Source organism: Pan paniscus, chromosome 10 (genome assembly GCF_029289425.2).
Source record: "Pan paniscus chromosome 10, NHGRI_mPanPan1-v2.0_pri, whole genome shotgun sequence".
Taxonomy (NCBI): Eukaryota; Metazoa; Chordata; class Mammalia; order Primates; family Hominidae; genus Pan; species Pan paniscus.
The window spans coordinates 22,492,782-22,636,960 of NC_073259.2; the positions used below are offsets into that span (position 1 = coordinate 22,492,782).

Below are 144,179 nucleotides of genomic sequence, written 5' to 3' on the forward strand. Positions count from 1 at the left end.
CTGACACTGGTATTCAAGGAAGCTGCACATGGAAGATAAGACATACAAAGTTTGCATCATGATCAGGAGGGGGGTATCAATGTTTCTAACCGATTAGAATTCCACCCAGAAATTAAATAGATGTTCAGTAGAAGTTTCTATTGCGGGAGAGAATTGGTAAAGCTAGGGAACGCTCAAAGACATACCCCAGTCCCAGCCTCCACAAGGTGAGATTCGAAGCAGAACTTCCTATGGGAGAAATGAAACACTAGACAGTAATACGAAGCAAACACCCTCAATAGCATCAGTCTATACAGAGAATACTGAGAGATAAAACTAGTCAGATTTTATTTTAATTTTTAATTAAATTCTTAATTTAATGATAGAACCCACTAAATTCCTTAAGAATTAGATGTGAGATGTGAGAGAAAGGAAAACTCAGGCATGATCCTTGAATCATGCTTTAGGCTGAGCCACTGGGAGGACATCAAGTGAGCTGAAGAGACTTGGAGAACAGCTTTAGAAGGAAGATCAAGAGCTCAGATTTGGACAACACAAACAACATAATCAAACATACAAAGCCCATTTGGACATCCAATTTAAATTGTTTATCAGATATCCACATAGAGATCTTAAGTAGATAGTTGGATATATGATTGTCACATTTTGGAGACAATTCTAGGCAGGAGTAGAAATATGAGCATGACCAACAAATAATTCATATTTAAGGTCAGGAGACTAACAAGACACAGCTAACAAATGATGGAGCTGGGATTAGGATTTGGTTAAGTCTAAGCAAAGGTGTGAATGCAGTCTAGAGTGAGTGGATATGAAAAAGCAAGGCTAATGAATAATGGTAAAGCCATTTAACCTTCTTGGCTGGAAGGCTAGTCAAGGAAGGGTTATGTAGCTAAAATTGCAATGAGAAGTTCACAGCCATTAGGAAAGTAGAGTAATTTCTTACATGCAATTTCATTTTTACTGGATCAGGGAAATATTTGGAGTTAAATATGAAGTGGGACCAGCTGAAAATAGTAGGTTAGAAAATAGTACTTCAGTGGACTCCAAGCACAAAGAGGGCCAGATGTGTAAGTATTAATACAAACCTAGTGACTATCAGAGCTCTGGAGAACAATAGCATAAATGAGGAAACAGCTTAAGAAAAGGCTGTTATCATAATTTATTATATTTGAATATATAGTAATCATACTATCATTATGTACCTGTCATTTGGAGGTCTTTGAATATTTAATTATGTAATTTGTATTTCTGTAGGATTTTGCACAAAAGTACTGTGTTGACTTGTGTATGTTGTTATTTCTCAGTGTGAGCTTATGATCTCTGGAGCTTCATTTCTGAGAATTTTTTTTTTTTTTTTGAGATGGAGTCTCGCCCTGTCACGCCCAGGCTGGAGTGCAATGGTGCGATCTCGGCTCACGGCAACCTCTGCCTCCCGGGTTCAAGTGATTCGCCTGCCTCAGCCTCCCATGTAGCTGGGATTACAGGGGCACACCACCATGCCTAGCTAGTTTTTTGTATCTATTAGTAGAGACGGGGTTTCACCTTGTTGGTCAGGCTGGTCTCGAACTCCTGACATCACAATCCGCCCGCCTCAGCCTCCCAAAGTGCTGGGATTACAGGTGTGAGCCACTGTGCCTGGTTATTTCTGAGAATTTTTTACATATGAGTGAAAGTTAAGTTTTTCCCATGAAGATTTACATTTACTTCTTCTAGATCCTGGGAACACAACTGATCCTAAAACATGACCAACAAATATGAAGCTTAAGGGATTTTTGGAAATTCACAAATGAAAGTGTGAATTGGTGTTATAATCTCCTGTGATAGTCTGTGGTAATGCATTCTCAAGGGAGATTCTTCTTTTCCACCATCTAGCTCAAAATTTAGGACAAGAAAGTTTCTTTGTTTTACCCTTCTGTGGGGAAAAAATTTACCCTTTCATTCTTCATTGTACTGTTTATAGTTCTAGTGTTCTAGGACTGTTCTGGTACTAAAGGAAGTCTCCACACTTTCCTTTGCAAGCTCCACATCACTGGATTTTGACCTTTGTCCTCAGGGCAAAATTAGATTTGGTAGGGACTTATTTCTCTGAGTTCCTATTTTCCATTCAACTTTGTTTTATTCTTATATTTTTACAGACTCAATGGTGCTTTTAAATATTATTTCACTTAAAAAAATGTATGCATTATGTGTAGCTGTATTATCAAAGACTGTAGGTCAGAAGCCCTTAGACTTCATGTCAGGCCCTTTAATTGTTTTCTAAAGAATATGTTGCTAGAGTTGTTCTTAAACAAAAGTAAGCTTTTACAGCACAGACTTCAAACTAGAAATTCTGGCTTATGTAGTAGACACTAACTTAATATCAGAGAATGTGAAATTGTTTGCTTCTGGCTTATCTTTTATGTGCTGTGTTCAAAGTAACCACAGTCTTGTCTGCACTTCACTGTGTGTTGCAATCTTGAAGTTAAGAGGACAGCACTCTATCACTCATCCACATCTCAGCAAAGTACTATGGTTTTAATAAGGGCAATTTCATCATTAAATATAAAATTGGCATGAAATGGCATAGCAGTCTTTGTTAACTTGTTTCTGTGATCAAAACAGACATGCACTCCGGGACTGTCCATCTGGCACCTTCAGTGACAAATTAAAACTTGATTTTTAATTATTGCAATAGTTACCATTAACAATTTTAAAAAGAATGCAATTTTATTTCAAGTTTAGAGTCTTCTTCCTCAACTTCTGAGTAAATGTTGTTCTATCACATTCATTTCTCCTATATCTGCATATGAAAAAATATTATCTAAATATATACATATATATCTTGTGTTTTGTGTGTCTTTTTACAGATTAGTATTTGTCTTAGACTGTTTAGGCTGCCATGACAAAATACCATAGACTGGGCAGCTTATAAACAACAACAGTTTATTTTGACCAGTTCCTGGAGGATGGGAAGTCCAAGATCAAGGTGATGGCAGATTCAGTGTCCAGTGAGGGCCCATTTCCTGCTTCACAGATGACACCTTCTCACTGTGTCTTTATATGGTGGAGGAAGGCAAGGCAACTCTCTGGGGCTGCTTTTGTAAGGGCACTGATTTCATTTATGAGGGCTTCATCCTCATGACCTAATCACCTTTGAACTTCCCCCACCTAATACCATTACACTGGTGACTAGATTCAACATACGAATTTGGGGAGACATAAACATTCAGACAATATTAATATTTAAATGCCCTCAGACATTCAAAATTACCAAATGTTAGGGAAAATATTATATTGTTTTATTCCAGGTTATTTCTGTTCTCCTAGATCATTAGAATGATTGGTAGTAAAGCTGGTTGGTCAGTGTAGACAGCAGTTACCCCATTTATTTCCTCCAAAGCTGATATAAACTGCCAGTAAACCATACTCTTTTTAGCATCTTATGCCTATGCTTATGTTTACAGATAGAATTCTTCTTTGAGAAACCTGAATTATTCTTTCGGTTACAATTTCATGTTTATAGAGAATATTTTTTTCTATGCAATACTGATTATCAAAGTTTTATTTCTGTTTTCTTTTCTTTTTTTGCCATGGCTGCAGTCCACCATGCCTGAATAGACAATATTAAATATTGAACAATCATTTAAAAATATGTAAATGGTAATATAATGTATTGACCAACGTCAAGCTAAGCCAAGAGCAGTTTTTTCTTTGCATTGATCTGAGGGATTTAACATTTGGATTATGATGAAGTCTTTGACTTGACTCTTCTGTCACAGAGCAAATTCATCTTCTATTTGAGGGCATTCAAACTAGAGTTCAACCTGCTCTGTTGCTGGCAACACCAGGTGATAGATATAATATTTCTCATGTTAATTGAAAAAATTGAGACTTTTCTTTAACCATATGTTGACATCCAGTGAGTTAACAGCATTTAAATTTTGGAATGTCAGATTGTTACTTTAGTTTTTGTATGTGGACCTGAATAGAACCAGATATTTGGAATGCTCATTCGTATGCACACTTTATCTTGCCACTTCAATGCTCATATTCAAGTTTTAAAAGGGAACTTTATTTTTTTTTAACTATTCCAGCTCTTAGTTGATTGAGTTAGAGCAAAACCAAGAATGGACATGTCTAGTTTGAACACTGGGTGACCCACAACCATTTAGTGTGCAGAGGGTCTCAGATGTAGAAGAGTTCAAAAGCATTGTCCAGATAGAGAGAAAGGGTGACAAAATTTTCCATAACTTCTTTCTCCCCTCCTTAGTAGCAGCCAGTTTTCTCAAACATGAACACTGTTTCCAAGAAGCAACTTTATTGCTTTTCCTTACAATTAGGGAAAAGAAGGCAATGGTGTTCAAATGATGCCTGACAGCCTGGGTAACAAGCACCAACCATCTGTGCTATAGCAGCACTGTTTGTATTTTTAATGTTTACACATACAGCAAAGATAATTAAAAATAACTATAATTAAAAACGATTACAACAAATTACTTTTCCCTCAACGGTAATATGTGCCTGTAACTTATAAGTTACTTACTAAAGTAACCTTTATGGAGTCTAACAAGAAAACATTACAATTCCTGCCTTGTTTCTGAAAGTTTATAGATTTGGGGGAGGGGAGTTTTTCTAACTATGAAGTCATTTGGCTTTTTTGTACTTCACAAGCATTTGAAAGTATGGGCATTATCTCTGTATTAATAATATTGGTATTTTTTTTTCTCAGAAGGAAAGATTAAATGTAATTTTTTTTCCCAAAAATGGTAAAATGACTGAGGGGTTAAAAAATTTTTTTTAAAAAAAGCTAACTCGGCTCCTTGAACAGGCTTTCATTAAAATAATTGAATTTGTTCATAATGTCATATGAAATATGGGGAGACGATTCATTTCAGAACAGTAGTTTTCTGTATCCTGTTACGATCCTTGGAATATTCAAATACCCTCAAAAACCTTCTCTATAGAAGATGCTGGTTAGTAACAAGATCTGAATAGCTGGCTTCAGGTGAAGAGTAGAGAAGCTGACATGACCCTTGTGGAAGGGCTTGAGATTTAGCCAGAAGGTATAGTGTTGAGGTTCAGGGCACAGCCCTGGGAACCAGATTGTCTAGGTTCCAGTTCTGTTCTGGTAACTTCAGGGAGGGGCACGCTGAATGAAGCTGGGAGACAAATTGCATCTTCATAGAATACTTAGGAACATTTTAAACTTGAGTGTCTAATTAGGAAACTAAGGGGCCTGGAGATCTTACAAATAAGGAGACTTAAACCTCTTCACATTTTAGAAAATATTATGCCTTGTGATGATTATCCTAGCTCAGGTGACCTCTCCTCATGTAGATCACCTCTGTTTCCTTGAGTATTTCTTGGAGTTTTTAGAGAGAATTTCTTATATGCTCAGATAGAAGTCTTCTTTACAATATTCACACTGTGGTGCCTGGCATCTCTGCCATGCCCTCAGGGAACTTTTTCTTTCTCTGCTGTTGTTCCACAGTTCCCACCAGGCACAATTTGCTATTGGAAACAGATCTGACCCTTCAGGGTACCAAAGTTGTGTTGCAATTACGCTTGTACTCCAGCATAGTCAAATGACTCTTTGGTTTGTTTGTTTTCCTTATAATTCTTTCTCTCCTAGAACCCAGGCATGAATCTAGGGAGTGAGGACAGATACAGATGATAGCAACTCTATTTTTCCCAGTATCCTGATTCTTTACAACTTTGTTACATGTCTGTTCAAATTCATCGAGGCAGGTCCTTCTTCCGTAAGGATACATTCTCTTCTAAAAGACTTCCCTGCTCTTTAGCTTCCCTTGCAAATAGGCTTCTGTCAGACTACCCCACTGATGGACAATCTTGACCATATGTCTGAACCCTGGTAGAAGTCATCCTTACTTGCTCTTTCAGAGCTTCCTTAATCCCCATAAATCAGTTTCCTTTAGACTAGACACACAAGTCCGGTCAAAGTGCCCAGACATGCTACTTAAATATACTACCAGCTGAAAGAAATTTTAAAACATATTTGGGTTACTAATACTGTCTTTAAACTTTTTTGAATAATATAAACTTGGCTATTTCACAAAATGATTTCAGTTCAAGCAAAGTAAGGCAATCAATTATGTTCTTCCTTTCTTCTTTTTACCTTCTACTGAGCAGTTTTCTTCCCCTTTTTCCTTTCTCCTTTCTACATTCATTTTTGCTCTCAAGCATGGCTATGTTAATGGAACAATACATTAGGAAATTAGTCCAGATGTTTTTCCTCAGAATTACGTGAGTCGTAATAGCACTTGAAACCTCACTTCTAACAAATTTTAATGCCTCATTAAAAAATTAAGATGTGCAAATAAGTTACATGTTATTGTAGTTTATTATAATGTATATCATTTATAAAAATTATAGAGTAAATGTATTTTCATCAGATGACTTTCATGTGTTAGTGCTGAATGCCCTCCTAATTCACTTGGGTTTAATGTGAACCCAGATGCTTTCACATTTGATATCACTGGTGAAATAAAAGGAGGCAGGAAAGACAAAGGAAAATTGTGGATTAATATTTATTAGTGTGTGGTGCTATGCAGCTAACTAGTCAACAGTTTGAGCTCTTCTACTTTCTCCTATGGACTAAGTTGGGGAGGGGTGGTAGAAGGAGCCTGTTATGACCCATTCAAAGGGTAGTAATTTTCATTGTAATGGCAAATATGTTGAAACAAAGACATGAATGACCACAGGCACATGGAAAAATTATAGATGCTCATTTTGTTTTATGAGAAAATAAAAACATTTTATTAAGAATGTAAACATATATGCTAATTTAACCATATTAGTTAAGTGTTTATTAAAATGCTAATAGAGTCACATGCTACATAATCATGTTTTGATCAATAGTTGGCCACACATATGGCCATGGTTCCGTAAGATTATAATATCATATTTTTATTCTACCTTTCTATGTTTAGATATGTAGATATAAAAGTACTTACCATTGTGTTATAAGTGTCTACAGTATTCAATATAGTAACGTGCTGTACACATTTGTAGCCTAGGAGCAATAAGCTTTACCACAAAGCCTAGGTGTGTAGCAGGCTATAAAATCTAGACTTGCATAAGTGCACTCTAAGATGTTCGCACAACAACAAAATTGCCTGATGACATATTTCTCAGAACATATCCTGTTGTTAAGTTGTGTGTGCCTATAATTCAATAAGATCAAATGATGTATCTAGCTGCAACATATTATGTAGTCTTTATATTACTGGAGAGGAACTGTGAGGTTCAATGTATTGTAGAATCAACAAGTAAACAAAATTAAATGAGCACCACTGTCATGTTGTGTCATGGACACAAAACCATACCAAATGTTTATATAATAAAATTTCTATCTGTGAAGTCTAAGGCAAACCCAGTTGAGGCAAAGTTCTAAAGCAAGAAGAGGTAAATTTTGCTATGTTGTTTCTAAGGGTACTTCACTGAGGACAAATTTGAATGATAATTGACAAATTGAGGCAGAAGAAAGTCAATATTAGTACCCAAAGAGCTAGAACCATGCGTTAGAGCCAAGAGGCCTGTATTTTGATGCAGCATGAGTTGAATGAACACAAAGGAGCAATCACTGAAGTGTGCAAGGTCATGAACAAGGGTGAGATTCCTGAAACTCTTTCATTGTTGCTGGTTTTTTACCTGATGGTGCAGAAACTTGCTTCAGGGATCAACATAAGGCTGGAGAGCTCCAGATGATTAGATACTATTCTCAGGATAAAATTGTTTGACAATACGCTTTTAGTGAAGATCTATTCAACGGATTATTTATTACGCACCAAGTATATATCAAGCACTATAGATGGCATTGGGGATACAGCAGTGAATAAAGTATGGTCCTCGTTCACATATTAAAATGAGAAATTGTAATGCAACTGTTAAGTGGAAGTTAGTAGACAGTACTGTGGGAACACAAAGAGTATAACCACACTTGGTCTAAGATGGTCAGAAGAGATTTGCAGATGAATAATGCCAAGGCAGAACACCTTTAATTGCGTAAAAATTACTAGATAATGAGACAAGTTATCCTGTGTAGAGGCCCATAGCCTAGCATGCTTGGAGGATGAATCACAGGTGGCTGAGCAAGTGTGAAAAGAAATAGATGCTAGATCATGGGTCTCTTCTTCATATATTGGAGTTGGAGGGGGTGGGATATTAAGTAATTCTGTTGAGTTCATAAGACACAGGAAGTTCCTTCTATTAGCTTCGATTATTTGCTCTGCTAAACGACATTGCACGTAGCTCAGGCAGGTCTCTTTCAGGTCAGTAGACATTATGAACCCATGACTTGTAGGAACTTTGTCTGTAAGTGTCCTGTCAGGGAGTTCATCTCTTGAGATTTACTATTACAGGACTTAGCTACTTTTAGTTGAAAGTGCAAATTTTAATTTAGCAAAAAGTGTTACACATAATACCAACTTATCCACACATATTTTAAAATTTTACTTCCAGAAAGTGATTGCAAATCTATGATTGATCATTATAACACGATGTTGACTCAGGATTGACAATAATATAAAATCAAAAAAACAAATAAAAAACCTGCCAAATTTTTTTCCTTGACCAGATTTCAGTGGAATGTGTTAACAAATCATGTTAAAAAACAATAACAAACAAAATTTCTGTTTAAAGTAATTTGGGTTTAGTGAGGAAAAATGACAATTGGGTAGAATGTGAAATCTAGATTAATGAATAAATTAAAAACAAAAGAATGTAAAGAATGAAGGGAAGGGAGTAAAATTTGAGATTGGAAGGAAGTAATCCAGCTGTGTTTTTAATGTTTTAAAACATTTTCTCTTAAATTTCTTAGAAATTATAAAAATCTTTTTCACATAGAAAATCCATACCTGTTAATGAAAGCAGTCAATGTTGTTTTTGTTTTAACAAGACAATGTAGTAGTTGCAGGTTTTGATACCACCTTTCATGTGACTGGGGGAAAGTGAACTGTACAGAAAAACAGTAATTGTCTCTAAGTAGCAGAAACTGCAACTTAAAAGAGATAGGTTGTTTCAATTTATGTTCTGTGATAAGGGATCTTTGGAATAAAATGCATATCAGAATAAATGTTAATATTTGTCTATCTTTCCAATTGTGGCTTTGCTTTCAAGAGCAGTTTAATTCAGCCTGGTAAAGAACTTACCACCATATTGACAAGAAGGGAAAGAAAGAGTTCCCCGGTATCCAGGCCATAGGAATAAGTTTCCATTAAGTATCTATTCTTACATGAAGCTTAAAGATACCTTTGCTCAGGAACCTTTTAAATTTCCGTTTGGTAATTTATTTAAGTATTTATTCTGGACACAGGAGATGAAGATGTAAGGAAAAGAGTGATAGAAGAAATTGGAACTTCAAAACTAGCAAATCTTGCCATATATATATATTCTTTCAAACACAGATTTAATTTTAGGTTTATTATAAATATGTCTATTTACAAAGTAATGAAACTGATTTTTTTAAACAAACTGTAGTAGAATTATAGAATTAGATAAAGCTATGCTTCAAAGTATTCCCCTTGGAATGCATGCATTTATTCTAAATATGCTGCAATTTTTCAAGCCAAATTTATAATTCCTCTTTTGAGATTATTTTTAACAATTACTATTTTACCAGCCACACAAAAAAAATTGATCTCTTTGTGTTATAAGTAAATCACACATTTTAGATATCAACTGCCATATTATCTAGTCTTATCACTCTATCTTCAAGTCCAGTACTGATTATGAAAGATGTCTCATTGTTACTAAGAAAAAATTAAAAACACAGTCAACATATTAAAACTTATCCCTAGTAAGGATATCCTTAACAAGTGAATAAATGCATGAAATATTAAGATAAAAAATATATGTTTGCAATTCAGAATATACTGGGGTATATACTGGGCAAGGCATTTTTATTTATTTACTTTATTTATTTGTTTAGTTATAGAATCTTGCTATGTTCCCCAGGCTGGAATGCGGTGTCTATTACAAACACAATCATCGTGCACTCTGTCTGAAATTCTGGGCCTCAAAGGATTTTCTCATCTTGGCCTCCAGGGTAGCTGGGGCTACAGGTGTGCACCATTCTGCCTGACCTCAGAAGATCATTTTAACAGTTTCAAACGAATCAATCTCAGCATCAGTAGAATAAGTCTGCACGCTCTGGGTTTAGCCATCTAAGATGGGACTAGATTCATTTGCAAGAATAAGTGCTTCTATGCTTGCTCAACAAACATCACCTAGCTTTATAGGCATACTGTGTAAATAGAAAACAGTGCTGTACACATAAAAATGAGTATAATGAGCATGTCCTTTTACCAAAAGGAAGCAATTATACTCAGTAGTAAGTAATTATTTTAGGGAAAAGTACATTTGCTTTTCAATTTTGTTCCATACTAGAGTTTGAGCTGAAAGAGACCTTGGAGACCAGTTAGTCCAACCCACTTATTATTTCATAGGAGAAGAAAATGTGGCACAGAGAAACTGGAGGCTAGGTGACTAATTTGAGGTTACATAGTTAGTTGTAAGTCTTGAGCAAGAATCAGTTACTTGACCATTGATATGAGATTCTTCCCATTACCTCCTAGTGTGTCCCTGGTAGGATTTATTTCATATGAGAATTACATAATCCAAGGCAATTTTTAAATGTTAAATTATAGAATATGTTAATGTGTCTTTTGTGGACTTTAAAAAGATAAAGCAGTGCTGTTAACTTTGTTTCACATGCCAAGAACACTATACTTTTTAAAAGTCACATGTGGGTGATTCAGAAATGTGGATCGCTTAAGAAAAAGTCTAGTTTCTTTTTCGCTGGTAGAACTGTTTGTTTTATTATTTTACTCAGACTGATTTATGAAATCATAGTGTTCATTTTCAATTTTACTTACTTTTTTTTACCCTGACATTAATACCTACTGAGTGCTCTTGATGTATTGTTTCCTAGCCAATATTTTATTCTGTTTCTTTCAAGATTTCTACAAAATATTTTAGAAAATGTTTTTTCCTTTTTTGTTTTCCTGTTTCTTTCTTTTCTTTTCTTTTCTTTTCTTTTCTTTTCTTTTTTAGACGGTGTCTTGCTCTCTTGCCAGGCTGGAGAGCAGAGGCGCGATCTCGGCTCACTGCAACCCTCGTCTTCCAGGGTTCAAGCGATTCTCCTGCCTTAGCCTCCTGAGTAGCTGGGACAACAGACACAGCAGCTCACACTGTAATCCCAGCACTTTGGGAAGCCAAGAAGGGTGGATCACCTGAGGTCAGCAGTTCGAGACCAGCCTGGCCAACATGGCAAAACCCGGTCTCTACTAAAAATAGAAAAACTTTCTTCTTTGCATTTTACAAAGATGTATTTAAACACTGAAAATCATGAGTAATATCTTCAGCCATTCAGGCTGCTGTACTAAAATACTTTATATTGGATAATTTAGAAACAACATAACTTTATTTCTTGTAGTGCTGGAGGCTGGAAAGTCCAAGATCAAGGTGCCAGACAATTTGGTGTTTGGCGAGACCTTGCTCTCTGTTTTATAGAAGGCACCTCCCTACTGCTTTCTCACATGGCAAGAGGGGCAAATGACCTCCTTCAGGCCTTTTGTGTGAGGGTACCTATCCTATTCATGAAAGATCTATCCTCATGACTTAATCATCTCCCAAAAAGCCTCATCTCTTAAACTATTATGTTGGGGATTATGTTTCAACAAATGAATTTTGAGGAGAACAGACACATTCAGCCCATAGGAGGTCGGTATACATTTTTAATATGATCTTTGTCCAAAACATGTTATCAGAAGATCCTTTTGGCAATAAAGTATTCAATTATGATTCTTTTTAATTTTAGTTAATAGAGTCAGTGTGGTCCTTTTTTTCTTTCTTTTTCATCACAATCTTTTAATGTAAATTTCCAAACTCAAAGTCTTGCAAGGACATCATGGAAAAACTTTCCAGGTTGGGTGTATCTTTCTATGAAACTGGCCTTGAGGTATGGTGAGGGGAAGATTAATGGGAACACAGGTGAGTCTCTAATTAAGACAAAGCCACAGTCTTTAAAACATATATTCACACCCATGAAATAAAGGCATAATTTGAAAATTATTTTTATTCAGAAATAATAAAAAAACTTAGGACACTGTACTTTAATATTCTCAAAAAAGATGCAAAAACACATGGTCTCTGCTAAGCCAGGATAGAGAATCATAAGTTTGAGATAAAGACAAGGCAATTAACCCTGACCTGTACTAAAACACATTACACTGAGCAGTAGTTAAATATAGAATGACCAAAACAGTATCCAAATAAAATCTGTGCTGAAGGCAGAAAGAATGTATTTGACCTTTCAGAAGCCGTAAGATGAAAGTGGCTGTGTAGTTGTGTGAGGAGAGTGTTCTATACAAAGAAAACAGCTTGGGCAAAGATATGTTTTAAAAAAGAGGGTGTAGCCTGTTCAAAAACTAAAAAGCTATTGTGCATAAGATGTAGAATTCTGGGAAGAGTGGCTGGACACGGGGAGAGAGGAGTAAGCAGAACCAGTTCTTGAAGTGTCCAGGAAGCATTTTTAAAGAGTTTGTACTTTATCCTGAGGGCAATATGGAGCTGTTGAAGACATTTCTTCATCATAGGGTTGGCACAACAAGAGCTGTATATTAGAAAATCACTCTGGCTGCAATATGGAAAATAGACTGTGCCTGGAGGCATGGGATCAAGCTAAGAAGCACTTGTTTTAATTTATAGAAGAGAAGATGGTGTTTTGGACAAGGTTAATGCTGATGGAATTGGAGTAAAGTGATTGGATTCAAGAGATATTAAAGAGATAAACTGAATAAAATTCGGTGATTGAATATGGGAGAGGAGGGAGAATAATAAATCAAGGGTAACACTTAGGTTTTTAACTTAGATAACAGGGTAAATGGCACTGCCATTTACTGAGAGTCGAAAAGTAAAAGGAAGCACAGTCTTTTGGACAACATAGTGACATTAGTCTTTTATGCTGTATTTGAAGTAAAGATGCTTTTCGACTTATGATAGGGTTATGTCCTGATAAACCCATTGTAAATTGAAAATATCGTAAGTTGAAATGAACGTAATATACGTAAGGTACTGAATATTACAGCTTAGCCTAAACTGCCTTAAGTGTTCTGAGAACCCACATGAGCCTAAGTTGAGCAAAATCTTTTGACAACAAAGTGCACTGTAGAGTCTCTGTTGTTTTCCCTCGTAATCATGTGGCTGACTTGGAGTTGCTGTTCCCTACCTCTGCCTAGCATCTTGAGAGACAGTCATACTGCATAACACTAGCTTAGAAAAAAATAAAAATTTGTAGTACAAGTTCTGAATGTATATCACTTTCTCACCATCATAAAGTTGAAAAATTATAATTGGGACCATCATAAGTTGGGGACTGTCTATAAGTGTATGACAGGTGTATGCATGATTGACAAGTGAAAATATCAAACAGCAGTTCCATATATGGATCTGGAGTTCAGAAGAAATATCTGGGGGAAACAGATAGTTTTTTTTTTGTAGTTTTTTTCTTATTCAGCATTTATTGTATGATGAATTTCATGTCAATACATTATTTTTAAAATGAAGGGGCATAAATGACAAAAACAAAAGCCACTGTGAGATCAAGGAAGATATGGACTGAAAAGTTTCCATGTGCTTTAAAGAGAAGAGATCTGTTGGTGGTGTAGTAGGAAGAGGCCAGATTGCAGTGGGTTGAAGAGTGAGTAGGCTGTTGCGAAGTGGAGATATTAAGCATTGAATCTGAAGAAATTTGGCTGTAAAAACAAAGAAGAAAGGTAAATTTCTAGCTGACGATTGATGTGCCATCCAGAGAAGCTTTTTTTTGTTATTGTTTTTAAGATGAGGTGACTCTATCATTTTTAACTGTTCACAGGAGTTATGTGGTAGAAAGTGGCAGGCTGGAGTTATGCGGCTCACTTTCTAGCCAGAAGGAGGGAGACTGAATGGAGGCACATTGGTAAGTTAGGTGATGGCAGAGTGTGAGGTTTCTCATCCATGTTAGTGTATTTTAAAAATAGGATATAATGGGAGAAGTTGTTTGCTGAAAATGAGGGGAGTCTAAGGTAGAGGATGCAAAGGGGCTTGAGAGAGTCTTTGTGCTCATTAGGAGTGAAAATTGACTTGAAAAACAAGGTACGTTGAGCCCTTCAGGGATTGGAGATCAGAATTTATAGTGGCACTATGTATCTTCCAGATTGCCAGCTTTCTCCTGAAGCTCTCATCTTCTTGAATATAGGTGCATCAAATGTGGCTAATCCAACTGATTCCTTTGTAAGGACTTCCTCCTTTGTCTCCCATCTCAGTAGTAACCAGGCCTGATCACACTTAACTTCCAAGCTCAAACGATATCAGGGACATTCAGAGTGGTGATATGGTTTGGCTTTGTGTCCCCACCCAAATCCCATTTCAAATTATAATACCCACGTGTCAAGGGAGAGACCTAGTGAAAGGTGATTGGATCATGGGGGTGATTTCCCCATGCTGTTCTCATGATAGTGAGTGAGTTCTCATGAGATCTGATGGTTTTATAAGGGCCTTTTCCCCCTTTACCCCCTCTGTCTTTCCTTTTGCCTTGTGAATAAGATGCCTGCTTCCCCTTCCACCGTGATTGTACGTTTCCTGAGGCCTCCTCAGCCATGTGAAACTGTGAGTTAATTAAACCTCCTTTGTTTATATATTACCCAATCTCAGGTGGTATTCTTTATAGCAGTGTGAAAACAGACTAATATAGGTGGTATGCCCTAGACAAATTCCACCTTCATAAGGGACAGTAGACAATGTGAGTAGCTGGAGGAAACCCACCTATCCTTCTTTTTACACAATCTTTGCTTACCTTTTGATGATACAGGATTGACCGGCAATTATAGGTTGCTTTTCAGTTTACACTTTTGTTTGCATTATCTGGTTGATTGCCAATATCACAAAATGGTTTTATTGTGAATATTTTCCTTTGATAGGTGAGGAAACACAGACTCAGAGAGGTTGAAAAGTGTTAGAATCCGCATAAGCTTTCTGACTCTAGGGATGTGTTTTGGAACATGTGCTTGAGACATTAAGAAGTATAATTGATTAAGTGACCATATGTGGAACTTACCAGAATATAAGCTGGAGAGACAAAAACAACTCCTCACCTCTGCAGAAGGCTGCCTCTATTGCACACAAATGAGAAAATATAGGTTTCCATGAAATCACAAAAATAACAAGGTTAGATGCAATACATAAAATATATATTATATTTTAAAAGAAATCAATCCTTGGTTCACAGCTCAAAATAGCTTTTTTTTTTTTCTGGTGCAGCAGAGGATGCTCTAGTATTATATCAAGCAACAGTTAGTGAGCAAAAGTAACTGAATGCAATATATTTACCGACAGTAGTGCCAGGGCTTTGTAAGCCACAGTATTGATTTACTTCTTTCAAAACCAAAGTGACAGCAAAAGGGGGGGGGAAATCACATGATTCAGGGAAGATATCTGAGGATTTAAAAGTGGCAAACATAAATCCATTAGATTTAAAATGGGTCAAAAGACAAACCAGAAAAACTGTAGACTAGCAAATCAGTGAATTCAACCTTTATTGTAGAGAAAATACAAGATATTGTGTAAGGGAGAATGTGGGAGGAAAGAAGTCAGGAAAGGAGTTGGAAAAATAACAGCTTTATGAATCTACACCCAAGTGAGTATGTAGAGATTGTATTCATACCTGCAGTCACAAATTATATTTTTTTGTTGTTTTATATTCTGCAGACATGTATAATTTATGTATCAGTTATTTTTTAGAGTATTTATAAAACTGTTTCAATAATTTACTTATCATTGGTGAGTCAAGTAAATAAAACAAAATCTTGGTTAGTGATCTCTTTGCTGGAGTAGCCCAATGTGGCTCAGATAATGTATCCACCTAAACCTAGAAGAGGTAAAGCTGTATTTGCCTTGTTCCTATTGTTATCTGGAATCTCTTCTCTCAGACTTGAATTAATGGGATGATAAGCCCTAAGAAGTTGCAGCTTAGTATAGCTACCTTCAGAAGAGGTTGTGACACACAATTCACAGCACGCTTGGCCAAATTCCTAATCACTGCAACATTAGCGGGAGTGAGTACAGGATAGAAGGGTTGAGAGAATGGCCAAGCCAATCCTGCAGATGAAGGGATGACAGATTTATATCATATTCAGCCCAGTCTCCACTCAGGTGCTAAATGTAGGTTACCATGTTTGTTGTTGCATTGCCATAGCAATGCCCCCTCTCCTAAACCATAAATGATCAAGAAAATCTTGCAAAAATGATATACTTTTTGTATTAGAGTGGAGCAGAAACAGCTTTTTACTTTGTTTACTAAACTGCACCTCTTTATTTACAAAAATATATCCAAAATGCTATAGTTGGTAGAGTTCTATTCCATAATTTTTTCTCTTTGTCACATTTAAATTTTACTCTGTCTTTTTTTTCTCATTGGTTCTTTGACAAAAAGTAATTAGAGTTTCATTACCTTACGGCCCTTAAACACAGTATTTTTCAAAGTGTGCCAAGACCACCTGCTTGTTAAAATGCTCCTATCCTAGTCCCATCCTAGATTTTCTAAATCAGAAGGTCTAGAAATGTAGTACTGAAATTCGTATGCTTAACAGGACCCCTGGGTGACTTTTAAAAATGCTAAGAGAAATATCCATTAAGAAAAGTGCATCTTTCAGAACTAGACAGTTTGCTGAATTTTCACATTCTGAATACACCCGTGTAACTAGCACCTTGAACAAGTAACAGAATATGACCAGCACTTGAATAACTCTGTTACTGTCTCCACCAAGGATAGTTATGAGCCTGTTTTCTAAGAGGATAAATAAGCTCTACTTGTTTTTGTAATTTATATGAATTAAATAAAATAGAAGGCATTTGTGACTGGCTTATTTTGCCTTTTTTGCTTGATGTTATGTTTTCCTGCAGTTGTAGACTTTTTTATTGTTGAATAGTATTATTTTGTGAATATACCATGAATTATGTATTCATTCAACTGTTGACTGACAGTTGGCTAGTTTCAAGTTTGGGGTTATTTTGAAGAGTACTGCTATGAACATTCTAGTGCATGTCTTTTTGGAGTATACATGTTTGCATTTCTGTTGGGAACGTCAAGTCAAAACGTGCACCAGATAAAGTTAAACAGGTAAGGATGACTTTATTCAAGGCTATTGCAATAGGATAGAGAGAGCAGAGCACAGTCTAAACTCAATTCCAGTGTATGGATAGGAGAATTATTAAGAGCAGGTATGGGAGGATTGTGTGTTTGCCAACTGGCCATACCTAATTATCTGTCTTTACCATAGGAGATAGCTGTGTAGCATGGAAGTGGGGACCCACTGATGTTAGGCTTCTACCCTCCAATAGATACTGAGAGATAGGTCTCCCAGTTGACTAAATATGGATTACATTTCAAAGGGATGGCTTCCAGGTCCTGGAGAAAGACAGTCCTAGGTATATAACTGGCAAGAGGTTTTTTTTTAAAAGAAAATTTACATTAAAAAAATCCCCTACAAAATAATAATGAAAGAAATTTAAGAGGACCCAAACAAATGCTCATGGATTGGAAGAATCAATATTGTTAAAATGACCATACTTCCCCCAAAAATCTATAGATTCAATGCATTTCTTACCAAAATGCCAATGTCATTATTCACAGAAATAGAAAAAGCAATTCTAAAATTTGTATGGGAGCCAAACAGAGCCTGAATACCCAAAGCAATCCCAAAAACAGCAAGCTGGTGGCATCACACTACATGACCTCAAACTATATTACTAGGCTATAATAACCAAAAATAGCATGGAATTGGCATAAAAAGAGACACATAGACCAATGGAGCAGAGCAGATAATCCAGAAACAAATCTACGTATTTATAGCCAATTGATGATTTTTTTGAGAAAGACACTAAGAATATACATTAGGTAAAGGACATACTTCAATAAATGGTGCTGGGGAAACTAGATGTCCATGTGCAGAAGAATAAAACTGAACTCCTATGTCAAATCATATAAAAAATTCAACTTAAGATGAATTAATGACTTAAAATAAGACCTAAAATTATAAAAGTACTAGACGAAAACAGGAAAAATACTTAAGGACACTGGCCTATGCAAAAATTTTATGGCTAAGACCTCAAATGCACAGATAAAATGGAATTATATCAGACGAATAAGCTTCTGAACAGCAAAGGAAGCAATCAGCAAAGTGAAGCTACAATCTGTTGAATGGGAGAAAATATTTGCAAACTATTCATTTGACAAAGGCAGAGAAAGAATTTATAATTACAAGTTTTCCAAAGTAAATGCTCTAAGGAAGGTCAGCCCTCTAGAGTAAGGAAGAACTCTATCTAAAGTTTAGTCAAGCTGAGGGAAATGTTAAGTTCATCTTCGTCAATTACATTCCTAAGAGTGGAATTGGTGGTTCCATAAGTTATGCAAATCTTCAGCTTTAGCACTGTCCAACATATCATTTTCCAACAGTATAGGAAAGTTCTTGTTGCTCCACATCTTTAACAAAACTTGGCATTTTATTTTATTTTGACCATTCTGGTATGTATAAGTGGCACAGTATTTCATTGCATTCACCTATTTCTATTTTACTAAGGGATTTTTAGCAGATATGGGCTTTGAATTTTGTCTAGCACCTTTCATCCTATCTGGAGATATTCTTATGAGTTTTCTCCTTAGATATATTAACATAGTAAAATATTTTAATAAAATATCTAATACTGTACCATCCTAGCATTCTTCAATTGTTTATATTAAAATATTTTTGTTTGCCCATGCAATTATATTTGATGATATTGTATGAGGATTATTCACCAATGTTCATTGGTGATATTATTCTGTAGACTTCTTTTTAGTGCTATCTTTATCAGACTTAAAAATTGATGTTAAAAATTATATAGCAATATCACATAATTGCATGCCATCCTTGAGGAGCAGCCGAACTAATCTTCTTTGTATTGTTCCAATTTTACTATGTATACCCCTGAAGTGAACACATGTCCATTAAGTTTTAATTTCAGAGAGTAAATTCTTATTACAACTTTTCTCTTTTGTGATTCTTACCCTTCTCCTCCTCCTACTACTCCTCTTCCTCCTCCTCTTATCCTGGCTTGCTGTAGTTTCTTTCCCTTCTTTTATATCTTCATCTCATCACTCTCTATTTACCTCTGTATATGCTATGCCTTCAAAACGCTCTAGTTGATAGTGGTCATCTGATAAACATTTATCAGATGGATGAAGTGCTGGATAAATAAATTTCTTTTATCATATTCAATGTATTGATTTTAGAGGGCTTATTTCTTTCGAGGTTTGTAATTTTTTCCTGTGAGCTTGGCAGAGGTCTGTGGAAGTTCAATACAAACTGCTACGGGAAAATGTGTGCTTCAATAAGGAATTTAGGGTTTTCAATAATCCTCAAGTAGCATTAAGTTAATTTCCTAGAATGTGTCTCTACTATCACGTAGGCAATATATATGTAGACTCCATTCTCGATCATGCAATAGGCCTTGATATCCTATCTCTTATGGTGGTCTTCTTTTCTTTTTTTCCTTGATATGTAGCCAGTATTTAAAAACACTTTTCAAGGTCAGTAGTTAGGGTTTTTTGCCTAAGTTTTTTTTTTTTTTTTTTTTTAATAATGCCTAGGGCAACATTTGAAGGATCTCAGCCATACTCAGATGACTGTTTAAGCTTTCAACCTTTTAGAGATGAGAGGCCACATTTTCTTTCCATATAATGGTGTTAGATTTTAACCCTCAAGGATTATTGAAGCACTCAAGAGTCACAATTGAATTACTTTGAGATTGCTTCATCTGGTTTTGAGCTTTCTATTTGTTACTAGCACCTGACGATCCCCTTTCTTTTTTCTTTATGCTTGACTGCATATTTAACAACTTTCTAAATTATACTTTTACAGTATTTGTCTATGTGATGAAACCGGGTATCTGTTTATCATCTTGGTCTTCAATATGACTAAAAATCATTTCCGGGTGAATATCATGTTCACTTAAAAGTGATAGAGAAATTTAATGGTCTAACAAAATCAATTGAATTCTAACAACAGATATTTCTTAATGTAGAGTATTTTTATCATATTAGTATCCCATATCAGTGGAGGAGATATACAAAGAGAATACATAAATTATTAAAATGACCAAGATGTGGCCAAAAATGCATGAGAAAATCCGGTAAACAACATATTATCAGGTGCCAAAGGAAGCTAGAATTTCAGCAAGAGTAGTAAACAGAGTTAAATGCCACACAGTACTCAGGTTTTACAAGATCAGAAAATTGTGTATTTCATTTGAAATATTAAAATCATTGGCCACTGTTGACTTTCCCCATAACAGGTTTGCTGTTTTTGTGGGAGGAAAGATCATACTAATTAGGGTTATAAAGTAAAAGGGCGGTAAATGAGCAGAGGCAATGAGGAAGAATTACATTTTAGAAATACTTGGCCATTGAGGAAAGGAGAAAAATTGCAAGGTAGTTAGAATCAGTGATTGGGATGAGAAGAGATTTATTTATCTTTATAATGGGGGAGACTAGTAATTCCATGAACAAAGCGGAAGTAGAAAGGGAATACTGTTTATTAAGGAGAGAGATGGCATCACTGATGAAGTGAGTTACCTAAGGAGGCAGTGGAGATTGGAAATAACCTTAAAGTTGTCCGAGAATTATCAAGGCACATGAAGGCCATGATTTCAGAGGTGACATAGCTATGAAAGAATTCATCATCTGCTTACCCCAAAGATATTCTCCCTCTACTTACTTAATACGTAAACCTTGACTTAATTAGAATGGCAATATGCCCCACTCCAGAGGGTCAGCCTAGTCATTATTGATTTAAGTTAGCTATAGGAATATCTCTTTTTCAGGATACTTACTTTCCTAAGTTTTCTTGTAGTTTTCATCAAGAAAGCAGAAACTTAGGTCTTCTAAGGAGATTTGTGTATGCTTTTGCTTTACTGTTAAAAATAAATAACTAAAGGACCCATGATGAGTAGATGGGGCGAGAATAAAAAGACTAAAAATCAACAAAAACAGACAGAGTTGGGAGATCAATGAGCTCAGAGTCTTAGGTAATTTTTTGTAAACTCCTGCACCACATCTAAAGTCTGTGTTAGTTGTTTTCAACCAAAAGTTGTCTATAACCAAAGATAACTGATTCAAGTCATACAAAACTTTTTCTCAATATTTGTTTGCTATTTTGCACAGTATTACCCAGTTGATTTGAAAGTGTAGCATATGGTAAGTAGCATTTCTACTTTAATATATTGTAGAACTTTGAGCTTTAAAAAATGTGTCTCAAATACCCTGGGTTTCACCATTTTATATGATTTCGGTCATGCAAGAAAAGTATAGTAAAATTAGTAATTAGTAAAGGTATAGTAATTGTTTAGCTTCTCATTACCTAGCTTCTCATTTCTTACATTGCTGAGATTCACTAAATATGTTCAATAAATCAATTGAATATAACCCATTTAGTTCATTTTATGAGGCATGCTCTAAAATGCTTTACCTAATTCCTCAAGATGAATTGAGTCTTCCTGCTTGAACAACTTTTGTTAGATGTTATTTTCACCCATTTTATGAAAACTCTTTTTTTTTTGTGACATAGTTGTTAGCTATTCATGCAAATATCTCTGCTATCAGAATGTGTTATGAAACTTACTGAATCCAGTAAGTTCCAGTCAGTTGGATTTAAACAGGAATAATGTACACAACTTCCAGGTCATATCACCAAGTAGGAAATTTCATGCTCTCCACTACTACTTCTCATTTTCCTTTCTTACAGGCTGGAATAAGGATGGGATGCTGGTGAGTTAGCTTTGACAACGCCGAATAGAAAAACACTCTAAGGGTTCTGGATGCTGGATGAACTCACTGGAGCATTACTGCCTGTTTGCCCTGTTTCTTCTCACCTGTCTCTTCCAATGCTAAGCCATATGCAAGCCTCTTCTAAACTCAGGTTCCACTGGCTGAAAGATGACAAAGGGAGGATGTAGAGCAATTCTGAAAAGCTGAGTATTTTCTCCAACGAAACTACATTAACCTGGAAGAGACTAGGTTATATTGAATCTAAAATGGTGGTGTTATTCATCCACTTCGTATCAGAAATGGAGGTCCCTGATGAAATTATAGTCAGTACAAACATACAGTTAGATAGAAGGACAAGTTCTAGTATTTGATAGTTCACTAGGAAAATTATAGCTAACAACAATTTCTGTATATTTCAAAATAGCTAGAAGAGAAGAATTACAATGTTCCTAACAACAAAAAAGATAAATATTTGAGGTTATGAATATCCCAATTACTCTGATTTGATCATTACACAGTGTATACATGTATCAAAATATTACATATGCCACCAAGATATGTACAACTATTATACGACAATGAAAAATTTTTAAAAAAAGTTAGTATGGTGAGAAAGATTTTCTGAATATCTGATGTAGTTGTAGGCTCTAAACTATATTACCACAAAATAGATAATTTATTGAATTCAGAGACTACTCTTCTAGCAATGTTTTGCTTGGTTTTGAGACAAGGTCTTGCTCTGTTGCCCAGGCTGGAGTGCAGTGTGGTGCAATCATAGCTCACTTCAGTCTCAAAGTCCTGGGCTCAAGTAATCTTCCTGCCACAGCCTCCTGAGAAGGTGCACACCACACCTGGCTGGTGCTGTGTTTCAAACATGGGTATAGAAGGCAAGGAGGCAAGACCTCTGCTCCAAAGGGAATGCTAGTAATAGAGAGAATAAAGTGCAAATGGGTAATTGATATTCATTTTGGAAAATATTCACTATAAAAATGTAAATTCTTCTTATGGTTTAGGAGGGTTAGAAGGTTTAGGAGGCACACATAGGGAGAAATCGATTAAATGCAGAAGAATTAGAAATGTCTTTTGAATCTAATTACTTCAGGTACTTGCAACAATATTGCCATTAGTTGGGAAAATGATGTTTAAATCCTAGGTGCCATCCTTTTATTAGAGTGATGTTCAATGGAAGAAAGTTCAAAGACCCTCCACTTTTGGAGGCCACCTTGGAACTGCCTGGAAGAAATAATTTCTATTGTGACTTTGAGATTCACATGCATTTAATTGTGTTATGTTTGTTAGTAGCAAATAATTATGGTTTAATAAAATACATATGTAGCATGTCACATATAAATTTCCTTAGAAATGAGACTAAGCACATTTCTATAAACAAGCTGCTTTAATTCCTGTATTTGAAATCTAGCGGCAGCTGTGTTAAAATGGAGGCTTCTTTGAAGGATGATCTTGACAGAGACCAGATTCTGGAATGTTAAAACATAGCATAGCAAAAAAAAAAAAAAAAAAAAAAAAAAAAAAAAAAAGAAAGAAAGAAAAAAATAAAAAAAAATCTCCTCTGCCTATCTGTGCCTGGAACTCTGATTGAGATTTTTGAGATTTTCCTGGGCACAGTAGAGGATACATTGCTTCAATGTCACATGCCAAATTTAAACCAATAACAGCCATTCACACATTACAGTTTCTTAGCTATTGTATAATGTTTATGAAGAATCTAGAGGTGATTATACCCACTTAATTTTTCCCCTGTTTATCTTAAATAGGAGATAGATGAAGGAGGAAAGGGAATCTGAATGTTGCATAAATGTAACGATAAGGGAAATAACATGCACAGATTGTGACAATCCACTTGGAAAAAAATCCAAACTAATTTTGTTCTATTTCTTCTAAGCCATCTGAGAGCCTTTCTACATTTACCCATACAGACTAAATTACACTGTGATTGAGTTTATGGAAAGATAGCAGCACATATGTAGATGAAAGCACAGACAGATATTTATGAAAAACTGGGCTTCTGTAAAAAAAAAGGGAAAGTTGGTAGTTATTTTAGGTATATTAGTTAATGTTTAAAAATGGAAACTTTAAAGAATATGCCACTTATTCAAACATGCCACTTTTCCTCAAAAAGAGAGAAACAAGTTTGCCATTATAGGCCGTTGTTAAATGTTGGCTTTGGTTGATTCAGCCTTTTGTCTTCCCAGCTGTATGAATCACCTCTACAATATGTCCCTTTTGTTTGCATACTGGGATTCAGTGCCTGTCTGGGGGTGGGGGAAATGTGTGGAGAAAAACCTGTTACTTTGTTACCCTAGGACCAGATTGTTTCAAGTCTGTGTGTGCATATTTTATTTCAGAGTCTTTCCTTAAATCTTGGCTTTCTTTCTTTCTTTCTTGCATATTTCTGCCCATCCTAAATGAATAAACCTAGTTTTGAACCAAAAATAAGTTGCATGATATTAATAAATCAAAATTGGTAAACCCCTTCTGTTTACTCTTAAAATTGTCAGTGAAAAATAGAAAATATACTGGCCTTTTACGTTCCACTTGCAAGCATATCTAATCCTCTCTTTATAAAATGCACTTCCATTTGTTAGTGTGCAATTATAAGTCTCCATTTTTATGGGCATGCAATCTGTGTCTATATTTACATATAGACAGTTTATGTTAATTACAATTTGTACATGTATGGTATATATACATTCACTAAGATGAATGTGTTCTAGGCATTTCTGTGAGCATTATTTTTGTTAAATTCTTTTGGGGTTGGCACCGATATCACTACTTCAGATATAGAAACTGAAACTTGGAGAAGTTAAAGGGAATTTATCCTTGCAGATAGCTATGTAACATTACTGTTCATCTGCATAAAAACAACCTGGTACATAGGGAGAGGCCAGACTGGGCTCTGGTGGAAAGTGGAGCCTTATTTGAATTAAGGACGATATGAGTCAAAACCATGATCTTTAGATTAAACCAAGATGCCAACACATTTTAAGTCTGAAATGTTCTTTTTTTTTTTTTTTGCTCACCCAAAATAGAAAAGAAATGCTTTAAAACATTATTTTATAGGACTAGGTCTGTCTCATAATAGAAATTATATTTCATTAACTTTTGGGTTTTTTTGTTTTGCCAGTTAGGAATCAAGCTTTTTACCCATTTAGATGTTAGTCTACCCGTGACATATTTTTGTTGCAAATGCTGTAATTTAAAAAGTCATATGTGTTCACTATAGAAAATCTGCAAAATATCTAAATGTACAAATAGCCCTGACGTTAATATATAGCCACTGTGAAATTCTTGCCTTATGTACTTGCAATATTTTTGCAATGTATATGTGTCTGTGTGCACATTTTTTTCTTTTAAAAATTATGCTCAGGAATAGAAACAATTTGGTTATTAATGTGTGAACTTTTAAAATATTATTATTGTAAAGTAGGTTTTCTTTGCAGCTTAGTATTGCGTCATAGGATTATACCTCATTTTTTCTAGCCAACTCTTTATATTGTGAAACTATATGTTAAGTTCAATTTTTCCATTTTCTGAATTTTTCTCTGAATATTTCGCACTCTTTCCAACCCAGCAATGTTTGCAAGTGCCTGTTTGCATACTTTCAAAAGTGTTGGATGTTAATAATTACAAAGAGTTTGCAAATTAGATAAGCAAATTATAACATTTTAGTTTTAACTTGTATTTCATTACCAGTATAAATAATTTTTCATCTGATTGTTTTCATCTCTTGGTGGATTCAGTCACCTACTTTCATTCACTTGGTTATGTTCATTCATTCTTTTGAAGTATGCAGATTTAGGGTTTATTTGCAGACCAGGTTCTGTGCAGTGGGGAACATACTTTGTCCTAGCGCACACAAATCTTAAAGCCTCACAAGTTAGATAAACAATGAACATAAACACAAATGCATTCTTTTAATTGCAAATTTTTTTGAAGTACTCTTGAAGGAGTGAACAGGGTGCTGCGATGGAAAAAAAAGGCATACTTCTTAGAACAATGTTGTTTCTATTTGAATGGATAAAATATGTGCGTGCACAAGATTTAATATATAAAAGTAAATTTACCCTGTTTATTTTACCCTGTGAAAGTAACTCTCTCAACTCTTTTTCAAATCTTATTTTCAAAGGCAATCAATATTTAATTATTTTCTCTATATCTTTATAGAGATAACTATATGTGTCTGTGTGTTTCTGTGTGTGTATGTATGATTTTTAAAAATGTGAAAGTACTCACCATTCCTGATGATTTTTTACTTGGAAACCATTGTCATCAGTATTTATAGAGCTGCCTCATTCTTCTTAGTGGGTACATATATTCTATATATTTTTTACTATATGGATACAACTTAATTTAGATAATACCCAATTAAAAATATTTCCTTTTATTTGACAACTGGGTTTGAATTCTGAGTCATATCTTAAGTTATATTCTCTGTTATGTTATTTTTTTGTTATATTGTATTTCCTCTTTTTTGTTTTTGTGATAATTTATGCAGCATATATTGTTTCAGTAAATACATGTGTACATATAGGTGATTTTATATGCTTAATGTTCTATTTTTTAAATAGTATCATTATCTTACCAGTAAAGAGTAATGAAGTTAATATATTTTTACATAATTTCTTTTACAACTCAATTTTTACTGATTACACCACATAATTTCTCTCAGGGTTTTAGTCTTTATTTTTAAATTTATTTTCAAATTGACAAGTAAAAATTGTATATATTTATGATACAAAACATAATGTTTTGATATTTGTATACATTATGGAATGGCTAAATAGAGCTATTTAACATGCATTACTTCACAAACATATATGTATGTGTGTATGATGAGAAAACGTAAAATCTACTGTCCTAGCAGTTTTCAAGGATACAATGTATTAGCTGTAAGCACCATGTTGTACAATAGATGTCTTGAACTTATTTCTCCTAATTCAAATTTTGTGTTCTCTAACTAACATCTTATCAATCCCCTCACCCCAAGACTCTGGTAATCACCATTTTATTTTCTGTTTCAATAAGTTGCACTTTTTAAGATTCCATATATGAGAGATCATGTGGTACAGTCATGCGTTGCTTAACGATGGGCATATGTTCTGAGAAATGTGTTGTTAGGAAATTTCATCATTGTGCAAACACTATGGAGTGTACTTCCACAAGCTTAAATTGTATAGCCTACTGCAGAGTAAGCTATATGGTATAGCCTATTGTTCTTAGGCTACAAGCCTGTACACATGTTACTCTACAGAATACTGTAGGCAACTGTAACACAGTGGTGAATTTTCCTGTGTCTAAACATATCTACACATAAAAAAGCTACTGTAAAAATAACGTATTATAATCTTATGGGACCACCGTGGTATATTTGGTTGTCATTGACTGAAACACCATTAGGTGGTGCATGACTCTATTTGTCTTTCTGTGCCTAGCTTACTTATTTCACTTAACACAATGCCCTCCAGGTTTATCTATATTGTCACAAATGACAGTATCGCCTTCTTTATTTTTCTCTTACACTAAACAGTGTTCCATTGTGTATATATGCCACATTTCCCTCCAAATTTGGGAAGTTTTCTGCTATTATCTCTTTAACTAAACTTCCTGCCCTTTGTCTTTCTCTTCTCTTACCTGAACTGTCATTTGAATGTTTATGCTTTTGATGCTGTCCCATTAATCCCATCACTTTTCTTCATTCATTTTCATTTTCTTCTTTTTTTCTTCTACTAACTGTATAGTTTCAAATGACCTTTTACTCCACAGATTCTTCTGCTTGATTAATTTTGCTTTTGATATTTTCTATTTGATTTTGTATTTTATGTATTATATTTTTACCTCCAGAATTTCTATTTTTTTTTTTCATTTCTCTGTTACATTTTTCATTTTGGTCAGTTACTGTTTTCCGAATTTCATAGAATTTTCTTTCCATATTTGCTTGAAGGAGACTGAGCTTCCTTGAAAGAATTGCTTCAAATTCCTTGTCAGGCAATTTGTTTATCTCAACTGCTTTGACATTAGCTACTTTGAAATTATTGTGTTTTAGTAGTTTTTTTAAATTTTATTTATTTTTTTTGACAGGCTCTTGCTCTGTTGCCCAGGTTGCAGTGCAGTGACATTATCATGGCTCACTGTAGCCTTTACCTTCTGGGCCCAAGCTATCCTCCCATCTCAGCCTCTCACGTAGCTGGGACCACAGGCACTTGCTACAATACCTGGCCAGTTTTTAAATTTTTTGTAGAGACAGCGTCTGCCTATTTTATCCAGGCTATGTTTACTTGTTTTTTCATGTTTCTTATTGCCTTATGTTGATGCCTGTGCATTTGATGGAGGAGTCTTCTCCTCTAGGCTTTACAAGCTAGTTTTGCTGTAGAAATATCTCTTTTCCTGCAGGAAAGTAGGAGAGCCCTTGCTCTGTGGTATGCAGCAGTTCTGCACCAGGGATGGTGCAGCTATATAGTCTCTGTGCAGTTCTGTCAAATGAGGTCAGTGTTGCTGAGAATTGCAGGTATCCTCAGAAGACAATACTGTGGATGTCTGCAATGGTGATGAGGGTTGTTAGGATCTTTGGTGACTATGACTGCTAAAGTCCTCCCAACTGTGTTTCTCCCATCAAGAAAGTTATAACCCAGGGGATCTCTCTTGGCATTGGATTTGACCTGTCTGCCTGTTCACAGGGGCAGCAGCTTGAGTGTCTGATAAGTGACACTGTAACTGCCCAACAGGTTTACCTTACCCACTGCCTAGACAGAGCCAATTTATCAAGACAGAGAAATTGCAATAGAGAAAGAGTAATTCATGCAGAGCCGGCTGCGTGGCTAATGGGAGTTTTATTATTACTAATATCAGTCTTCCTAAAGCTTGTAGGTTTGGGGTTTTTCAAAGGCAGTTTTGGGGAAGGGTGATGGTGGCCGGGTAACAGGTGCTTGCTGCTGATTGGTTGGGGCAGAGATGAAATCATAGGGGGTCAAAGCTGTCGTCCTGTGGGCTGAATCACTTCTGGCTGGGGCCACAGGAACAGGGTTGGCAGGTCCAGGTGGAGTCATCAGGTCCAGGTGGAGCCGTGGGTGTCAAACATACAAAAAGAAAAAAGAAAAAGAAAAGAAAATACATCTCAAAAGGCCAATCTTAGGTTCTACAATAGTGATGTTATTTGCAGGAGCAATTAAGGAAGTTGTATATGGCTGACAATGGTTTATGTCTGCACCTTAACAGGGTTAGGGCTCCTCTGCTTGTTCTAGCCCGTTAGCAACCTCTCATCAGCTCTACAAAGTTGATTGAGTTTTGGGGAAAGGCTATTATCATTTAAACTATAAACTAAATGTCTCCCAAAGCTAGCCCATTAATAATCAAAAGCAGCTTGGGGGCTAAAGCCATGAGGGCAGTTGGGCTAGATCAGATCTTCCCCATTGTCATTACCTTCTGGCTGATTATAATTTTGCAAAGGCTGTTTCAGCACCTATGTAGCAGCAACTAATGGCATGGTACTGGTGGCACAGGCATCCCCACTACTGCATTTGTAACAGTATGTAACATGTGGATGCTTGTGAAGCAGCCAGGAACTGAGAGTAGGAGAACAGATACGTGCAGAGATACAGTGACTCTGGGGTTAGGGCAAAACTTAACTCTATATGGTGGCTGAGCTGGTTCACAGAGTATAGGAACATGTAGTGAGAGTTTGGCTATGGGGCTTGGAGTGCAAACTAACTCGCTATGCTGATGGCTCTGGTGTTTGAGATGTGGGTATGCCCAGTGCAGTCGCAGATCTGGCATCTTTTCTGAAGTAGTTCAGCAAGGGCTGCTTCTTGTAGCTGAGATGTACAGTCACATCTTTCTCTCTGGAGTTTCCCAGTGGGAATGGATGTTGATTACCTAAGTGGCAAAATATGCCAGTCTTTTCTGCCGAGCAAGACACTGGGGACCACTGTGGTTTCTGCCTTGTAGCCAATAACTATAGCGGTCCCTATTTCTCTTCTTTGTTCTTAAACATATACTGGCATCTCAGATATGCGATCTCACCAGTGATCCTTTTCATTTTGGATAGTTTGTTTGTTTGTTTTTACTTTTCTGTATTGCTGTAGCTTCTTAAATGGACCTGGTGGAAACATTTTCAGTGCCACAAAGAAGAATCAGCACTCCGGCAAAACGCTTTCTCAACAAGGCAAATTTACATTTTTTTATTTTTTATTTTTTTTTTTTTTTGAGATGGAGTTTCACGCTTGTTGCCCAGGCTGGAGTGCAGTGGCATGATCTCAGCTCACCGCAATCTCCGCCTCCTGGGTTCAAGTGATTCTCCTGCCTCAGCCTCTCGAATAGCTGGGATTACAGGCATACACCACCACGCCAGGCTAATTTTGTATTTTTAGTAGAGACGGGGTTTCTCCATGTTGGTCAGGCTGGTCTCAACTCCTGATCTCATGTGATCCGCCCGCCTCCGCCTCCCAAAGTTCTGGGATTACAGGCGTGAGCCACCATGCCCGGCGGCAAATTTACTTCTATAGAAGGGTGTGTCTCGCAGATGGAGCAATGGGGAGAGCACACTGGACAAGGGAGGGGAAGGGATTCTTATCCCTAAAGCAGTTAATCCCTACTGCTGTTTCTTTCCCCTATTGGCTAGGGTTGGACTGCACAGTCTAAGCTAATTCAGATTGGCTATTTCAAAGACGGCAGGGGTACGAGCCAGAGTGGCGGGATGAGTAGTTTCAGTGGGAAGGACGGTTACAGAGCAGGTGACTAAGGATGACTAAGGACAGCGCAGGTGATAGAGGCTAGCAGGGTGTTGTTTACTGAAAGTAAGGGCAAGGAGGCCTAAGAATGAGGAAGTTAAACTTTAAAATGGAGAGCAAAGAACAGGGAAGCTAAACATACTGACACATTAGTTTTCTGAAGAGGAATTCAGAACTGATTGTACTTAACGATTTTACCCCTCTTGAATGTTAAAGGAAGTTAACAGGCTAAAATCTTTGAAGAGGAATTTACTGTATCCTACAGGCCCTAGAGCTTTCTTGGGGATATTTTGGTTTTTAAACAGCTGTCTCTCTTTTTTTGTGGTGAAGACAAAGCCTGGTATCACCTACTCTGCTATCTTGATGATGCCACCATTTAATCTTTTCTTATGTAAATTTAACCATAGATTTAAATATAATCAATAACTTCTGCCAAGCTTTTGTCTTTTCTCATTTTCAGCCACAAGAACTGTAACAAGACAAGAACAACAAAAATTTTCTTGAGATTTTAATTAAGCTTACCTTGAATCTACAGATTGACTTGAGAATGAACAACTTAATGATATTGAGTCTTTCAATCCATAAACACCATAAATCTCTGCATTTATTTATATCACCCTTTCTTTCAGTATTATTTCATAATTTTTAGTGTGCTAGTCTTACACAAAAATTATTAAAATTTGTAAGCCCTTTGTGCTTTTTAATTCAAATTTAAATTATATATACAATTTTGGATTTCAATTTCTATTTGTTTTTTTGCTACAATGTAGAAATTTTATTTATTTATTTATTTATTTATTTGTTTATTTATTTATTTGAGACAGGGTCTCACTCTGTTACCAGGGGACAGCACAGTGGCACAATCACGGTTCACTGCACCCTCAACCTCCTGGGCTCATTGATTCTCCCACCTCAGCCTCAAACAAACTTCACAGTATTTTAAATAAAATCTAGCTCTATACAAAAGTACAATATATCATGAACAAGCAGGACCTAATCTAAAGAATGTAAAGCTAGTTGAACATTTCAGAATAAGTTGCAACAGTTGATTTTGGATGAAACTTGACTGAATTAAGGAATACTCAGGTAGCTGGTAAAGGGTTATTTATTCTCAATGCTTCAATAGGAACGGAACCCATTCCTCTTCTGTTGAAAGAGAATTCCAGGTGGTTTTCATTTTGATTAGAATGCTTGAGCTTCTCCAGGTGTGTCTGTGAGGGTGTTCTTGGAGAAGATGCATGTGAGTCAGTAGACCGAGTGTAACATCCCGCTGGTAGCCTGAATGGAAGAAAAAAGAGAAAGGTGAATTCTTGTTCTTTTTCTTTTTTCTGGAGCCAGGATACCCTCCTTCTTTCGTCCTTGTATGAAAGAATTCTAGGTTCTCTGACCTGTGGACTCTAGGACAACTTGCACCAGTGGCTCCCTGGACTCTCAAGCCTCCAACCTCAGCCTGAGAGTTGCACCATCAGCTTCTTTGGTTCTAAGGCATTAGACTTGGACTGAGCCAAGCTACTATCTTCCCTGATCCTCCACCTTGCAGATGGGCTATCATGGGACTACTCAGACTTCATAATTGAGTGAGACAATTCCCCTAATAAATCCATTCTCATGTGTCTCTCTAAGTACACCTTCTGTCACTTCTGTTACTCTGGAGAACACTAACTAAAACATACATCAATACAATTCGCCACATGAACATATTTTTTAAATTTACCTTGGTAGATGCAGAAATAATATTTGAAAAAATTCAATATTTGTTCATAAGAAAATCTCTCAGTGCACAAGAAAAAGAGGAAACTCCCTTATTCTGATAAAAGACATCAGGAATAAACCTACCAGTAATATATTTAATAGTAAAAGACTGAATGCATTATTCTGAATATCAGAAAGAAAGTTAAGATGTTGGCTCTCACTTCTTCTAGTCAACATTGTACTGGAGATCCTAGCCAAAATATTTAACTATGTGTTTATTTTTGAAATAGATATGGAACTATTTAGGTTTTCTAGTTCTTTCTGAGTGAGTTTAATAGGGTGTGTTTTTCAAGGAATTTTTCTATCATATCCAACTTACCAAATAAGGCAAAAAAAAAAAAAAAAAAAAACTAAAAGCATACAGATTAAAATAAAATAAATACAACTGTCTATATTTGCACACACCACAATTATCTAAATAGTTCCCAAAGATTAAAAGAAATATATGAGTACAAATAACTGTGTTTAGCAAGATCACAGGAAACAAGTCAATTTTAAAAATCAAGCCAGGCAGATGGCTCATGAGATTTTAATTAAGCTTACCTTGAATCTACAGATTAATTTGAGAATGAACAACTTAATGATATTGAATCTTTCAATCCGTAAACACCATAAATCTCTGCATTTATTTATATCACCCTTTCAGTATTATTTCATAATTTTTAGTGTGCTAGTCTCACACATATATTATTAAAATTTGTCCGTAAGCACTTTGTGCTTTTTAATTAAAATTTAAATTATATATAAAATTCTGGATTTCAATTTCTTTTTTTTTTGCTACAATGTAGATATTTTATGTATGTATGTATGTATGTATGTATGTATTTATTTGAGACAGGGTCTCACTCTGTTACCAGGGGAGAGCACAGTGGCACAATCACGGCTCACTGCACCCTCAACCTCCTGGGCTCATTGATTCTCCCACCTCAGCCTCTCAAGTAGATGGGACTACAGGCATATGCCACCACACTCAGCTAATTTTTTGTATTTTTTGCGGAGATGAGGTATTGCCATGTTGCCCAGGCTAGTCTTGAACTCCTGGAATCACGCAATCTGCCTACCTTGGCCTCCCAAAGTGCTGGGATTACAGACATGAGCCATCCCTTTTCTGAGTTTCTTAAGTTGGAAGCTTTATTGCTTTGAGACCATGCTTATTTTATTTTACTGACATAAATTCTTCTCTAAACATTAGTTTTGCTGCATATTACTTTAAATTATTAAATTTCTTTAAACATTAGTTTCACTGCATATTACAGCTTTGAATTTTAATTTAACTAATGTTATCTAATTTATTTATTATATTTTCCTTGATCATGTGTTATTTATAAGAGTATAGTTTAATTTAAAAATAGGGACTTTACATTAAAATTTTTGAAAAAGTAATTCCAAGTTTAATTTATTTAGGTTCAGGTAATACAATTATTATTATTTAATTCTTTTAAATTCTGTGTGATTTGCTTCTTAGTACAGGAATTGTCTATACTGCTGAATGTTCATGAGCACTTGGAAAGAATGTATATTTCTCTATTGCTGGTAGAATATAAATGTCAACTACAACAAGTGGATTAAAAATATCAAATTTGTTATGCACTTTCTGATTTTATTTCTATTTTTATATAAAATATTGAGAGAAGAGTGTTGAAATCTAACTTTTTTCAGTTCAAATAGTTTTGCCATTTTTATTTTAAAGCTATGATTAGATTCATACATTCATATGTTTTTGTTGTTTTGATGAAATAGCTCTTTTATCATCATGTTATGTCTTCTTTTATCACTGGTAACATGCCTCGTCTACTTTGCCTTATAAGAATATAGCCACTAGTGTTTTCATAATATAACTATTTCATTCTTTTGTTTTATTCCTATGTATGTGTTTCCACATAAGTATTTTTTTTCTGTAGGTTTTTCTTTTTTTTGTAAGCAGCAAATAGTTTGGTACTGCATTTATATTCAATCTGATTATCTCTATTGTATAATTTATATGTTTCATTCATTTACATTTAATACAGTTGTTAATATGTTGAAATATCTTGATTTTGTTATATATTTCATCTTTTCTTTGTTGGCTTTCATTTTTTTCTATTCTTCTCCCTATGTTTTAGAAAAATATTTTTTATTATTCTATTGCATCTCCACTATTGGTTCATTTGTCATACCTCATTTATATTTTTATGTGGTTGCCTTAGGATTTACAGTACACATCTTTAAATTATTATATGTTTTCAATATTATTATGCCACTTCACATATAGTATAAGAACCTTACAACCATTTTATTTAATCTTTACCATATTCAGTGTTTTTGTTATTATATATTCTACTGCTTGCTATATTTGTTATAAAACCAATCATCATTGTTAGAATTTTTGCTCTGTACAATTGTCTTTCAAACAGGGAAGAAAGACTTAACTGTGCACTTTATTCATATACCTAGGTTTTTAATACTTCTGATATTCTTCACTTTTGTGTAACCATTTGTTATTATATGCCTTCTTTCTGAAAATCTTTAGTGTTTCCTGTGGTGTAGATGTTCTGGTAATTAATTCTTTGAGATCTTGCTCTTGTCTTAGAAAAAAAAATTTTGGAATGTATCTTTGCTGGGTACAGAATTCTAGGTTGTTAGTTTGTTGTTTTTTTTTTTTTTTTTGCCAGTATTTCAAAGATTTTACTATTGTCTTCTGGGCTACATAGTTTCTGATGAGAAGTTTATTGTAATTCTTATATTTTCCTTTCTGTGTGTATTATTTCTTTTTAATTTGGAAGTGTTCAATGTCTTTCCTTGCCTGTAGTTTCAAGCAGTTTGACTAAAATGTCTCTTGATGTGTATATATATATATATATATGTGTGTGTATATATATATATGTATATATATATATATGAAGCTCAGAGAAAATTATATAAATTTAAGAAGCTCAGATAAAATTATATATACAGGTAATTTTATAAAGTTATGTATAAATAATTTTCTCTGAGCTTCTTAAATTTATGGTTTGCTGTATTTTAGTACTTATGGAAAATTCTCAACTAATGTATCTTTACCTTTGTTTTTGCTTGTTCTTTCTCCACTGCTAAGCCTCTGGTTATATGAATGTTAGACCATTTGATATGTATTTAGCTTTTGAATTTTCTTAATTTTGTTTCTTGCTATTATCTTTTATTGTTACATTTTGGTTTGTGTAGTTTTAGTGGGTCTTCAAGTTCACCATTACTTTCTTACTGGGTTCATTCTGATGATTAGCCTAATAAGACATTTACATCTCTGATATTCTGTTTTTATATTTAAAATGTTTAGTATTTTCATTTTACACTATATTATAGTTTTTATATTTCTGCTGAAATTCTTTATATGTTTGCATGTTGTTCACTTATTCCATTAGATAGTTTCAGTTATTTAAATTAAGTTTCTATGTGGTTATCTCAGCTTCTGAGCGTTCTCTGAGTTTAATTCCATTGACTGCTTTATCTCTTCACAACAGATTTGGTTTCTTTCACCTGAATTTTTGTGAGTCTTGTAACTTTTTACTAATGCTAAATGTTGCGTTAAAAAAAGAAGTAAATATAATTTATACCCAAATAATTTTATAATTTACAACCCAAATTTTTGTCAGGTTGATATTATGGGAAATTGAGTCAATGCAGCCATTAGTTAAATTAGATTTTTGTGTTCTTTAACTTTTAGTGCACTAGAGACAAAAAACTGCTCGTTTGGTGGGCTAATGTTATCTTGTGTTTAGTACGAGACCTGAAATACCTGAATTTTTTTCTTAGGGTTCCTCTTCCACCACCAGATTCTACCAGGTGATTCAAATTTGTACCCTAGAATAGAGCATTCTTCAACCTTATCTCCTCCCTCAGAGAGAGCCTATTCTTGCCTGCTATTTGGTTTGAGATTTATCATTGAGAAAGCTGTGGAAATTTTCTTGATTTTTGCTTCATCCTCTTAGGCAGGTCTTGTTTACCTGTTTTGTGGGCGCAGCCTTTTCAGTTTTTCTGCCCCGTCTCCATAAAAGCCTGATTTTTTCTCATACTATTAGGGTAAGGATATTTTAAAATAGTAAATCTCTTGTCTAACTCCCAAAATGGAGGTCATCTACTTTGTATCAGTGCAGGGTCCTTGGCTTGAGTGGTTTTCTGTCTTTCCCCTAATGTCAAATGGCTTTTGGTTTTATCCCTCCCTAGTGCAGTAGATTTTTGCCTACTACCAGGACTGGCATGGTTTTTTGCTCCTCTTTCAGTTGCTTAAGGCTTTTTTTTTTTTTTTTTTTTTTTTTTCTTGAGGGTGATCTGGGAAGTTTATAGGGTCTTATTCCTTTGTGACATAAAAAGTGTTTCTCTCAGGTCTTCTGCTCTGCCTATGTTCTCTCTTGTGACTACCAGTGGAGGCTCCAAAGAGCTGGTAAGCACATTTGGAATTTTCTTGTGATAGGGACTCCTGGAGATTCACAACTGCCACTCTAGCATCCATTAGGATTTTTTAAACTTATGAATATTTTGCAGTTCTTAAACTTGTTTTATGACAATATCTCTTCCTCCTGAGCTCTGAAAAATGTGACACTTGTCATTCTTAGGTTCTGCCTCTTCTTAGACGAACATGTTACTCTAAGTCAGTTTAGCTGGATTCATCTCTTGCCTCAACTCTAATGGAATCAAGAAAAATTATAACTTTGTCAATGATCTAGATTTTTATTATTATTAGGCCAGAATCAATGTTATTTTAGCTTTGTATATCTTTAAAAAAAGAAGAAAATATAATTTACTTAAGATTTATTTTCTAATTTTTTTCCTGAGCACTGCTAATTAAGGTTTTATCTCTTAATGCTGCTTTATTACTAGTGTCTCTGAAATATACCATGTGTTCTTGTTATATACAAACATTTGAATGCTCTAGGGATTTGCATAGCCTTCATGATAAATAGTAAAGTCTTCCCTACTGACACATTTGTTTTCTTTCATGTCCAATTTTTTGTTTTTAAATTGCATTTTTGTATAAAGACTATGTTAGTTCCTTTTTAGTAAGTATTTCTCTTATAAGGTGAAATATTCCTTGGTCATTCATGTTCTTGGGAAGAATTAGGGCCAATTAGGGCCAATCTAGGTAGAATTCTGTCCATTCTTAACAAAGTTTCTCATGATGGAAGATCGTACTTATATGAGTTACTTTATCCTTTATTTCATCCTAATCCAGCAGAGATCAGCAACTGCTAGGCTATTCACGACTTTCCAATTTTTTTTCCTTCATCTGTTATACCAAATTTAAGAAGTCAATGTGATGTATTACTTAAACTTGCTTTTCCTAATTCTCCATGGAGAAAAAAAACAGGTGCAGTGGAATTTTAAACATCAGCCTGTGCAGCCAGTTCTTACTGTACAAAACATGGGTTGTTGATTTTTTTCCAAGTGTGTATCATGTAATTCTGAGAAGAATGACTGCAAGCCTTTTCTCCTAGCCTATCTCTATGCTTTTTATTTCACTTCCACTGAATTTGAAAGTTCTTTATAATGTGTGTTCTATATAGAATATATTAGTTTTCTATTACTGTGTAACAAGGTACCACAATCTCAGCAACTTAAAAAAAAACATAAATTTATTATCTTACAGTTCTGTAGGTCAGAATCCTAGGCACATCTACAATGAGCTCTTAGCTCAGGTTATCATCAGGATGAAATCAAGGTACCAGCAGAGACTGTTATCTTGTCTAAGATTCAGGGTCCTCCCAAGCTTACTGGTTGTTGGCAGAATTGAGTTCCCTGCAATTGTAAGACAGGTCCTCATTTTGTAGGATCTATACATTATCCCTGCCATGTTTCCTTTTCCAAAACATGGTAGTTTTTTTTCATTTTGGATTCTAGGAGAAGAATGTCTCTGATGTTTTACCTTTTTATAAAAGCTCATCAAGTTGGGTCAAGCCCATTCAGGAAAATTTCCCTTTTGTTAAAGTCAACTGATTAGTAACCTAATCACGGACGTGATGCTGTATCATATTCTCATAAGAGAATTAAACAGGGTATATATACAGGCAAGAATTTTGGTGAATGTCACAAAAGTTGGCCTGAACCATAGATATTACCCTGTACTATAGAAGATAAAACTTAAGTTTTATTTTCTCATTGATCAGTTTATTTGGTATAATTTCTGAGTAAAGAAGAAGATAGCCTTTATTTTAAAACCAGAAATAATAAATACCTTTCAAACACGATGTTTATGAAGAATGTTTCTGTAAAGTTTATATATAATTGGAGAAAAAATGATAATAAACAGCCAGATTTTTGAAAAGAAATAGGTAGAAAATTTAAGGAAGATTTAGAAGAATATGCTAAAAACCTCAGATGTGAAAGAACTTGGCATATTTAAGCAGGGTCCAGAATTAAATTAGGAAGCCAGTCACTTGCCATTGTTAGGGGAGAGCTTTCCAAAGACACTAAGTAAGCCTATGATAGGAAGAAGCTTAGAAGGTTCAATGAATGCATATAAGATGGATATTATTGGATCAGAGCTTGCTAGAAGAAAGGGGAGTGGCTGGGAAAAAATTACAGTGGACTATATTGAAATAACCTCTGTATTAGGGTTCTCTAGGGAAACAGAACCAGTAGAAGATTAGATAGATGACAGGACATTTATTAAGGGAATTGGTTCATATGATTATGGAGGCTGAGAGGTCCGATGCTATGCCATCTGCAAGCTGAAGAGTGAGGGAATCTGGTGGCATGGCTCAGTCCAAGTCTGAAGGCTTGAGAAAAGAGCAGCCAATGGTGTAGCTCTCAGTCTGAGGCCAAAGGCTTGAGAACCTGGGCTGCTGGTGCAAGTCCTAAAGTCCAAAGGCAGGAAAACCTGGAGTTCTGGTGTCCAAGGGCAGGAGAAGATGGATGTCCCAGCTCCAGAAGAGATAGGCAAAGAAAGCAAGTCAGGAAGAAAGAATTTGCCTCCTCTGTTTTTTCATTTTTACATGTGCCCTCAGCTGATTGGATGGAGCCCATCTATACTGATGGGGGCAGATATTCCTTACTCATTCTATTGATTCAAATACCAATCTCTTCCATAAACAACCTCATAGACAATTCCAGAAATAATGCTTTACAAGCTATCTAGGTATCTCTTAATCCAGTCAAGTTGACACGTAAAATTAACCATCACAACTTCATGAAGGATAATGTAACTATCGATAGGAATTTTGAATTTGATCTAAAGGTAATGGTACACAATAAAAAAGTTTAAACTGGTAGAAAGATCATGATCAAATTAATGTGTTAAGATTATTTGGCTGATCCATGGAAAATGGATTGATTAGGAAAAGGCAAAGGTGAAGACTATTAGGAGACGACTACAGGAGGCTATTTCACAGTCTGAGAGAAAGAAAAATTATGATAATTAGAACTAAGGTAGAAATTGAGTGATGTAGATAAATTTGATGTATGATTAAACTCTTTAGTTTTCTCTATTTTTAAACTGAGTATTTATTTTTTAATTCTTATTTATTGATCAGCTGCTTTTGTATATTTTTATATATATATACAAAATGTTATTGTAGCTATTTTTGTCTGTTTGCTATTTGGCTTCATATTTTGTTCATGGTATTTTTTAATAATGTCAAATCAATGCTTCTTTTTTTGGTGTTAATTTTTTATTGTTTAGAAACTGTACCACCACCTGTGCAATCTGTGATGTAAATTAAGATATGTCAAAGTACTTAAAGATACTTTTATATGATTATATAATATATGACATAATTTACTCTGTATCTAAGTGAAATATAAACAAATAATTATGCTCTAGTATTCTGCTGTCATGTGGGTATTTCAGTATAAAAAAAAGAAACTTTTGTTTTTCATCCTGGGCTTTTGACTAATACAAAAATCTCACTTGACCGTTTTGGGTTTTCTTTCCTTTCCTTTTGTTCATAAGAATAAAAGTTAAAATAGGGAGGATTAATTTTACTGAACTATGTACAACATACACACAGCCTCTTTGATTTTAAAATACGTGTGTTTTGAAAACGTGAACTTTATTGATTAACACTAGATAACAAAATAAAGAAAAATCTCAGTTTATATTACATGGGTGTTTCTGGTATCTTGGGACTCACAAATTAAAGGTTACTATGATCTTCAGCATGGTGACCTTTAGAAAGAACTGAAAAGACTCATCTTTTCATTTAGGGCTTCACTTTGCAAATCCTTAAAGAATGGCCTAAGGTCAGGCTGAGAATCCTCAGCCCAGGAAGGAGGCAAATATATTTCCAATATTAACTGCAGTATTCTTTAAAAATGACAAAATAAGTCTAGGTATTATGAAAGTGACAAATGTGCCTGGATATTTTTCTCTTTTGAAAATTATTAACTTCAGATACTAACATCTGTGGCCATTATAACTAAAAAGATGCTCCTCTCTTTGAGTTCTTTCTTTGAGTTCATTGATAAGAAGACCTTAGTTCTCCTTTAATTGGAGATTATTGAAAGAAACATTTCCAATATCTCTTTCCCACCTCCACTTCAGTCGTCTTCCCAAGGAAATAGCAACTAATCTATTGATAGAAAGCTTTCCATCCTTCAGAACATTGCATGTACTAGGCATAGTTATGAGCCTGTCTTATAACTATGATCTGTATCAATAACAGGATAAAAGGAATAGTTATCTCTCACATTTATGGAGACGCTGCTTGTTGAAATGACCTCGGGAAAGATTCTGCTGTAGAGTAGAGAGAGAGAAAAGTGCTCAATAGTTTTTATTTGTCCCTCCAGGTTAATTTTTGACCCTTCCCTGTCCTGCTCACTGTCCAAATCACATCATGATTCTTATATTCTCTAATTAGCTCACTTGGGTTTGGTGATAGGATGTTAAAAGAGTGGGGAGAATGAAGTCAGAAATTTATTGTCCTAGTCCCCTCTCTACTAGGTTGTATCCCTATCCTTACACCGAAGTGTACTGTTTCTCTCAAAGTTGCTTAACTTCTGTGACTGTGTTCCTCTGGGTTTTAACAAGTTTCCCTCCTTTTGTCCCTTTGGACATGGGCTGGTAACACAAGATGCTACTGAGCCTAGGGATACTCTCTTCCTTTATATAATACCCTTCAACCTACATCTTACACATCTCTGCTAATAAGTAGTCTTTAAAAAATGAAATCTCCTTTAGTTATGTTTTGAGAATGCCACCTCACGCAGGATGGCTGTTATTCCATACAGCTTCTTAGAAGGAAAAATAGGTGTTTGAAGCAGCATTGAGATTCTCTTTAGCTTACCAACATGGGGAGTTTGGATTGTGTTTGATGACAAGAACGAGCCTATTGCTATGTTTAATTTAAGAACAATATTTGCAATGAGGCCTCACCCTCCGGAGGCTGTCATTAAGTTGTAAAGAAAGAGGGAAATGCCTTATAACTTGAGGTTCTATTTCCCACCTTTTTCCTTTGCTAATAAGCTCTGCTTATCAAAGCAGGACTAAATGGATAATTTAGGACTAAAAGCCAGAAATGTAAGATTGGATACAAGGCTATACGTGGTAAGAAAACTACTATCTCCTTAATAAAATACAATTCAGATCCTCTCTATCGGTAAAATAAGAAAACTCTCCATATTAATGAGAAAGCCTGGACCTTAATCTCCTCACTCTGTTTCCCTAATGACTGGTTTCACCTTCTCATTGCCCTGGGTTTGGGGCAAAGGATGGCTCTTCTGGTTAGATCCAAGTTCATACTCTTTCTCCCTATTGCTAACGTGCATCTGAGACTAGGCTAGTTTAATTAAGTTCTAGGCAGTTTAAATTTCTAGGAAATTAAAAATATAGCATGTAACTATGTAAATATGACACAAAACATTTATCTCATCTTAGTTTGGGGAAACTTACAGGCATATTTCTTGACTAATTATCAATATGTCTACACTTAGAAGATACTTTATTTTATGATGACTCTCAAGGATATCTAGAAATTTTAAAATTGATACACTGGAAATTTACTCTCGGAAATATTAAGGCATTTCTTATCCCTGGTTTAAGGTCTGTCTTCTGTCCAAATTAGAATCTCAAAAATAGGAACCTCTTTCCAGCTTAATTCTGAGGCCATTCCATTCATCACACTCCAAGCAAACTTTTCTGAAACACACCAAGCATTCTATCACCATGAGAACTTTATCCTTACTATTTCCTCAGCCCAGACCTTTTTGTTAGAAAAGTTGTCTTTGTGACTAACTCCACTTCAAAATATCATTGATCAACTTTTGCATAATCTAATCTAGAAAACCTCTCCTGAGAAAACCTCTCCTTCTGTAAATGAACATTCCATTTTACTTGTTCTTGCGTCCCTTCCTCCGCTATTCTTTGCTTCATATCACTTTCTCCATATTGTTGATTGGTTGATTAATTATTTGTCTTCTCCACTAAAATGTATTTCTCCACAAGACAGAGACTCATTTGTATTCTAAAACTAGAGTCTGGTACACAATATATCTTTAATACATATTTGTAAAATGTAGGAGTAATCCAAAGTTGAGATACAGGCTGTCATTAGAAAAATGGTAATTTTACAATGATATTAAAGACTGAGAAGTAGCAGGTTAGGTGTATTAATCAGAGTTCTCCAGAGAAACGGAATCAATGTTATGCATGTGTGTGTGGATGTGGATGTGTATTGGCTCACATGATTGTAGAGGCTTGGAAAGTCTAAAATCTCATGGGGTTGGGTGGCAGGCTGAAGATTCAGGGAATAGTTGCAGTTCCAGTTCAAAGACGGTCTGCTGGAAGAATTCCTTCTTACTTGGGGAAGGTCAGTCTTTGTTCTATTAAGGGCTTCAGGTGACTGGATGGGACCTCACCCACATCATGGAGGGTAATCTGTTTTACTCAAAGTCCACTGAATGAAATGTTAATCTCAGCCAAAACACACTTTAATAGGAATGTTCAGAATAATGTTTGACCAAATATCTGGGCATGGTGGCCCAGACAAGTTGTCATGTAAGATTTACCACCTCAGTAGGCTTGAGGCAATAGCCATGATTATAGCTGAGGCAGATCCAAGAATATGAAATCAAATTAGCTTTTAACACAGGCTTGGCAAAGCAAAAGTAGTAGGCAAATGTAGTCTTCATAAGCTAAGCTGTAATAACAAAGGTACTCTTAAAATATAGTGACTGAAATAAAATGAGAGTGTGTCACTCTTTCCCATAACATTTCAGAAAGGGTAAGCAGATTCTGCTCTAAAAGTTCATTCAGGAACCTAAGCTGGCAGGTTGAGTTTGGCACTACTCAAGCTCTGTTGCAATATGCAGTTTCTATTTCTGTACTTAAGGTTGCTTCTCTGATTCTACTCATCACAATGTGATATGGTTTGGCTCTGTGACCCCACCTAAATCTCATCTTGAATTATAATCCTCATGGAGGGAGGTGATTGGATCATGGGGGTGGTTTTCCTCATGCTGTTTTCTTGATGTGAGTGAGTTCTCGTGAGATCTGATGGCTTTATAACTGTTTGACAGTTCCTGCTTCACATGCTGTCTCTCCTTCCACCTTGCGATGAAGGTATTTGCCTCTCCACCTTCTGCCATGATTGTAAGTTTCCTGAGGCCTCCCCAGCCACTAGGAACTGTGAGTTAATTAAACCTCCTTTGTTTATGAATTACCCAGTCTCAAGTAGTATCTTTATAGCAGTGTGATGGCAGATTAATACACAATAATAAAAGGAAGTTCACTAATGTCATGTTAATTTTTCCAGCCCACGGGAAGGGAGTAGAAGAAAATCTAGGACAGTAAGCTTTATCTTTAAAATAAATGACCTGGAAATTGAACGCATCACTTCCTTTCATATCCTTTTTTCCTGAACTTAGTCACTTGACACCTAGCTTGATGGGAGTCTGGGAAATATAGTCTCTAGATGAGTAGATATATGCTCACCTAACACTAAGTGGGGACAAATAATTACTAAGAGGATGAGTGGGAGGAAAATGCATCCTGAAGGATGGTTGGCAGTTTCCACTTTCTGTTCCTTTTGGTCATAAAGCTGCCTTGCTCACTCTTTTCCCATGAAATCACACTCACCAAGGGAGAGAAGTACATGATAAATGCAAAAACAACTTTCCATTTGAGAAACGGAAAAATGGAAGACATGACAGTTACAAGGTGTTATCAATGATGAAATCCTTCAGAACAAGAATTACAAAAATCCACTTTTACAGTGAAATAAATTTCTTTATCAGGCACTAGTTTTGGTTTTTGGAAAGAGATGATTTTGACCATTGTTTTCTGTGACTTCTGATTCAGTCCTTTAGGAAGTTCTTCCTCATTCTGTGGCCATATTGGGCATTACAGAACTCTCCAGCTTTTGCAGCCCACTTGTTGCTGGTAGAGGCCTAAAAGTTCAAGAATAAATTTAAAGCTCAATCACATGGTTTGGAAATATTGAATGGATGTTTCTTTTATATACATACATACATACATACATATATATATATATATATATATATATGTTTCTTGCTTGCTTGCTTGCTTTTTTTTGACAGAGTCTTGCTCTGTTGCCCAGGCTGGAGTGCAATGGTACAATTTCAGCTCACTGCAACCTCTGCCTCCTGGGTTCAAACAATTTTCCTGCCTCAGCCTCCTGAGTAGCTGGGACTACAGGCACGCACCACCATGCCCAGCTAATTTCTGTATTTTTACTAGAGACCGAGTTTCACCATGTTGACCAGGCTGGTCTCAAACTCCTGACCTGAGGTGATCCTCCCACCTCGGCCTCCCAAAGTGCTGGGATAACAGATGTGAGCCACCGTGCTCAACTGACAATAAACTTTTTTAAAAAACATACTTGCCTTCATATGAATTTAGTTCCAATAATTTTCATGTGCCACTAACCTTACCGCAGTTAATATTTGGACATAATTATCTAAGCCTGTATTAAATACTGAATTCTGTTCTAGGATCCTTTTCTTTCTTCCTTGCTTTAATGGTTAAAGATCTGTGGGCTCCCAAGCATCTTCAGCAGGGAGAAACCAGCCTGGAAGGGTGGAGGGGAGTGTGGAACTGAACCTCCGTGGGAGTCTTGAGTTTTCCAGGCCCTCTCTCCGTGAAGGAGGCAATGCCTGTGGGTGTCGCCGTTGCTGTGACAGTCTCACACAGGCAGGCGTGTGGCTCTCGTTCATTTCCACGTGGAAGACCAGAGCGAGACCCCAGAGAAAAGATACATCCCCGGCCTGATCTTTACCAGTAGGCTAGCTCCCATTTCTCTGCTTGAGAAGTCATCATGAGAGATGCTGACAAATGTCTGGAGCATTATTTTCTACTGTGTGAGTTACGTAAGCAGATGACTTTCCCAAACCTGCCTACTATTACTGGACTATCCAACTGAGGCTAAAGACAGATAAAAATCTTCCTTATAGAATTCTAGTCTGTTCAATTTCTGGTATGCAAATTTGTCAGTTTTTGGCTGGGCGCTTTCTTATAACACCTTGCCAAATGCATTAAGGAAAATTCAAAACACTGCAACTTTCTGTTTTTATCTTTAAGCCCCAGAGTTACACGTGATCTACTTTCTTAGTTATTGCAGGTGACAGTTGAAAATATTTGGACATGACATCACAAGGCTCATAGCTTTCAAGTCTGCAATATCTGTTTTCTTAGTGTCCCCTGAGCTAATGCCTTATATTTTAGGTTGTTTATAATGGAAGTGTATTTTCATTTCCTACTTTGGTATTAGTTATTGGGTAGGCTAAATATTGTAGCAACATGACTCCAAAATACTATGGCTTAAATAAATCAGATATTTTATCTCTCTAAAAGTAGTCCACAGTGGGTGGATGGGATCTGGTTTAGAAGGTCATCTAGGAACCTGGTTTTTCAGGATGACTCTCTATCCTCAACATTTGATTTTCATCTCTCATTTTAAGCTCTAGTATTTCTTGTTTGCTTGGATAAGGTAATTCCCTAGAAGCTCTTCTGAATTCAACCATCCTTTAATCATTCAACAGTCCTTTAATATGCGCTGAGACTACACAAATTGATCAGAGTATAAACAGCACCTTTCTTTCAAGAGTTGACATTTCACTGAAGAAACACATCAGATTAAAAACCCATATCTTGAAAACTTAAAAACAGTTTTTCCCCAAAATAATCTTTTTCTTTCCCTTCAACATGACCAAGCACCTATCTCCTTTCTTTGTGCAATTGCCTCTCTATGTATCCTACAACCTACAAAAAATTATCAACTGAGTTAATGTGAACCTGCAAGTTACAGTTCTTTCGCTACTTTTACTTACTAATTTCCTTGTTTCATATGAGCTATTCTGATGACCTTTTCCAAAGAAAATGCTCCAAGTTGTTGTGGGATTCAGTGTGAAGACAGGAGCTCTGTCAGCGATGACACATGACAAAGGAAGCAAGCAATTTCTACTGAAAACCAAATCATGATTGAGTTTGTTTTCTGTGGCTCCCTCTCTCCCCATGGGACCAATATATCACTTAGAAAATAGTGTCAAAATTACATTCAAATTACTTTAGAGCCACAAACACACCAGAGCAGCATTTATCCTATCACGTAGACGATTTTCAGTTCCTTCTAATTTTCCATTGACCAGAATTTTCATTCTCCATCACCTTGCAAAGGAACAAATTGCTTCCTGCTATACATTTTATAGAATCTGTGATTACTGTTTATTACATGTTCTATATAATGTGAAAACTAAAGACACGTGTGTGTGTGTGTGTGTGCGTGTGTATGCCTGAGAAGGTTCACAAATGCATAGAAAGTTTGTGACGCAGGTAAAACAGTGTTTAGAGGGAAATTTATAGCACTAAATGCCCACCAGAGAAAGCAGGAAACATCTAAAATCGACACCCTAACATCACAATTAAATGGAGAAGCAAGAGCAAACAAATTCAAAAGCCAGCAGAAGGCAAGAAATAACTAAGATCAGAGCAGAACTGAAGGAGACAGAGACACAAAAACACCTTCAAAAAAATCAATGAGTCCAGGAGCTGGTTTTTTGAAAAGATTAACAAAACAGACCACTAGCCAGACTAACAAACAAGAAAAGATAGGAGAATCAAATAGACACAATAAAAAATAATAAAGGGGATATCACCGCTGATCCCACAGAAATACAAACTTCCATCAGAGAATACTATAAACACCTCTATGCAAATAAACTAGAAAATCTGGAAGAGATGGATAAATTCGTGGACACATACACCCTCCCAAGACTAAACCAGGAAGAAGTTGAATCCCTGAATAGACCAAAAACAAGTTCTGAAATTAAGGCAGTAATTAATAGCCTATCAACCAAAAAAAGTCCATGACCAGATGGATTCACACCCGAATTCTACCAGAGGTACAAAGAGGAGCTGGTACCATTCCTTCTGAAACTATTCCAAACAATAGAAAAAGAGGGAATCCTCCCTAACTCATTTTATGAGGTCAGCATCATCCTGAAACCAAAACCTGGCAGAGATACAATGAAAAAGAAAATTTCAGGCCAGTATTCCTGATGAACATCAATGTTAAAATCCTCAATAAAATACTGGCAAACCGAACCCAGCAGCACTGCCACAATCAAGTCGGCTTCATCCCTGGGGTGCAAGGCTGGTTCAGCATATACAAATCAATAAACATAATCCATCACATAAACAGAACCAATGACAAAAACCACATGGTTATTTCAATAGATGCAGAAAAGGCTTCGATAAAATTCAACACCCCTTCATGCTAAAAACTCTCAATAAACTAGGTATCGATGGGATGTATCTCAAAATAATAAGAGCTGTTTATGACAAACCCACAGCCAATATCATACTGAATGGGCAAAAACTGGAAGCATTCCCTTTGAAAACTGGGACAAGACAAGGATGGCCTCGCTCACCCCTCCTATTCAACATAGTATTGGAATTTCTGGCCAGGGCAATCAGGCAAGAGAAAGAAATAACAGATATTCAAATAGGAAGAGAGGAAGTCAAATTTTTCCTTTTTGCAGATGACATGATTGTGTATTTAGAAAACCCCATCATATCAGCCCAAAGTCTCCTTAAGCTGATAAGCAACTTCAGTAAAGTCTCGGGATACAAAATCAATGTGCAAAAATCACAAGCATTCATATACACCGGTAATAGACAAACAGAGAACCAAATCATGAGTGAACTCCCATTCACAATTGCTACAAAGAGAATAAAATACCTAGGAATACAGCTTACAAGGGATGTGAAGGACCTCTTCAAGGAGCAATACAAACCACTGCTGAAGGAAATAAGAGAGTACACAAATAAATGGAAAAACATTCCATGCTCATGGATAGGAAGAATCAATATTGTGAAAATGGCCATACCGCTCAAAGTAATTTACAGATTCAATGCTGTCCCCATCAAGCTACCATTGACTTTCTTCACAGAATTAGAAAAATACTACTTTAAATTTCATATGGAACCAAAAAGAGCCCATATAACCAAAACAATCTTAAACAAAAAGAACAAAGCTGGAGGCATCACACTACTTGACTTCAAACTCTACTACAAGGCTACAGTAACCAAACAGCATGGAACTGGTACCAAAACAGATATATAGAGCAATGGAACAGAAAAGAGGCCTCAGAAATAATGCCACACATCTACAATCATCTGATCTTTGACAAACCTTACAAAAACAAGCAATGGAGAAGGAAGTCCCTATTTAATAAATGGTGTTAGGAAAACTGGCTAGCCATATGCAGAAAACTGAAACTGGACCCCTTCCTTACACCTTATACAAAAATTAATTCAAGATGGATTAAAGACTTAAATGTAAGACCTAAAACCATATAAACCCTAGAAGAAAACATAGGTAATGCCATTCAGGACATAGGCATGGGCAAAATTTCATGACTAAAACATCAAAAGCAATGGCAAAGGAAAAAAAAAGAGCCAAAATAGACAAACAGGATCTAATTTAACTAAAGAGCTTCTGCATCCCAAAAGAAACTATCATCAGAGTGAACAGGCAACCAACAGAATGGGAGAAAATTTTTGCAATCTATCCATCTGACAAAGGGCTAATATCCAGAATCTACAAAGAACTTAAACAAATTTACAAGAAAGAAAACAGACAACCCGATCAAAAAATGGGTAAAGGATATGAACAGACACGTCTCAAAAGAAGACATTTATGCAGCCAAGAAACATATGAAAAAAGCTCATCATCACTGGTCATTAGAGAAATGCAAATCAAAACCACAATGAGATATCATCTCATGCTAGTTAGAATGGCAATCATTAAAAAGTCAAGAAACAACAGATGATGGAGAGGATGTTGAGAAATAGGAACACTTGCACTGTTGGTGGGAGTGTAAATTAGTTCAACCATTGTGGCAGATAGTGTGGCGATTCCTCAAGGATCTAGAATTTAAAATATCATTTGACCCTGCAATCCCATTACTGGATTTATACCCAAAGGATTATAAATAATTCTACTATAAGGACACATGCACATGTAAGTTTATTGCAGCACTGTTCACAATAGCAAAGACTTGGAAACAACCCAAATCAATGATAGACTAAATAAAGAAAATGTGGCACATATACACCATAGAATACAATGCAGCCCTAAAAAAGGATGAGTTCACATCCTCTGCAGGGACATGGATAAAGCTGGAAACCATCATTCTCAGCAAACTAACACAGGAACAGAAAACCAAACACTGCATGTTCTCACAATGAGAACACATGGACACAGAGAGGGGAACATCACACACTGGGGTCTGTCAGGGGGTGGGGGGATGGGGAGGGATAGCATTAGGAGAAATACCTAATGTAGATGACGGATGGATGGGTGCAGCAAACGACCATGGCACGTGTATACCTATGTAACAAACCTGAACATTCTGCACATGTATCCCAGAACTTAAAGTATAATAAAAAAAAGAAAAGAAAAACACTATAAATATTAGCATTTGAATACCCTTTTGTTCTATTTAAAATTTTAATTATGTGCCTGCTTTATAATTGTCTAAAATAAATTTAAAATAAATAAAAATAAGGTTACAATAAAATTTGTAAACAAAAATATGTGTATTTTGTCTAACAAATGAGTCTCTGTATAGAAATGTATAATAAGTAAACAACTACAATATGATAAACTACTTTAGTTCACACTATAGCATCAGATTTCCATGTTGATGCTACAACACAGCAATTTACATGACTTACAAATTTTGATAAAATAGAGCTCTTCCATGTTATTTTTATGAGAAATAGCAAATAACTAGGTATTTGGCTTATCTATCTGTCATTGTACAGAAAATAAATAGTATAGGGTTTCAAGATTTGAGAAGTATGTCAGCTTTTATGAAGTAATTGTAAGTCCATAAATTGATGTGGAATAACCAATATGTTCTAAGCATGGTAGTAGCTGCAGGGTATATACAAATGAGTTGGCATTGGAAGCATATTTGAAAACGAAGACATTTAGGTGTGTGTTCCTAACAGACCTCCTTTGGGGGGTGTTCAGCAGACAGGAATTTAGCATATGGACCTCTGGAGACTGGAGTTATGCTTGTATGTAGAGGAAATAAAGTCATAGGTGAGTTCTCCTATGGCTAGAATGTAGAACTGTAATTATTCAACACATTTTTAACACTCTATTATGTGACAGTAAGTGAAATAAGTGGTAAGGATACAGAGGTAACCAAAGCAGATATGTTCTTGCCCAAGGGGAACTTATACTACAGCAGTAGTCAAAGAATTATACCAATATTTTGATATATCAACTGTGATAAGTTTCATCTAATACATTTGGAGGCTGTGCAGCAGTGTTAAACATTGTTGGAGGTTGATGGGAAGTTAAAGGGGGCTTCTTTGAGGAAGCAGCCTTTACCCAAAGACTTGTAGGATGGGAGTGATTAACCAGGCAAAGTGTAGTTCCTCATTAACCATATGAAAATATTACGAAGTTTTTTCTCTATTTATACATTTGTTAAATATTTATTTAGTTTTTTAAATTTTATTTTTATCAGAGTTATACAGTAGAAAAAGCAAAATACCACTGAAAGACATGCATTGATTCAATTTTTAACATTGTGGATGCTTGAGTAAAAGTTTGGGCAGACAAGAGGCAAATCAAAAAGCTTAGTAGGAAAATCTAGGGAAATTAGATGTCTATAGGGGCTTTGAAAACCTCAAACATGTCCCTAGGATTCTAGAGGGTGATGCAGATATGAGCAGCTGTGTGCATGTTGAGGGTTATGTGTATGGTCAGCAAAGAACTAGGGCCCTGTTATTTAATTTCTGGGTAATCTTGCAGTTGCACCTTAAGAAGGAAATGAAGGCTAAGGCAGAGTGTAAACCGAAGGGCTTGAGGGTCAAAAATGTGCCTCAAAATGCACCCAGATTCCTGTGGCAAGGACTGGGAAACTTATTGTTTCCAGGCATTTAAGGAAAACTCTGACCAATTATTATCTGACCACTAAGCTATATAAGCAGAGACTTCAGTAACTGCATATGACAAAGGATACAAACTTACAAGAAATCATTAAACCAAGAAAGAAGTTATTTTGTTGTTGCTTTGCTTTTTTTCCTATGTAGTGCATTTTGTCAAATTTATCTAATTTCCTCTGTGTTTTCTGTGCTATTTCACATTGAAGCCTTTCTTCAAATGTCCTATGACCTTAGCTATCCATTTATATTTAAGATTAAGACACTGAAAAGCTGATTGTAAGTTGCGTGTGTGGGTGAGCAAGTCTTGCTGACTGGTTGGAAGGAGAATGCCCAACATTCAGAGAGGATAGAAAACTAGACAGCTGCGAGACTTTTTGCTAAGACCAGGAGAGAAGGGATCCTGGGAGAAAATGGTCCGGAATGGAAAATGCAGCAGGGAGTAAAATGAGAGAATCGAGAAAAGGTCATTGGATTTGACAAAGAATAGCCTATAGATGGCTGTTGAGAAAGAAATTTCAATAGAATGATAAGGATGTGAACAGAATGCCAGAGAATCAGTGAGGGAAACTGTGGGTAAAGGCAGTTTTTCAGCAGATATGATTTTAAAAGGAGAGAATGGGGATGGATCTTAGTTTGAAGGAGAGCCAGTTTTGGTGTGTTTGTTTTAGGCTGTCTCTGTTAAAATTAAGCAAACAAACCCAAATGAAATGAGGCAGTAGTCATTTTTAATTTTTCACTAACCAAAGCTCCTGCCCAGAGATATGCACAAAATGAATTTAAAGATTTTAATTTCATCTCTAACATTTTTTTCTAGTTTTTTGATTGATGTACTGATCTGTGAAGTTATCCAGAGACAGACGGCAGGAAAAAAGAGGAACATCCAAAGGCCTAAGTAATTCAGTTTGGAACATTAGTCCCTGAAAAATGGTATCCATGGTTTAAGAACTTTAAAAAGGAACATGGCTGTCTTTTCTTAGGAATGAAGTTACCTAAAATAAAGTTATACAATGTTGGGTCTACACATTTGAACGTGGTAAATATATCTTTACTCCCTCCCTCCCTCTTCTCTCCTTTCTTCCTTTCTTTTTTTCTGTTCTTCCTTTCTTATCCTTTCTCTTTCTATATCTATCTAAATATGCACCTAAATGGTGTGTGTCAGTAAATAAATGCATATATACATACATCCACATACCTATACCTATTATATATATACACACATATATGTATATGTGTGTGCAGGTATCTATATATGCTCATATATAGATATACAGATATGTGAGAGGAGGGGACAGACTTTTGTGACAATCATATTTTTAAATTTGTATCCAACTGAAGACTGACAGAATAATAGTAGAAAAGTAAAAGAAGACATATAGAAAAGTATTCTACTGAATATGTCTGCTGAAGATACCATAAAAGTGTCAATCATCCTAATGTTGCAGTTTTGCTTTTTTTATCATTACTTTAGATTGGAATGTCTATTTGAAATCTAGGATCAGAATAAAAATGGCAAATTATGAACATTTATCTGAGAGAATGCAAACTTGGTGTCACCCCTTTTTGGTGAATAGAGAAATGATTAGGCTATTTCAGGCTAATTTGTGGTTTCATAAGAGCACTTAGGGCAGTGTGGAACACAATAAATTTGACATTTATTTTACTCTCTCTAGATGGTATTTCTAGATTTATATTAAGATATAGTAGTGACCTAGTATAATACATCAGCAATAATTTATTTGCTGTCAAATCAACATCTTTGTGGAGTGTTTTATTATTTATTTTGTCAAAGAAGACCTGAAAGTTGTAAAATCTTAGAAAGTATGTCTTTTAAGGTCTTTTGTCTTATATGCCTGTTTCCTCCCAAATTGTCTAGCACGGGGCAAACTGTTTTGCCCATAAATTTGGGTAACAGAAACCTTTTTAGTGGTGAATGAATGAATGAATGAATAAATGAGTAAATGGAAACATTTTCTAATAAAGTCCCCAAGATAATATATATATACAATACACTTTAAAATCTTAAAAAATAAAGCTAACAATCAAACTTCCATAACTTCTTACATCAACTTTATTTTTGTCTCTTTAATTCACTGATTGATAGAAGATGTTATAAATTTACTAAAAATTATTTTACTGAGGGGCTAACTCATGAAACAACAAGTTAGAAAAAACATTCATTTTCATTTCTGCCCACCTATTTTCTTTGAAACAGTCATACAAGAGGCAAAGCTTTACCTGTCACCTTATCACCTGGGCGATTCTCAGAGTTCTCAAGAAAAACCTGCAATAGGTTTGGTTTCTGTATTCTAAAAGTACTTACTCCATTCAAATTTTTGAAATAGTTACTAGTTTTTCCTCAATTTACTACAAAGCTACACAAGAACAAGAAAACACCTGGTTAATTTGACATCCTTTACAGCACTTTGCATTGTTCAAAATATTTACCCACTCATCTAGTCCATTCATTTGATCTTGCAAAGCTATAGATGATTTACAATATCCTACTTTTTTTTGTTCATTTGTTTGTTTTTTTGAGATGTAGTCTTGCTCTGTCGCCCGGGCTGGAGTGCAGTGGCGCAATCTCGCCTCACTGCAAGCTCAGCCTCCTGGGTTCATGCCATTCTCCTGCCTCAGCCTCCCAAGTAGCTGGGACTACAGGCGCCCGCCACCACGCCCGGCTGATTTATATTTTGTATTTTTAGTAGAGTCAGGGTTTCACCTGACCTTGTGATCCACTTGCCTTGGTCTCCCAAAGTGCTGGGATTACAGGCGTGAGCCACTGCACGCGGCCCCTACAATATCCTACTTTTTGCAGGAAGGCTGTAAAGTAATAGGCTCCATAATACAGGCTCTTGAACTGGAAGTTTTGATACCTTACCTAGCTTGATCTCAAGACCTTCTCACCATAAAATGCAGCACAGAAGTTTCATTTTAAATAGGTCCTAAACCTTTACTTTGAGGAGTTTTTGCAAAATGTCATTCCTCCGCTTGAGATAACTGGGGATACCCTGGGGTGCCCACAAAACTAGGGTTGACATTGGCTCATGTAGGACATTTCTTTTCTAGGTTTTAGGGTTATTTTATTTTATTTTTATGGAGAAAGAGCTAGATTTGGGCAGTTATTTTCCATAGGGGTGCCACTGGAAGTTTTGTTGGAACAATTCATCATTTTGCTAGACAGCTTAAAATGCCCCTACTCACTTTCAAATGCTCCTAATGGATTGAGTTTCCTGAGGGTGGAAACTACTCAGCTAGTTTGTCTGATTATAGGGTAGTTTTGACAATGAAATGGGGATTGATGGTTTGGATATGTTTGACTGAACTACATTTTAAACAGTTGGTGAGGATTCTGGTGTTGCTTCAAATTCTCTGTTCAACTTTTGAGGTTTAAAAACGCCTTAAGGGTAAAGAGCTATAAAAGTCATAACAAAATTTTAACATATTAAAGTTATTGCTATTACAACTTTATTTCTTTCTCACAATATCAGTGTACGGTAGGGGGTTGCAAACCTGAGTCTAGGTACTGGTTTCATAGGAGATATACTCATTTAATTGATAGAAATAAATACTTTAATAATATTCAAATCCAGAGAGTATATCAGGAGAAATTCACATAACATTTTAGAGCACTTGAATGATTCTTAGAAAATGTTGAGGAACATTCAAGGTGGCCCCAAGATGTCTGATATTAAATAAAATAGATATACATACATCTTTAAAATTATGATTTTTTTCTTTATAAGCCTATTTTGGATTACAATTTTTTTTTATTAATCCAATGTACCTGTTTGAGTACTTGCATATTATGGGCTTTCTTTTCATCTGAAGTTTTCCATTTTATTTTTCCCTCAGTGAAAATGAGTCACTGTTTTCCTCGTCTTTTACCTCCTTTATCTGTGCCTGTAGACTGTGAGAGCCTGAGTTGCCTTTTCTTTCTCTCCTATGAGGACATCACAGTCAATAAATTTAATGTGAACATTTGATGCATTAATAATTCAAATATGGAATCTAAGGAATGAGATGGTGGAAAGAAATAAATAGTGTAACTGAAGCATATGGGATGTTAATGGAGCTGCAGGAGCTACTGTCTAGTTAAAGAAGAGAGCAACCCATGCTGAAAGTGTTGTTTTCCTGATAGGAATGGAAGTTTTGCAAGGACAGAGACTGTGTCCTGTAGAATATAAAGAGGAAAGTGAAGCTAATGTTTGATAAATACTCTTTTTTTTAATTTTTTTTTTTTTTTTGAGATGGAGTCTTGCTCTGTCGCCCAGGCTGGAGTGCAGGGGAGCGATCTCGGCTCACTGCAACCTCTGCCTGCTGACTTCAAGCAATTCTCCTGCCTCAGCCTCCTGAGTAGCTGGGACTACAGGCACATGCCACCATGCCAGCTAATTTTTTGTATTTTTAGTAGAGACAGGGTTTCACCATATTGGCCAGGCCGGTCTTGAACTCCTGACCTCATGATCCTCCTGCTTTGGCCTCCCAAAGTGCTGGGATTACACGTGTGAGCCACCATGCCTGGCCGATAAATACTCTTTGATTTGATAATTAGCATATTTGCTATGAAGATAAAAGTAGCTTGAAAAAGTAATTAAAAAGTAAAGAGCCATCAAAAATTTAAAAATAATTATAAAATAGAAACTAGCATAAGTGTTTTACATTTATCTTGACTGGCATTTTAAACAATATGTAGACCAAAAAAGAAAGTAGAGCTTCCAACTGTGTTGGAACAAATTTGATTCACATTTCTCCTTTAGTGAAGTACAAAATATATAAACTAATATGGGTAGACTTTCTTGGATGTAAGCCCTCTTTTACTACATTATGTGTAATGTTTTTGCACCTGTTTTTAACTGCAATTTTAGCAACACGGGGTCTAGGGAAGCACTGCTTCATACTTGGCCAACAGCCAAGCCAATAAACAAAAATGTCATTAATCACTGTCACTTGTCAATTCTCCATTTAAGAAATTGTCTTTTCTTTTTTTCATTGTTGCTACTAAAAACACAAAGGAGATTGATAAATTTTGTTTTGGAGAACTGAGGCTAAGTTTTCAAAAGAAAAATTTTTTTTTCGGAGGGCAAATGTGGTATTTAAAGGTAGATTACAGCTGCAACTGAGAGTATATCTATGAGTGCAAAACCATGCAGTAATGCATGGCCAGTCATCCAAGTGATTGTGCTGAATGGAATTCACATTTAAACAGGGTGTTACTCCACAGGCCATTTTTTTCTAGATGGTGGTTGAAAGGTCAGATGTGGTGTAGGACAGTCCTGTATGTGTCCTCCCTTCCCGTTCCACACACACTCAATGCAAATGGAACACAGGCCAAGAGCAGAATGTTCATAAGATCTTCACAGTCCCTCCCAGAGGTTAGAGCAAAGGCCCTGCCTTTCCCTAAACAGACTAGACAAATTAGCATATGGAAATCTCTTAATTTTATTTAGAAAACAAAGCAAAGATGAAGCAAGGAACATTTTCTCCACATTGTCATCTTGTTAATCTGAGAGAAACTGGGTGACTTCAGAAGATAATTAAAAATATTTGTCTATCCCACATATCTTTGTGTAGGATTCAAATAACCTCAAAATTGTTCTGAGCTGTGGTCCAATAATGATGAAAGTTAATGAAAATTGGAATGGAAATAAGCATACCATGTGCAGGCAGTATAATGAAGTGGCTGAGACCGTGGACACTAAAATCAAACCTGTTTGAGTTTGAATCTTGCTCTACCACATGAGAGCTTTGTCACCTTGGACAAGTTATTAAATCTCTGTGTCTTATCTGTTCCATAATCTCTACCTTGCAACACACACACACACACACACACACACACACACACGCACATCTCATATAGTACAATGTCTGGTCAATAGCTAATATTCTAATAATGGTACATACATAAATACTATACACACACATACACACACACAAACACATACACATTCACACACAGAACCTCTTTAAGTATAGGGACCACAAGATTGGGGTTCAAAATTTTATTCTTCCCTTTATTAGCCTCTATTAGTATCAGTTTTTGCAACTGTAAAATGATGATGCTGACACAACACAATTTAGGAACTTTTGTAATAATTAAGTTAAATAATTTACACGACAGAACTCAGCATAGTACCTGGCCCACAGATTTTGCCTGGTCACTGTTAGTTGAATTTGAATTTGAGTGAGAACATAGAAGCATCTTCACCCCATGCACAAAAAGCTGCTGAGCACTGTGGGGCACAAAGCTAACATGTTGAAAATAACTTGACCAGGGATAACTTTGTCCTAGTAATTCCTAATAGAATTTCAGTGGTTGAATACTGTCAAACACTCAGTTCATCACACTTGACATTCTTACTTCTCAGTCTGGAATCTGAAAATACTGGTGAGGGCATGACAATGTAGGAGCCAAAGGCTGAAAAGTCTCTAAAAGGTCAAGTTCAACTATTTCATTTAGTATGAGCAAAATATAGTACAGTCCTAACATAACTTTTCCAAGATGATACAGTTTTTGTACTTCTCAGGGTACTGGGAATCATATTCATCATGGATCTGGGACTTTTTTCATGGCATGCAATGAGTGACAATCGTGTAGACAGCATTTTGATAGCCAGATGAGCTAATTAAGCACAGATGGGAGAGAAGGCCCATGAGGTTTTGGCAGGGATTGGTTCAGTGAAACTAGATTTTTTATTTTTTAGTAACTACTGATTAATGGAACTATAAATTCTATATTTTAAACTGAGATCATAGTATAAATTCATAGTGAAGACAGTTGTACAAAATGCAATTGTAACATTCAGAAGCATTTTGAATATTAAATTTTACAAATTAATTTTTGCATTTTACACCCATGTTTCCTAAGACAATGCCATGTGTTCATAGTTGTGTAAAGCACCTTTATAAAATGAGGAATTTGGAATCTAGTTCAAGACAAGAAGTCAGAATTGCTAGTGGGATTTGGATTTGGATTTCTTTCTAGGAAAATTATGTACTTTAATTGTGATCATTAAGCCACCCCTAATAGCTCTTGGCTCTACTATTGCAAAATATTTTTTTCTTCTGTTTTAGCATTTAACTTATCAGCTAAGCTGTGCTGTTACCAGAGGTGGGGAGAATGAACACGTTACTGGAGTAACAAGAATAGTTTCTTTAAATATTAAACTCCTTTTTAATGAGTTGTGTACACATGACAATTTCTGCCCAAGAAACTGCAATCCACTATATTTTCATGGTATTTATCTTAGAGTGAAATGTTTTCTTTGAGTTCATTTTAATCTCTTTCCAGTATTTCTATTTTTGTGTCAGGATATTGATGTCCATTAACTAGTGAGGTGCATCAGCCGTACAAATATGATAGAGATATTCCCAAAGGCAGAACCCTGATTTTTTTTTTTTTTCGGATGTAAAGATGACAATCAGTTCTTGGGAAAAACCAGCTATTAACTACCTGCTGAGTTTATTTGCACATGTCCTTCTCTGTTACATTCAGGCATCTAAAAATTAATTTGTTGCTAGATTACTTTTGTATATATGATTATATTGAATAATGTGAAATTTTGACAAAAAAGAGGGCGCTTTTAAAGCATTATTTTAGATCACTCAGTCTCTAATCTTTTCTGGGGTTCTTTTGCATGTAAAGTGTCTTTTTATTAAGTTATGGAAATTGGAACCCATCTCCTGGTTTCTAAAAACAATTATTATTTTTGTCTGTGCACCAGAGGTGTTTATGCTTTCTCCTTTTTCTATTATAATGCCTTTTCTTATTATATTATTGAATGTTCTACTCTCTGCCTGAAAATATCTGTTTTTCAGATCTTGCTTTTGTTTTTGTATTCTTTCATTTTCTCAGGTGCTTATGCTTTAATGAGGCTCCTCTTAATTTGTGCTGCCTCAGTTAAAAGCCTTTTGCTGCTTACCTCTTTGAGAATGGCTCCTTCACTAAAGGTAATACATGGTACATTAACATATGTATTTTGACCTCATCATGAATATCTTTATCTTTCAACTTTTCAAATATGTACATCATTTACAATTTCATATTATAAAACATCTTTTAGAAAGTGCTGAAGGTTGGCATATGTATTGAATGGCAATTGAGAATTTTTTTCATCTGCCCAATCTTGTATTTGGCCAGACTAAGAGGCAAGCTCTTTTGCGTTTGACATTTCAGACTATGAAAGCCATTTTTTCTTTTTGGTGTGATAATAATAGTGCCTCTGGCAGAATTAAAGGAGGAATATGACTGAAATGTCTGCCCTTTGATTTTGTTATTTCTTGCCATTACCTTTAAATAGGCACTCACCCCTTCATTACTTAACTATTGAAACAAATTTCTCAATAATTATTCTGCTTTTTGTCTATTCAGACGCAGATGATTCCATATACTGCTATTAAGTTAATTATCTTAAAACACTCTCTTGTACAAGCTATTCCTCTGGTCGAGTTTTCATTGATTCCATATTGCTTGGGGAAAAATTATTCAAAATACTTAGCTTGGCATTCAGAAGCCTGCAAAGTTAAGCTTTAATTTACTTTTCCAACATTACTGTTTTCCCCTCCCCAAATGATATATGCGTCCACCTTCTGGATTTAGCATTGTGAAAAGCACTGGATCTAGAGAATATCTTGCTTCAAAACCTGCATAAACTTGGGCAAGTTGTTGCTCTTTCTATGTCTCAATCTCCTCAGAGCAAAACTGGAGATAAGAAGAGTATCTATCTCATAGGATTGTTGAGTATTAAATGTATTAATACATGCAAAGTTTCTAGAAGAGAAAAGGCACAAGATAGATGGCCAATATAAGTTAGCTTAACAAAAATTTTACTATTTGTTTGGCTCAAGATTTCTTCCCTGAATTATATGGCTCTCAAATCCAAATTATTGTATTTCTACCCACATCCTACCCAAATGAAAACAATGCAGTTGCATAAGATAGTAATGTTTTTCTCCTATAACTTAAAGCAGTTATATATTTGTGTTAGTTTTTTTATTTTTAATACCATACTCTCTTTAATTTCTAGTGCAATATTCAGATATGTATGTTTTGCTTCTGCAATCCTCCCTTATTATCCCACATCTACTAGGGTGCTTTCAACAAAATAGATGCTCAACAAATGCCTGCTACGGATGATAACCATTACAAAACTAGCCAAGAGCACCTACGGTAGAGTTATTATGTAGCAAAATGTAATTTGGTCCTATTACTTTTATTCTTTCCACTATCTTTCTGTATGGAGTTAAGTATCTTGAGGTTACAGAGCAATTGATAAAACATGATTCAACTTTTGCTTTAAAAGTATATGTGTGCATCTGTATACTTTTAGGTAAAGTCAGGAAAGATATATAATAATCAGAAAATAATAATTAGCCCTGAGTGGAGTGAAGTGGAAAAGCCAAGGAGTTCAGTAGGTAAAAACGCTCACTTCTTGTTTTGTAAAATTTGGGTAAAAGAGAGGTAGAATTATGTTTGAATTAAACTTTAATATTCTACATATTTTTAAAAAGTAAAAGAGCATGTATATAAATGTATATATAGGTGTTCATAGAAATAATAGCTCTCTGTTATAAAACCACAGTATTAAAAGCAACACTTAGGAATTCTTGATTCAGTTCCAATATCTAAAGAGCATGAAGCTTGGAAGTCATCATTCTTACATCCACAATAAAAAAGAAAGTAGAATAAGCTGATAACCACTGACTTTTCTTAGATTCATCAGAGAACTGAGGTCACAGGAGAAGCCACCATCCTAAAAACTAGAGATATAGACAAATATTTAGAATCACAGCCAAAATTAGCTTACTAGGAGCAGAAGTCATTGGATTCACTAACTGGTGGGAAAATACCTAAATGTTCCTATTACCAGATGCATCAGTCATCAACAGCTTTCAATAAAAAGTTATAAGGCACACTAAGAGTCCAAAAAGACAAAGCAGATTTGGATATGATAGAGGTTTTGGAATCATTTGATAGAAAATCTAAAATAACTATGATGAAGATGTTTAGGCTCTAACATACAAAGTAAATAACATGTAAGAAAAATGGATAATGTATGCAGAAAGATAAAATATCTAAAAACAAAAGGAAATGCTAGAAAAAATGTAACACAATAGAGAGTATCTTCAGTGGGCTCTTTAGTAGACTGGACATGGCCAAGGAAAGAATCACTGAACTTAAAGATATGTCAACGGAAACTTTCCGAACTGAATGTGAAGAGAAAAAATAATGAATAAAATGGAATCAAATATTCAAGAATGGTGACAAAATTACAAAAAATGTAACATGTGTAGTGGGAATACTAGAAAGAAAAAACAGAAAGGAGTAGAAGAAATATTTAAAGTCAACATTGGTGAGAATTTTCCAAAATTAATGAGAGACACCAAATCATAGATCCCAGAAGCAAACATTAAACAGGATACATACAAAAAAAATCTGAACCTAGGGACATTGTGTTTAAACTGCAGAAAACTAAAGAAAACAAATAACTTGAATAAAAAGCAACCAGAAAAAAAAAACTTACCAATAGAGGAACAAGTATAAGACTGTCATGAATCTTCTCTTTAGGAACCATATAGGAAAAAAGACAATGCATTAAATATTTAAGTATTGAAAGAAAAAAAATGCCAAGCTAGAATTTTGTAACCAGTGAAATGATCTTTCAAAAGTATCTGTTAGGATAGCTGCTATCAAAAACAAAACAAACAAAAACCACAAGATAACAAGTGTTGGTAAAAATATGGAGAAACTAAAACCCTTGACCACTGTTAGTGGAGTTGTAGAGTTTTACCACTCCTATAGAAAACAGTATGGAGCGTCCTCAAAAAATTAAAAATAGAACTACTATATGATCTAATAATCTCAATTCTAGGTATATATCCAAAAGAATTAAAAGAAGGAGCTTGGAGAGATACTTGCACATCCATGTTTATAAAAGCATTATTCACAATAAAGATGGAAGCAACTTCAATGTCGTGAAGGGGTAAATGAACAAAATATTTACATTGATTTTGTGTCTAGAAACTTTACTGAAGTTGTTTATCAGCATTGGGAGCTTCTGGGTAGACTATGGGGTATTTTAAGTATAGAATCATATGGTCTGTAAAGAGAGACAGTTTGACTTCCTCTTTTCCTGTTTGGATGCCTGTTATTTCCTTCTCTTGCCTGATTGATCTGACTAGGACTTCCAGTACTATGTTGAATAGGAGTTGTGAGACTGGGCATCCTTGTCTTGGTCTGGTTCTCAAGGTGAATGCTTCTAGTTTTTGCCCATTCAGTATGATGTTGGCTGTGGGTTTGTTATAAATGGCTCTTATTATTTTGAGGTATGTTCCTTCAATGCCTAGTTTGTTGAGGGTTTTTAACATGAAGAATGTTGGATTTTATTGGAAGTCTTTTCTGAATTCATTGAGATGATCATGTAGTTTTTGTCTTTAGTTCTGTTGAGATGAATCATATTTATTGATATGCATATCTTGAACAAACCTTGCATCCCAAGGGTAAAGTCTACCTGATTATGGTGTATTAGCTCTTTGATGTGCTTTTGAGTTTGGCTTGCTAGTATTTTGTTGAGTATTTTTGCATCTAGGTTCATCAAGGATATGGAGTTTTCTTTTTAGGTATTGTCTTTGCTAGATTTTGTTATCAGAAAGATACTGACCTCATAAAATTAGTTAGGGAGGAGTCCTTCCTCCTTGATTTTTTGGAATAATTTCAATAGGATTGTTACCAGCTTTTTTTGTATGAAATCACATCCTTTGCAGCAACATGGAAGCAGCTGGAGGCCATTTTCCTAAGTGAATTAAAGCAGGATCAGAGAACCAAACACTGAATGTTCTGACTTATAAGTGAGAGCTAGACATTGAGTACGCATGGACACAAATATAGGAGCAATAGACACTGGGGCGTACTTGAAGCAAGAGGTTGGGAGGAGGGTAAGTGTTGAAAAACAGTCTATCAGATGTTATGCTTACTACCTCACTGAAGAAATCATTTGTACACCAAACACCAACAACACACAACTTAACATATAACAAACCTACAAACATACCACCACAAACCTAAAATAAAAGTTGAGATTAGAAAAATAAAGTATGTGTCCATACTTTATTTTTTAAATTTTATATATAACACGGACACACACAATGGAATGTTATTCATTATTCAGCCTTAGAAGTAAAGGTGGGGGTTCCAAGATGGCCAAATAGGAACATCTCCAGTCTCCAGCTCCCAGCGTGAGTGACACAGAAGACTGGTGATTCCTGCATTTCCAACTGAGGTACTGGGTTCATCTCACTGGGGCTTGTCGGACAGTGAGTGCAGTCCACAGAGCCTGAGCTGAAGCGGGGCAGGGCATCGCCTCACCCGAGAAGCTCAAGGGGTTGGGGAATTCCCTTTCCTAGCCAAGGGAAGCTGTGAAAGATGGTACCTGGAAAATTGAGAAACTCCCACCCTAATACTGTGCTTTTCCAATGGTCTTAGCAAAGAGCACACCAGGAGATTATATCCCATGCTTGGCTTGGAGGGTCCCACACCCACAGAGCCTCACTCACTGCTAGCACAGCGGTCTGAGATCTAACTGCAAGGAGGCAGCGAGGCTGGGGGAGGGGTGTCCGCCATTGCTGAGGCTTGAGTAGATAAACAAAGCATCTGGGAAGCTCAAACTGGGTGGAGCCCACTGCAGCTCAAGGAGGCCTGCCTGCCTCTGTAGATTCCACCTCTGGGGTGAATCTGAAGAAAATGTTCAGGGCATAGCTGAACAAAAGGCATAGCTTATGTTCAGGGCATAGCTGAACAAAAGGCAGCAGAAACTGCTGCAGACTTAAACGTCCCTGTCTGACAGCTTTGAGGAGAGTAGTAATTCTTCCAGCCCAGAGTTTGAGATCTGAGAATGGACAGACTCCCTCATCAAGTGGGTCCCTGACCCCCAAGTAGCCTAACTGGGAGGCACCTCCCAGTAGGGGCTGACTGACATCTTACATGGCTGGGTGCCCCTCTGAGACGAAGCTTCCAGAGGAAGGATCAGGCAGCAACATTTGCCGTTCTGCAATATTTGCTGTTCTGCAGCCTCCGCTGGTGATACCCAGGCAAACAGGGTCTGGAGTGGACCTCCAGCAAACTCCAACAGACCTGCAGCCAAGGGTCCTGACTGTTAGAAGGAAAACTAACAAATGGAAAGGACATCCACACCAAAACCCCATCTCTACGTCACCATCATCAAAGACCAAAGGAAGATAAAACCACGAACATGGGGAGAAACCACAGCAGAAAAGCTGAAAATTCTATAAATCAGAGCACCTCTTCTCCTCCAAGGGAACCCAGCTCCTCACCAGCAATGGAACAAAGCTGGACAGAGAATGACTTTGACGAGTTGAGAGAAGAAGGCTTCAGATGATCGGTAATAACAAACTTCTCCAAGCTAAAGGAGGATGTTCGAACCCATCGCAAAGAAGCTAAAAACCTTGAAAAAAGATTAGACAAATGGCTAAATAGAATAAACAGCATAGAGAGGACCTTAAATGACCTGATGGACCTGAAAACCATGGCACAAGAACTACGTGATGCATGCACAAGCTTCAGTAGCTGATTTGATCTAGTGAAGAAAGGGTATCAGTAATTGAAGATCAAATGAATGAAATGAAGTGAGAAGAGAAGTTTAGAGAGAAATGAGTAAAAAGAAACAAACAAAGCCTCCAAGAAATATGGGACTATGTGAAAAGACCAAATCTACGTTTGATTGGTGTACCTGAAGGTGATGGGGAGAATGTAAACAAGTTGGAAAACACTCTTCAAGATATTATCCAGGAGAACTTCTCCAACCTAGCAAGGCAGGCCAACACTCAAATTCAGGAAATACCTAGAATGCCACAAAGATACTCCTCGAGAAGAGCAACTGCAAGACACATAATTGTCAGATTCACCAAAGTTGAAATGAAGGAAAAAATGTTAAGGCAGCCAGAGAGAAAGGTTGGGTTACCCACAAAGGGAAGCCCATTAGACTAACAGCAGATCTCTCAGCAGAAACTCTACAAGCCAGAAGAGAGTGGGGGCCAATATTCAACATTCTTAAAGAAAAGAATTTTCAACCCAGAATTTCATATCTAGCTAAACTAAGCTTCATAAGTGAAGGAGAAATAAAATCCTTTATAGACAAGCAAATGCTGAGAGATTTTGTGAGGCACCAGGCCTGCCTTACAAGAGCTCCTGAAGGAAGCACTAAACATGGAAAGGAACAACCGGTACCAGCCACTGCAAAAACATGCCAAATTGTAAAGACCATTGATGCTAGGAAGAAACTGCATCAACTAATGAGTGAAATAATCAGCTAACATCATAATGACAGGATCAAATTCACACATAACAATATTAACCTTAAATGTAAATGAGCTAAATGCTCCAATTAAAAGACACAGACTGGCAAATTGGATAAAGAGTCAAGACCCATCAGTGTGCTGTATTCAGGAGACCCATCTCACCTGCAGAGACACACATAGGCTCAAAATAAAGGGATGGAGGAAGATCTACCAAGCAAATGGAAAACAAAAAAAAGCAGGGGTTGCAATCCTACTCTCTGATAAAACAGACTTTAAACCAATAAATATCAAAAGAAACAAAGAAGGCCATTACATAATGGTAAAGGGATCAATTCAACAAGAAGAGCTAACTATCCTAAATGTATATGCACCCAACACAGGAGCACCCAGATTCATAAAGCAAGTCCTTATCTACAAAGAGACTTAGACTCCCACACAATAATCATGGGAGACTTTAACATCCCACTGTCAACATTAGACAGATCAACGAGACAGAAAGTTAACAAGGATATCCAGGAATTGAACTCAGCTCTGCACCAAGTGGACCTAATAGACATCTACAGAACTCTTCACCCAAAATCAACAGAATACACATTTTTCTCAGCACCACATCGCACTTATTCCAAAATTGACCACATAGTTGGAAGTAAAGCACTCCTCAGCAAATGTAAAAGAATAGAAATTATAACAAACTGTCTTTCAGACTACAGTGCAATCAAACTAGAACTCAGGATTAAGAAACTCACTCAAAACTGCTCAACTACATGGAAACTGAACAACCTGTTCCTGAATGACTACTGGGTACATAACAAAATGAAGGCAGAAATAAAGATGTTCTTTAAAACCAATGAGAACAAAGACACAGCATACCAGAATCTCTGGGACACGTTTAAAGCAGTGTGTAGAGGGAAATTTATAGCACTAAATGCCCACAGGAGAAAGCAGGAAAGATCTAAAATTCACACCTTAACATCACAATTAAAAGAACTAGAGAAGCAAGAGTGAACACATCGAAAAGCTAGCAGAAGGCAAGAAATAACTAAGATCAGACCAGACCTGAAGGAGATAGAGACATAAAAAACCCTTCCAAAAAATCAATGAATTCAGGAGCTGGTTTTTTGAAAAGATCAACAAAATTGATAGACCGCTAGCAAGACTGAAAAAGAAGAAAAGAGAGAAGAATCAAATAGACGCAATAAAAAATGATAAAGGAGATATCACCACCGATCCCACAGAAATACAAACTACCATCAGAGAATACTATAAACACCTCTATGCAAATAAACTAGAAAATCTAGAAGAAATGGATAAACTCCTGGACACATACACCCTCCCAAGACTAAACCAGGAAGAAGTTGAATCCCTGAATAGACCAATAACAGGCTCTGAAATTGAGGCCATAGTTAATAGCCTACCAACAAAAACAGTCCAGGACCAGACAGATTCACAGCCGAATTCTACCAGAGGTACAAAGAGGAGCTGATACAATTCCTTCTGAAACTATTCTAATCAATAGCAAAAGAGGGAATCCTCCCTAACTCATTTTATGAGGCCAGCATCATCCTGATACCAAAGCCTGGCAGAGACACAACAAAAAAAAAGAGAATTTTAGACCAATATCCCTGATGAACATTGATGCAAAAATCCTCAATAAAATACTGGCAAACCGAATCCAGCAGCACATCAAAAAGCTTATCCACCATGATCAAGTTGGCTTCATCCCAGGGATGAAAGGCTGGTTCAACACATATAAATCAATAAACATAATCCATCATATAAACAGAGCCAAAGACAAAAACCATACGATTATCTCAATAGATGCAGAAAAGACAACAAAATTCAACAGGGCTTCATGCTAAAAACTCTCAATAAACTAGGTATTGATGGGATGTATCTCAAAATAATAAGAGCTATTTATGACAAACCCACAGCCAATATCATACTGAATGGGCAAAAACTGGAAGCATTCCCTTTGAAAACTGGCACAAGACAGGGATGCCCTCTCTCACCACTCCTATTCAACATAGTGTTGGAAGTTCTGGCCAGAGCAATCAGGCAGGAGAAAGAAATAAAGGCTATTCAATTAGGAAAAGAGGAAGTCAAGTTGTCCTTTTTGCAGATGACATGATGGTATATTTAGAAAACTCCATTGTCTCAGCCCAAAATCTCCTTAAGCTGATAAGCAACTTCAGCAAAGTCTCAGGATACAAAATCAATGTGCAAAAATCACAAGCATTCCTATACACCATTAACAGACAAACAGAGAGCCAAATCATGAGTGAACTCCCACTCACAATTGCTTCAAAGAGAATAAAATACCCAGGAATCCAACTTACAAGGGATGTGAAGGACCTCTTCAAGGAGAACTACAAACCACTGCTCAATGAAATAAAAGAGGATACAGACAAATGGAAGAACATTCCATGCTCATGGATAGGAAGAATCAATATTGTGAAAATGGCCATACCTCCCAAGGTAAATTATGGATTCAATGCCATCCCCATCAAGCTACCAATGACTTTCTTCACATAATTGGAAAAAACTACTTTAAAGTTCATTCTGAGCAAACTATGGCAAGGACAGAAAAGCAAACACCGCATGTTTTCACTCATAGGTGGGAATTGAACAATGAGAACACTTGGACATAGGGTGGGGAACATCACACACCAGGGCCTATCGTGGGGTGGGGGAAGGGGGGCAGGATTATACCTAATGTAAATGACGAGTTAATGGGTGCAGCACACCAGCATGGCACATGTATACATATGTAACAAACCTGCACATTGTGCACATGTACCCTAGAACTTAAAGTATAATAATAATAAAAAAAGCAGATCATGTAATAAACCTAATTTTAAAAAATTAAAAAAAGAAATAGCTAGTTAATTTTCAGTATTTTATAGTATTCCATTAAATACACAAAAATTTTTTTAAAAAAGTAAAGGCATACTGGCATATGCTATTGTGTGAATGAATGTGGCAGATATTGTGTTAACTGAAATAAGCCAGTCACAAAAAGACAAATACTGTATTATTTCACTTTTATAAGGAATCTAAAGTAGTTAAACTCACAGAAACAGAAAGTAGAGTAGTGAATACCAAGGGCTAGGGTGGAGGGCAGTGTTTCATGAATATAGGCTTTGGTTTGCAAAATGAAAAAGCTGTGGAAATCTGCCTCACAACAATGTGAATATACTTCATATCACCAAACTGTACACTTAAAAATAGTTAAAATGGATCTTTTCCAGCTGGAACCATGGAGGATACTGAAGAGAAGATAAAGCAGGTCTCTGTTGTGGCAGAAACCCTTAAGAAGAAGTGAGGGAATTTTGCAGAGCGGAAGATCGAGTACCTGAGAAAGAAGTTTACCCATAAATGCTTTGAAAGCAAAGAAGAAAACGCATCTATGAAGAAACTAAACACTACCTTGAGGAATATGAGCAGATGTACAAAATTGAGATTTGAATGGGTAGGCTGGCAAGAAAAGCTGGCAACTTTTACATACCTGCAGAACCCAAATTGCTATTTGTCATCAGGACCAGAAGTATCAATAGTGTGAGCCCAAAGGTCCAAAAGATGTTGCAGCTTCTTTCCCTTTGTCAGATCATCAACGCAACCTTTGTTAAGCTCAACAATGCTTCAAATAACATGCTGAGGATTGTGGAACCGTATATTGCATTGGGGTACCTGAACCTGAAGTTAGTAAAAGAACTAATCAACAAATGTGGTGATGTCAAAATCAGTAAGAGGCAAATTGCCTTGACAGATAACACTTAGGTTGCTTGAAGTCTTGGTAAATATTGGCATCATCTGCATGGGATATCTGATTCGTGAGATCTATACTTTTGGAAAATGCGTCAAACAAGCAAATAACTTCATGTGGCCCTTCAAATCATCTTCTCCATGAAGTGGAATGAAAAAAGGAACACCCATTTTGTTGAAGGGGAGATTCTGGCCGCAGGGAAGACCAGATCAACAGGTTTATTAGAGGGACAAATTAAGGGGTCTACTATGATTATTCTTATAATCTCTCTCTCTTTCCCTCTCTGTCTCTCTCTATATATTTTCTTCTCTTTCTTTGTTTTTTTTTTTCTTTATGTTTGTATGCATTTTTCTTGCTTTGTTTTCTGAGAACTGAAGTATGTGGGTTGATATCTTTCAGCAGTTTTGGGAAATTCCCTACCACGTTTTTTTCAAAACTACTACTATCTCATCTTTCTATCTTCTCTTTATTGTACTTCAATTACATAAAGGCTAAATTTTGGCTTTGTTCGGATATTCCTTGAGTTATCTTCTGTTTTACCCATTATTTTTATTTTTACTGTATTTTATTTTATTATAGTAATGGAAACTATTGTTTTAATAAGAGAATTAAAATGCCACACTAGATAACATGTACACAAAAGAAGACAATAATGGAGGAACAGAAGAAAAAGAAGGATATTTGGCATATAGAAATCAATTACCTGGTAATATGGCAGATGTAAATTGTACCTTATCAGTTGACAATAATTTATTTTTGTTACTGTTTTTTAAATTTCAACTTTAGTTTTAGATACAGAGGGTACATGTACAGGTTTTTTAAGTGAGAATATTGTGTGACACTGAGGTTTTGGGTACATATCCCATCACTCAGGTAGTGAGCATAGTATCTGATAGGTAGTTTTTCCACCCATACCCCTGCCTCCCTCTCCACTTTAGTAGCATGCAGTGTCTGTTGTTGCCATGTTTATATCCATGTGAGCTCATGTTTAGTTTCCACTTATAAGTGAGAACACATGGCATTTGTTTTTCTGTTCCCGCATTCATTTGCTTAGGATTATGGTCTCCAACTGTACCTATGTTGCTGCAAAGGACATGATTTTATTTTTTTATTGCTGCATAATATTTCATGGTGTCTATGTACCACATTTAAAATCCAATCTAACATTGATAGGCTCCTTGGTTGATTCCATGTCTTTGCTATTGTGAACAGTGCAGTGATGAACACACGGGTGCATGCGTCTTTTTGGTAGAATGATTTATTTTCCTTTGAATAGATACCAGTAATGGTACTGCTAGGTCAAATTGTAGCTCTGCTTTAAGTTCTTTGAGAAATCTCCGAACTGGTTTTCACAGTGGCTGAACTAAGTTACCTTCCTATCAACAATGTCTAAGCATTCCCTTTTCTCCTGAGCCTTAATATCATCTGTTGTTTTTTGACTTTTTGATAATAGTCATTCTGACTGGTGTGAGATGGTATCTCATTGTGATTTTGATTTGCATTTCTCTAATAATTACAAATGATAAACACTTTTTCATATGTGTTTTGGCTGCGTATATCTCTTCTTTTGAGAAGTGGCTGCTCATGCCCTTTGCCCATTTTTTTAATGGAGTTGTTTTTGTATGTAGATTTATTTAAGTTATCTATGAATTCTGGATATTAGGCCTTAGACACATAGTTTGTGAATCTCTTATCCCATTCCATAGGTTTCTATTTACTGCTTCAATAGTTTCTTTGGCTGTGTGGAAGCTCTTTAGTTTAATCTTAGGCTCCACTTGTCAATTTCTGTTGTTGCAATTGCTTTTGGGAACTTAGCCAAAAAGTCTTTACAAAGGTCAGTGATAAGAAAAGTATTTCCTAGTTTGTCTTCTATGATTTTTATAGTTTGAAGTCATACATTTAAATATTTGATCCATTTTGAGTTAATTTCTGTATGTGGTGAAAGGTAGGGGTCCAGCTTCACTCGTCTGCATATTGGCTAGCCAGTTATCCCGGCATCATTTATCAAATAAGGAGTCTTTTTCCACATTGCTTGTTTTTGTTGACCTTGCTGAGAATCAGATGAGAATCAGGCTGTATTTCTGAGTTTTGTATCTTGTTCCATTGGTCTCTCTCTCTCTCTCTCTATATATATATATATGTGTGTGTGTGTATATATATATATGTGTATGTATATATATTTATGTATATATGTGTATATATATTTATGTGTGTGTATATATATATTTATGTGTATATATATATATATATATATATTTTTTTTTTTTTTTAACCAGTACTATGCTGTTAGGATTACTGTAACTTTGGTGTTTAGTTTGAAATTGGGTAGTGTGATGCCTCTGGCTTTGTTGTTTTAGCTTAGGAATGTTTTGGCTATTGTGACATCAATAGCATAGAATGTAGTGGCAGGGAAAAGTAAAAATATAGAGTTTTGTATGCAATTGATGTTGTTATCACCTTAAAATGAAATCTATAACAATAAGATATTTAATGTAAGCCCTATGGTAACCAGAAAGAAAAATAAACATTAGTAGAAACCCAAAGGATAAAGAGAAAGGAATCAAAATATGCCACTGCAAAAAAAAAAAAATCAACAAATCACAAAGAAAAACAAAAAGAAAGGAAAAAAAATGAAGGAACTATAAAACATTCAAAAAACAGTGGGCAAAATGTCAATAGTAAATTTTAGCTAATCAGTAATTATATTAAATGTATGTTTGAGTTTAATAACACTGTTCTATATTATCCAAAGTATAATTTAACCAAACTTTGAATTCTTTGACATCAGTTTGCATTTTTAAATTCTAGAATGTTCATTTGATTCTGTTTTACACATTCCAGTTCTTTGGTGACATTAATCTTTTCAAATATTTGATCCATCTATTCTTCTCTGTTTTCTGTGACATATTAATGATAATTATTTTCTGTTAAGTCAAAAATATTAAAAAACTGTGGATATCCATCTATTTTCTGTTTTTTTTACATTAATTATAAGCCATATTTTCTTGCCATGTCGACTATCTAGTAATTGTTGGCTGTGTGATGGACAGTGTTGAGATAATGTTAGTTTTCACCAAAAATATTTTTATTTCTGTTCTTTTTGAAAACTAGTAAGAGATTAATCATTCGAATCCAAACAAATGGTAGGAGCTTAGGTGTATTAAGATTCACACTTCTTTTTTTAGTCCCTGTCTAGTACATGATTCTTCACATTGTCAGTTTGAATGTATGTTAGCTCTCCATTTTCTCAGCCCCGAAACATTAGGATATCTCAACTTGGATATTCAGAAGTTTCAGCCCATTTTCTCAACTATATGAACTTAAAAATACATTAATGTTTGAAAAAAGTAATGAATTTTCAACAATTTTTTGATTGCTATAATTTATAAAACTATAGGAAATTTTACTTTGCCACTTAGAAGCTATTACTCTGACACCCTAGCCTCTGGTGGAGAACAGTGTTTAGAAAATATCTAACAGAAGAACAAGTCATTTGTTTGAATCCTCATAAGTTTCCAATGTGTCTGATCAACAACTGATGATGGGTAAAGTTCTGTTGATTACTCTTTCATCCCACAGATTTTTTCTACCTGAGCAAGTTTGATTTTTAGTTCATGACAAGAATTTGCAAATAAGCAAATAAACTGCCTCAGATTGTCAACTTACTTCAGAAAGTCCTTTTCTTCTGTAAAATTCCTGTTAATCTATTTTTTGTTGCTTCGACAGCACATGGGTATCTTAAAAATACGATTAATATTTTTAATCCAAGTTTTCCTAGTTGTTGAACTCTAAGCTTTGGCCTATCATGACTTATTTAACACCTTCTCAAAAGCAAGATCATTTTCTTAAGTTTGATGTTAGGCAAAATTCTGGATATATTTTTACAGTGCAAGTAGTGGAAAGTCTAATGATTTGTTAGTAGTGTCATTTTGCATCTCATGTTTTGTAAAATGCAATTTTCAAAATGGCTCTTGTCAAAGAGACAGGTTATATAGATGGACAGATAAATAAATAAATAATATTTTGAAAAATATCTAGATATTTTATATGTTTGTGCTACTTCATATTTTGAAAAATATCTAGATATTTTATATGTTTGTGCTACTTCATCATCGATTAAAATTTCCGGAGCCAGTGTTCGAATTTCAGTTTGGTGTGAAAATTTCCTTTAATGTCATGTTTAAATTGCTCCTATAGCCAGTGATAGTATCTTTTTTTGGAGAAATCAATAAATAATTAATTAATACATTTTATAAATATATTTTAGTAGGTAGAATCAGTTTATTGGCTCATTTAACTTATTTATAACAAATATAAATATTTCTATTACTATGCTGTGTTTTATACTAAAATGATGGATTGAGGATAAAAACTCTCAACCTTCTGTAATTTTTGTAATAATTAAAATGTATATTTTGAAACAAGTTTTTATTTGTATGTCTTGGTTTGTTGGGGCTGCTACAACAAACTAACACAGACAGGGTAGCTTATAAATAACAGAAATTTGTTTCTTACAGTTCTGTAGGCTGGAAGCCCTATTCCAGGATGTCAGCACTATTGGGTTCTGGTGAAGTCCTATTTTCTGGTCAAAGATGGTTAACTACTTCCTGTACCCTCAAGTGACAGAAGGAGTGAGGGAACTCTCCAGGGTCCATTCATGGGGGCTCCATCATCAAGATCTTATCACCTGCCAAAGACCTCACCTCCTGATACTATCATACTAAAGATTAGGATTTCAGCATATGAATTTTGGGGATACACACAGCATTCAATATATATATAACAATATACAAATGAAATTGTAAAATAATAATTTAGGGAGTAGGTTAGAATATACAGAGGACTTCCTGGAGTATGAATTCTGTCATTATGATGTTAAATAAGTATAATGGTAAATAAAAATAGATAACTTGTGTATAGCCCTTAAAATATGCCAGAAATGATACAGTGTTTTCTATGTAAATGATGACATTTAATTCTTACAACACTCAAATATGGTAGAGATAATCATTGTGATGTTTTAAATAGGAAGAAAATTTCACCTAACAGGTTTAAATAATTATTCAAAGACTAACAGCAAATGCAGGTGAGATAGTTGAAGTCTCTTGTAACTCTTATAAAATTGTTTTTGAAATATATATTTAATTTTTTTTCCTTTTTACTTTGGCACGGTTCAGTAATCTGAAGTCTCTGACTATAAGACTATGTTATTTTGATAACCGAGGCTGCATATCTCAGAATACTTTTCAACAGCATGAATTGGTCTGATTTCCCTTTTCTTTGTATATGCAGATGGAATGAAGAATTTAATGAATTTTAAAAATAGTATGAAAGATTAATAGATTAGATGTCTGGAAATATTGGGCTGGGTCAGCAACCAGAGACCATATACCATGCAGTGTGATTTGTTTTAGAAAAATGATCATGTTATATGATCATGAGCATGTTAAAAATGATCATGAGCATATTATAAATCTAGTTTGGTAGTTGAAACACAATTTTATCTTTGGTAAACTATATAAATATTATTATATGCCATTTTACATATTTGTTATATAAACATTAGCATATATGAACATATTAGCATATCTGAATATATTAGCATATTAATAAATTTAAATTCTAGCCATACATATACATTATTTATTTATACTCTTTCAAAACCAGAAGGAAGATAAGTGTTATTATCTCTATTTTACAGAGTCACAATTAACACTTGAAAAAAGCTATAAATTAACTACTTTGAGAGAAATTCTTAGGAACGTTTCTCCATATAAGTCCAAACCTTACCTCAAATTGGTTTCAAGAAACAAATCATCAAAGGGATCAAAGAAATCTTGATTAAATGGAACAGAAAAAGAAGTATGTTGGCCACATCTACTTGTTAGAACTTCAGATCCTAGTCCTTTTATCAATCTAGCAGAAGAGAGAGTTTATCCTGTGAATCTTATGTTTTAATGGCAGGCCTAAAACCTCATTCAATGTGACTAGTATTTCTTCTAATTTTGAAGGAAAAGCTAAGGAGGCAGAGAAAAAAGCAGAGATATCTTCCTACCCAGCTTTCAGTGAATCACAAAATTAGTCTGAGGTTCCCAAACGTCTTTGGAAATCAGGATCACCTCCTGAACTTAATACATGCATATATAATGCATCTGTATATAAATAAATAGCCAAGATACTTTAAAAGTAAATAAATATATGCATAAAAAATGACCAGCTGCCATCCTGAACCATAAAGTGGGGTGGAGGTTCAGAGACAGAGGAATAGATCTGGGGAATAATGTTTTAAAAGTTTTCTAGCCGATCCTTCTAACCATATAAGTTTAAGAACATTAGCTGATATTTCACAGTGCAGAAAATAAATGGCAATAATGTGTTGAGTACATAAATCATTTATATCAGAATATTATGTCCTCTTAGCTTTCATTTCAGAACTGGCTGCCTCTTTAACCCTTCTCTCTATATACCTCTGTTTCTCTTTCAATCTCTCTCTTCAAGTACTTCCCTTCCTAATGTCTGTCTATTACTTTTAGGTCTGCTACCATCAGACTAGTCACTTATGTTATGCTCACTCTTTCTATGTAAGATAGTAGTTTTCCAGTGGACTTAAGATGTTCAGAAATCATTAAAAACATTCTCTAGTCAGACACACAGATGCGATAACCAGGCAAAGCCTATACGTACAAATCAAGTGTGAGTCTCATGTTAATTAGTTCATAGTTTTTGTAGCATTGTATACGTTTTCCTTTTCTCTTACCTCAGATTTATCTTGCTCAGATATTGTCCCTCCTGACTTTCGTTATATCAGTAAACTTATTTGCAGGCTTATAAACTCAGTAAAATTCCAAGATAGTTATTTCTTTTGAGCGAAGAGAGAGACAGTGAGAGGAAAAAAAGAGACAGAGTAAGTATATGGCTAGAAAGGCATCTCTCTTATATTTTAAAGTTTTAGTGAATGATATTATTGCAGGGGCAGTAGGAATACTTTCTCTTGGTGCTGCATATATATTATTTGATCTGGTAGTAAATGTAAAATAGAGTCTTACGTAAACATACATGCAAGCTAACAGTTGAAGGTGGCAAATGAATTATAGAATACAAAACTAGTCCCTGGTAGCTTGACTGTCCTGTGTGTATAAAATTGCACACTATGTGAACAGAGCTTCTTTAAAAGACTTTTCCTGAATAATATTTCTAACAGTGTAAAGAAGCAGGACCTTGAAACGAACCTTTTCATTTTTGAAAGTGCATTTACTACTTTAAGATTCTGTCTGGAATCCTCTGTGCATTTATACGCTGCCTCCTACTTATTGCCCTGTGTACCTGAGTTCTGACACAGTGGAACATGAGAAACCAGCTTATCCTCCAAAGCTCATTTCTGGCTGCTGATAGGGTACAGGTCAGTGCTAGTGCAGACTGCTGAATATTATAACTTTGTTACCTGTGTGCTGTGTACTGAAAATTTCACTCAAGTGAAATGCAGTATTTTGGATCAATCAACCGACAAATGTTGATTAAACACTCATGATGAGTTAGCCATAGTAGGATACTAAAGTAGCAGGTAAGGGACAATGTCCTCAGGGAATTTAAAATTTAGTTAGCTGGTAAAATGTGTGAAAAATTGTACACTAATAATACTATAAATCATAGTAAAAAGTAAGCTAAAGATTAGAAGATGACAGATGCAAAATACACAGCAGACAAATGAGTACTATTTAGGATATATGACTATTGCCTACATATCAATAAGTAAAAGATAAACAATCCACGTCAAAATGCACAAAAGATATGAACGAGTAAGTTAGCCCTCAGGCAATAATTTGTAGACCTCTGAAGTAGAACACTATTGCAATAATCCTGGTAACACCAGTTATGGTGATCATAACAAAAGTTATGAGATAAGATTGGATATTTTATACATTTTGAAATCCAAGTCAAAGGAATTTGCTGACAAGTTTGATGTGGAATGAAGAGAAAGAGGTGTCAAAATGACTTAAAAAATTTAACCTAAGCAACTGAAGGTAAAGGTTGCCACTCACTGAGCTGCAGAACACAAGGGAGGATCGCATTTGAAGAAGTAAATTAGAAATTCACATTTGAAGAAGTAAATTAAAAATTCAGATTGGGATATGTTAAGCTATCTAAAATCCAAGTGAGGGAATAGTTGGGTAAGCAAATCTGGAGCTCATGCTCTTGGTCTGAGATAGAGATATACTTTTGAGAGTCATCAGTATACAGACAGTATCAAAGCCATGAGACCTGATGAGATTGCAACAGAAAGAGCATGAACAATAAAAGAGAAGAGGTCCAAGGACACATCCCTAAGGGACTCCAAGAAGATGAGGATGCAGCAGATGGGGCAGATGAAGAACAGCCTGTAAGTAGGAGTAGAACTGTGAACGAGTATATTCCAGAAGCCAAGTGAACAAATTGTTTCATGAGGTAGATGATGAACAATTGTGTTAAATCCTTTAGGTGAAGCAAGATGAGGGCTCCTAATAAACCACTGCCTGAATAATTCATGATTTATGACATTGAAACAGCAGTTTTCTAAGAAGGGATGGAAGAAGGAATGATTGGTGTTGGCTGAAGAGCAAAAAGAGGAACTTAAATAATACAGGTGTGCATTTCTGGGAGTTTTATTTTTAAGAGGGATTTTAAAAAGGAGAATAGATGAGACAATGTGATTGGGATTAAATTACCTTTTCATTATGGAAGATGCTATCACATGTTTATATGCTGTTGAAATGATCTAGTAGAAAGGAAATAATTAATATTAAAGAGGGCAAAATTTTTGAAGAAATAATTTTTAGCAAATAGGAGGAATGAGTTAAAAAATACACACATATGTAAAAGTTGATATTAAATAGCAGTGTGATGGTTCACATGTGGTTACAGGAAATAAGCTGGAGTATAGATGCAGGTAGGTTGATGGGGTATAGATGAAATTATAGATGATATCTCTTCTGATTGTGCTTATACTAGTAGTGAAATAGGAATTAAGCTTATTTTCCAAGAGTGGATTTGTTGGGACAGTTATTGGAGAAAGTATAAAATAGTTTTTAATGAGAGAGATTGAATAATGATAATAGGGACAACAAAATGTAACAGAAATGTCAAGTAACACCTATATTTAATGGCCTGAGACCAATTAATATGTTTGTGCCTTTTGGGTTATGTGCTTCTAAATCACATTTATTTGCTTAGGTGCAAAGAACAGAAAAAGAGTTGTGGTAATCCAGGGTTGGGCTTTATCCGGGAGGTATGACCAATGGAGAAAGTGCAAGAAATGTGGGGCTATGTGGATATGTTTTAGCAGTAGTTTTAATAATAGACCATAAACTACAGAGCACAACTAATGAGACATAAAGGAGGAAGGCTAGAGTAGAAAAATTATTAGATAAAATGTTCATAGTATTTAGATATAAAGAAAGTTGTTGAATTAAGGTTCTAGAGAGGATGCACTGGATAAATCAGAAATTGTCAGAGAGAAATTATTACCATTGATGTTATGTGAAGGGGTTTTAGTTGCTGGTAATAGAAGCGGTTAGCGTCTAATTATGGGAGTGTATGTTTAAAGCAGAGGTAGATCAGATCAGATGATCAAAGCAGAGAATGTTAAAAAACTAAAAGGCCGCATTTGAAGGATTGTTTATGAAATTATTAAAGTTACCAAGAATACTGACAGGAGAAATATGAGAGAGAATATGGAGATAAAACAAACGACGAATAAAAAAAGGATATATTTTATAGATAATTGCACAGAAGAAGAGTAGAGTTTGACAAAGCTACTGACATGGTTTTAAAATTGTTTTCTCCCATTTCTATTTGTAAATAGAGTAGAGATGAGAAATGGTCTGGAAGTAACAATGATAAATACTTGCTGTACTTCCAAGCTTGGTAACTTGAAAGGTATGGACAGAGAAGTAGCATGTGAGAGAATTTCCAGGAAACCAGTGTGCTTAGAAAATGGTCAAGTTTCCATTAAAACTGGGAGGTGAAGAGAATGTTCAGAAAAGATAAGAATAAAGCGATTGGTACCCCTGTTTTAGGCGGAATAGTGGAAGAGTTTTGGGAATTGGTGAAGCACAAAAGAAAAGATGACACTAGGGATGCATGAAACCTTATAAGGATGGGATTCTAGATGATGAGAGATAACAAGAGGTCTTCGCCTTCCTTTGGGGACTGAAGTAAACAGAAACAAAAGGTATAATAGAGTTAATTTAGACAGATTCCAAGCCATCTCATGGTGATGAGGCTGTGGGCCATGACGGAGGAGGGAGGAATGCGAGTCTTGCCTGATGCACAGCTTTGGCATTGCCTATATCTCCTGTGCACTGGAAGTCCTGACTGGTGCAATCAGGCAAGATTAAGAAATGAAGGACATTAAAATAGGAAGAGGACAAGTCAACCTATCCCTGTCTGCAGATGACATGATCCTATATCTAGAAAACCCCATCGTCTCAGCCCAAAAACTTCTTAAGCTAATAAACAACTTCAGCAAAGTCTCAGGATACAAAATCAGTGTGGAAAATATCACTAGCATTCCTCTACACCAACAACAGTCAAGCCAAGAGCCAAATCAGGAATGAACTTTCATTCAAAATTGCCATAAAGAGAATAAAATACCTATGAATACAACTAACTAGGGAGGTGAAAGATCCCTACAAGCAGAACTAATAAACACTGCTGAAATAAATCAGAGATGACACAAACAAATGGAAAAACATTCCATGCTTGTGGACAGGAGGAATCAACATCATTAAAATGGCCAAACTGCCCAAAGCAATTTATAAATTCAATACTCTTTCTATTAAACTGTAGTTTTCTAAAATTTAAAATAAAAAAAACCTGATAACAAATATATCAACAGATTTTATAGGACAAGAGATTATTTTTCAAACAGATGGTAGACAATACCTTCTACTTTTCTTCATAGAAGATAGAGATCTGTCTATAGGTGTGGTGTTCTGAGACAATTCCAATATGACAATGTGTTGTGGCTGAAATAATTGACAGTCATTGAAAAGAAGCCATCCCAGGCACAATCTTAAGAGAAAATGCTAGGTTATATTCTGGGTGCAATAAATGGACTAATGAGAAAAACAAATGACCATAATTGTATCAAGTGGAAGGATGGATCAAGCCAGCAGATCAAAATAAGAAGATATTATAGATGCCCAGAAAAGTGCACACTCTGCTTTGAGGAGCAAAGAACAGATGGTCAGTGGAGTAAGAGATGGTAGGAGAGCATTCTCAGAGAAATTAGTGTTCTTCATAGGGAATCAAGGTAAGGACTCAAATGCAAGATAAAAACAACAAACCAAAAATAAAACCTGATTGTGGAAAGAGAACACCAATTTAATTCAAAGAGAATGAGAGGAGTGGCTGCTTAATATTAATTTTTGAGTTCAGGCACTACCCTTAACTGGCTAACACACTCTCTTGTTGGCCTACACAACATCCAAGTCTAAATACTTTCTTCTTTGCCTCTCTCCAGCAGTTGAGAGTGTCCGTGTGACACTTCTACATAAGAACTAAGGAGAATTTGTTGGGAGCGTCAGTAGAAAATTTTACTTCATTTTCCTAATAAGAGGGACCTTTTTTTTTTTTGACTGATGTTGCCCCTTTCCCCTTCCTGCCTCAAATGCAAATACAATTCATGTCACTGTAGCAGCTCTCTTGCAACTTAAGAAGGCTGAACGTATCATAGAGAACCTAGTGCTGATGTTATTGTACAGCGTAGGCCAGAGCTATTTATTTCTTGCTATGAGAGAAAAATAAGCCCCAATTTGTTTAGCACATTATGATCAAGTTTTTGATACTTGCAACTGAAAGCATGTTTAACTGACATGCTTTTTTTTGTAGCCTTGGGAAAGTTAAGTAAATGTCCAGAATCTCAATTTCTTCCAATTTTCTTGTTGTAACATTGAATGAGATAATAATTTTTTTCTTATTAAGTCCAGTGCTTAATGTAAAAGGTTCTTACTAAGTGGCATTCCTTATTATAGTCATTGTTAAAAACAAAGCTGTTAAAAAAGAAACCACTGAGAAGGCACATTTGAGGCTGGCTGAAGAAGATACTCCCTACACTGCTTCTACTTAGGAACAGAGGCTTTCCAAAAATCAGCAGCTGGACTAAGCCTAGAGGTAGGGGTTAAGTGGCTTAGCAATCAAGATTAGATGGATATAGAAACACATAGGCTAGTTAATAATTACTCATATTTTTGGCATGTAGTCAATACTACCCTATCAGTGGTGCACATGTGTCATAATATATACTGCATAGCATGCGTTACTCTCACCTGCTCTGGATTGACCCCATACTTATACCCAGAAGTACTGACCCTTGGCCAGTACTAGGAAACCTATTAATTATGAAAATGGTGCTCTATGACCACAGGTTTCTTAGTTCCTCAATTTGCATTAGTCCATCAGCATTACTTAGTAATTTTAATTGAATTTATGGATTGCAACTTGTGTGGTAGAGCCTCTCCTGGGAAGTGGGTTGCAGAGTAGAGGGGTGTGTAGGTATGTGCTTGAGCCACCATAAGCAGGTAGATGTTGTTTTAATGGTTAAGAAATGTCACACAGTTAGAAAGTTAGAATGTGCCTACACCTGTGTGAACAGACCAGTTCACTCTAAGAGAACCCCCTGGAAGAAGAAGACATTGAACTTTCTGGTAGTGACGTAGCTACAAGGTAGCAGTTTGAGAGCTTGACACAATATGTTCTGTGCAACTTGACCAGTGGAAGTAGGAAAAAGAAGACTACACTGTAGTCATGTTGACTGCATTAAAAGTGAGGACCCATGGAATGCAGACTTTTCCTGCTCTTGCTATATCGTACCTGAGCCTGTGATAAAGCTATTTCATGAGCATAAACTATTTGAGATCTGTGAACCCTTTCAACAATTGAATACTTAGGATGATTAATAGGTAAATCACATATATACTCATTCTTAAAATCTGTTATTTGAAGAATTCAGTCGTACTTGTAGTTTAAGTTACTAAAATACAAATAAAATAATCACTCATTTAATCATACCACCAATACATTTTAAAGGTTCACCACATTCTTGCCTTTTTCAGGAGTAAAAGCTACCATGAATTTTGTAGTTTTTAAAAGCTTACTTTTCTCTACAGTTTGCTACATTTATATGCAACCTGAAAATATCATTTAGATTTGTCTCTTTTTGAACTATGGTGAATGAAATCATAAAGCATGATTTTTTTTTCTGACTTGCTGCTTTTTTTCTACTTAATACTATGTATTTGAGATCCATCCATTTTGTGTGCAGCTATCATTTATTCTTTCTAATGTTTTATAATGCATTGTAAAAATATACCACAACTTATCCATTCTCGTGTTGATTGACATTGGTTTATTTCTAATATTTTGTCATTATAAGCAGTGCCATAATTAATATTCTTGTATGCTCCTCATGGTTAGAAAGATGCAATTGTTCCTCTAAGTACATGCATAGAAGGGGGATTTCTGAGTTATAGAGTTTGCACATGTTCAACTTGAGTTTGTGCCATTAACCAAAGTTGTTGTACCAATTTGAAATCTTAGCATACAATATGATTTTTCCGTGAGGCATTTGTTGACCATTAAAATTAATATTTTAAGTTCTCAAAGAAATAAGTAACATATTTGTAGTGTAGTGCATCTTGAATGAGATATTGAGACTTCTAGGAAATCATATATTTGAGTACTTCTGGATTTTTATTTAAAATCACAAATTTATATTATATAGGAATCAGTAAAATTTTAATTTGGGATATTTTATAATAAATATGAAATTTTTACATTATAATATTCCTCTGCTTCTTGAAAATTAGAAAATCATACATTTTTGTTTTATAATGCATGATAGGAGATTGGAAACTGATGGAATCTTGTCAAAATGTCTACTTTATGCAAAGTTTGATGTTATAATAGCCATAGTAAGTGTGCTATTTGAGGGTGGCTGGTTGCTCTACATAAATGAAATTGTCTTGTATGCAACATCTTATGACTTAAATATGCATTGTTGATCTTTATTAAAATGGATACCCAAGAACCCACATAAATGTTATGTCTGAACAGTTATGATTTAATAATAAATACCAAATATACTTTCAGGAAAATAAAAGAATTAATCCTGGTAGTTCCCAAACGTAATACTGGGAACCTCATGAGACCTCTCTGACCACCAGTCTCTTCAGTAAATTGTTAATCTTTTCATTGTATTACTGCAATGATTAAGAGAAGTAATATAAAAGAAAATTCTTCAAAAACTTCAAAGCTAATACATAAAACTGTCAGATACCCAATTCACTACTTTTATTGTAAGTCGAAGGTTCATTGGTGCAAGCAACAAGGGATGATTGGGATGATTTAGCCAGAAGCAAATGGTTATTTGAAAAATAATTGGAAAACCCAGAGTAGATCTGTAAGGGGCCAAGAAGAACCAGAAGGAAAACTCAAAAGCATGGGGGAGAATCGGTTTAGTGACAGTCCCACTTCCCTTCCTGTACACTAGACGCCCACATGGCATCTGGTGTGCCGAATGAAAAGATGGGTACCAAACAGTGGACATTGTTGCCAACACCGCCTACCTCTGCCCCTGGAGAAAGAGATATAGCTGCTGCCACTTCTGTGGGGGTCCCCTAATTCTTGCATCACTAGATCCTAAATCAATATCTAGGGTAACTTTGGTGATTGACAAATTATAGTTCGAGTGTCTGCCTCATAACCACAAGGGAAGATTAAAAAAGTAAGTATAATATCGGGAACAGCAGCTTAGGATTAGTGGGAGTTACATTAGTGGCTAGGTGGCCAAAGATAATAAATGATACCCACATGTTTTCTTTAACCCCTAAGAAATGCTATTAAAGGTACAGAAAAGTTAAATGACCTACCTAAAAGTCACAGAATTACCAGAAGGTCAGACAAAAGAATTGAAAGCTGTGTGTGCCTTGACTTCAAAGAATACAACTATCAAACTATGCTAAATTGTTTCAATACAAACTAAGCCTGATACATCTAAGATTTTTTTTTTTCTTGAATACCTGGGGACCAAGGAATAAATTGGATCTTTTACAAGTTTACTGATGCCCAGGAATAGTTAATGATAAAGCTGTTAACTTAAAACAAATATGGTATTTTTTGGTTTAGTATGAGTGAAGGTCTGTACATATTAAACTGTGCACTGTGTTATAAATACCACATTCTGTCATAAATCAAAAGGGATAAAAACTGTACTATGAAGCGACTGTGCTGTTGGGATGCCAGCACAGATTTGTCCATTTAGGCAGCACTCAAATCTGTCTACATTTCATTGACCTCTTTCCAAATATAAAGTGCTGCATAAATTCTTAATGGTAACAAGTGACCTCAGTTGCTGTTGTCTAATGGCTTTCAGCTTTAAATGTTGACGATGTAAGTTCAGTTCATGAGAGACTAGTGCCTACACCATGGAAACCTCTAACACAATCAGTGCTAATTTGCAGTCTAAACAGAAAGGCCAAGGCTTGACTAAAGAGGCTAAATTTGCTTCTTCTTTCTGTGACTATTCCTGCTAGCTTGGTATTACAAGCAAATTTTTAATATAGTCACTTCATACAAATTCATATTTAAGCATGAGACAAAGCAGGACAGATCCAATTTGCATGGAGAAGGCAGTGTTACATGTTGGAATGAGTTAATGGTTAAAAGTCAGAAGACCTAGGTTTGATCAGGACTGTTGCTTTTTTAGTTTTGCAACCTTAGACAAGTCACTTAACCTTTGGGACCTTCAGTTACTTTTATCTGTAAAACATGAATAATAATACCTATTGCACAGATGTGTAATATCTCAAGAAAATGAAGGAGAAACGTGATGGCAAAGTACTATTCAGATACAGGTTATTCTCTCTTTTTTTAAAGTGTTATTGTTAACTGTTTCACCATACAATTTGGTAGTCATTACCTACAAGGATTATGAAAATTTTAGGAAGTTAGCAAAACCTGTATTGACTCAATCAACACAGAATATTGCTTTTTATTGGAGAAACTGCTGTGAGTCTTTTTCTCCATTATTTAGTGGGAACTTATTGTTAACAAACAGTAAATGATATCAGGGCTGCTACCACTGGAGGGAGGGTGCTGTCTTTATTATTAGGTAGAGTTTTCAAACTGGTTTATGGTTTCAGCATTGCCTAAAACATAGTTTTTCAATTTAGTAGCATAAGTTATCATTTTCACCTTACATTATATCTCAAATCCATTAATTTTCCCCTTGCTTCTACTCTTTCTCACTTTCAATACATTTTCTACTCATCTGCTTTTGAAGTTTTTTATAAAATAATAATACCATGTTTCTTTCCTATGTAAAATGGTTTAATGGTTTCTTTTTCTTTCTTTCTTTCTTTCTTTTTTTTTTTTTTTTTTGAGACGGAATTTTGCTCTTGTCACCCAGGCTGGAGTACATGGTGCTATCTAGCTATCTCGGCTCACTGCAACCTCTGCCTCCTGGGTTCAAGAGATTCTCCTGCCTCAGCCTCCTGAGTAGCTGGGATTACAGGCGGCTGCCACCACGTCCAGCTAATTTTTGTATTTTTAGTAGAGACGGGGGTTTCATCATGTTGGCCAGGCTGGACTCGAACTCCTGAACTCCGGAGATCCACTTGCCTCAGCCTCCCAAAGTGCTGGGATTATAGGCGCGAGCCACTGTGCCTGGCCATGGTTTCTTACTGCATTTAAAATAAAGTACAAACTCCAAATGTACATAATCTGGCATTGGCTTCCTGCCACAGTTTTATCTAATACCATTCTTTTCTCTCTGACTTCGATGATAAAGATTTTCTTCATATCTTTGATCTGGCCAGCTCTTTGCTACCTTCAAAACCTTTGTTGATACTGGCTCTACTGGAATACCCTTTGCTTTTCTTTGCTCAATGATGAGACCTCAAATTTCATCTCAAGTTGAATGTCGGGTCTTTGGGGAGACCTTTCCTGACCGTCCTATATAACTCCTTCCCCATTCTAATGTAAAGTATTTATTTTTGAACCTACTTTGTATCTGCCTTTCCCACTAGAAATATGAGTTGCATGAGGGCAGGGGCCATGTCTAATAAGATCACCAATGTATCTCATGCTCTTAGAAAAAGGCTTGGTATATATTTGCTGCTCACTATTTATTTATAAATGAGTAACAAATGGCTGCCTGACTGGCTAGCTGTCTGGGTGGATGGTTGTATTAAAACCTTGTCCCTCTCTCCACAAAATAAAAAAAAAAAAAACTACTTGTCAATTAAAATACTGATATTATTCCTGAGAATCTGCATGTAAATTGGAATTTGATTTTTAAAACTTGATTTCCCATTATAATCGCATACATTATTTATCTTTTCTTTTAACTGATTTTGTAAGTCTCTGTTTTTTGTGTCTCTAAAGTTTTATTTTATTGTTTAATTGGCAAATAATTGTATATACTTATGGGGTAAAACGTGATGTTTTGATACATCTATACATTGCATGATGATCAAATCAGGGTAATTAGCATATCCATCGCCTCAAATATTTTCATTTCTTTGTGGTGAGAACATTTAAAAATCCTCTCTTCTAGCTATTTTGAAATATGCAATATGTTATTATTAACTACAGTCACTAAAGCATCTGTTTTTTTGTGTGTGGTGGGGGAAGGCATACAAATTTATTTAACATGTATGTATACATGAGAGCATACAGAATGAAAACTCAAAAATATAAGGGAGATTTTCCATTTTTATGCTTAGGTTCAACAAAGTATGGACAGCTGTGTGGAAACACAATTGCACAAAAAAGTCTGATCTAATGCTAATAGCCTGAGTCGGGAAACCCAGCAAAGCCTGTCTGTCTAGACTCTTCTTGGCCTCTCTGAGCATCATTCCTTTCTTCTGGGTATGGGGCAGGGCCCTCTCTGGAATGGGAATCTTGTGACCTACAGTCAAACAAGCTAGGTCAGATAACTTCTTTATGGCCCGTTTTCACACAGAAAGTTGAAGGGAAAATTAGAGTAACAGTTTTAGGTTTTATGGCTGGCTTTGGGGAAAAAGCATTCTGATTTCTGTAACTTGCATTGGAGAAGAGGGATTCTAGATTCTCTTTCTAGCCTCGGATGGAGAATGGGACTGAGAGACAGGAAAGCAGAAGGTCAGAGAAAAACTTTTATTTCTGAGGCTATTTCTGAAGCCTTCATTTTGGGGTATTGTTTTCTGAGCCCCACAGAAGAAAGGTACATTTTCTTTTTTGGCCTTGGGGTTGATGTTAAAGCTGGGCCTGAGCTGCTGTAGAAAATGACCCACTGTCCCTAGGGTCCCTAGGGTGGGCCAGAGCCAGACCAGACCCAAGGATTTGGAGAGGGCACCATTTCCAAGATGTTGCTTTTATATTTCACACTACCACAGCATTTCACATTTAGCAGTGAGGGGAAGGGACAGCCGTGATTTTGATGATACTGTCAAAGCATTCAAAGGTCTCCAGAGAAAAGAAGACCAGTCGAGTGGGGGTGACAGTATGAAAGGAAGATTTTTTTTAATTCAATTGTATTTTAAGTTCCAGGATACATGTGCAGAATGTGCAGGTTTGTTACATAGGTAAATGTGTGCCATGGTGGTTTGATGCACCTATCAACCCATCATCTAGGTATTAAGCCCCACATGCATTAGCTTAGATGCTTACCAAGCATATGTTTTTTAACAGTTTAAAGTCTGTATTTCTAGACTCTTGATAAAAGAATTACTAGTGTCATGGAATCATGAGGTTTCAAGGACATTGATCTCATTGGGTATACACGTGACCTCTATCCATAGCCTAAAATTATCTCTATAATATGTGAATCATTCAATTTTGTCATGCAAATTACATTGACAAGGAATTCATTATTTCCTAAGAGCTTGCCTTCCAAAAGACGACAAGATGGCACTTAAAAGAATAAATAACTTGGTCACATTCTTTGAATCATTGGATCTGAAAGCCCTTTAATTTGCCAGATAAAGAGGGCAATATATTTGTTTTCATATTTCGGCTAGTATATGTTTGTTTGCTTTTTGTCAATTTCACAGACGTAGTCCTGACTTATGCCCACATTATATTTAGTATACATTTCAACTTTTTGGATAACATAAAATTATAAAAGACTGGAAAAACCTTCCTGCCTCATTTTGTAGACCAAAGTATGCTAAACTCAGTCAGAAATGAAGCTATTTATAGAGAAAAAATTATTTATTTATTGTTTAAATTATGTAACCAAATATTATCAAGTGCTCTCTTATACTCTGAGATTTAAATTAAAATTCAGTACCTTTTAAAACCGCTATGTATTCTCCAAGATTTTTGCCAATTCTTTATAATTTATGTTCTCAAGGTCTCTATTCTTTCTGTTAATCTTTTAGTCTCCTTTATCACACTTTACTTGACTCTTTTGTCATTCTTGCATACTCAGACTTGTAACTCTGGTTTTCTATTTTAGTTTCACTCAACCCTCTTACACAAAGTGTATATGCATATAAAGCTTTTAGTTATGTTGGGTGACAGAGAGTGACATGCATTGCACCCAAGATATTATCATTAACACTGGTCACATAACCAACCAACCAACTTTTGAAACGACTTCTTTGCCCACATGTTGCATTTTAAAAAGATGTTCAAATAATAGATATGTGGCTCTCTTTTTATTCTACACATATTCACCTGCCATTTCTCTTACCAAACTAAGAATTTGCAGGAAAATAGTTTAGGAGACAAAGTAATCTCTGCTAACCAATAAAAGGAAGCGATGTAATATCAATGCAAGTTCCCCACAAGTGGCCACATGCATAGAATTACCACTGGGCAAGCCAAATTACATCTGATGGCAAGAGGACCACATGTCTGGTCAATATTTGAGTCATGCACCAATTCTCTCATAAGCAAGGGCAGTAACGGAAAAGTGCACTGATTAAGATGTAAAGCAGAAACTTGTTTTGGGAAAGAGAGACAGTTCATCTGTGTGACAGAATAAAAATCTTGTTCGGTATTCCTAGATTCTTTATTCAAATACCAGACTGCTTTCCAATAAAAAATTTGGCCTCAATAAGTAATATAGGAAATTAAGCAAATCTCTCAATGGGCTGATTCTCAGTGTTGCCATGTCAGAACCAAAATTGAGTTCATTTTGAAACACATAGACATATGCTGCTTTAATAATGTTTTCAGGTGACCTTTGCAAATGTATACCAGCAGGATTGTTCTTGAAGTTACAAACCCACATGGGTCAGATGATAGTATTGTCAGAGATTTGTAGCAACCTTGTGCTGCCAGAGCTACTTCTGTAAGACACACTCCTTTCACCTAGAGCAGTGCATAATGCCAATACATTTCCTTTTCTGATCTTGAAGGAACAGCAAGATGGTATCTGGAAGATGTTCTGAATTTCAAGGAACATGAATCTATGCTAATCTGGGACCTCCCTGGGATTTAGTCACAAAGAATATTAAATTGTTGCCTCTGAGCTGAATTTGATTTTAATTAAAATATACATTTTTAAATTTTACAGATCAGCTTTAACTCCCCTGTAAATAGCTGCTAAACTATAAACATCACAGATCAGTGATGAGAAAATGATCTGATAGCATGTCTTTAGAAATCTCCTTCATTTGGCCAATGGAAACAGTGAAAGGAATTGCTTCAGCGTTGAACAGCATTCCATGATAATAATCATGTAAGAAGAAATTTCCTTTGAGTTTAAAACCAAACAGGTGGAAGCTGTCAGGACACACTAGCAAAGAATCTGAGAAACTAATTCTAGCTCAATCTTTTCTATTAATGCCCCTTTGCCCACACAATCTTATTTCTGCCTGATCCACTGTTGTGTAAGATACTGAACACAGCTGTGGATCAATGAAATCATTTACAGATCCACCTCGTGGGTAAGATAAATGATGGATTAATCTAAGTTCCCTGGGGTCCTTATTTTTGGAACATATCCTAATGGCAACTGAAATCCCTTACTGGAGTTTTCTCAAATTGTTGCCTTCTCTTTTTCTCCTTTCTAAATTTAATGTTTTTTTTTTTTCATGTTGCTGTTGTTAACATTCTATTATTGCTTCCAAGTTACTCCAATTCTATAAGAATTATAAACATTGGTCTCTATGCCTAGCTATGGGTCTTTCCAATCACAAAGATGAAAGGTGCAGAACTTTATTACACAGGCACTGAATGTTAAAATTATCCCACAGCAAGTAATTTATCTTTTTCAAAATTATGGGGTATGCAACTAAATTCTGGCACTTGATGTCAGTTTATATCAATGCTGAAGAACAAGAGGAAAATAAACAAAGGGCAAACAAATCTGGAAGGAAGGTAATGCTATTTTTTTTCCAGGACATCAAATTTTGAGATAGTCACAACAAAGCTGCAATTATAATAATGAAGTATGACTACCAAATGAGTTTCCTTACTTTTTCTCCATCATGATATAATCTGTGAATCATCATTTTAGTGGTGAGGATGGTGGTATTGAAGGTGGCATTAAAGGATTGTGGCATGTATGATCTTATTTAATGCTGAAGATAATTCTAGGAAATAGATAGTAGTAATGATCCCATTTTGCAGATGAAGAGCTGTGGCTAATAATAGGAATTTCTCTAAGATCACACTGCTAATAAAGAATTGAATTGAAGTTTGATTGACTATGGGAGATAACAACTGATAGACCTGGAGAAATTACACTTGAAAGACATGCAGAATCTACATTCAATCTATAGTTTTACAAAAGGTATTTTCTCGCATTTTTTCTGCATATCAGAATATAGAAATTGTTTATTATCAGAGTAAATTAAGATATCTTGTTTTGTTCCAGAGAGTCAACTCTCCACCTTCAAGTGAAGCTACTTGCTTTATTTGGGTTCTCTTTGAATATGTCAAATGACCAAAATGGCATGCTATTCTACTTTCAGTATCTGGGTCTCAAATGCATCTTAGAAGATACGTTATTTGATGTTTGCTTCTCTTACGAAGAACTAAGTCTGATAGAACAATGAAGGTAAGTCTGATAGAACTATGAAGGTAAGTGAGAGAGGTTGCTGGGTGTCATATATGATTTAAAAGGGATAACCAGAACTCAATCTTGAAAATCTGGGATGAATTTTGATAGCACTGGATATCTTGCAAAATGTTAAATACCTATTGAACTGTTCTGGTTTTTCATTTGTTGTAGAGAAGATCATTTTCCCAGAAAAGTCTTCAGAAAAAGCACCTTTCTCTCCCAACAGTCTATCTTTAGAAAATCCTTACTCCCTACTATGTGATTTCTCATGCCTTAACAGTTTAATGAATTACCAAAAGGCTGTCTCTTTGAGGTTTTCATGGAGACTGACTTAGAACATACAATGCCGTGGAATACACTGAATTACGTAAAAAAAAAAAAAGTCATCCACTTTCTTACATGTAAAGAATCTTCTTATATCTACAGCCTTTGAATTGTGAGATCATTTTCTCTGCATGCTTAATTTATTCATTAAATGAAGTATAAATTTTAGACTAAACCCACCCAAGCATATTCCCCTGTCTGTTCTGAGGGGATAAAAGCAAATGTTCACCTTGTATATCTTGTTAACTGCGAAAAAGTTGCACCTAGTGTCAGTCTCTTTTGGGATTTGATGATCTTCAATGTAGTATTCATGGGCTATGTAGCCTATGGTGACCATTTTCTGCTTTTGTTATGCTTATGAAAACACCAATTATTTAGAAAACAACCATCTTAATGATTATTCTTTATTGTCATAATTAAATAAATCAGATAACTATTTATAATTAGGTACCCGCTGAAATCTCAAGAGAAATTATATTTTCCATGAAGCATTTTTTTATATGCAAATATGTAGTTTTCCTCAGTGATGAAACAACACAGTTGAGTTCTTTGAATTGGAGATGATATCAGGCTTTTTTGTGAATTATCACTGTTGTAGTAGGGAGAATGTTTGATTTTCCAAAGTTACATTGTTGGCAGAAAAAGAAAATCATTGCAAATAAGTTTACATTTAAATATGTTTAGCATTTTATGCATTCTGACATATTTTAAAAGTCAATAAAGTACTTATGATTCACTTTATTAGCACTTACAACATATTTTCATGGCTTGTAAAGAATCTTTAAAACCTTAGAAAGACCCAAATTTATTATGATTATTATAGTTATAATCAGTTTTGAATAAGATAAGCTGACTGGATCCAAAACATGGCACTATGGCTAGGAAAATATATAGAAGTAATAAAATTTTTACAATTATGCTATAAAATACTAGCAAAATTATAAGGAAACATTAATTTTGTACTCTTCTTTGATAATAATATGCTGAATAAAATGGATAATCAAAATTTCTTTCAGATCTCTGGAAGGAAAAAAAAACTTCCATAAAAATGTGCCCCCCTTTCATATCCTACTTTAAGAAAGCAGACAAGTTTCATATTAAAAAAGACCTCAATGACATAAAAAATCCACTTCTTACATGTAAAAAATAGTGTTATGTCTAGAGCTTTTGAATTGTGAGATCATCTTCTCTTCATGCTTAATCTATTCATTAAATTAAGTGTAGTATTAAGTTTAGACTAAACCCAACCAGGCATATTGCCTTGTCTATTTTGAGGAAATAGAAGCAAGTGTTTGCCTTGGATATATGGTTAACTGAGAAAAAGTTGCACAATGAATTAGATGCTTTCCAGATTTCCCATTTTCCCTCGATTGGTAAGCCTGACTTTCAGCTATGGCACTGGGACACCTCCAGATCGATACATAGCTTGTTCAGGCACTATTTTGTCAAAGGTGCTCCTCAGTTGGTAAATTTATCCTACACAATTTAGTTCTATCTTGTTTAAGTACACCGTACTAATATTGGAAGATATTATTTTTTGAAATTTTAGAAAGAAAATAGAAATATCATTTAAAAATGGATTCATCCACTTTCAAATTTACAGCATTTTCGACTGTTCTGAATATTTTGTAGTAAAAAAAAATCTGCAGCAATCTAAAAAATTTAGTGAAGCATTGTTAGTTGTTTATGTACATCCCACACACATACACAGGAAAAGAGTATTAACTTCCAATCTTTGTTGTTAAGAAATCGGCATAAGCTTTGATTTAAAAAATGGGAAAGAGGTCATAAAGATGGTAGGATAGGCGGCCTCAGCCTTTATCCCTCACAGAAAGACTTATTTAACAACTATTCATGGGAAAAATACCTTCATGAGGTCTCTAGAATTCAGATTAGAGGTTAAAACACCCAGGTGGGGCACAGAAAGGATAAAAGATTTATTAAAAAGGGTAAGAACACCAGTTCCACTTTACCCAAACCATCTCTCCCACAAGCTGACAAAGCACAGTGCCAAGAGGGATCCCTTTGGCCCACAATTTCTTCCATGGAGAAAAAAAAAGTGCAAACTGAGGATCCAACTTACCCCAAATTTAAGAATGAGGCCCAAGGGGGCTACTTCTGGTGTGCTTCACCCAAATCACTATGGGAATTTGCATGGCTAGATTGATTGAAGGTAGGACAACTAAGAAAAGGGGAAGAGGTCTCTCAACAACCTACCTGTGTATCTCACAGCCAGCCCATAGCCCCTGGTAGAAGGCACACTTACAAACGCCAGCAGCAAGTTTGATTGCAGGTCCCAGAATCTTGATTGCCCATGGACCCAGCCAACTTATTTGCCCAGAATCTTTGGCCAGGCTGCTATTGAAGGACTTTTCCTGGCAAAGCCATCCCCTAAAGATTGAAAGAAATGATTACGTCTTTAAATGCACATATGCCAATGCAAGGATACAAAGATCATGAAGAATACAAAACTTGACACTACAAGGAAGAAAATAAAGCTCCAGTAAGTAATCCTAAAGATAGAGAAATCTACAACCTGCCTGACAAAAAATTCAAAATATTTTTTTCTAAGCTCAGGAGCTACAAGAGAACACAAGTCAACAATTAAACAAAAATAAAAAAGCAATACATGAACAAAATTTAAACCTTGCAGGCCAGAGGAAAATGAAATGATATATTCACAGGGCTGAAAGAATAAAACTGCCAAACAAAAATTTTACATTGGGCGATCCCATCTTTAAAAAATAGAGACATAAAGACCGTCCAGACAGGCAAAATTGAGAGAATTTGTCATTGATAAAACTGCCTCACAAGAGGTGCTAAACAGAGATTTAAAATTGAAGTAAATGGATTTTAAACAGCAATATGAGAGCATACAAAAGTCTAAATCTCATTGGTATAGGTGAATATATAAACAAATACATAATATTTCAATACTATCATGATGGTGCATAACCTATTTTAATCCTGTTATAAAAGTTAAAAGACAAAATATTAAAAATAACAATAAGCACCAAAGTGCATTAATGGATATACAATATAAAAAGGTATAAAGTTTGACATTAAAATAGAGCATGTGTGTGGGGGATATAAAAGTATAGTTTTTGTATGTGGTTGAAGTTAAGTTGGTATTAGCCTGAAATATATTGTCACAACTATAAAAAATTTAATGCAAACTTCATGGCAACTGCAAAGAAAAAACCTACAATAAATACAAGAAAAATAAAAGTATATCCCTACAAAAATAATCAAATCACAAAGAAAAACAGCAAGAGAGGAAGAGAGAAATAAAATAACTATTAAATAGATAAAACCACAAATAAAGTATCAATAATAAGTTCTTACCTAACAATAAGTAGTTTAAATGTAAATGGATTAATTCATCTGGGAAAAACAGCAGATAGGAGGCAGGACCAAATTGCAGCTTCCATTCAGATGGACAGAGCAGCGCATGGAGACTGACATTGTGACTTTTGCTCCAAGAACTCCCACAGGAACATACCGAGGAAGCCAAGAGAGTCCACAGACCCTTTGAAGAAAGTGGATTGCTCCTGCAGGCTCCAGGAGACAACTGAAAAACTGTGAGTTCCCAAAGTGGGAAAGGAGGATTGTCAGCCCCAAGTCACAGACTCACACTGGGGAGCCTGAAGGTCCAGGTCACAGGAGAAGAATTGACCTTACCTAGAGCTGAGACAAATTTAGTGACCCGAGTGAAATATGGGGGTAGAAGAAGCAGTGGGAAGAGCCCTGTGGGCTACTTGGTTCCCAGGAAAGCCATTTCTGACTTTGTCTCTCAGAGGTCTTTGGGGAGGGCTGCCAGAGGAAATGGAAAAGACCACAGGGAGAAGGAAACTTCCAGCTGAACTTTGTTACAATTTTGACTGAAAGTGAAGTTTCCTGGCCAGAACTCAGGGAAGGGGATGACGCGGGAGTGCAGACACAGCACAGAAGCTACAGCAGGCAGTGTAAAACCTGAAAGCCCTGCTTGCTTTCTCAGCTGGGAGGCAGGTAGCCTGGGTCAGGTTCTCAGCCCTGCTCACTCACTACCTGGAAATAAACTCAGTGCTATTGCGGGGGGCATGATGAGAGTGAGACTGCTCCTTTGGGTTGTATGGGAGCTGGGTGAGGCCCGCAACTGTTGACTTTCCCCCACTTCCCTGTGAACTGCATAATACAGCACAGTCAGCCATAATTCTCCTGGGAACATAACTCAATTGGCCTGAAAACAACACCTCCATTCCCCACAGCAGCTGCAGCAAGCTCCACCCAAGAAGAGTCTGAGCTCAGATATGCCTAACACTGCCCCCACCCAATGGCCTTTCTCTACCCTCCCTGGTAGCCAAAGACAAAGGACATAGTCTCTTAGGAGCTCTAGGAGCCTGCCCACCAGCTGATTCTCCCTATGCTCTCTTAGAAAGTGCCACCTCCTGGCTGGAGGCCAACCAACAAAAAAATAGCAATAAACAAAACTACAATTAAGAGCCCTCACAGAGTGTATTTCACTCCCCTGCCACCTCCACTGCAGCTGGTGCTGGTACCCATGGTTGAGAGACCTGAAGACAGTTCACATCACAGGACTCTGTGCAGACACCCCCCAGTACCTGCAGAAAGCCTGGTAGCTCTACTGCGTAGCTAGATCCAGAAGGCAAAAACAATCACTGCAGCTAGGTTCTTAGGAAGTCACATCCTTAGGGGAAGGGGGAGAGTGCTACATCAAGGGAGCACCCTGTGGGACAAAAGCATCTGAAAAGCAGCCTGTGAGCCCCAGATCTTCCCTCTGACATAGCCTACCCCAAAAAGAAAGAATCAGAAAAACAATTCTGGTAATATGACAAAACAAGGCTCTTTAACACCCACCAAAATCACACTAGCTCAGCAGTAATGGATCCAAACCAAGAAGTAATCCCTGAATATCTAGAAAAAGAATTCAGGTCGATTATTAAGCTAATCAGGGAGGCACCAGAGAAAGGTGAAGTTCAACTTAATGAAATTTAAAAAAAATAAGATATGAAAGGAAAAATCTACAGTGAAATAGATAGCATTAAAAAAAAATCACAACTTCTGGAAATGAAGGATAAACTTAGAGAAATGCAAGACACACTGGAAAGTCTTGGCAATAGAATCAAATAAGCAGAAGAAAAACTTCAGAGTTCGAAGACAAGGTTTGTGAATTAACCTAACCCAACAAGGACAAAGAAAAAAGAATATTTTAAAAAATGAACAAAGCCTTTAAGAAGTTTGAGATTATGTTAAATGACCAAACCTGAGAATAATTGGTATTCCTGAGGAAGAAGATAAATCTAAAAGTTTGGAAAACATATTTAAGGGAAGAATTGAGGAAAACTTCCCTGGCCTTGCTAGAGATCTAGATATCCAAATACAAGAAGCTCAAAGAACATCTGGGAAATTTATCACAGAAAGATTATCAACTAGGAACTTAGTGATCAGGTTATCTAAAGTCAAGATGAAGGAAAGAATTTTAAGATCTGTGAGGCAAAAGCATCAGGTAACCTATAAAGGAAAACCTATCAGATTAACAGCCGATTTATCAGCAGAAATCTTACAAGCTAGAAGGGATTGGGACTCTATCTTCAATCTCCTTAAAACAATTATCAGCCATGGATTTTGTATCCAGGAAAAATGAGTTTCATAAATGAAGGAAAGATATAATCTTTTTCAGACAAACAAATGCTGAGAGAATTCACCACTACCGAGCCAGCACTACAAAAACTTCTAAAAGGAGCTCTAAATCTTGAAACAAATTCTCAAAATAATAATACAGCAAAATAGAACCTCCTTAAAGCACGCAGGACTTATAAAACACAAACACAATTAAAAAACAAGGTATTCAGGCAACAGAGATTATGATGAATATGATACTACCTCACATCTCAATGTGAACATTTAATGTAAATACCTAAATGCTCTATTTAAAAGATACAGAATGGCAGAATGGATAAGAATTCACCAACCAAGTATCTGCTGTCTTCAGAAGATTCACCTGACATATAACTACTCACATAAACTTAAGGTTTAGGGGTGGAAAGAATATTTCATACAGATGGACACCAAAAGTGAGCCAGAGTAACTATTCTTATATAAGACAAAACAAACTTTAAAGCAACAGTAGTTTAAAAAGGCCAAGAGGAACATTATATAATGATAAAAGGACTTTTCCCAAAGGAAAATATCACAATTATAAATATGCACCTAACACTGCAGCCCCCAAATTTATAAAGCAATTACTTCTAGACAGAAGCAATGAGATTAGATGGCAATACAATAATAGTTGGGGACTTCAATACTTAATTGACAGCATTAGACAAGTCATCAACACAAAAAGTTAACAAAGAAACAATGAACTTAAACTATACCCTAGAACAAATGGACTTAACAGATATTTATAGGACATTCTAACCAACAACTGCAAAATATACATTCTATTCATCAGCACATGGAACATTCTCCAAGACAGACTATATAATAGGGCACAAAACAAGTCTCAGTAAATTTAAGAAAATCTAAATTATATCAAGTACTCTCTTAGACTGCAGTGGAATAAAATTGCAAATCAACTCCAAAACGAACCCTCAAAACCATGCAAATACATGGAAATTAAATAACCAGCTCCTGAATGATCATTGGGTCAATAATTAAATCCAGATAAAAATTAAAAAATTGTTTGAACTGAATGATAATGGTGACACAAGTTACCAAAACGTCTGGGATACAACAAAGGTGGTGCTAAGAGGAAAGTTCAAAGCCTTAAATGCCTACATCAAAAATTCTGAAAGAGCACAAAACATAATCTAAGGTTATACCTCAAGGTACTAGAGAAAAAGAACAAACCAAACCCAAACCCAGCAGAAGAAAAGAAATAACCAAGATCAGATTAGAACTAAATGAAATTGAAGTAAACAAACAAAAAATACAAAAGATAAATAAACAAAAGCTGATTCTTTGAAAAGATAAATAAAGCTGATAGATCATTAGTGAGATTAACCAAGAAAAGTAGAGAGAAGTTCAAATAAGCTCAATTAAAAAAGAAATGGAAAATGTATTAATCCATTTTCATGCTGCTAATAAAGGCAAACCTGAGACCAGGTAATTTATAAAGGAAAAAGATTTAATTGACTCACAGTTGCACATGGCTGGGAAGACCTCACAGTAATGGCAGAAGACAAATGAGGAGCAAAGTCACGTCTTACATGGTGGAAGGCAAGAGAGCTTGTGCAGGGGTACTCTCATTGTAATACCATCAGATCTTGTGAAACTTATTCACTACAATGAGAACAGTATGGGATAACCACCCCCATGATTTAATTATCTCCACCTAGCCCTGTCCTGGACATGTGGGGATTATTACAATTCAAGGCGAGATTTGAGTGAGGACACAGCCAAACCATATCATTTCACCCTAGCCCCTCCCAAATCTGATGTCCTCACATTTCAAAAGCAATCATGCCTTCCCAACAGTTCCCTGAAATGTTAACTCATTTCAGCATTAACTGAAAAGTCTATAGTCCAAAGTCTCCTCTGAGATAAGGCAAGTCCCTTCCACCTATGAGCCAGTAAAATCAAAAGCACATTAGTTACTCCCTACATACAATGTGTGGGCAAATACACACATTCCAAATGGGATAAATTAGCCAAAATGAAGGGGCTACAGGCCCCATGCTAGTTGAAAATTTAGCAGGGAAGCTAAATCTTAAAGCTATAAAATGATCTCGTTTGACTCCATATCTCAATATAGGTCATGCTCATGCAAGAGGTAAGCAGCTCCACCCCTGTGACTTTGCAGGGTGTAGCCTCCCTCCAAGCTGCTTTCATTGGCTGGTATTGCATGTCCATGGCTTTTCCAGGCACATGGTGCAAGCTGTCAGTTGAACTACCATCCTGGGGTCTGGAGGATGGTTGCTCTCTTCTCACAGCTCCACTAGGCAATGCCCCTGTCGGGACTCTGTGTGTGGGCTCCCACCCCACATTTCTCTTCCACACTGCCATAGCAGAGATTCTCCATGAGGGCCCCACTCCTGCAGCAAACTTCTTCCTGGACATCCAGGTATTTCTATAGAGCCTCTAAAATCTAGATGGAGCTTCCCAAACCTCCGTTCTTAACTTTTGTGCACCTGCAGGCTCAACACCACTTTGAAGCCACTTCCTGAATGTACCGTGGCTCCTTTTAGCTATGGCTGGAGTGGCTGAGAAGCAGGGCACCGAGTCCCTAGGCTACACACAGCACAGGAACCTGGGCCTGGCCCATGAAACCGTTTTTTCCTCCTAAGTCTCTGAGTCTGTGGTGGGAGGGGCTGCCGTGAAGACTTCTGACTTGCCCTGGAGACATTTTCCCCATTGTCTTGGTAATTAACATTCAGCTCCTTGTTACTTATGCAAATTTCTGCAGCTGGCTTGAATTTCTCCTCAGAAAATAGGTTTTTCTTTTCTACTGTATAATCAGACTGCAAATTTTTTGAACTTTTATGCTCTGCTTCCCTTTTAAACATAAGCTCCAATTCCAAACCGTATCTTTGTGAATACATAAAACTGAATGCTTTTAACAGCACCTAAGCCACATCGTGAATGCTTTATTGCTTATAAATTTCTTCTGCCAGATGCCTTAAATCATTTTTCTCAAGTTCAAGATTCCACAAAGCTCCAGGGCAGGGGCAAAATGCCACCAGTCTCTTTGCTAAAGCATAACAAGTCACCTTTGCTCTAGTTCCCAGCAAGTTCTCATCTCCATCTGAGACCACCTCAACCTGAGCTTAATTGTCCATATCCCTAACAGCATTTTCATCAAAACCATTCAACAAGCCTCTAGGAAGTTTCATACTTCCCGACATCTTCCTGTCTTCTTCTGATCCCTCCAAACCTTTCCAACCTTTGCCTGTTATGCAGTTCCAAAGTTGCTTCCTCATATTCACATATTTTTACAGCAGCACCCCACTCTACCAGTACCAATGTACTGTATTAGTCAGTTCTCATGCCACTAATAAAGACATACCCAAAACTGGATAATTTATGATGGAAAGAGGTTTAATTGACTCCCATTTCCACATGGCAGGGGAGCCCTCACAGTCATGGTGGAATGTGAATAAGGAGTAAAGTAACCTCTTACATGGCAGCAGGGAAAAGAGCTTGTGCAAAGAAATTCCCATTTATAAAACCATCAGATCTCATGAGACTTATTCAGTACTATGAGAATAGTATGGGGGAAACCACACCCATGTTTCAATGATCTCTACCTGGCCCTCACACTTGACATGTAAGAATTACTACAATTTGAGGTGAGATTTGGGTGGGTACACAGACAAACCATATCAGAAGATATTATAACTGATACCACAGAAATACAAAAGATCATTCAAGGCCACTATGAACACCTTTACCCATATAAACTAGAAAACCTAGAAGAGATGGATAAATTCTTGGAAATATACAACCATCCTAATTATACCAGGAAGATATAGAAACTCTGAAAAGACCAATAAATAGTAAGAAAAAAAATTGCCAACAGAAAAAAGCCCAGGACCAGATGGATTCACAGCTGAATTTGATCAGACATTCAAATAAGAATTGGTACCAATCCTATTGACACTATTTCACAACATAGAGAAAGGGGAAATCCTCCCTAAATCATTCTATGAAGACAGCAACACCCTAATACCAAAACCAGGAAAGGACATAACAAAAACAAAAAATACACACAAATATCCTTGATGAATATAGATGCAAAAATCCTTAACAAAATACTAGTTAACCAAATCCAACAGCATATCAAGAAGATAATCCAGCATAATCAAGTGGGTTTCACATCAGGGATGCAGCAACAGTTTAACATATACAAGTCAATAAATATGATATACCACATAAACAGAATTAAAAACAAAAATCACATGTTCATATCAAATGACACAGAAAAAGCATTCAACAAAATTCAGCATCTCTTTATGATTAAAACTCTCAGCAAAATTGTCATAAAAAGGACATACCTTAATGTAATAAAAGCCATCTGTGAAAAACCCACAGCCAATGTTGTACCGAATGGTGAAAAGTTTAAAGCATTTTCCCAGAGAACTGGAAGAAGACAAGGATGCTCACTCTCCTCACTGCTATTCACCATGGTACTGGAAGTCCTAGCCAGAGCAATCAGACAAGGGAAGGAAATAAAGGGCATCGAAATCAGTAAAGAGGAAGTCAACCTGTTGCTGTTTGCTGATAATATGATCATATACCTAGAAAACCCTAAAAAGTCCTCCAAAAAGCTCAAAAAACTGATAAAGAATTCATCAAAGTTTCAGGACATAAAATCAATGTACAGAAATCAGTAGCACTGCTGTACACCAACAGCAACCAAGCTGAGAATCAAATCAAGAACTCAACCCCTTTCACAATAGATGCAAGAATAATAATAAAATAAAATACTTGGAATATACTTAACCAAGGAGGTAAAAAACCTCTACAAGGAAACAAAGAAAACTATAAAACACTGCTGAAAGAAATCATAGATGACAGAAACAAATGGAAACACATTCCATGCTCATGGATGAGTAGGATCAATATCATGAAAATGACCATACTGCCAAAAGCAATCTACAAATTCAATGCAATTTCTATCAAAATACTACCATCATTCTTCACAGAACTAGAAAAAACAATCCTAAAATTCATATGGAACCGAAAAAGAGCCCACATAGCCAAATCAAGACTAAGCAAAAAGAACAAATCTGGAAACATCACATTACCCGACTTCAAACTACACTACAAGGCCATAGTCACCAAAACAGCATGGTTTTGGTATAAAAATAGGCTCATAGATCAATGGAACAGAATAGAGAACCCAAAAATAAACCCAAATACTTTCAGCCAACTGATCTTCAACAAAGCCAACAAAAGCATAAAGTGAAGAAAGGACACCCTATTTAACAAATGGTGATGGGATAATTGGCAAGCCATGTATAGAAGGATGAAACTGGATTCTCGTCTCTCACCTTACACAAAAATCAACTCAAGATGGATCAAGGATTTAAATCTAAGACCTGAAACCATAAAGATTCTAGAAGATAATATTAGAAAAACCCTTCAAGACATTGGCTGAAGCAAAGACTTCATGACCAATAACTGAAAAGCAAATGCAATAAAAACAAAGATAAATAGATGGGACTTAATTAAACTAAGAAGCTTCTGCACAACAAATAATAATAATAATAATAATAATCAGCAGAGTTAACAGACAAACCACAGAGTGGAAGAAAATCGTCACAATCTATACATCCAACAAAGAACTAATATGAAGAATCTACAAAGAACTCAAACAAATCAGCAAGAAAAAAACAATCCCTTCAAAAAGTGGGCTAAGGACATGAATAGACAGTTCTCATAAGAAGATATACAAATGGCCAACAAGCATATGAAAAAATGCTCAACATCAGTAATTATCAGGGAAATGAAAATATCAAAACCACAATGGAATACTACCTTTTTCCTGCAAGAATGGACATAATCAAAAAATCAAAAAATAATAGATGTTGGTGTGGATGTGGTTTCCAGGGATTAGGGTGAGGAGGATGAGGAGTGTTGGTCAAATAGTGCAAAGTTTTAGTTATATGAGATGAATAATTTCTAGAGATCTACTGTACATTATAATGCCTATAGTTAACAATACTGTATTGTAGACTTCAAGTTTCACAGAGGGTAATACTTGTGTTCTTATTACACATAAAATAATAATAAAGCAAAAACTGTTTGAGGTGATGGATGTGTTTATGACATTGATTGTGGTGATGGTATTATGGGTGTAATTTATTTCCCAAGTCACTAAGTTGTATATCTTAAATATGCACATAAATCATACCTGAATAAAGTAACTTAAAAGATAGATAATAGTCATGTCATGATTCTGTGAAGATCTTTATTTTCTATTCTCCTCGATTCCGTAGTAATGGCAAAAAACGCAGTTATGTTTGCAACAACCTAATACTTCTCACCCTAATGCTGATCCACACTCTGTAGGAATATAAAGAGGAGAAGTTACTCCCTATATAAGAGGTCCTATTATTAATACAGAAAATTCTCAGTATCTGCTTGATATTGATCAAAGTTGAAATTCAAATTTTTCACTATTTCAATTTATACCTCTATTACATTTGTATTTCTATTTATTACTACATAAATCCTTGAAGTTTGTGAAAGATATGTCTTCTAATGCTGTGCCTCTCAAAAACATTATGTGCCATACATCACCTGGTAATATTTTAAGAGCTTGCATTTCTTACAGGTTAAGTCCAACCCTGCTGGACCTGGTATACATTTTGAGTAGCAAGACAATATGTACACTCAACACAGCTCTCTGCTGCTGCTACTAGAGAATACCTTTCTCTGTGCTACCTGTGGTAGGTGAACAAATATGTGTATGTGTGTGCATTTGTGTATGTGTGTAAGGATGCAAGTAAGAGAAAATTATGATTTATTCCAGGTTTGGCTTCCAAGATAAGTGCTAGCATAAAACGTCTTGCTTTCATTAATCAATAATTTAGTTATCTATGAATCAAGATCCCCCGTGGCTGAAGCTGGTTGGGGTGTTACTATTCAGACATGTCTGGCTACACATATACTTTCATTTGTTTATTTACTTAATAATCATTATTATATATTATGTGCTAGAAAATATACTGGGCAGCAGTTATAGAGTGGAGCTTGAGACACAATCCCTCCATTCAAAGATCTCACACCTCAATGGAAGAGATGAACTTGCTAAGAAAAATAGTAATATTGAGTTAAATACAATGTACTACATTTGCACAGAGGAAAAGGTAAAAAATGCATTTGTGGGATTCAGGAAGATTTCACAGAAGATGTGGCACTATTCAGAGACTTGAGGAAGAATATTAAGAATATTAAGAATGAGCTCTCCTTGCAGAGGCAGTAACACTTGCACAAGCGAAGAAGCATTAAAATGCATGGCATACTCAGTGAACCACAGGTAGTTCAAGATGATTGTAGGGGAGTGGCAAAAAATAACTAGGCAAAGCATCAGATCATGAAAGGCCTTTATTCCAAGAAAGATGAATTTTTATCTTATAAGCAATGTGGAAATATTGAATGGTAGAGTATTAGAAAATAATTTCAGTAGTGGTATAAAGTGCTAAGTAATAAAAAGACAATTTTGAAGGCATCAAATTAACACAAGAGGGAAACAATGAATTCCAAACTGAGGTAGTATCGATGATAGGGGAAGATATTCTAGAGGTAGAAATGACTGGACTTTGTGGTAAATTGGACATTGGACTTGAGACCGAGGAAAGATATGTTTTTAAAATTTCAAGCCTGGTTAATAAGGTGGGGGATATAATAGCATTTGCTAAAGTTTTGCATATATTCATATGGGAACTATTTTGGAAGTAGTCATAATGAATTCAGTTTTTATCTTGTTGAGTTTGAGAGTTTTGTAGGAAAAACAGACAACTGGGCTTCAGTTGGTTGAGAATATGCAGCTTAAATAAAATACATATGAAGTATGGAAGTTGGATCTTTTTCTTGGCCTGGATTACCTCATATCTTCTCTTTGTAAAATGCTTTAGTCAAAAATGCTGCTTTGGTGAATGTCACGGTGAGTATATCTACTACGTCAATGCTCATTAATGTTCTAATTTGCTTTGGAATTTGAAGAGCCCAAAGACCATAAGATGATAATGGTTCTTTCCAGGATGCTATACAAAAGGAGGGGTGATTTGCTATTTTAGAGCAGTACTCTAATAATTTAAACTATAAACATTTTCTGATGGCTTTGATGTATGAAGGTATTTTGAATGCTACTAAGAATTAACTACTTTTTTTGTGATAAGACAACAGAACTAGGTCTGACATTTTTTAAAAGACACCGTGAAGTATATTGCTCTGATATGTAAGAGCAGATATTTCAGATCAGAGATTTACATCAGGTTGTGATATCAGAAAGTTTTTGGAGAATATTAACACATGACATAACTTGATCATACATAGAGAGAATAAGCATGATTTGATCCCAGCTGATAAATGATCAGGTAGAATGGAAGCTCCTATCAAGTCTCCCATCTGACTTTCTTCTGGCATTCAAAAAGGAAGTTGGTTTCTCAGACAGTAAATAATTGGTTTATAGGGATATACTATATACACTGCTTATAAAAAGGCTTCGGATAAACTGCGACTCTTAAGGTGATTACATTTAAAACTGAAAGAAAATTGAAAATGAGAACAGCTGCAGGTAAGATTGGACATTTTGGGACAAAACAAGTATTCATGCTGCTAGTGAGCTGGTGTCTCTTCTGCAGTCATTACATAAAGGAAAGAGCTATTATAGCTTGTGATTATTTTTATTTACATACACATCAAAATGATGAGATGAGGTTTACATTTGCTCTACTTCTCTGTTTCCATCTGAATATCATTTACTTTCAGGATTAAATAAGAAATTTATTGAGCTGTACCATCAAAAACTTGTTAGTAATTGCTATATAATTATATATATTTTTATATATTTATATATTTATACATAGCTTACCTAAATCTGCAACCAAAGCTTGTAGTAACTTTGTATAACTCTGCACCATTAATTTCTTCAGAGTGACATTCTGATGTGAGCTGAACAGATGGAATTGCAGGATTGTTCTAGCAAATTTATCATAAAAAATGCATCCGACACCTGTGTAATTTGCCTAATCATTTTCCTAATAAGCTCCCACCATTAATTATGCACGATTTCCACAATGCAATCAAGATAAAAGTAAATCTGATGACTTAATACCCTTCAAAATAATTGGTTCACCCAACACAAGGCCTCCTTTGCTTTCCATAGCCATTTTAGTTAATTAGAGAAAGGGTGCACCCTGTTGGAGTCAGCAGAACGGAGGCTGATCGCTTGGTGGGAGGTAGACCTGCTGGTGTTTGGGCAGGAGTCAAGTATATTAACTCGCGAAAGAATAGAAGATAATTTTGCCCCTTCCTCTTATTTTCTTCCCTTCACATTCCCCCTTTCAACTTCCCTGCTTCCCCCCACCCACCCCAGTAGCAAACAGATGCGATTAGTGTTCTTCAGCCATCAGAAAACTGACTGCAGGACTCTGCGGGTCTAATGAGAATCAACTTTTCCGAGGCTGCTGTCTTGCGGTGCAGTCCACCTGTCACATCATTAGGTGCAGCATGTGCCTTGAATTCACTTTGCTAAATGAGATTTACAGGCCCCACTGAAACCCATCCTGCAGCATCCCTGCTTCAATTAGCTAAAGATTAATTGTCTGAGAAAGGGAATGAAAGTTTTACTTCAACTGACCTGAAAAAAAAAAGGTAAAAAAAAAGTATGGTTCAGGTATTCCACATAGGCCCGAGGCAGTGTGGAAAAACGTGATAATTTAAAGGTGCTGCAAATTTCCTACACCTCGCCTGGATGAATGAAATTAACTAGCACTAAAAGCTGTCAAATTAAAGGTTGACTTCCAGATATTAGCACCTTAAATGTCACTGAATATTCTCTTTCTTTTTTTCTTTTCTTTTTTTTTTTTTTTTTTTTGGCAAACATTCACGTCAGCACACCTGCACGTGCACACAAACATTTTCTTACTGCTGTTCCTGCTAACTGCTTGTTCGTGCCCAGCCGGGAGTTACTTGCTATAAATCTTTGATGTAACCATGGCTACAGAACAACTGGCAATTACAAAATTTCCTCCATGTTAATGTTACACTAATTATATTTGAATATATTTTAATAGAGAAAAAGATTTGGAGGTGAGAAAAGCTTCTGGAAGAAGGGCAGAATGTGGGATCTCTGCACCCATCTGCCACACGTTTCCTTCGCTAGTCAGACACACAGAGGTCTTGAGTGGAGGTATGTCCCTAGTAGCTAGAATTTCTTAACTTCTAAATCTTAATACAAATTATAAAACTTAAAAACTTTAATGTTATGGAGAATGGCCTAATGTAAATAGACAATCGATTTTTAGCATTGTGGGATATGCAAGGATTTATTAGGAATTGGATAGGAAATAGGAAAACTTCTCTTATCAGCTCAAATTGATTTTTAACTAATTAAATAAGAAAAACATTTAGCATTCCTAATATTCAACATAAGGAATGGCACTGGAAACCACATTTGGCTAGGATGTCAGACATGGTGTAGAGTACTTGAGGGAAGAGTGGGGGTACTCCACATTTGGGGGCAGAGGTTATCAGGGGCCTTCATTCTTCAGTTCACTTTTCACATATTTCAACTAATCACAGTTTGTTTGTGCTGATTTAAATTTGTGGTTTATAGCACCTAGTTTTAATTAATAAAATTTCACAAAATACAAACATGCCTGGAGAAAATCTTTACCAAGACAATATACAAATGAGGTAATACTAAATATGTATGCAAAAGAGAATAATAAAAAAATGCAGAATGCAGAACGAACATGCCTCTACTTTGAATGTGAGTTCCCTATCTTCTACATTAAGAGATTAAAAGGAAAAACCAGAAGAAAAAAAATGATGTAATCAAAAAACTTAAATAAATTCTTTTATACATAACAGGGAGTCTATTTGAAATATGCATTTGAATCCCATATCAGTAACAGTCAACCTCACTCTAAGAACATATTTTGCTATGAGTTATCAACTAACAATACCCGTGAAGCATTAGGATTTGAAAGTCATGTAAAAATATTATTTTATTTGTTTTTTAAACAGCATTATGCTTATGTTTTATAATATGGATATTTTATTAGTACAGTTATACATATATACTACTTGCAAATATAAATATGTATATATATATCTATATACATAGCAGGCATATGCTGAATTTTTAAGTTTAAATTTAAGTCTTTTCCTAAATATGATAGTTATCTAAGAAGTTCAGAGAATTCTATTCCAAGATTCCACTCCTTATCTATAAAATTAGACAAGGGCTGGAAAAACTATATGACTACTTTGAGTTATAATTTTCTCTTCGACTTGAGTATTTCCATGCCTATGGATCTTTGATAGTCAAAGGTTCTCACTGACTTAAAGTTAATAGTTAATCAAACAGGAGGAGACAGCTAGGAAATAGTCCTCAGTGCAAAATTCTCCATATTATCTTTTCATGTTGATAGCATTATTTGTTATGTTCTTAAAAGAACTTATTGCAAAAGGATGCTATATACTGGGTGTCTTTTTTTTTTTTTTGACAGCAATTTGCATGTTCGGTTAGCCTAGCCTTTAGAATTTTGATTTAAAAGAAAGGTATCATATGCTTTGTGTCTCTTTCTCCTCACCTAAGTACCCACATTTAGGTAATGACATCCAATCTGCATCAAACATTTGCTATACTCCAGACATTTTTTTTTAATCAAATATTACCTCATTTAATCTTTACCACAATCCTATGACTTAAGATTTATTACTTTTCTGCTTTGACTGATGAGCAAAATTAAATTACAGATATTAAATAACTTTATGAAGGGCAGTCTAGTAAATACAAGGCTAGGATTCAAACCACTTTTCATATCTTATGCCACATTTTGGCGTGACAAAACTCACACTTATGGGTTATTGTTTAAAATTGATACCCTGCCTGTTTCCATGGGGATTTGAAATAGTGAAGAAGCAGATGAGTTGTTGTATAAACTTGGGTTCAATCCAATGTATGTGGGTGGGATTGGTGTTGGTGGAGGCAAAAGTGTTTATGTGTGATCTACCATATAGATAAACTGACATTTAACTAAATTCTGAGTGGCATCATTTCCATGATTAAGATGTAATATCTATAGTTATGAAATTTTATGAGTTTTACCACTGCTTATGTTTGGTTCCAGTTTATGTCTTAAAAATACAAGTCAGCATAAGATACATAGAACCAATATTGTAAGATATGATTAAAAGCAATATGAATAAAACTATATAATCTGACAAAAAGACACCAAAGAATTCCAAATATTTCAGAGGTGTCAATTATTCTTCATTGAAGAACATATTGAATACAATTCTAATTAAAACCCTAGTAGAGATTATTTGGACCTTGGCAAAATAATTCTAGAGCACATCTGGAAAATTAATGAGGCTATTAGCATTCTGGAAAGAAAGTACAAATAAAAGACATTGCCTACTAGATAGTAGATTATATAAAACTGTAGTGATAATAAGAAGGGACTATTAATAAAGAATTGACATAAAGATCAAAAGAACAAAATAAGCAGCCCAGAAGCAAGAAACCACATACATAAAACTGTCCAAATAAAAATGATATCATTAAAATCTCTTAGGGAATATACATATGTCAATACATGATGATGTAACAAATAATTAATTGCAATAATTATACATTTGTACTAGATTTTATATTTGAATAATTAAATATATTAGACATAAATAAAAGTAGAATAGATTTTGTCCTAGAGAAGAACTTTTAAGTACCGAAATAACATAAAAAAATGAGCTACATTTTCTGCATATCACCAAATATAGTAAACAAAAGTAAAATCCACAATTGGGCTAGAATTTAAAAAATTTAATCTGTATGATGGAGAAATACTACTGTCATAAATAAAATTGAAAACAAGTAACTGTGAAAGAAAAACTGTTGGGAAAGGATTGAAACAGGCAATTTAAAAAAGAACAATTTGAAAAACAGTAAAGGTATAAAAACCATGTTAAACATAAAAACTAAAATATTGAGACACTATTTTTCACTTTTGGAACTATGATTTATGAAAAATATTTATGCCAAAAGACTACCAAAGGCATATAAAATAGGTACTTTAAACAATGATCCCAGAGGTAAAACGTATACATTTCAAAAATATTTGGCAACAAAAACCGAGATTTTTTAAAATGCTCATACTCTTTTAATATAGCGAATGGCTTTGCTTCAATCATACTACCCTGATAAACTAACCAATGCCTCACTACAGTTCTCAAAAGAGGAAATAATCTCAGTGTCCTGCAAAAAGAGGAATTGTTAAAAAGTATCAATTTAAAAATGCAGTGTTGAAGGATATATAATTCAGAAGGGAATGCTCAGAATTGTTATTATAAGGAACTACATAGCTTCGAAAATAAACTGCAAGGAAGTCTGCAAATGTATGAAATAGGCAAAAATATTTTAACATCATAATATAGGGTTAAAGGCTAAGGTTTGTAAATATTCTAAGTTTGAAATCTTGTCTTACCACTTTAATTATGTAGCTTTGAAAATTTACTTACTCCATTTGTATCCCAGTTTTCTCATCTAAAAGATGATGATAATAGCCTGTACCTTACAGTTTTATGGAACATAAAATAGAATAACTATGTGAATGATATGCTTAGCACAGGACTTGGCACTAAGCAAGTGCACAATAAATGTTATTAGCTATTATTAACCCTAGATGGTGGTATGGCATTGTGAATATTTTTCTCCCTTTTAAATGTATATGATATATTTTCATAACAAAATTTTGACTAGCTCTTTTTCATAAGTTTCATCAGAAGAAAATGTGTATCTTCTTAAAAGTCAAGGTAGCAGCATAACCCAAAAAAAATGTGTATAGGTAAAAATTCTGTCTTTTGTGAGCCCCTTTTCTATTAACTACAAGTCTATTATATATGATTACCTCATTTATTCATTCCACAAAAAAGTATTTATTATACTGAATGCCAGGTAACTAAGTTCTGTAAACATATTAGTGAACAAAATTTGTCCCTTTCTTTATGGGGTTTATAATCTGTTGGAGTAGACAATAAATAAGTGCAAAATAAATTGTTATTTTGAATGTAATAGTCTGAGAAAACTTACCTGAAGAGATGGCTTTTAAAACTGAAACCTGATCAGGCATTCTGTTAACACTGAACTTGTCAAATCAAGAAAATAAGAAATGTCCAACAGTTCAAAGGTCATAATTCTATAAAAATATATTCAAAGCAGATGTAATGGTGTATTCAAAGTACACTATGAAAATTAAAAGACATCATAAAGATAGTGTATTTCTGAGTACGTCTGTAGCTTTCATAGCCTCAGATTCAACCAACTGCAAATCAAAAGTATTTAAAGAAAATTAAAAATAAGTCAATTTTAAAAGTACACACAAAAAGTACAGAATAATAACTATTTATAGCACATTTACATTATATTTGCTATTATAAATAATCAAGACATGATTTAAAGTGTAAGGGAGGATATGCATAGATTATATGGAAATAGTACTCCATTTCTTCTACTGGACTTGAGCATCCACTAATTTTGGTATCCACATGTGTCCCGCAAGCAATTCTCCATAAATAGATATCAAGGAATAACTGAAAGCAGATAAGAAATATTTTAAGTTGATTTAAATTTAATTTAAATATAGTTCTGATATATTAACGCAATCAATCTTCTTTTTAGGTAGATTAATGTATCACACACATAACAATAGCAATAGCAACAACAATAAATAATATTTATTGAACACTTAATATGAGCTGAGATATGCTAAGCAATACGGGGATAAGAGGTTGTCCCAGTATTATCCCTGTTTTACAGCAGAAGAAATCAACATAAATTTTCCTTTTCCAAAATCACCAGTTCATTTGTTATGAAATTGTGATTCAAACCAGGTCTGTCTGATATCAAAATCAGTGTGCATAATCTATAGGCTTCACTGCTTTGGTTTGGATATCTGAATGCATTTGAGAGATTTCTATTTTAACTGAATTTTCCCTAATTATTTTTTAATTAAAAAATTCACACATGAAATCAGTCATTTGAAAAGAAACTTAGTAAATTTGGCTGCAATACAATAATTAACTGGTCCATTGGTTTTAAATATGCATAAGGGTTTGAAATAATTCAACTGCTAGCTCATTCAATCTAATCCACAACTTCTAAGAATTTCTTGAGATTCTATTTTTTTAAAGGGAGAGAAAGTTGAGAATTTACATGTATTACATTAATACTTCTGTATTTTGGTGTGTCTACCAGGTCTTGGGTATTTTATAGATATTAAATAGATTATATAATAGAGGACAAATAAGCCAATTAAATGTGTATTAAATGTGTAGGTATCTCTGAATAACTATAATTATGTTATAATGACAAAGAATAAAAAATGACTTATATCAACTAAATTCTCACTGTGTGCCAGCAGCTATACTTTCCATGACTGGCAGGCATTTGTTCACTTACTCATAACTATGAAGTAGGTAGTATATACCAGTGTGCAAAATGAAATGTTAGACAAAATAAAATGCCCAACTCCTCTTAGCTGCTTGGCCTAGAATCAAATTTTTTTTTTTTTTTTTTTGGAGACAGAGTCTCGCTCTGTCGTCCAGGCTGGAGTGCAGTGGCGCGATCTCGGCTCACTGCAAGCTCCACCTCCCGGGTTCGCGCCATTCTCCTGCCTCAGCCTCCAGAGTAGCTGGGACTACAGGCACCCACCACCACGCCAGGCTAATTTTTTGTATTTTTAGTAGAGAAGGGTTTTCACTGTGTTAGCCAGGATGGTCTCGATTAGAATCAGATTTTTAACTCATATCTGCCTAGTAATACTAAAACTTCTAGAATGAAATTCACTTCTAGAGATGCAGCATCCTTATGCAAACCAATTTAGCTACTTATGTTATACTTACTTCTCTAGTACAGAGGTTTTCATCCAAAATGTCATGGGTAGCTCTGCTAATTGAAAGGAAGAAAATAACTCCTAGTACACTAGAAATTATACAAATCTCTTAATGATCTGATTTGACTTTGGGCTAAGGGTCAAAATATGAATATGTGTATGGAAGTGTGGAATGTCTGAGTTGTACCATTTAGTCATACATCTTTTACAGTAATTAATGTATAACATAACAAACTTTGGTAGTTCAAGTAACCATCTGTCACAAATGTTAGAAACCACTTACTGTTTTGTTATAAGTTACATTACAGAAGGCTAAATATCATGGTAATATTCTGCAGGAATATCTCATGTGAGTCTTGTTTGTAGATTTTTTTTTCTCATTTTGGAAAGCGGTTCAGATAATGTTATTTTCCTTCCATTGAGGTGTATAGCTTTATGCCCTCTCCACCTATCCAGTTCTAACTCCAGTCTCTGCAATAGATATAAATGTATCTGGTAAACAGATACATGATGTGTCATTTATAGGGTTTTAGGTCCTATTAACATGTTTTATTTCCAAAAAGTACCATTGATGTCTTCTCTCATGTGCCTGACTTTGCTGTCAGTCAGTTTTACCAAATGGCTAAATCTGCAAATGGAGATAGAGATGGATCGAAAAGCCATCAAAATGGGGGCATGGAAATGTAAGGAAACAAAGTACAATGTTGCCTTGATACCTGGGCTTACATCCAGTGCTTTGAATTACCAGATGCCACCTCCTCCTAGCACTAAAAACACTAAACATAAACAACAACAATAACATACATTGGTATAAAGAGTGACACTCACCTGTATAAAAAATTCTCATGAATTTACCTGTATTTACCAAAAACAATTTATCCTCCATACGTATATTGCATGTAAAAAAAACCAGATTCCATGTATCATACTAGTACTTTCTGGAATACTCTAATAGAATTTCACATTGAATAAAAGGGTATTCGAATGCTATGCACCACACAGTCTCATTTAGCAAGTTGTCAAAAGTGAAACTTAAGGGGTAGAGAGCTGAGAGATATTTAAGATACCACACATTTATAATAAAGGAATGAGAAACATATTACTTTCTGTGGTATTGAATTTTTTCTCTCTTTTTGCTTTCTTACCAGGAACATTTCACACACACACACACACACACACACATCCTACCTGTCCACTGGTGACTGTGGGATGGGAATACAATTGCAAGTTTCCTCACAGCAGTGAGTTCTCAATCCCAGCTGTGCCTTCAGCGGCATGAGCCAGCATGATTACGCTAAAACACCCCTGGACTCCTTCCTCTTTTGTTTCATTCCACCCCGGGTCTTAAAGCTTAGACATTTGACACGCTTGGGCAGTTTTCTCTCTAATTTCACCCAAGCTGACTGTGTAGTGAGTTTAGTGTGTAGGTGTAGCCTGTAGGTGCAAGTAGCTTCTTCAGTATCTTTTCCCTTTAGCTATCTGAACACTGGATGCATTCCAGGTTGGAGGAAATCTCTTATGGTAAAAAGTTAAACCATATCACAAGAGAGATAATATTACCAGACCAAACTGATTTAGATCAATATCTATCCAGGCACAGGTTGACTCTGAAACTGTGAATATAATGCTTCTGGCTTCAACAACATAAAAGATGAAGCTTCTTAGGAAGTAAAATATTCCTCGTATAGTTACACTAAGTTTAGTTCCTTTTAAAATCATGTGATGAGGCTTGTTGATATTGTGATATTCAGAGTAGCTTGCTCATATCTTAATTTCCCATGATCTAATATTAAAGAATAGATATATGTATAATACAGATACATATTACACAGATTATATATAATATACATAATGTATATAATGTATATATATAGCAAGAGGTATATATAAGGTGTGTGCACACACACACTCACACACACACATATAGCTTAAAATTTTTGTATAACAGCCGTCCTGTTCCCAGACTAGAATATGGAACATCAATTTCCAATTTTTTCACCCTGGTGCCCTGTAACTCTTTGCTACTCAGTGAAAATATCTGGAAATACATACATTGTTACTGAAGTAGCAGGTGGTTGAAGCATTCTGAATGTGTCTAGCTCATTAAAAGGCATTGAAGAATCCAAATAAACAGCATCGTATACATATCTTAGACTCACATATATGTCTGCTCTGTTCTGCAAAAGAGAGTGCATTGATTTTACCCTTCCTTATTTCTTGGTCATCTCAGTTCCTTGGTGGAGTTATTCAACATTGAGAAAAACATCTACACATTACGAGAGATAGAATTTTGAGGGGATAGAATTTCAAAGCCTATAGTGAAACATTTTGGAGATGGGGAGATGCTGATGGCAATCCATAGTTTTAGATTCTGTGATATGTGTGTGCATGTGTATGTGTGTGTAAAACTCCACAAGTAAGTAACTTGAAATAAATATATCCTGAAAGAAAGCTTGTCAGAACTTTCTTTGTGCAACAGTTCTCTATTTATTGCCAGCTGCACATGTAAGAATGACAATCACATGTGCAAACAATTCTCATGTAGTATAAATGTATAAATAATTCTCAAGTAGTTTATTTGAAAAATGTGGCAATGAAAATGTTATTAGAAACTTACTTTGGGCTGAGCGCTATGGCTCACGCCTGTAATCTCAGCAATTTGGGAGGCCAAGGTGGGCAGATTTCTTGAGCCCAGGAGTTTGAGACCTGTGTGAGCGACATGGTGAAACTGTCTTTATGAAAAATACCAAAATAATTAGCTGGACATGGCGATGTGTGTGTCTGTAGTCCCAGCTACTTGGGATCCTGAGGTGGGAGGATCGCTTAAGCCCAGGAGGTAGAGGTTGCAGTGAGCTGAATTTGCACCACTACACAGCAGCCTGGGTGATAGAGTGAGACCCTGTCTCAAACAAACAAACTAACTAAAAACAAACAAAAAGAAACTCACTTTGAATACCCTATAATGAATGACAACATGCTATGATGGTGTCACATGTCAGATAAGAATTGTTATGTTTGACCAGCAATGGGGAGAAAGTTTGGGCCACAAAGTATCATCCTCTGATACTTAAAACCTTTTGTTTTAAAAATCATGATAAAGATTGCCTTAGTTCTTATAAAACTTTTCTCAAGCATCATGAGTAGAAGTTCTGATCTTCCGTTTGGGAACACTAATAGAGTAGTGACTGTCACCTTTACATCACTTACATCCTCTGATTAACCAGTTAAGGACTGTCATTCTGTCAGAGCCTCAGCAGTCAACATTGACTAGAAAGCCGACATTCAGGCATCTAAAGTGGTGTTTTAAATGGTTATGAGAGATAAATTATTCCCTGTCACAGTGCATTTGAAGTAAACTCTCTGTACCCATCATAGCAATGAAGAATTCCCCAACTAAATTTACAGTGATTCTGATTGCAGTAATCTGGACCCAGGTAGAACTTAAATGGAGAGTAAAGAGGAATAATATTAAGTTATTTCATAAAGAAGAAAGAAAAGAGCATTAGACAAAGAAAGAAAACCCAAGTCTTGGATTGAGTTCTGCTATTAAGATGTGAGACTTTGGGCAAGGACTTAACCTCCTCCACCTTTCATTTTCTCTTTGGTAAATGAGACTGCTCGACTACAGCAGCAGATCCCAATCTACTTCAAGAAACATCTGTTCTCTAAGCATTAATACATTCTGTAAGAATAAAGATTTACTGGTGAAATATATAAATGAAATATGTTCCCTCATGAGCCCGTATCAAAGCACATTTTAACAACTTTAAGTCTATAAAGTATTTTGTCATAAAACTTTGGTTAGAGAGAGACATACACGTAGCTATTTGTTTAGTTTCCTGGAAAACCTTAGTGGAGAGATTTTGAGTTAAGGTTCTGAGTTAAAAGCAAAGGATTTTTACCATCTCAGCTATGAATGTTGTGCAAGAGTTTTGTTTTCATTTATAAAGTAATATGCTAATTATTTAAAAATAATTATTTAGAATAATTTAATTTTAGAATGTTTTAATTTTGCTAATATTAATTTTTAAAATCTATTTATTGCCTCTTCTCTTTTAATTTCAAAAAGCAGCATCCAATTTCTTATGGCTTTCAAAAATGACTTATGTCTTTATTTACAATGTGCCAAACATAAGATAAAGAAGAAGCAAGACTAAAATAAAAGATATTTAAGTTCATGATGAACTAAAAGTATGAATATGTTTAATCCAGAGCAAGAATTCTTGATATGAAATCAATACAGGGATTAATGAGTAAGTATTAAAGGTTTCATATACTGAATCAAATAGGAAAAAAATTTGGTATATGATTATGTGCATTTTTTCAGAGAAAGGGCCAAGAGATGTCATTAAATAGTCAAAAGGCCTTCAATTAAAAAAAATCCAGTAAAACCAGTAATCAAAGGGCATTCTAGAAATATACAAACATCTCTCCAAATTTTATGAAAAGTTACACTCACAAATTTTATAATTTTATTAATTGAAGTAAGAGACTAAAGAAAAAGACAAAACGCCACTTTGTGGATGTTTTATTTCATTAATAACAATCCTCTCTGTGGAGCTCTCTTTCTGTGTCTGTCTCTCTCTCCTCCCTCCCCTCAACAACAACAAAAAATATCTCTTAATAGCCTTGTTCATTTTTCCTTTCACTAACATAAGGAATTAACACCAGTTGATTTTATCATGAAAAGCAGCCACAACTCCTGAATGCAGCTATCTAATATTATCGCTGTTGAAAAAATATTTCCTTTTAAATCTACTTTTGTTTTCTGTACCATGGGTTAGCAAAACTTTTCTTTAAACAGCCAGATAATAAATATTTTAGGTATTGCAGGCCATATCACTGCTATAACTACACCGAATCTTTCCTCGTAGCACAAAAGTAGCCATACACAATACATAAATGGATGAGCATAGATGTTTTCCTAGATAACTTTATGTACGAAAACAAGTTTGCAACCCCTGCTCTAGATCATATAATGTGAAGATCTCCACTGAGTATAATTGTAAAATATTTAATTATCAATATGTGAATCAGTAAATTTATAAACTATGGTTTTCTTTTTCCCCAGTAGCCAATACTCAGACAATTCTGTCATTATCTCTCATATTTGCCATGCTGGTAGGTTTTCTTTTAAAAATCTGCATAGGTTTTATTCTTAATTCAATCTGAACTTTAAAATAAAATTTAAGTTCTAACTTCTTTGCTACGTTTTTGTATTTATACTTGTAGTTCTCTGTAGTCTTGGCTTCATTGTGGATTTTCTCCAACATCCTTTTCTAATTCATAGGTGTTATATTATTTCTTTTCTACTTGTTAATAATTTTCATTTTTATAATAAGATTTTAAATATCCTACAAAAAGTTGATTATCTCTTTTCCTTTATGATATTACTTTCTAACTCCTTAAATTGATTCTGTGTGGAAGAATATCAGCTGTCTTCAATCAGGTTTTTAAGTTTTAACTCCTTTGCTTCCTTTCAGGGGAAATATGTGCTGGTATAAATATGACAATTTATTCTCAGTTATAATTTTATTACTTAAAATAGGAGACAAAAACTAAATTTTATTTTCTGTTTTAAAAAACACTTTTAATGACAAAAGACCTTGGAAGTTCAGCAATTGTAGTTTTTACAGCTTTAAATCACCTATCATACTCAAATCTTTTTGGCCTCCAAGTATATAAAATCAACTGAGCCTTTTGCTTTGTCATATGCAAATATCCACAGTATAAATCAATGTGCTTCATGATATGTAGAAGTTACAGCTTCTGAGATATTAGAGAATCGTGCAGCAAAATAAACTCTTTAGTTCTATTGTTATTAAAATATTTAAAATGTTCATTATTTCAAACCTCAACAAATTGGATATTAAGTCAATTGCCACAAATGACTATAGAAATTATTTTGTTTTCCAACTAACTTTATTGACAGATTAGAGAGGAAATTAAATATTTAAATTGATTTCTTACTCGAGGCTAATCTTTCCAGTTGTCATATTTTTCTTTTTATTTGTAAACTTCATTGAAGTATAGTTAATATTAAATGAAACACATCAATTTTAAGAGTACATTTTGATGTCTTTATATGTCTGTCTGTAATCATCATCCCAATTAAGATATAGTACATTTCATCATGCTAAAATGTTTCCTCCTGCTCCTTTACAGTAAATTATAATTTTCATACCTGACACAGCCAACTACTGATCTATTTTTTTCTATTCCAGAATTTCATTTCAATGAAAATATACAGTATGCATTTAATAGTGCCTGAATGCTTTTATTAAAAATATATATCTGAGCCTCATGCAAGTTGTTGGATGTGTCAGTAGATTGTTCCTTTTCATTCCCAAATGTGTTTTGATATTTAAAGTATTTTTTGTGAATAGAATATAATTGGATCTTGTTTTTTTAGGCAGTCTGACAATTGCTCTCTTTTGATTTGGATGTTTAATCCATTTATATTTAATGTAATTATTGATATTGTATTGCAGTCTACATCTTAGTATTTCTTTTCTGTTTGCCCCATCTATTTTGTTCCTGTTTTTCATCTTCCCTTTTTCCTTTAAGATTACTTGAATACCTCTAGTATTCCTTTATTCCTTTTTATCTTCTCTACTGATGTTTTTGTTATATAACTTTGTTGCACCATATGTTAGTTGTTCCAGTGTTTGCAATATATATTTAGACCTTACTATAATCTATTTACAAATAATATTATGTCACTTACCTATACAACAGTGTATTTCTACACTACTTGTCTTTTGTGTTATTTCTATCATATAATGTACTTCCACAATGATATATACCACTCAAAATACTGCTTTTACAGTGGTATATATTTTTTGAGTGGTAAAAAGTACTACTTTTTATCAAAACAGACAATTGTATTTTAGAAAGTTTGGAAAACATAAAAATTGTTTATATTTGTTTATACAATGGACAAATATGATTCTGACTTATCTGCATTTGATAACATTTTCCTTTATCCCAAAGAAGTTCAAGTAGTGCAGGTTGGCTACTGCTATATATTTTTAACTTTTTTCTGTTGTAAATGGCATTATTTTGCCATACCTTTTGAAAGATATATTCACTGTGTACAGAATTCTGGCATGACTAACCAATTTCCAATAGATTAATAATTTTATTTTATTGCCTCTGGCTAAATTCTGTCTGATGAGTATTCAGTAGTCATTTAAATTTTTTCCCCTAGATGTAATGTGTCTTTTTGCTTTGGCTACTTTTACAATATTATTTTCTTTGTCAATGGTTTTCTGCAATTTGATTATCATGTCTCTTAGTGTAATGCTACTTGGGGTTCATTAAATTTCCTGGATTTCTGGATTAATTTTTAAAAATCAAATTTGAAAAATTTTCACATATTATTTTCTCAAACATTTACCTAACCCCCCATCTTTAGGATACTTGAATTACATATGTGTTATGTTACTTAATTTTGTCCAAAAATCATCAAAATTTTAAATTTTTTCAGTGTTTTATTTTTTGTTCTTATGTTTTAGTTTGGATAATTTCTAATGTCATATTTTCAAATCTACTTAAGTCTTACTTGAGAAAAACTAATTTCCTATTAAGTCCATCCGTGTCAGATATATAGTAAGGTGTATAAGTTCCATTCAGCTCTTTAACTTTCTATATTTCTCATGATCACATTATGCTTTTCTTAAGTACTTGTACGTATTTACTTAGCTCTTTTAAAGTTTTAATGTGCTAATACAATTTTCCCTGTCATTTTTTATTCTGTTTCTATTGACTAATTTTCTCCTGATTATGTGTCACATTTTTTAGCTTTTTTGCCTATTTAGTAATTATTGATTGGCTGCTGGACAGTTTGAACATCATTGGGTGTATGAATACTGTTGCCTTTCTTTAGTGTTTGGTTTTGTTCTGCAAACCATTAATTTACTTGCCAATCACCTTAATCTTTTTAAGCTTGTTTTCATACTTTGTTAGTGCCCATCCAGTGTAGTCTTTCATCTCCTCTTAGTTTAGTCTGTATTTTAAGGTATGGCATTTCTGAAGCATCCTCTGAATTTTCTGGATGTTGGATGAGATGTCTTTGAAACTGTGGGACCTCAAATATATCTCAGTGGATGTGAACTTGCAAGCTCAGGCACTAGTTTGGTTTATAGCTCCCTCATAAGTCTTTACTCCTAGAGTTATTTGCCTGGCTTCGTAGAGTGGCACACTTGGCATATTAATCTTAATATTTAGTCAGATCTTTAAGTGAGGCTGTTTTAAAATTTCTGGATATATCTTCCTCTCTGTAGCTATCTCCTCTATATTAACATGCTCTACAAATTCTAATCATCTCAGCCTTTTTAACCTCAGGAAGAGTTTCTTGTTCCGCTTGGATTTCCTTTCCCTGTGCATTGTTCTGCAAATGATTCTAGCAAGAAAGCCTGGCAATTGTAGGGTGTATTTGATATATTTTTTTCTTCTTTCAGGGATCCTAGGTCTGTTATGTCTGTTGTCCAAAATATGTGAAGAATTTCTTTTCGTATTGCTTTTCTAATTTCCTAGGGCTTTGTTGTTGTTGTTTGTTTGCTTTGTTTTGCATTAATGGCAAGAGGACTAATTTAATATCAGTTTTTCAACCTTGGCCAGCAGTTCTTATTACTTTTAAACTGTTTTATTAATGTGATATCAACTTTCTTTTCACTTTCTTTACTATGAAAATTCTTATGGTTGTTTACTTGGTATAACTGTTGATAGCTTTATATTGTGACACTTTCCAAAGAAGTATGTGACAGAGCTCCTGTATGCCTCTCTCTAGACCCAGCGTTCTTGAGAACAAAGACTGGGGACCACTGTTTCAAAAGCAAAGGTCACTGTTGTCAATTTTCATGCCTTAGGACTGATTAGAATGGATGGAAAGTCTCAAATAAAAAATCTTTTAGAAGTTAGTATCATTTAATTTCCACTTTTTTTGGAGGTTTCTATTACATATGCAATCTGTTTTCAAAAAAACAGTAAAAATAGAAGAAATTAGTATAGCAATTGCGTTAAGATATTTAAGAGTGATTAAAACCTATCGTTCTGACTGGCAAATTGGATAGAGTCAAGACCCATCGGTGTGCTGTATTCAGGAAACCCATCTCATGTGCAGAGACACACATAGGCTCAAAATAAAAGGATGGAGGAAGATCTACCAAGCAAATGGAAAACAAAAAAAGGCAGGGGTTGCAATCCTAGTCTCTGATAAAACAGACTTTAAACCAACAAAGATCAAAAGAGACAAAGAAGGCCATTACGTAATGGTAATGGGATCAATTCAACAAGAAGAGCTAACTATCCTAAATATATATGCACCCAATACAGGAGCACCCAGATTCATAAAGCAAGTCCTGAGTGGCCTACAAAGAGACTTAGACTCCCACAAGGGATGTGAAGGACCTCTTCAAGAAGAACTACAAACCACTGCCATGAACATTCCATGCTCATGGGTAGGAAGAATCAATATCGTGAAAATGGCCATACTGCCCAAGGTAATTTACAGATTCAATGCCATCCCCATCAAGCTACCAATGCCTTTCTTCACAGAATTGGAAAAAACTACTTGAAAGTTTATATGGAACCAAAAAAGAGTCCACATCGCCAAGTCAATCCTAAGCCAAAAGAACAAAGCTGGAGGCATCACACTACCTGACTTCAAACTATACTACAAGGCTACAGTAACCAAAACAGCATGGTACTGGTACCAAAACAGAGATATAGATCAATGGAACAGAACAGAGCCCTCAGAAATAATGCGGCATATCTACAACTATCTGATCTTTGACAAACCTGAGAAAAACACGAAATGGGGAAAGGATTCCCTATTTAATAAATGGTGCTGGGAAAACTGGCTAGCCATATGTAGAAAGCTGAAACTGGATCCCTTCCTTACACCTTATACAAAAATCAATTCAAGATGGATTAAAGACTTAAATGTTAGACCTAAAACCATAAAAACCCTAGAAGAAAACCTAGGCATTACCATTCAGGACATAGGCATGGGCAAGGACTTCATGTCTAAAACACCAAAAGCAATGGCAACAAAAGCCAAAATTGACAAATGGGATCTCATTAAACTAAAGAGCTTCTGCACAGCAAAAGAAACTACCATCAGAGTGAACAGGCAACCTACAAAATGGGAGAAAATTTTCGCAACCTACTCATCTGACAAAGGGCTAATATCCAGAATCTACAATGAACTCAAACAAATTTACAAGAAAAAAACAAACAACCCCATCAAAAAGTGGGCGAAGGATATGAACAGACACTTCTCAAAAGAAGACATTTATGCAGCCAAAAAACACATGAAAAAATGCTCATCATCACTGGCCATCAGAGAAATGCAAATCAAAACCACAATGAGATACCATCTCACACCAGTTAGAATGGCAATCATTAAAGTGTCAGGAAACAACAGATGCTGAAGAGGATGTGGAGAAATAGGAACACTTTTACACTGTTGGTGGGACTGTAAACCAGTTCAACCATTGTGGAAGTCAGTGTGGCGATTCCTCAGGGATCTAGAACTGGAAATACCATTTGACCCAGCCATCCCATTACTGGGTATATACCCAAAGGACTATAAATCATGCTGCTATAAAGACACATGCACACATATGTTTATTGTGGCATTATTCACAATAGCAAAGACTTGGAACCAACCCAAATGTCCAACAATGATAGACTGGATTAAGAAAATGTGGCACATATACACCATGGAATACTAGGCAGCCATAAAAAATGATGAGTTCATGTTCTTTGTAGGGACATGGATGAAATTGGAAATCATCATTCTCAGTAAACTATCGCAAGAACAAAAACCCAAACACCGCATATTCTCACTCATAGGTGGGAATTGAACAATGAGATCACATGGACACAGGAAGGGGAATATCACACTCTGGGGACTGTTGTGGGGTAGTGGGAGCGGGGAGGGATAGCACTGGAAGAAATACCTAATGCTAGATGACGAGTTAGTGGGTGCAGCGCACCAGCAAGGCACATGTATACATATGTTACTAACCTGCACAATGTGCACATGTACCCTAAAACTTAAAGTATAATAATAAAAACAAACCTGTTGTTCTACCAAGGATGTAGGATGTTAAGATGCCATTGAAATCGTATTTATTCTATTATTTTGTCCAGAGAAGCTTTTGATTCATTCGGGACAACTAACTATTATAAACTTTTATGCTTTCTCTTATATGCTTCCAATTTTCCCCTTATATTGACTTTTCTTTCCCTTAATACTGCTATCTTTCACTTCAATGTATAGGTATCCTTTAACTCCCTTTGTTATAGTCAGTTACAGAGGTTTGTGATGTTTGCCTAAAGGCTTTATCTGAATCAAAAATGCAGCATCAGTAAATACCCTGTGATCTGGTCACTAGAACCTAAGCCATTGAAGGCTAATTTCATTTGCCCCTGGAAATCTGCAATATGTGGAGAAAAACATGTAAAAGGAAGAAAGCAAAGCACAAAGCTACACAAAATCATTTAAAAAACTTTTACACTGTTATTATACTGTATTAAGATTTATACTGTGATACTGATGAATGCCTATAGTCAGAAAGAACAATTTAAAATGTCATTTATTTATATTCTTCCTGTATTTCCAAATAAATGTGTTTTAGTCATTAATCTAAGGAGAAGACAGATATAAGCTAGAAGTCAGCTCCCTGTTGTCACAGGATCTGAGAAAATTATCATGGAGTTCAAAAGTTAAATAAATATTTTACATTTAAATAAGTCATTGTGAATTGGGCTGAGCCATATGTAAGCCACAGTATTCTTTTGTCTCCCAGCCCAGCATATGTCTTAAAAATAGGCCTTCATGGATCTTTTTCATTGTCTCTCACTATGGTCTTGGTATGTATTGCCTTACTCTAAACAATAGTCAGTAAAAGAGGTTTAGTGTACATTTTTTCTTGTTCAGTACTGATTACTTTTAAAGTGCTATTCCATCCTACATGTGCATATAATCCAAGTAGTTCTGTCAATCACAGTCTCTCATCTCACTTACGGTCAATCAGCTGGGCATGTGTCCCAGTCAGAAATAATCCATAGACATCCCCCTGGCAGGTCCAAACAGAGTTTGTCCCAAGGTTGCTATATGGGCATGGGAAGAGAGAGGTCTCTTTCCCTTTATACCTGCTAGGATTGGTAAGCTGGCAGGTTGTGAATGGGGCTCACAGTGGATATCTTTCCTGCCATGTGCAGATAATTTATTTGCTGAATTAAAGCAACATGAAGAGGATAGTAGAGCCAAAAGATGGAGAAAATAAACCCCACATTTAATCTCCTGAGTACAGCCATGTCTAAGCCAAATCCAGGACTAAACTTTCTAGTATGTAAACCAATGATTTCTGTTTTATATAAGGTATTTTCAGTTAGGTATCTATGAATTGCCACATAAATTACCTACTAATAAAAGCAAAGAGAGACAAAGCTTTACATTCCACTTATGATTTAAAATTCTATAACGGGATTTATGTAGACACGTTGACATTCCTATGGTTGATATTTCATGATATATCTTATTTTTGCATCCTTTAATGTTTCATTTTGTTTTAGGTGTTTTTATTGTAAGTAACACAAAATTGATTTTTTAAAATGCAGTCTCATAATCTCTGAATTTTTAAAACTAAATTTACTTCTCTACATTTGTTTTATTTTCTGACTTATTTGGACTTAACTTTAACATCTCATTTGAGGTCTCTTGTTTATTACCAAGTAATTTGTATAACTTTTTTTACTCTTCCTTCATCTTGTTATATTGATAAAGATATTTATTTTCTATACTCCTGTTGCAAAGATTAAGAAATGGGTCCAAGTTCACACAGCCGGAAAGCAGTGAAAATGGGATTTGGACCCGTGTATACTTGAATCCAGTGTTTGTACTCCTAATGGTGAGATAATATTGCTCCTAGGGAGTAGGAGCACAGAATTTGCTTAAAACATTTGCCATGGGGGTGCAGACTCAAAGATAAACAAAAGCTACAGTATTAACTTGAATTAATTAGAGAATGATTAGTAAAGTGAAAGTATTTTTTTTTAGTTTTACTTTACTGAACATGTTAAAAGTAAAAGAGAAAAGCATGTGGGATGACTGAAATAATTCTTGTTTGGGTGACTTGAGGCTTGCTGTCCAAGTAATCAGGACAACAAACACAGAGGGAGAGAAAATATTTTGAGCTGGAGGTGCCAGTGTGCCATCCAAATGGAGAAGTTTTTTTGGAAAACTTAGAAACACAGAGGGTTTTTTAGATGTTTGTTAGAAAATATCCAGTTCAGAGACATTGTCTGGACTAGAACATAAAAATGCATTATGTCTGAATGACTAGGGAGGCCATGGATTTGAATTGGGGCATGCAAAGGAACGTTACAATAAAGTAAAGCCAAATGAGGACAAAAGTTGGAAGTGTAGGTGCACACATAGAAGACTGTGTTCTCAAGTTTAAATAAATTAATAGATGCGGAGCACTGGAAACAGCACCTGATATATAGAATATACTAAATAATGGTCAGCTGATTATGATGATATGACAGTGATAATGATGACAAATAATATAAGCTGGACTTTGTCATAGTTTTTCTAGTTTACAGACACTGCATTAGGTTCAAGTCCAAAACTAGACCTTAGAAAATTCATCCATTATCTACCACATGTGATAAATAATCTCTGACTCTTATTTTGACCTAGAAAAAAATGTTGAGCCTGATACCCCAACTATGTTTTGCTTCCAATGAAAAAGAGAATGAATACTAGTAAAGTGATGATGAGAACTATTTTCTCTCACAGTGATTTTTCAGCCTCTGCAACAACTACGCTAATTTCTAAGGCTGCTAAAATAATCTTAGATAAGTAGTTGGGAGTTTTATATAGTAGCCATATAAATTTTCTTCCGGATAAAGCAAAGTAAGATTTATCTTTTAACTTTTTTTTTTTTTTTAACGTTTCTCATCAGGTTTCACTGGTATAATTTGGTCATGTTCAACTGTATGTGAAAAACACTTTTTCCTCTTTTCCTAAAACACATCTTCACATAGTGAAGGTAAAATTTGTGCATCCCTGGGGATTTGGGGGAAAAGAGAGGCGGAAGGAGAAGTTGAAAGGCAAAAAGTAAGTTCAAATTGTCAAGCCACGTGGTCTGTCTGAATTTTACCCGGGAGATCCCTTTTTCTTACTGTCAGAGCAGAGATGTCTTGGGAAGCAAGAAAGACAATCCAAAGAGATGGGAAAATCCCAAGCAAAATGGCAAAATGAATGATAATATTTTACAAGTTGTGAAGCAGTTTTATTCCAAAGGGCTTTTTTAGAACAAGCACAGTTTCTTAGCTACATACAGTTCCTGAGTGAGATAAGCTTCATAAGTATTGAAATAACATTGGAAGGAAATGAGATTTCTGAATTAAGTTTAATTTACATTTTATTTTTAAAGAGTAATACTTACACAATAGTATTTCAAGTCTAAATGCAAATCATGCAGACGTTTCATACTCACCTAGACTCACTCCAGACACTTCCATTTTTGTTTCATGTATCGTGTTGCTCCATTCTGATATATTTTTCTCCTTCTGTTATTTTTGGAAAAATTGATGCTGGAACGAACAAATAACATTTAAGGATCATTTTCAAAGGACATCTCTCTGTTATCCTCAATCTGGTCATACATATCTGCTTTGCATGATATGTTAAATTGAAAATAATTAATGTTTTATTAATAGGTCCTTGCAAAATTACTCTACTGCCCATTTTTGCAGATTAAAAAGAAACTTGCTTAAAGTCAAAGAGTAATAAAATTAGGACTAGGATGATCTAACTTTAAAATTCAGTTTATTAGTTTGTTATACCAAATTTTTCTTGGTTTAAGGATTTTGAATGTCATGATCATAAGAAATTATTTATAACTTTATTAAATACCTCTTTGAGCATGGTGCTGTATTAGCTGTTTGACACTGGGTACTGTACAGAGAGAGCCTATTTGCTTTACGAATTCATAATATAAGAAAATGTATATGCTGGACTAGATACAATCTAGTCAGATAACTAGAAAACATTAAAATATGTTTATTAAGATTTTAACAAATAAATTATGAGTGCATTTTAGAGATAACAAATGAATACTGATTTCTTTGCATTTCATGTTTGTATCTAGTAGTTTGAGGAAAACATTAAAGCTATTTCAACAAGATCAGTCATGAAAACTTTTATGGAGTATGTTATAATTGGTATGATCTTGAACATGCTACACGCTGAGTAGTCTCATCAGGGCAGTAGAGAAGAAACAGTACATAAAGCCACATAAAAAGCAATATTTGAATCACTAGGATATATATAAATGAAACGTTCCCAGTTTCATTTGTACTGAGATGTCCTAGTAAAGTGACTTGTCTTTCTTCCTTTTATGCATCTATGTCTTTAATTCTCTCTTTCCATGTCTGGATAGTTTGAATGTTAATATTGGCAGGACTTAGAAACAGGGACATAAAAAAATTAGACACTTCTTTGAGATTGTCACCTTTGAATTGGGTCAGGTGCTTTTGACATCTGGATATTATGGGGAAAGACCTCTCATAATGGTCCTGACCCAACTTAGTCCATCTGTGTCACCATTTCCAGATAGAAATCTCCCCCTTGGCATCTTGTGGTCCTCAGATAATGCTTAAACTTTTGCCTTCATAACTTTAAACTTGATTTTCTTCACATCCTCTGGAATTATCTTTTTCTATAAATAACAAAAAAATTGGAAGGTGAGGTGGCAAAAAGTCATACTATCTTAATATAGAACAATAAATGTAACTTATTCCCATAACTGTAACCCTCATAACATTAAAGATTAGTCAAACATAAACAGTTACTTACTTCTCTCTTTCATACATAGAGTTAATTTTACAACATGAGGAAGATGAGTAAAGGTGTATGCCTGTGGGAGAGAAGAGTAGTCAAGATTGAAATAATAACGTACTTTGTGGTGTGGCTGGGCTTTGTCTCCACACTCAAATCTCATCTTGAATTGTAATCCCCAGGTGTTTAGGGAGAGACCTGATGGGACATGATTGGATTATAGGGTGTGGTTTCCCCCATGCTGTTCTCGTTATAATGAGTGAATTCTCACAAGATCTGATGGTTTTATAAATGGCAGTTTTTCCTGTGCTGACACACGCTCTCTCCTGCCACCGTCTGAAGAAGGTACTTGCTTCCCCTTTGCCTTCCGCCCTGATTGTGAGTTTCCTGAGGCCTCCCCAGCCCTGCGGAACTGTGAGTCAACTAAACCTCTTTCCTTTATAAATTACCCAGTCTCAGGTATTTCTTTCTGACACTGTGAAAATGGACTAATAGCCTCAATTTCCGTTCCCTATGCATGGACCTAAGTGTTTGCGCTATGAACTCATATGCAGTAATTTTATATACTATATCAGCAATTTATTGTTTGCTAAAAAACTTAAGATTAAAAAATTGAGATCAAAGTAGCAGCCGTAATGGTGAGAGAAGATAACTTTGGCAAATGTTGATGAGTACTGATCAGAGAACACTTGATGAAATTGATTTAAAGAATTATGAACTCACATATGGTAGGTAAAATTTTAAAGTTGATTCACTCCATAAGATTCCTGTCTCCTGATTATTCAGTGTAACTAACCCTGGTGTAGGTACTGCTGTGAAGGAATTTATAGATGAAATTAAGGTTACCAATCACCTAATTTTAAAAGAGTGAGATTGTCTTGTATTATCTGGGTGTACCCAGTGAATTCACATGAGCCCTTAGAAGCAAAAGTCGGAAGAGTCTGTCAGTCTGTAGCAGAAAAGATGAGGCAGAAGGTGGAGTCAGGGTGAATTAAATGAGAAGAACACAACTTGAAACTCCTGACTTTGAGGAAATCTACGAAGTAGGGATCAACACAACTTCTCTAGAAGCTGGGAACAAACCCAGCTGCCAGCCCACAGAAAAGGTGTTCTTAGTCCTACAACCACATGGAAATAAATTCTGCCAGCAACCTGAACGAACTTGGAAATGGATTCTTCCTTAGAGCCTCCAGATAGGAACACAGCCCTGAAACCACCTAGATTTCTGCCTTGTGAAATTCTTTGCAGGGAAAATAGTTGAGCTATGTACCTGGACTCCTAACCTACAGAACTGACAGATAATAAAGTTCTGTTATTTTAAACAGCTAAATTGGTGGCAATTTGTTATGTCAGCAACAGAAAACCTAATACACCAGATAGTCCTCTTTCTCAAAGAAAATCTGTGATAATAGAGGACAGCTGGGTGTAGAATGGGCTCAATCTATTGCAGCTGATGACCTGAAGAAGCGAAACGAGGCTGCTGTCCCACTGATGCTACAGAGAATACTAGAGGGCTCAGAAACAATCCCACAGATAATACACAACAGTTTTCTGGTAACTGTCTAGAAAGGCAACCACTATTGATATTACTGCAGAAATAGAAATGGCTAGGTTAAGCCTCATATCCAATGCAAGAATACTTTTGCCAACATTGAGAAGTTATTAGTGATCTTGCCCTGGCCCTTTGCTTCAATATATCATGCAAAATATCCATACAACAAATTTCTGTGAGGGATGGTATCAAATCAAGATAGATAATACAAAAGGCAAAGCAGTTTTTTAGTTAGTGAAAAGAGCATGTTGGATACATTAGATTTGAGTGGCAGAGATACCCATACCTCACTGAGGCGTCATGAAAATATCTGTGATAAAAAGTAAACAGCTTGAAAGAGAACCTGTTCCATTTTTATTTTAGATGAAAAAATAAGTTTAGACATCATTTGCTTTGTGTTCCTTTTTAACTTTACTGAGATGCAATTTGCATACCAGGAAATGCAGTCACTTTTTAAGGGAAAAAATGGCTTGAGTTTTGACCAGTCTATGAACCTAGGTAACCACAACTCCAATTAAGATATAGAACATTTCATAACCCCCAAACATTTCCTCATGAGTTGCAGTCAGTCCCTGCTACTTCACATCTCAGTCAACCATACTATTTCTCTCACTCTAGATTAGTTACACTTGTGAGAACTTTATATAATAGGAGTCAGACAATATTCAGTTTGAGGCCTGAATTTTTGCACTGAGCTAAATATTTTCTAGATTATCTATGTTCTTGTGTTTATCAGTTATTTCTTCCTTTTCCATTGTTCTGTTCCTTTTTATTCCTCTGTGTGACTATACTACATATTGATTAATTTTTAAACTGTTTCCAGTTTTTGGTGATTATGAATAGATCAACTATAAATATTTGCATATGAAGTCTTTTTTTATAAAGACACGTTTTCATCTTTGAGTCAAATACTAGAGGAATTGCTTAGAATTGCATAACAGCATATTTAACATTATTAGAAGCCACAAACGGTTTTCAATAATTGTTTTACCTTATTACACTCCCACCAGCTACATGTGAGAGTATCACTTGCTCTACATCCTCACCAACAACTGGTATAAATTTTTTAAAGTTCAGCCATTCTAGTATATGTGCAGTAGTACTACATTGTGGTTTTAATTTACGTTTTCCTAGCAACCTATGATATTAACCAACTTTTCACTTTCTTCTTTTATAAAGTATTTAAATGTTTTGTATATTACTTTTTATGAAGCTATTTGATTTATTATTATTGAGGTACAATTTCTGTAAGTATTACGGATGTAAATTTTTTGACAGATATGTTCATTAAGAATGTTTTCCCTTACTCGCTGCCTTGCTTTTCTATTTTCTTAATGGCGTTTTTTGACAAACAGAAGTTTGTAATATTGAAGAAATCCAATTGATTATTATTTTCTTTTTCGGTTAGTGCTTTCTCTGTTCTAGCTAGGAAATGCTTCTCTACCCCAAAGTTTCATAGATTTTTCTCTTATGGTTTTTTCTATGTTCGTCATAGCTTTAGCTCTTATATTCTGAGCAATCATCCATTTTATCAGTTAATTTTTATGAATGGTATAGTTTTACTTTTCGTCAATCAGAAATCCAGAATATCCCAGCATCATTTGTTGAAAAGATTATTATTTCTCTACTGAATTTCTGTGGTTTTTTGGTTGAAATACAAAGGCCATATCTGTGCATGATTATGTCTGGACATTTTATTTTATTCCATTTATCTCTATATATCCTATGCTAAAAGCACACTGTCTTAAGTACTGTAACTTTATATTGAGTTTTGAAATCAGAAAATGTAAGTCCTCTACATATTTTTTTCAAGATTAGTTTGGCTAGACTAGATTGTTAGCATCAACATAAAATTTAAGAATCAATTTATCAATTATTCTATAAAAGTCAAATAGAAATTTATTTGGGATTTTATTGCATCTACAGATTAACTAACAGAGAATTGATACCTTACAAATTTTGAGTCCTTCTCTGCATAAACACTGCAAATAATTTCAACTATTTAAGCTCTCTTTTATACCTTTCAGCAGTAATTTATGGTTTTATCTGTATAAACCTTGCACATATTCGCTAAATTTATACCTAAGTATTTTATGTTTCTTGATACTCTTATGATGATTTTAAATTTCTTTCATTTTCAAAATGATTTTGCTTGGAAGTAAAATTTGTTTGCATATACTGGCCTTGTGTCATTTGACCTCATTAATTTCACTTATTAATTCCTTATTTTTATTTTTTGGTAGATTTTAGGATTTTCCATGCACACAATCATATTGTCTGAAAATAAAGATTATTTTAATTTTTATACACCTGTACTGCTTTTTATTTCTTATTAATTATACTGACTAGGATGTCCAGTACAATGTTAAATATAAGTTCATTCATTCTGTAGTGCATTATACTGATGGATTTTTGAATATCAAAACAACCTTACATTTCTGGGACAAAACTTGTCCTGGATGTCTTCGTTGTATGTAATTGTAGTTAGATTTATTAATATTTTGTTAAAGCTTATCGGTATTCATGAAATATATTGGTATTTTTTTCCATGATATATTTGTCTAAATTTGGAAATATTCTCTACCCCTGAATGTTCTGAAAGGTTTATGTGAGACTTGAAATATGTCCTTATTAAATAATCAAAAACTCACTAGTAAAGGAACTTGGTCCCGGAGATTCTGTGTTTATCTATCTACCTATCTATCTATGTATCTATCTATCTATCTATCTATCTATCTATCTATCTATTCATGTGTGTGTGTGTGAGAGAGGGAAAGATAGAGACAAAACAAAATACATATAGTTTAATCCATACAGGGTAATGTAAGTTTTCTATATCTTCTTATGTCAGTTTTTTTTAGTTTATCTCAAAAATTGTAATATTTCATCTAAGTTATTGAATTAATGAACATATTTTGTTCATAAGTCCCATTATCATTTCAATATCTGTAGGTTCTTAGTGATATTCTTTTTTAATTTTGTTATTAATTTACAGTTTTTTTCTACTTTTTTGCTTCATTACTCTAGAGTTTTATGAGTTTTAGTGATCCTTTTAAAGAAAATACTTCTAGTTTCATCAGTGTTTCTGTATATTGTGCTTGTTTTCTATTTTACTGATTTCCAATGATATGTTTATTTTCTTTCCTTTTACAACTATGAGTTTAATTTATTGTTCTTATTCTAATTTCTTAAGGTGAAAATTTATGTTTTAGAACATTCTTCTTTTCTAATATAATAGTTTAAAGGTGTAAGAGTTTTCTATAAGCACAGTTCATTTGCTTCTACACATTTTAATGTCTTATATTGAATTGTAATCCCCATGTGTTGTAGGAAGGGCCCAGTGGGAGGTGATTGAATCATTGGCATGTACTTCCCTCTTGTTCTTATGATAGTGAATGAGTTATCACAATACCTAGTTGTTTAAAAGTGCATACTGCTGGCCGAGAGCGGTGGCTCATGCCTGTAATCCCAGCACTTTGGGAGGCCAAGGCAGGCAAATCACGAGGTCAGGAGATCGAGACCATCCTTGCTAGCATGGTGAAACCCTGTCTCTACTAAAAAATACAACAAAAATTAGCCGGGCGTGGTGTATACTGCTTCCCCCTTCTGTCTCTGTCTCTCTCTTGCTCCACTCTAGTAAGATATGCTTGATTTTCCTTCACCTTGTGTAAGTTCCCTGAGGACTCATAGCCATGCTTCCTTTACAGTCTGTTGAACTGTGAGTACATTAAACTTCTTTTCTTCATAAAATACCCAGTCTCAGATAGTTCTTTATACTGGTGTGAGAAAAGACTAATAAAATGAGCCTGTGTTATTAAGTGCACATACATTCAATATTGTTTTATCCTCTTAAACAACTGCCTACTTGTCATCATAAAATGACTCTAAACATCCCTGTTAAGGTCTAGAGTAGACTTACATTATAATTAGTTTAGTTGTAATTTTAATGTGTAAACCATCTGGCAACTCTACAAAATGTTTGATATGTTCCATGAGGTCTCTTCACTCTGATTTGTTAAATTCAAACTCCAACCCCATGGGAGTTCTGAAGGATTTTTATTTTATGGCTCTATGTCTATGATAGCTGTATTTTCTTTTTTTTTGAGTTGGAGTCTCACTCTGTTGCCCAGGCTGGAGTGCAGTGGCATGATCTTGCCTCACTGCAACCTCTGCCTCCCAGGGTCAAGCAATTCTTCTACCTCAGCCTCCCAAGTAGCTGGGATTACAGGCGCATGCCACAATATCCGGCTAAATTTTTTTGTATTTTTAGTAGAGATGGGTTTCACCATGCTGGCCAGACTGGTCTCAAACTTCTGACCTTGTGATCTGCCCACCTCGTCCTCCCAAAGTCCTGGGATTACAGGCATGAGCCACCATGCCCAGCCGATAGTTGTATTTTCTTAATGTTATTCTTTGCCTGGTCTTGTGCAACATATCATTCAGCCAAGCATCAAGATGGCCCTTATGCAGATCTTTAAAACTCTCTTTGAGCAGCTTTTCCTTTGTCAGTACTCTGTCTACCAAATACTGGTTCTCTAAATCTTGCTGATATCTAATTCCTGGCTGCTCAATTCAGCAATATTACAAAAACATTTTTATGTTACTTCTCCTTGGGCCAGGGCCCAGTAATTAACTCCATGCAGAAAGCCAAGGCATCCATATGACTCATCCATTGTTGTTATTTTCCCTCTATAATGGTTCACAATTCTTTGGTGTCTACTTTCCAATGAATGGAAAGAGTTGTCTCATTTTTTTTTTTCAGTTTTATAGCTGATTTCAGCTACATGGCAAGTTCAGTATTTGTTACTTCATTATGGCTGAAAGTGGAACCTTTAAATGTTTCCACTCATATTTTCTAGGTTAACATAAATTTATATTCTTATAAATTTTGCCCACTAATCTTCATTTTTCCTTTCTCACACAAAATATAAAAATTCCATACTTCTCTTATATTACCACAATTTTTGTATCTAGTAAAACACTAAAGTCTGAAATAAATAGTAGTTTTTACTTTGTTTCTGTTCATTATTTCCACCAAGTATTTAGCTTACTCTTTTGTGTTCATCGTTATGTGCTAACACAGCTCCAGTTTACCTGTGCCTTTTTTAAAAAAAAAATAGATATTCTTATTCATTTTGCTCTTACCATTTTCAGCTATATCCTCACCTATTCATAGCATTTCTTTGCCCTTTATTTCTTAAGGTTGTTAAATTATTTTATTGAACAGTAGCAGATGTCTATTAAAACATGAACAGTAAGGAAAGATACCAAAATGAAATGGACTCACACTTCAAATAATATTTCTCTGTCTTTTACATTGTCATAATTATTAGGGTTTATCCATTCACATTTTGTAATATTTCTAAAGTAGACAGTGAATCTTGCCTTCGAGAATATTTTTCTGGAGGAAATTCCTTTCTCTAATCACAGCGTTGCTATAATGAGAAACATCAATGTATAACAAAATTCCTTTTTAAAAAAATGTCGTCCAAATGCTGTTTTAAAATTGACATTCTTAAAGTAATTCTTGATGTGACCAATTATGTCAAGTGTGATTTCTTTAAGTGGTGATTTTCTTTAGGAAATTTGTAACAAGTTTGAGTATGCAAGTTCTGTCATACAGTAACTTCCTCATTCTTTGGTTATTCACTATAATTCACATCCCCAATTTTCATTGCTTAGAATATATGTTTGAAAGTATTAATATGTTTAAGTAACTTCTCTTTTTAAAAATTCCATTGATTTGCATAATGAAACAAATTATAATAATGAACATTTGTTAAGAGTTCCTTTATTTATTTTATATTAAGCACTTTACATGTACTATAAGTAACCATTCTCACTGTATATTTATTGCTTTCTTTTTCCTTTGATGAATTAAAAACCTTGCATAAGGATATTTTCTCATCCTTTCTCTAGTCATCATATTTGGAGACCAAAAAGTCTACATTATGGACACAACTAACAACTGATTTTAGCTTCTCTATCTCTTCCATCCTAATAATTACACTTTGAATATTCACCAGCAATTCAGAATTTTGGATTTCATCAACCTTAAGATCTATAAAATTTTAAAAAAATTGAAACCTGTAGTAGAATCATGTAGAGAAGCTACATGTGTAATTGTAATATGTAAATTAAAATTTCTCCTTTTCTCTCTTTCTGTTTATAAACACACACATCCCCCCACACACACATACATATAATATTGCATCTTTTAACATACCACAATAGCCAAAAGGATACATTGAAAAATGTTAAGTTTGCTTTTTAATGCATTGCTTGGTTATTAATAATGTGAATTTTGACTTGGGAATAACAGAAGGAAATTGAAAGTGTGTGTCTGGAGCATCATGAAAAGACTGAAGCTGTAAATAACCGTTTGGATTGTTCTACTTGCTGGTAAACTTTAAGCTTCTGCATTGAAAAGTTTTCCTTGTTCTTGAAGATACATTTCCTTTGCTGACACCCTAATTGTCATTTTGAGTTTCTATAATTGGCTAAGAGATATTAAAATAATGAATACCTGATGGTTGATTATATTTGGCATCATTTTGTACCAAACATTATGCTAATCATATCTGCTACTTCATTTAGTTATACATAGAATTTAGGTTTCTGTAAATCTAAAAATAAGATCACATAGAATAATTACGTTTTTAATTGATTACAGCTAAAATTTTGCATTCATTTAACTGAATGAAGTTTTATACATTTTTTTTTTTATATTTAAGTACTTTTTTTTCAAATAACAACTCCTTCATTGAGTGCAATGATTTGAATGTGATCTCTCCAAAATTCAGGGGAAGCCAATGTGATAGTATTCAGAGGTGGAGTCTTTAAGAGCTAATTAGGCCAGGAGGGCTATTCTTTCATGAATGGGATTAAGGCCTTTACAAAAAAGGTTTCATGCAGTATTCACTAGCTTGCTTTTCCAGCTTCTGCCATTTAAGGACACAGAGTTCCTCCCTTCTGGAGGATGCAGCAATAAAATGCCATCTTGGAAGCAGACAGAAACCCTCACCACACAACAAACCTTTTGGCCTCTTAATCTGTACTTTGCAGCCTTCAGAACTGTGAGATATAAATTTCTGTTCTTTGTAAATTACCCAGTCTGTAGTATTCTGTTATAGCAGCATAAATGCACTAAAGACAGTAATTGATAAATAGCGGAAGTGTTACTATAAAAAATACTTAAAAATGTGGGAGCAGCTTTGGAACTGGGTAATGGGCAGAGGCTGGAAGAGTTGGAGAGGCAGGCTAGAAAAAGCCAAGATTACTATAAATGAAGCCATTCCAGTGAGGGCTCAGAAGAGGTGAGCTGTAGAGAAAGCTACATTTTTCTTAGAAATTATATAAGTGTTCATGAACTGAATGTTGGTAGAAATATGGACAGTGAAGATCATTCTGGTGAGGTCTCAGATAGAAATGAGGAACAAGGCATTGGAAATTAGAGGAAAGGCAATCCTTGTTATAAGATGGCAAAGAACTTGGCTGAATTGTGTTCGTGTATTTAGGATTTTGTAGAAGGCAGAACTTAAAAGTGGAGAACCAGGAGATACACACACACACACACACACACACACACACACACAATTACTCTGTACCACATAGATATGCACAATTGTACATATTTTATTTTCAATATTTCAATACATATATACAATGTGTAGTAGTCAAATCAGAGTAATTAGCATATTCTTCACCTCAAACATTTATCATTTTTATTCATTGGGAACATTCAAAATCCTCTCTTCTAGCTATTTTTAAAACATGATAAATTATTGTTAAGCATATTTATGCTACAGTGCTATAGAAGACTAGAAGATACTCCTCCTATCTAGCTGCTGTTTTGTATCCATTCGCTCACCTCTGTCTATCCCGCACACCCCCTGTGCTTCCCAGCCTCTAATAACCACAATTTAACTCACTAATTCTAAAAGCTTAATTTATGTTTAAGTCTCACAAATGAGTGAGAACACATGGTACTATTTATTTTTCTGTGTCCTAGTTATTTCACTAAATATAATGTCCTTCAGGTTCATCAATGTTGCTGCAAATGACAGAACTTCATTATTTTTTAAAGGATAAATAGTATGTCATTATATATATACATATATATAAACAAATAAAAATTATATATTTGAATATAATTTATATATATATACACACCATATATTTTTTATTCAATTATTAATGGTCATTTAGGTTGACTTTGTATTTTGGCCATGGTGAATGGTGCTTCAGTAAAAATGGAGTTGCAAATATCTCCTTGGTATACTGAAATCCTTTCCTTCAGATAAATATCCAGTGTTGGAACTGCCAGATGATATGATTGAACCTGAATACTTGCCAGAATAAATCTCTAAGAAGCAAAGTGTTCAGAAGGCTGCGTGCCTTCTCTTAACTGCTTAGAGTAAAATATGAGAAGAGGAAAATGATTCAAAGGTAGAATTTTTAGTTTAAAAGTGAAGCAGAACATTACGATTTATAAATTCTCAGCCAGACCATTTAGAAAATAAAAAAGTATGTATAGGGGAGAGAACCAAGGGTGTATGTTCAAGCAACCTAACCGACTATTTGATAAGAAGATTACCATGAATACAGAGAAGTCAGGTGCTATTCACAATGGGAGAATGACTCCAAAGGGATTTTAGAGATCTCAGAGGCTACCATATCCGTCAGGCCCAGAATACCAGTGCCTCAATGGAAGGATGGTTTTGAGGGAGGGACCTAGGGTGTCTGTGAGACCATGGGACTCACTGCCTAAAACCATCTCAAGTCTGCTCCTTACATGCTGGCACAATGCTCCTTAGCGCTCTAGCTGTGGCTCAGGTGGGCCCAGGTGCTGCTTAGACTGTGATCTGGAAGGTACAGCCATAAATCCTGGTGACTCCTACATGCTACTAATTCTGTAGGTGCAGAGAGTGAAAAGTCTGTGGAGGGAGACATGTCTGTCTCTATCTAGATTTCAAGGTTGTTGCAGAGAGCTTCTGGGCCTAGGCAGAGACTTGAGATAGGGGTGAGGCTGCCACACAAAGAACCCACTAGGAAAATGTGCAGGAAAACTGGAGTTGTGGCTACCTCAAAGAGCCCCAGTTTGGACAATTCTTAGTGATGCCATTGGAGGTAGGTCTGGCCCTAAGACACCAGACTTGTAGAACCACCAGCATGCAGTGCCAGCCTGGGGGAGTCAAAGAAACCCAAGTCCAAACTCTGAGAGTTGTGGCACATGATCTGCACCCAGCAAAGCCATGAGACAGGGTCCCCTGAGGGTTTGGGGACCAAGTCCTGCTCCAGAACATCCAGAAGGTGAAATGGAGAGTCAGGGAGGATTGTTCTTAGGCCTCAAGATTTGGTGTGATTTGTCTAGTTAGGTTTTGCACTTGCTTTGGACCTATTACTCCTTTCTTCTTTCCTGTTGCTTCCTCTTGGAGTGAGAATGTCTGTCCTACTCCTGTCCCATTATTGTATTTTGGAAGCACACAACTTGTTTGATATCACAGTCTTTTAGTTGGAGGGGAATCTGCCACAGGATGATTTGTACCTTGAGTCTCACTCATATGATGCTTAGATGAGACTTTGGACTTAAACTTCAAGGTTGATGCTGAAATGAGTTAAGGCTTCTGGGGGCTACTGAGATGGAATGAATGTATTTTGTGTGTAAGAAGGACATAAATTTGAGAGGGTCAAGATCAGAGTGCTATGATTTGAATGTTTCCCCTCCCAAATTCAGGTGTTGCTGATGTGATAGTATTAAGCGATGGAATCTTTAAGAGGTGATTAGGCCAGGAGGGCTCCTTTCTCCTGAATGAGATAAAAACCCTTATAAAAGAGGTCCCACTAAGTGTTTGGCTAGCTTGCTCTTTCACCCTCCATCATGTGAAGACACACTGTTCCTTCTCTCCAAAGGATGCAGTAATAAGACACCATTTCAGTAGCAAAGGGCAGTGCTTCTTAGACACCAAAACTGCTCACACCTTGCTCATGGACACCCCAGCCTCTAAAACTGTGAGAAATTTCTGTTTTTTATAAATTGCCTCACTTGTGGTATTCTGTTATAGAAGCACAAATGGACTAAGACACTAACGTTTATATTACAAGGCTCAGTCTCCAAATTACTGTTTTTGTTTTGTTTTGTTTTGTTTTGTTTGTTTTCTGTTCCTTAAGATTATTCTTAAGGGACTTAGATTCTTTATATCAGGGATCTCCAACCTGTGGGCCATGGACTGGTCCAGGACGAGGTCAGTTGTGGGCAAGCGATTGAAGCTTCATCTGTATTTATAGCTGCTCCCCATCGCTTGCATTACCTCCTGAGGTTGGCCTCCTGTCAGATCGGTGGCTGCATTAGATCCTCATAGGAGTATGAGCCCTATGGTGAACTACACATGCGAGGGTTGTAGGTTGTGTGTTCCTTATGAGAATCTAATGCCTGATGATCTGTCACTGTCTCCCATCACAATGGGACCATCTAGTTGTAGGAAAACGAGCTCAGAGCTCCCACTGACTCTACATTATAGTGAGTTGAATAATTATTTCATTATATATTACAATGTGATAATAATAGAAATAAAATGCACAATGCATGTTATGCATTTGAATCATCCCAAAACCATCCCCGTCACCCCTGGTCCGTGGAAAAATTGTCTTCTATGAATCCAGTCCCTGGTGCCAGAAAGGTTGGGGCTCATTGCTATGTATAACTGGAGTTTAACTTTCTATGTTAATTACAAAGCTCTGATATACTTTCTGAGGTACAATCAAATGTATTATCCAAGGTAACATTTATTTCTCTACATAAACTGTTGGATTTGTATTAAAACTATGTATTTATTTATAAATACCTCTCTACAATAGGATAAAAATGAGTATGTATCTTTTACTCGAAAGACGTGGATTCCAAAAGTAATGAAATCTTACTGTACTAGACTCTCCTAAGAATGAAAAAGCCAGTAGAAAAAAAGATTTAAAGATGTTTATTTACTATTGTGGAATTAATGCGTCAGTTGCTTTCTGAATGAAACCAATATCCAACTGCAAAATAATCATAGATGCAGCACTTGCCTTTTGTGTTAATTTCATTTGTCTTACAAAAACAGTTAAATGGTGGCATTATTTTCGCCTTACATTATGGATTAGTAATCAGGACCAAGAATCCTATATAGATGAAATAGGCAATGGCGACCCCTCATTAAAGATTATGAACGACCACTTCTACCAGTGGAAATTATCTAGTTGTCTAAAGTAGAGGATGATTACCCACATCATTTGTATTTATTTATTTATTTTCCAATCAATGTGGACCAGGTTGGCCTCGAACTCGTACCCTCGCCTCCCTGAGGGCCCGAGGGCCGGCCCAACCGGCCGGAGCCACAATGGCTCCACATCATTTTTATTTCTATAAGCCCTGGGAAACATTTTGATATGAGTTAAAAATATTTTTTGTTTGACCAATCCAAGTTTCTTCTTGATCCAAATGGTTTGGTTATGGTAGATGTAGAGTAAAACTCTTTCTTAGCTCATTTATGAGTCAATATTATAGTGATCCAAAAGATTACTCCCCCATTCTTCGGTGGTACCTGCAGTTCCTTTTACCAGTAGCAAAGACCTTTTTAATTTCCAAGTTAAGCAGAAGTTTAAAGGGTCTTATCACTGACTTAAATGTACATTAAAACATACCACAATCCCCTTGATTGGTATTTATGGTGGAATTTTAGAGAGAACAAAGTCATTAAGTGAACATTGACTGTTTACAAAAGGGAGTGAGGAAAAAAACTGGGCTGAAGCAAACTATACTCAATTCAAATGTTTGCCCATAATTAGCTCTGCAAGGTATCTATACCAAACTCTTACTAATTTAAGTTCAAGTAGATCAATAAAGCAGCATTTTTCTGTCAGTTTTTTCTGTGCTGAGTTTGCATGCAGTGACACAAAAGTTAGTGGCATGGCTGGTAACTAGCCATATCTCTGGGAGTTGAGTGCAGAGAGCCAAGAGGAGACTAGACACCATGAAAGTTACTGTTTTCTTCTTTCCAGGTAAGTGTCTCTGGGAGCTCATCCCTGGGGCTTTCCTTAGACAGCTGCTCCTCTTAACTCCCTCTCATCCCTCCTCTAGCACAGGACAGCAGCCAGGCATTAATGGCTAAATGCTGGGAACACCATGGTGCCTGATGGTATTCAGAAATCCTTATCCTCACATGCTTTTGCTGTGCAGTTCATTTTTTAACAAAGGACTAGAAACGAAAATGTGGATGTGAGTGAAAGAGAAGAGCAGGGGGTGAAAACCCACTTTGTAGCAAATGAATTACATTCAAAGTCAATTTTTAACTAATTCTTCCTGTGGCTATTAAAAGAGCTAGTGTTATATGGAGTCACAAACCAGTCCCCAGAAAATGAGTATCAGTGAGAGATCCACTTCTTAGGCATAAAGCATCCTCTTTAGAGAAAATCATTCTTGAAGTCCATATATTAAGTGAATTCTCAGTATTCTAAGGTAGGTTTAAAAAATATAACAGAAAAGAAAGAAAAACTATCGGATTTATCCACCTTAAAGAGACCATAAATTGACCTCCTGCTCATGACAGAGTACTCAGTCAGGTGAAAAAAAAAGCAACAACAACAACAACAACAACAAAAACCAACAAAGAAACCCTTCACAGCCAACAATAGAGATTGCTTCAGTTCAATTTCTTCTGTTATACAGGATCTGAATTCATGTTTTAACTCCATAATACATTTATTAGAATAAAATTCAGGAACATTATCGAATAACTGGAAATAAATTCTAGCATCCATGGCCACAAAACATTTTTTATAACTTACTTGCCCTAGTGGCTATAATATAAGCTTTTCTATCTCCCTCCCTCCCTCCCTTCCTTCCTTCCTTCTTTCCTTTTTCTTTTTCTTTCTCTTTATGAAAGGCCTTCCCTCAAACTGTGGAATGTATTAGAGAAAGCTAAATATTTTTCCTTAAAGAGCTTTTTACTAATGGTTTCATTTATTAGCCTTTACCTTTAACATAAGGTCTTACACCCTTAATTGTATTGCAGTATACAGTAACAACATC

At 35.3% G+C, this 144,179-nt stretch overlaps 2 long non-coding RNA genes and 1 other non-coding gene across 3 annotated transcripts; 1 reads left to right on the forward strand and 2 right to left on the reverse strand.

Moving 5' to 3' along the window:
• Positions 1–18,906: 18,906 nt before the first annotated feature.
• On the reverse strand, positions 18,907–19,012 carry LOC112436757 (U6 spliceosomal RNA). The gene has a single exon (XR_003025458.1). It is a non-coding gene; the product is annotated as a U6 spliceosomal RNA (small nuclear RNA).
• A 12,063-nt stretch (positions 19,013–31,075) lies between these two features.
• Positions 31,076–104,111, reverse strand: LOC129393493 (uncharacterized). Its single transcript, XR_008620382.1, has 3 exons — positions 103,988–104,111; positions 94,400–94,524; positions 31,076–31,860 (listed from the first exon to the last, which is right to left on the reverse strand). It is a non-coding gene; the product is annotated as an uncharacterized LOC129393493 (long non-coding RNA).
• On the forward strand, positions 78,260–104,696 carry LOC117975387 (uncharacterized). Its single transcript, XR_004665629.3, has 3 exons — positions 78,260–78,396; positions 91,721–91,806; positions 104,411–104,696. It is a non-coding gene; the product is annotated as an uncharacterized LOC117975387 (long non-coding RNA).
• The last annotated feature ends 39,483 nt before the right edge of the window (positions 104,697–144,179 follow it).